This window comes from Maniola jurtina, chromosome Z (assembly GCF_905333055.1).
Source record: "Maniola jurtina chromosome Z, ilManJurt1.1, whole genome shotgun sequence".
Taxonomy (NCBI): domain Eukaryota; kingdom Metazoa; phylum Arthropoda; class Insecta; order Lepidoptera; family Nymphalidae; genus Maniola; species Maniola jurtina.
The window spans coordinates 14,035,705-14,179,883 of NC_060058.1; the positions used below are offsets into that span (position 1 = coordinate 14,035,705).

The 144,179-nt window shown below is 35.8% G+C and overlaps 5 protein-coding genes and 1 long non-coding RNA gene across 15 annotated transcripts in view; 3 read left to right on the top strand and 3 right to left on the bottom strand.

The window, feature by feature from the left end:
- Positions 1–21,445: 21,445 nt before the first annotated feature.
- LOC123880252 (protein male-specific lethal-1-like) lies at positions 21,446–49,083 on the bottom strand. 3 transcript variants are annotated; one of them, XM_045928273.1, is made up of 12 exons: positions 49,048–49,083; positions 41,957–42,100; positions 34,201–34,314; positions 32,552–32,672; positions 30,880–31,045; positions 30,314–30,432; positions 29,113–29,789; positions 28,243–28,372; positions 26,752–26,924; positions 25,105–25,229; positions 24,129–24,332; positions 21,446–22,860 (listed from the first exon to the last, which is right to left on the bottom strand). In XM_045928273.1, the coding sequence occupies exons 1-12, from the start codon at positions 49,072–49,074 to the stop codon at positions 22,788–22,790; spliced, it is 2,073 nt and encodes a 690-aa protein (XP_045784229.1). In that variant the 5' UTR covers positions 49,075–49,083; the 3' UTR covers positions 21,446–22,787. The 3 variants fall into 3 exon arrangements, with proteins under 3 accessions (XP_045784229.1, XP_045784230.1, XP_045784228.1); XM_045928274.1 differs by lacking the exon at positions 49,048–49,083 and adding an exon at positions 42,487–42,626; XM_045928272.1 differs by lacking the exons at positions 41,957–42,100; positions 49,048–49,083 and adding an exon at positions 38,819–39,618.
- LOC123880253 (voltage-gated potassium channel subunit beta-2) lies at positions 49,054–86,054 on the top strand. 5 transcript variants are annotated; one of them, XM_045928275.1, is made up of 18 exons: positions 49,054–49,129; positions 50,052–50,153; positions 52,959–53,090; positions 55,515–55,626; positions 57,471–57,609; positions 71,326–71,399; positions 72,849–73,082; positions 77,829–77,922; positions 78,969–79,120; positions 79,366–79,445; positions 81,896–82,028; positions 83,337–83,503; positions 83,729–83,825; positions 84,315–84,430; positions 84,510–84,646; positions 85,504–85,666; positions 85,750–85,816; positions 85,915–86,054. In XM_045928275.1, the coding sequence occupies exons 1-16, from the start codon at positions 49,121–49,123 to the stop codon at positions 85,613–85,615; spliced, it is 1,890 nt and encodes a 629-aa protein (XP_045784231.1). In that variant the 5' UTR covers positions 49,054–49,120; the 3' UTR covers positions 85,616–85,666; positions 85,750–85,816; positions 85,915–86,054. The 5 variants fall into 5 exon arrangements, with proteins under 5 accessions (XP_045784231.1, XP_045784232.1, XP_045784233.1 ...); XM_045928276.1 differs by having other exon boundaries at positions 83,358–83,503; XM_045928277.1 differs by having other exon boundaries at positions 78,993–79,120.
- On the bottom strand, positions 66,482–90,603 carry LOC123880290. Its single transcript, XR_006799202.1, has 3 exons — positions 87,984–90,603; positions 82,037–82,038; positions 66,482–66,495 (listed from the first exon to the last, which is right to left on the bottom strand). It is a non-coding gene; the product is annotated as an uncharacterized LOC123880290 (long non-coding RNA).
- Positions 90,604–91,995: 1,392 nt separating this feature from the next.
- On the top strand, positions 91,996–105,714 carry LOC123880256 (sodium-coupled monocarboxylate transporter 1-like). The gene is made up of 13 exons (XM_045928286.1): positions 91,996–92,245; positions 93,508–93,667; positions 94,901–95,018; positions 96,670–96,737; positions 97,251–97,405; positions 97,764–97,904; positions 98,812–99,030; positions 99,520–99,647; positions 100,100–100,242; positions 100,824–101,005; positions 102,385–102,505; positions 104,383–104,526; positions 105,550–105,714. Exons 1-13 carry the CDS (start codon positions 92,058–92,060, stop codon positions 105,571–105,573), a joined length of 1,791 nt encoding a protein of 596 aa, XP_045784242.1. The 5' UTR covers positions 91,996–92,057; the 3' UTR covers positions 105,574–105,714.
- Positions 105,715–111,019: 5,305 nt separating this feature from the next.
- On the bottom strand, positions 111,020–129,117 carry LOC123880261 (sodium/potassium/calcium exchanger 3). Of its 4 annotated transcripts, none has more exons than XM_045928297.1 (10): positions 128,926–129,117; positions 115,546–115,728; positions 114,032–114,219; positions 113,596–113,782; positions 113,446–113,520; positions 113,033–113,367; positions 112,786–112,948; positions 112,610–112,711; positions 112,387–112,508; positions 111,020–112,048 (listed from the first exon to the last, which is right to left on the bottom strand). In XM_045928297.1, the coding sequence occupies exons 1-10, from the start codon at positions 128,942–128,944 to the stop codon at positions 111,821–111,823; spliced, it is 1,602 nt and encodes a 533-aa protein (XP_045784253.1). In that variant the 5' UTR covers positions 128,945–129,117; the 3' UTR covers positions 111,020–111,820. The 4 variants fall into 4 exon arrangements, with proteins under 4 accessions (XP_045784253.1, XP_045784254.1, XP_045784251.1 ...); XM_045928298.1 differs by having other exon boundaries at positions 113,033–113,268; positions 115,546–115,734; XM_045928295.1 differs by having other exon boundaries at positions 115,546–115,734.
- Positions 129,118–135,174: 6,057 nt separating this feature from the next.
- LOC123880262 (sodium/potassium/calcium exchanger 4-like) overlaps positions 135,175–144,179 on the top strand; it is a 14,549-nt gene continuing 5,544 nt past the window's right edge. The window contains exons 1-6 of the mRNA XM_045928299.1: positions 135,175–135,655; positions 135,777–135,901; positions 137,611–137,713; positions 141,248–141,435; positions 142,920–143,067; positions 143,850–143,951. Coding sequence (XP_045784255.1) covers positions 135,508–135,655; positions 135,777–135,901; positions 137,611–137,713; positions 141,248–141,435; positions 142,920–143,067; positions 143,850–143,951 — 814 coding nt within the window. The 5' untranslated portion in view covers positions 135,175–135,507. The remainder of the gene's footprint in view (positions 135,656–135,776; positions 135,902–137,610; positions 137,714–141,247; positions 141,436–142,919; positions 143,068–143,849; positions 143,952–144,179) is intronic.

The following is a 144,179-nucleotide window of genomic DNA, read 5'->3' on the forward strand; positions in this document are numbered from 1 at the left end:
ATACTTCGCAAAATGTCTTTGTCAGAGGCATTGGTTGGTCGCAATTTATATTATTGAATTAAAAAGGATCACTTCAATTCAGATCGTGGAATAGGCCTAACGGGGAAACCACGTTAAAAAAAACGCGCCAAGCACACTACCTCACAGGTGGTGTGGAAACGTGTGCAAATGAAGAACATTACTTTTTCTACTTTTTGAATCGCTATATCTCAAAAACGGTGACTCTTAGTAGAAAAATAAACTATTACGTTAAGTAATGCTTTATTTTTCTACAGTTCACTGCACTCTCAATCAACAATCACTTACTCCATCAATTGAGAGTGACACGATTTATCACGGCCGCGGAAACAAGGTCTTTTCGAAATGGCGGACTTGTAGGTGCGCCATTCATTTATGGTTACGGGATTATGTAGCAAATTATTTATTATTGTTAAAATGATTATCTACTGTTAGTCAAAGTAGTTCGTGTGCCTTGTGGTTACAGTACCAATATTATGTTCTCATCTGGGAAATCGCTATTTTCTGATATTGATTAGTACAGGAAGCGGGGATCAGATGTCTGGCTAGAACTTATTTTTTCTTTTACGTTGGGCCTAGTATTGTAATAGTATGTTTGGAAGTCAAGTGGTATTGGCTCTCTATGTTATTGTTACAGAAAACTTAAAACTAACTAACTTAAAATACGCGTCGTGGTGCCAAAGCTCGGTAAACGGCGCAAATTCATCATTATTGTATATTGCCATGGCAGCCAAGGTACTAGTTGACCCTTTAACCATTGTAAGAGCGCAATGAAAACGCAATGCGATAGAAAAACTGAAAAAGGGTAAATTAAAGAAGTAATTAAATGAAGATTTAAGATTTATTATTGTTTTATTTGTAGAAATATATGCATGTAAAATACTTGTTAACAATATTCTGACTAACGGGACAGTTACTAACCAATTCGGGTACCAGAAAGATGAAGTGTTCTATTACTCATATGAGTACATGCTACAGGTGTCATTCCTAATAAGTAGTTTTGCAAGTTGTAACGACGACCCTAGATTCATACCAAAGTTTTATAAAATTATGTGGAAGTACCTACTCAAATTTTTGCTTTTTTATCAAAATCAGGTCTTCTTACACTTACGAAAATAAAATTAATTACAAGTTTGTAGTGGGAGGGCACCACTTTAAAAATGCTGTTTCAGCTTAGGCTGCACCGTGGTCTGATAAGTGGGATGCACCACTTCTTAAAGTATGCTTGCATGCGTTGTGCCGTTTATTTGAATGATGAGGGGGGGGGGGAGCTACTGTTCGTTGGTATTTCATGTCGTATTGATCCCTTGATTAATCGAGGGTCTCAGTATGCGATGGGATACCAGAGGAAGGTAGAAGCTCACCGTACGTGGCGTGGAGGAGCTACGTACCATCATTCACTCTAACCCAATTTATGCCAACTAGAGTGAATGGTGCCACTACACAACTTCTTCCTTTACGAAGGAAGAAGCTCATACACACACACACACGCGCCAACACGTCTAATAAGTAGGGGCTCTATATAATTATAATGTGTTGTCTTGTAAGGTTAAATGCTTTTTTATCAGTTGGGCATCTTCTGTGGTGCCAAGGTTTTCTTATGTTTGCGTCTTTGTCTTGTTTAAATAAAAATAAAAAAATTAAAAGCAATTTTTAAAAAATAATAAATATAATTAACATTTAAGAACAAAAATTTGCAGAAAATATACACCCTTCAAATGTTCATTAATGGGCATTGAGCCCAAGACAACTGGCACAAGCTTCATATTGATTAAATGGGTTTTTACTTTTTTATCATTTGGGCATCTTCTGTGGTGCCAAGGTTTTCTGATGTTTGCGTCGTTGTCATGTCTTGTTCTTTACTACTTTTGATTAGGGTTAATTAGTTTTTTTTGAAAGCCAAAGTAGACGAATGTGGAGTGTGTATAAAAAATCAGAATAATTATCAGTAGGTGTGGGTATCAGTATAAGTTTGTAAATCTTTATCATGTTTTTCTTTAGGGTGCATCAGATTTTCAAAGGAATCGTTGTGTGATTTTGTATCGCTTGGATATCTTTGTTCTTGTTGTTTCGTTCTCTTATTGTTTTGGTTGGTTTTAGTACAATATTAAAATCATTAAAATACACCAAGTGACAAAAAATCGGGTTAATTTCTTGGATTATAGCTAAGAACACTCTCGATCAAGACACCTTTCAAACAAAAAAAACTAAATTAAAATCGGTTCATTAGTTTAGGAGCTACGATGCCACAGACAGATACACAGATACACGTCAAACTTATAACACCCCTCTTTTTGGGTCGGGGGTTAAAAAAATAAGAAATAATAATTTTAAATGGTTTTTTATTGTTTGGGCATCTTCTGTGGTGCCAAGGTTTTCTAATATTTGCGTCGTTGTCTTGTCTTGTTCTTTTCTAATTTGATTAGGGTTAATTGCAGTTTCTTTGAAAGTGGACGAATGCGCTGATGCGTGTATAAGGATATAGAGTTTTTCGCAGCTTTATTTTCTCCAATGTCCAACTCTGTACAATTCATATTACAATATACCAAAAAAAAAAACAAAAGAAAATCACGAAGTGACAAAAAAACATTTTTTTTAATATCTCAGCGTTTATTAAGAAATGTTACAATCAGGTTTAATTTTTGAACTTTATCTTATTCTGCTCCGTAATCTTGGGAGAGGTTATGCTAAACGTAATTTGTTACTAAAATCCAGACCTGCTTTTTTCTTATTTTTATAACAAAAAAAGCAGGTCTGGATTATTTTGGTTGGTTGGCCAGTATGTTGGCCGTCGTTGGTCATATGTAAGTCACAACAGTGAAAAGTTCTGCATAGTTTGAAATACTAACGTCCTAGTGATAATGTTAAAATTATGCTTGGAATTTTACTTTCCGCTCCATATGAAGCTTGGGCCCAGTGTTGTAAAGTGTGTTACGAAGTCACTCGCAATGGTATTGAGTCTTTTTGTCTTTGGTCTTGAGGTTAACAGTAATTTATTTCAAATTATACATTGATCACGCTATCCGAGCACTATAATACACTATAATTATTCTGATAGTCATAAGAAAACAAACCTTAAATACATCGTATAAAAATTTCAAACTGGTGGGCAAGGATATTACAATCAATTATAATCATGATATAACAATATCCTTGCTGACTGAATTCAAATGTTGATTTGTTACAAGTATCTATGTAGAAAGCAAAGCGAACTTTACTTAGTAGAGAAATATATAAATAATAGGTATATCAAAATAATTAAGTTCGCTGATAAATTATTTATTAGTTAATTATTCTCGCATAGGTTCGATTAGTTTTTCGTTAAATTTCTCTTGATATCGTTGCTTTTCGCCCGACAACATACAGGTACACTTACACGGACAAACCACCATGATCTGGTGACTTGCCGCGCTTCACATGTTAATAGTTCGGAATATCGTGGTTGGTATAAACTGTAATATCACAGCGATGGTGTCTGGAATTGGTGTACATATACTTATTATAAATATAAGAATGAAATGTTTACTTAAAGCCACCTTTTCTTTATTCTATGTCCTCCGGGAAGATTCTTTTGTAATCACCTGAAAGTGGCCAACTACTACAACACCTATTTAGCAGGCTAGAGTCTCGTTCGTTACCGGAATTAATCAGACAAATTGCTCCAGCAACGCTGACGGCCGTGAAGCCACCACGTGTCGCTCCGAAGACCTCTCTAAATCATTCAGTCGGTAGTAGAAGTCCTAAGAAGATCTGTTTTGTTTGTTTATTTCCGTCGGTTGCTCTCCTGGCTAGAGTCTTGTTCGTTACCGGGCTCTTCTTCTTCATCATCTTCTCTCTGGGCTGGTTTCCGCACTTAAACGTTTCCGTCTGTTGTGCGTGCGTAGCCCCTCCCCGCCGAACAACAACAACGCTTAACAAGACGACACTGGGTGACTGGATATACCGAAGTCTTTGTAAAACCGCGACAAATTCGTAATACCTTCGATCTTGACTGAAAAAATTGAAAACAAACGAAAATCCAATAGTTAATTAACGATAGCCTATCATTTTAAATAAAAAACAAAAAAGCAAGCCCTTTCGAAAACATATATAAACTATAATGATAGAAAACAATTAAAACATGAACTTTTAGTTACCAAAAATCCAAATTTTTAGCATATCTACCCGATTTTTAAACATATTCAGGTACAAAATCGAGGTAAAAAAGAGATCTTTATTCTTATTCAATAACTTACTAACTATAATATAAATCAAAAGTAATGTTCGTTACCGGCATTAACCAGACAAATTGCTCCAGCAACGCTGACGGTCGTAGGTCGCTCCGAAGACCTCTCTAAATCATTCAGTCGGTAGTAAAAGTCCTAAGAAGTGCTGGTTTTGTTTGTTTATTTCCGTCGGTTGCTCTCCTGGCTAGAGTCTTGTTCGTTACCGGAATTAACCAGACAAATTGCTCCAGCAACGCTGACGGCCGTGGAGCCACCGCGTGTCGCTCCGAAGACCTCTCTAAATCATTCAATCGGTTGTAGAAGTCCTAAGAAGATTATTTTCATTTTTTTTGTTTTCTCCCGCTGCCCGTGGTTGGTATAAACTGTAATATCACAGCGATGGTGCCTGGAATTGGTGTACATATACTTATTATAAATATAAGGATGAAATGTTTACTTAAAGCCACCTTTTCTTTATTCTATGTCCTCCGTGAAGATTCTTTTGTAATCGTCTGAAAGTGGCCAAAGCACGTGTTCGTTGTCCATTATGTATATTTTGCATAGTTTCTTTCACATCCATTTCCTTGCTCTTCCTTTCAACATTTCATTTCATTCTCAGTACAGTTTTCGAAAGAGACTAATTGGCCTAGGTCACGTGAATTTTTACGTATTCTATATTTTCACACCCGGTTTTGATATCCTTCATTTCAGCGCTGGTAAGGATTTTTGTTTTTGGGATGTTCGATAGGCCACATTTTTTGCTCTCTCTGTCTCATATTGGATACTTGTCTAACATTGCCCGCGCGAGTTCCATCATTTTCTAACCAACACTTATTTGCTGTTATCACTATTCAGTGATATATTTTTTAAAGACTTGTTTTTATTCTCACTAATTGTTATTAGAGTAGTTAGTAACAAAAATAGAGTTTAGCCCCTCCCCGCCGAAGTGTTCGTTACCGGCATTAACCAGACAAATTGCTCCAGCAACGCTGACGGTCGTAGGTCGCTCCGAAGACCTCTCTAAATTATTCAGTCGGTAGTAAAAGTCCTAAGAAGATCTGTTTTGTTGCTCTCCTGGCTAGAGTCTTGTTCGTTACCGGAATTAATTAGACAAATTGCTCCAGCAACGCTGACGGTCCAGGGTCGCTGCGAAGGCCTCTCTAAATTATTCAGTCGGTAGTAAAAGTCCTAAGAAGATCTGTTTTGTTGCTCTCCTGGCTAGAGTCTTGTTCGTTACCGGAATTAATTAGACAAATTGCTCCAGCAACGCTGACGGTCTAGGGTCGCTGCGAAGGCCTCTCTAAATTATTCAGTCGGTAGTAAAAGTCCTAAGAAGATCTGTTTTGTTGCTCTCCTGGCTAGAGTCTTGTTCGTTACCGGAATTAACCAGACAAATTGCTCCAGCAACTTTTCGACGATCGCCCGTGGAAAATTATAAATATAAGAATGAAATGTTTACTTAAAGCCACCTTTTCTTTATTCTATGTCCTCCGGGAAGATTCTTTTGTAATCACCTGAAAGTGGCCAACTACTACAACACCTATTTAGCAGGCTAGAGTCTCGTTCGTTACCGGAATTAATCAGACAAATTGCTCCAGCAACGCTGACGGCCGTGGAGCCACCGCGTGTCGCTCCGAAGACCTCTCTAAATCATTCAATCGGTTGTAGAAGTCCTAAGAAGATTATTTTCATTTTTTTTGTTTTCTCCCGCTGCCCGTGGTTGGTATAAACTGTAATATCACAGCGATGGTGCCTGGAATTGGTGAACATATACTTATTATAAATATAAGGATGAAATGTTTACTTAAAGCCACCTTTTCTTTATTCTATGTCCTCCGTGAAGATTCTTTTGTAATCGTCTGAAAGTGGCCAAAGCACGTGTTCGTTGTCCATTATGTAGATTTTGCATAGTTTCTTTCACATCCATTTCCTTGCTCTTCCTTTCAACATTTCATTTCATTCTCAGTACAGTTTTCGAAAGAGACTAATTGGCCTAGGTCACGTGAATTTTTACGTATTCTATATTTTCACACCCGGTTTTGATATCCTTCATTTCAGCGCTGGTAAGGATTTTTGTTTTTGGGATGTTCGATAGGCCACATTTTTTGCTCTCTCTGTCTCATATTGGATACTTGTCTAACATTGCCCGCGCGAGTTCCATCATTTTCTAACCAACACTTATTTGCTGTTATCACTATTCAGTGATATATTTTTTAAAGACTTGTTTTTATTCTCACTAATTGTTATTAGAGTAGTTAGTAACAAAAATAGAGTTTAGCCCCTCCCCGCCGAAGTGTTCGTTACCGGCATTAACCAGACAAATTGCTCCAGCAACGCTGACGGTCGTAGGTCGCTCCGAAGACCTCTCTAAATTATTCAGTCGGTAGTAAAAGTCCTAAGAAGATCTGTTTTGTTGCTCTCCTGGCTAGAGTCTTGTTCGTTACCGGAATTAATTAGACAAATTGCTCCAGCAACGCTGACGGTCCAGGGTCGCTGCGAAGGCCTCTCTAAATTATTCAGTCGGTAGTAAAAGTCCTAAGAAGATCGGTTTTGTTGCTCTCCTGGCTAGAGTCTTGTTCGTTACCGGAATTAATTAGACAAATTGCTCCAGCAACGCTGACGGTCCAGGGTCGCTGCGAAGGCCTCTCTAAATTATTCAGTCGGTAGTAAAAGTCCTAAGAAGATCTGTTTTGTTGCTCTCCTGGCTAGAGTCTTGTTCGTTACCGGAATTAATTAGACAAATTGCTCCAGCAACGCTGACGGTCTAGGGTCGCTGCGAAGGCCTCTCTAAATTATTCAGTCGGTAGTAAAAGTCCTAAGAAGATCTGTTTTGTTGCTCTCCTGGCTAGAGTCTTGTTCGTTACCGGAATTAACCAGACAAATTGCTCCAGCAACTTTTCGACGATCGCCCGTGGAAAATTATAAATATAAGAATGAAATGTTTACTTAAAGCCACCTTTTCTTTATTCTATGTCCTCCGGGAAGATTCTTTTGTAATCACCTGAAAGTGGCCAACTACTACAACACCTATTTAGCAGGCTAGAGTCTCGTTCGTTAACGGAATTAATCAGACAAATTGCTCCAGCAACGCTGACGGCCGTGGAGCCACCGCGTGTCGCTCCGAAGACCTCTCTAAATCATTCAATCGGTTGTAGAAGTCCTAAGAAGATTATTTTCATTTTTTTTGTTTTCTCCCGCTGCCCGTGGTTGGTATAAACTGTAATATCACAGCGATGGTGCCTGGAATTGGTGTACATATACTTATTATAAATATAAGGATGAAATGTTTACTTAAAGCCACCTTTTCTTTATTATATGTCCTCCGTGAAGATTCTTTTGTAATCGTCTGAAAGTGGCCAAAGCACGTGTTCGTTGTCCATTATGTAGATTTTGCATAGTTTCTTTCACATCCATTTCCTTGCTCTTCCTTTCAACATTTCATTTCATTCTCAGTACAGTTTTCGAAAGAGACTAATTGGCCTAGGTCACGTGAATTTTTACGTATTCTATATTTTCACACCCGGTTTTGATATCCTTCATTTCAGCGCTGGTAAGGATTTTTGTTTTTGGGATGTTCGATAGGCCACATTTTTTGCTCTCTCTGTCTCATATTGGATACTTGTCTAACATTGCCCGCGCGAGTTCCATCATTTTCTAACCAACACTTATTTGCTGTTATCACTATTCAGTGATATATTTTTTAAAGACTTGTTTTTATTCTCACTAATTGTTATTAGAGTAGTTAGTAACAAAAATAGAGTTTAGCCCCTCCCCGCCGAAGTGTTCGTTACCGGCATTAACCAGACAAATTGCTCCAGCAACGCTGACGGTCGTAGGTCGCTCCGAAGACCTCTCTAAATTATTCAGTCGGTAGTAAAAGTCCTAAGAAGATCTGTTTTGTTGCTCTCCTGGCTAGAGTCTTGTTCGTTACCGGAATTAATTAGACAAACTGCTCCAGCAACGCTGACGGTCCAGGGTCGCTGCGAAGGCCTCTCTAAATTATTCAGTCGGTAGTAAAAGTCCTAAGAAGATCTGTTTTGTTGCTCTCCTGGCTAGAGTCTTGTTCGTTACCGGAATTAATTAGACAAATTGCTCCAGCAACGCTGACGGTCCAGGGTCGCTGCGAAGGCCTCTCTAAATTATTCAGTCGGTAGTAAAAGTCCTAAGAAGATCTGTTTTGTTGCTCTCCTGGCTAGAGTCTTGTTCGTTACCGGAATTAATTAGACAAATTGCTCCAGCAACGCTGACGGTCTAGGGTCGCTGCGAAGGCCTCTCTAAATTATTCAGTCGGTAGTAAAAGTCCTAAGAAGATCTGTTTTGTTGCTCTCCTGGCTAGAGTCTTGTTCGTTACCGGAATTAATCAGACAAATTGCTCCAGCAACGCTGACGGCCGTGAAGCCACCACGTGTCGCTCCGAAGACCTCTCTAAATCATTCAGTCGGTAGTAGAAGTCCTAAGAAGATCTGTTTTGTTTGTTTATTTCCGTCGGTTGCTCTCCTGGCTAGAGTCTTGTTCGTTACCGGGCTCTTCTTCTTCATCATCTTCTCTCTGGGCTGGTTTCCGCACTTAAACGTTTCCGTCTGTTGTGCGTGCGTAGCCCCTCCCCGCCGAACAACAACAACGCTTAACAAGACGACACTGGGTGACTGGATATACCGAAGTCTTTGTAAAACCGCGACAAATTCGTAATACCTTCGATCTTGACTGAAAAAATTGAAAACAAACGAAAATCCAATAGTTAATTAACGATAGCCTATCATTTTAAATAAAAAACAAAAAAGCAAGCCCTTTCGAAAACATATATAAACTATAATGATAGAAAACAATTAAAACATGAACTTTTAGTTACCAAAAATCCAAATTTTTAGCATATCTACCCGATTTTTAAACATATTCAGGTACAAAATCGAGGTAAAAAAGAGATCTTTATTCTTATTCAATAACTTACTAACTATAATATAAATCAAAAGTAATGTTCGTTACCGGCATTAACCAGACAAATTGCTCCAGCAACGCTGACGGTCGTAGGTCGCTCCGAAGACCTCTCTAAATCATTCAGTCGGTAGTAAAAGTCCTAAGAAGTGCTGGTTTTGTTTGTTTATTTCCGTCGGTTGCTCTCCTGGCTAGAGTCTTGTTCGTTACCGGAATTAACCAGACAAATTGCTCCAGCAACGCTGACGGCCGTGGAGCCACCGCGTGTCGCTCCGAAGACCTCTCTAAATCATTCAATCGGTTGTAGAAGTCCTAAGAAGATTATTTTCATTTTTTTGTTTTCTCCCGCTGCCCGTGGTTGGTATAAACTGTAATATCACAGCGATGGTGCCTGGAATTGGTGTACATATACTTATTATAAATATAAGGATGAAATGTTTACTTAAAGCCACCTTTTCTTTATTATATGTCCTCCGTGAAGATTCTTTTGTAATCGTCTGAAAGTGGCCAAAGCACGTGTTCGTTGTGCATTATGTAGATTTTGTATAGTTTCTTTCACATCCATTTCCTTGCTCTTCCTTTCAACATTTCATTTCATTCTCAGTACAGTTTTCGAAAGAGATTAATTGGCCTAGGTCACGTGAATTTTTACGTATTCTATATTTTCACACCCGGTTTTGATATCCTTCATTTCAGCGCTGGTAAGGATTTTTGTTTTTGGGATGTTCGATAGGCCACCTTTTTTGCTCTCTCTGTCTCATATTGGATACTTGTCTAATATTGCCCGCGCGAGTTCCATCATTTTCTAACCAACACTTATTTGCTGTTATCACTATTCAGTGATATATTTTTTAAAGACTTGTTTTTATTCTCACTAATTGTTATTAGAGTAGTTAGTAACAAAAATAGAGTTTGAAACAAAGATTCTATCTTAAAAATAAAATTAGAGCAAAGTCTTAGCAGATTTTTATTTATTTTCATTAATATATATAATTATTATAAGTATAATAATGTATCTGGAATACAAAATACTTTAAAATTAAGTAGGTATTATTATTATTATTAAATAACTGTCTGTAATGGTATCTGAAATACTAGATATAAAATACGTACCTATCTTTTAAATATTTTTTAAAGATAAAATACTTTTGTAAAAAAAATTTAAATGAAAGTTTATTTTTTTACACGTAAATCGCGTTGATTGCGCAAACGTGACACAATATAATATGAAATCTTTAATTGAAACTTAAGTAAAACTAGTTCTTCAAACAGTTTATCACTCATTTCTTCTTCATACAAGATACCTACGGATTATGTATCTGTATTTCAGATACTTGTATCTTACATAAGTTACATCTCTGTATTTTAAACCATTATCTTCTTCTGTTTAACATTAAAAAGCAGAGACACTGTTGTAGAAACAGTGTCTCAGCTTTTTAATGTTTGATATTTTCATTTAATTCTTTAGTTTTAAGCTTCTTGAGTTGTTGGCTTACTATTATGGATTTCTATTGTTTTCCCATAACATACTTCGCAAAATGTCTTTGTCAGAGGCATTGGTTGGTCGCAATTTATATTATTGAATTAAAAAGGATCACTTCAATTCAGATCGTGGAATAGGCCTAACGGGGAAACCACGTTAAAAAAAACGCGCCAAGCACACTACCTCACAGGTGGTGTGGAAACGTGTGCAAATGAAGAACATTACTTTTTCTACTTTTTGAATCGCTATATCTCAAAAACGGTGACTCTTAGTAGAAAAATAAACTATTACGTTAAGTAATGCTTTATTTTTCTACAGTTCACTGCACTCTCAATCAACAATCACTTACTCCATCAATTGAGAGTGACACGATTTATCACGGCCGCGGAAACAAGGTCTTTTCGAAATGGCGGACTTGTAGGTGCGCCAGGATCCATACAAAATCATTTTTCATTGGTTCGAAAGTTAAACTTCCCGGACAGTATTACTACTGCGCAGAAAAGTAAGTATACTTAGAATTTCATTTCCGGACAGTAGGTATTACAATAGCGGTCCAGAAAGAAAGTTTGAATTTGAAATAATCTTTCTTCCTGAATTCTTGTCTATTTTGAATATTCATATTTTTTTTCTTTAGCTTAAATAGTTTTAATTCGGAACTGTACCGAAGAGCGCTTGCAGCACACAGCACGGTTATCCGGGTATCGGATTTGTTACAGCGCTGCGAGGAGGCTGCGAGCGCTGTAAGCGTCATTCGGATAAAAAACTTCCAAATTTAGATTTTTTGTCTTCAAATTATTAAAAGGCGTGAATTGACTGTTCCTTTTAAATTATTTATTAAACAAGTTACGTAGGTATTAGACAAAATGAGAATTAGCAAAATATATATTTTTTAAATAATTTACTTCGTTTCATTTTCTAGAAAAGCACTATACATGCCTCGACCGGGAGTGCCTTTCAGAAAACGCTTATCCCGGTCTCGTGCAGTAATGTACCTACTATAAGTTTTTTGAAGATCTATGAAATCAAAGCATCAGTACCACAAGGCACTGTGCTTGGACCAGTTCTCTACTCGACCTATACAGCAGATCTGCCGTCCATACCAAATGTTGAAACACATTTTATGCTGATGACACAGCATTTCTTGCAAAAGATAAAGATCCTGCCAAAGCAACCCAAAATTACAAACACAAATAGATAAAATCAACCAATGGCTCATTAAGTGGTGGTGTAAACCCAGTTTCACAAAATCAAGATATATCACAATTAACTTCTTTGCAAAAAGGCACTTATCTACCAGTTACAATGGATGGCCAAGAATAACCAACTAAAACTAATGTTAAATACCTATATACCTGGGTCATCATTCGGACAAAAGACTCATAATGGACAAATTATTCAAAATCAAAGCGAAAGGAGTTAAATTCTCAATATAAAAGTGGTCGACAATCAACACTATGACTGACAAAAAACTTCTAGTCAAAGTACAAGTGCATAATTAAACCAATCTGGTCGTATGGAATAGAACTCTGGGCATCAACAAGCAATTCTGGGCGAACCTGTCGTTAGGTAGGCCCCACCCACCGATGTGGGTAGGTATATTGAGTTCCTTACCTGATAATATGTAGATAGCAAGACACGCGGATGCACGAGAACGCTATGAGACACGGATGAAAAGATATGAGACACGGGAGTAAAGTAAGTACCAATACCAATAGATATTAATTTGCTAACCGACTACTGTGTGATTATTACATACAGTCCGACAAGGCTCTCTTGGCGCGTGGCCAAGAGTAAATGTAGGTATATGTCGAAGGTATATTGTCGAAGCCGAGATATTACAATCTCACTAGTGATATTATAACTAAGCGATAGATCATTTCGTACAATTTATCGGCCTAGTTTTAGTGCATTGTAATGTCACGGGATCATTATTGTGACATTATAAAAAATCTAGGTAGTTATATTATATGTGAAGTTGGCAGGAAGGTGGGAGACGTCAAGCGTTCAGATTGGTAATTTTTTTTTTCAACCATATGGTTGGCAGGAAGGTGGGAGACGTCAAGCGTTCAGATTGGTAAATTTTTTTTTCAACCATATGGTTGAAAAAAAAATTTACCAATCTGAACGCTTGACGTCTCCCACCTTCCTGCCAACTTCACATATAATATAACTACCTAGATTTTTTATAATGTCACAATAATGATCCCGTGACATTACAATGCACTAAAACTAGCCCGATAAATTGTACGAAATGATCTATCGCTTAGTTATAATATCACTAGTGAGATTGTAATATCTCGGCTTCGACAATATACCTGCGACATATACCTACATTTATCGTTTTCAACATTGGCAACGGACCAATCAGAGGCGGTCTCATAATCTAACGACCAGTGAAATTGTCAAAATATCATTGCCTTACAATATCACTGTAGTGTCCCCGTGACATTACTCGTATAATGACACTAAAACCAGACCGTTAAATTGTAAGAAATGAAGCCGATTGACAATCTACCGTCTAAATGTCCCTGTGGCAGTGATGTCGACAAGCTAGGTCATCATGGACTTTCATGCCAAAAAAGTGCAGGCCGCTTCTCGAGACATGCCGCACTTAACGATATCATACGCCAGTCCCTTGCCAACGTCAACGTGCCAAGCCTGCTTGAGCCGACTGGTATTGCAAGAGACGATAGCAAGAGACCGGAAAATTAAAATTAAAATTGGATTTCGCAGGCAGACCCGTGCCCTGCACCTTGAAAAGCAAGTGATATTTAATTGCTTATTGCACATAACTAACACAACAGGCACAAAAGTTAGAGGTGCGTGCTCGGGAACGAACTCTTGACGTCCGACGTGACGTTAGGTGGACCTTTTAACCACTAACCTATCATGACTCATATTATGTAATAGCATTTTTTTTTTAGTTTTTGATTACTTTTGTTATTTTGGATTAAACTTAAGTAGATACATAATGTGCAACGAGCCTATTTTGTTATATCGTGTAGCTTACGCTATGCACGCCTGCCCACCCGCTACTAAACAAATAGGGAAAGCAAAGGAATGCGGGACCGAACATAAAATGAAAAGCGTTAAGATAAATTGAAGAGCCTTTAATTCCAAATACTTTACAACTTAGTCTGAAGTATCACATGAATCCGTAATCGTAGAAGTTTATTTGGAAAGGTAAATACTAAGCTACTTAACTTCAACAGAATTACAATACAGATGATTGAGAACCGTTGTTCGCAAAAAGATTATCAGAAAGACTGATTCTCAAAAGGACAGATTCTGAAAAGGACACAAATGGTACGGTTTCTACCATAATCGTCATCGTTATGAAAAATAAAACACAGATAAACTAAGAACATGATGATCATAGCTATGGTGATCATTATCATCATCATTCTGTTTATCTGTGTTTTATTTATTATTTATTCACTATTTCTATAGTAGGTACATAATGTTAATTCTTATGCAATTCCTAGGAGCATTTAGGATTTGTGACGAATGCCTTCTTCTTCTAGTGCCATCTACTATCGGAGGTTGGCAATCATTCACCGCTGCCCTAAACGCTTATACCTACTCATGTTGAACCACTGGCGAAGGTTCATAAGCCATAAGGATGCAAATGTTGTTTAAAAAATTATAAGGAACAACTTTTCCATTTAAAATGTAAATGAAAAATGAAGACTTAAGGGCAAAAAAGTGAAAAAACACTTTTTTTAAACTTTAGCGCCACCTACTGCGCGCATTTTTTGTCGTACAGCATTGGTGCAATGAGATAAATTGTAGATCTCAATGGCCTCTACATTTCTTTTCAAATAAATTTTGCTGTAAAATGCGTAGTTTTCGAGATAAATGCAATTCAAATTTTTTTTGAGTTTTCTCGAAACCTTGAGTAGGTGGGGGTTGGCCGACCGCACTCAAGACTTTCTCTTACCATCCTCTATCAGTCCCCCAAGTTTCGTCACAGGGTTATTTTTTTCCCCATTATTTGCCAGATTGACTGAACTATTCCCAAATATGTATATCGTTGGAGTCTTTCCAAGTTTCCATGATTGTGATACAAGTTGTTTTGCACAGGTGATCGACTGATTTTATCTAATGACTAAACATTCTAGACTATCCACTATCAAGATTGTATCATCCACGTATCGAATATTGTCTATAGCAACGCCATGGAATGTCGAATGCCTAGGAATTGTATAAAACGCCTAGAAAATGCATGAAATGGTAAAAGGAAGATAACATATTTTATACATATTTGCAAAAGCAAAGTCGGTATTTCATAGAGTGACTAGATATTCTATACAATGACTGAATTATATACATTGCCGGTAACATATATACAGATGCAATAATTTATATGTTACACAAATTAGTTTGATTTTTCATTTAAGAATCTGTCCTTATGAGAATCAGAATTTTTGAAAATCTGTCCTTATGCGAACATGGGCCGTGTAACTTTTCAACATGTGACAACTGTGTGACATGTGTTGGCCTGAACATGCCATTTAGTATATCTAGACGGAGTGAACTACAGAGAGGGAACTCTCGGTTTAATCCTGAATCGAGGATATGTCAAATATTGGGCTATGGTCGTGAAATCATAGAAAATAGTCGATTCATAGCCTACTTAGCGTTAAATGTAGGTAACATTTGACGCCTGACAATGCCGTCGATGTCTCGTCGTTTTGTTACAAGTTCACTATTGTGAAGTCTGGTATAGACCGGAAAACGCATTTGACACTAAAATAATAAATAATAAAAATACCATACAAATGCAGGTTGACGTAACTACCGTAGGTGCTAAGTAACCGTCCATACTAAATGACAGATCGCAACACCCACGTCACGTTTAAAAGGAAATTGAAATTTTTTAAGAAAATTACTTGAAAAGTTACAATAGGGCATCACATGGCTCCGAGACATCCCCTTTTGAGAGATTTTATTTAAATGCCACATTTTAACACCTACTCTAAAATACAACAATTATTCGAAAATATATTTTACATCTAACGACAATATTTGCATCTCGATTTGAAATCGACTGATATGCTATCGGTACGATGCAAGACAAATCTAAACACTTAAATTGAAACCTTGGCGATTGTAGTAGTTACAGGTGAATCCCAAATTCTTGGTCGCATCTGATGTGGCATCCCCCGCCCCAGAACTACAGCAGGGTACGAGGATATTTTGTTCTCCTCTCGCTTCCGATGATACTCATCCACTTCAGAGAGACCAAGATACTTGGCGTGACTCGACTATTTAACCTATCCAATGCTGTATTTACCACATTTAGATATATTTAATGAGATCTTCTTATTTAACGAGTGGACAGCGAATAATTATGTTATTATTATTAGTCGTACGAATAACGAATAATTATGATATTATTATTCGTCGTACGAATAACGAATAATTATGTTATTATTATTAGTCGTACGAGTATCGATCGCTATTTACAATTTTTCGAAAATTCATACCGTTAACATCTTTTTATCACATTCTCATTCAGACCGTCGTTAATTTCAAAAGTGGCATAACCCAGATTGTTTCATTCATGTTGAGAGTTCATTGGAAAAAATCAATATTATATTTATTTTATTCTGTTTTATTATGACGACTAGCTTATCTCCTCCACTTCGTTCACGTGGATTACACAAATATTACACCCTCAATTTACTCACTTAGGGGCTGAATTATCAAAAATCTTTTCCTAGCGGATGTCTGCGTCACACTAGCCATCTGCATGCTAAATTTCAATCCGATCCGCCCAGTAGTTTGAGCTATGTGTTGATAGATCAGCCAGTTAGTCAGCTTTTCTTTTTATATATTATGTAGATTTACTTCCAATTTGCAAAAATAAATGTGTTTCTTGAATAATAAACGTCAAGGGTAAAATATTCTTAATTTCAATTTACTAAAAATTAACAATATAAGCTCACTCATCATCACAAAAAATTTCATAAATCTGTAGGTTAGGCCGCTGTTGCACTCTGACGGTCCCTTAGATACCAACAAACCGTTGTAGAACATATTGTTATATTATCAAGCAATGCTTTATATTTTCAAAGCTAAGACCAACCTTATTATTACTTTACAATAACAATACGAAATTAGGGTTACTCGTACAACGTTGCGTACAATCAACTATAACACGGATAAAACTAATTTCTTATAAATATATTTTATATTTTCACTAGACACGAATTAGGGAGACCACAGACTGCTTACAATTTATTGCTCGACTCGACAAGTTTCTAATAAGTAAACTAACACTTGCACCCAACTAGAAAAACACAGACTCACTCAGATATACAAATAAATAAAATCAAGCGAGAAAGTTGCTGCAATATGTGATTTCCTACTTTGTACGACTAATTTATTAAATTATCTCCTAATACTCGTATATTAAACAAGTTCCACAGAAAAGGATGTGTAGTACGCGACAAGTCGAGATGGCAATCGGGGTTTGAGACGGGGGGACCCCCCGCACACCCGCACTAGCCCGCACCCGGTTAGCGCAGGGGCTGTGCTCTGCACGACGTAAAACTTTAAGGTGCATGAGACGGGTCTGCCCGCGACATTCAAATTTAATTTGGTTTTTCGCAATTCGTAAATTAATACGACAAAGTAGGCTTATGGAATTCTAATTCCGACAATGGCAGTATCATCTTCACAAGATTACATAAAAATCTTTACTTGAAAGTGTTCAGTTTAAGAAATTAGTCAAAATAATGACTTTGACATGAATTACTAACAAATTAGTCGATACTAGAACTAATTTCTTAAACTGGACTTTTTAAAGTAAAGATTTTAAATAAACCTGTGAGGATGATACTACCATTGTCGCAATTAAAATAACATAAGCCTACGTTGTCGTATTAGTTCACAAATTGCGAAAAACCAAATTAAATTTGAATTTCGCGGGGCGGCCCGTCGCTTCCACCTTAAGCTCAATTTACTGGACATCATTTATTTTACTCTAAACCCATTTTCGCTTGACTAATCACATATTAAGTTTCATCCTAGTCATGGTATCCAATATGGACCGTATGCTAAAAAATACGTAAATCTAAATCTTGCCTCCAGTCTGCAGGTGCGCACAACGTTATGACGAGGGTAGCCATAGCCATGTTTAATAGCCACTTTTGACATTTCACTGCCTATATAACCTGTATGGGCGGCCACATTATATTATTGAACAGTGATACGTCTACAACAGCAAATCTTGTATTTTTATTTAGCTTATTACCAGTCTAAATATCATTTCCATCTTATATTTTTAAGAAACTAAACTCTAAGGCTGAAATCTGGAGACCGTACTTTGACTGTGCTTAGACATAAGTTTCAGATTCAGAACAAGGCAGATTTATGATAGTGTCTGCTTTTAAGAGCGTCTCGTTTTAAGAGCGTCTTAAGTCTTATAAGCTAAAACTCAAAGTGTACTCTGATTTATAGAGCGTACTTTGACTTTGTTCAGACTTAACAGGGCTCTCTCCGTCACTCGTTTCATACAATCGTAGTTCCAATTTCATTTGAATATTAAGCAACCAAAGTCCATGAAATTTTGCAGACATATTCTAGAAACTAATATCTGTGTCTGTGGTGTTTTAGATTTTTCTAAAAATATGTAGTTTTAAAATTACAGGGGCTCAAAGATTTGTATGAAAATTTTTAAGACCGCGTAACTTTGAAACCGAATATTTTAACAGAAATCTGGAAAACCACAGACATAGATATTAGTTTCTAGAATATGCCTGCAAAATTTCATGGACTTTGGTTGCTTAATATTCAAATGAAATTGGAACTACGATTGTATGAAACGAGTGACGGAGAGAGCCCTCTTAAGTTTCAGTTAAAACAAGACAGATTTATGCCAGTGATATAACGCTGTCTCGTTTTAACAGTGCCTTAAGTCTGAGCTAAATCAGTGCGCTCTATAAATCTGTCTGAGCACAGTCAAAGTGCGCTCATATCTCATATATCCCATATCTCAGCCTAAGGTTTATTACTAAGATATATTTCTTACATGGATGTTAAAAGTGGTCTATTAAAAATAGGCACCAAATTGAGAACCTCCTTTTTAGTAATCGGTTAAAAAGTAACGAAAACAATAGTAATATTGCAACCGTGTAAAAAAAAAGGCAATTCTGCAGTGCATGCAAGGCTTAATTAAATAGTTTGAACTTATTCTTAGAATTCTCTTTTTAATTACAATCTAAGTTAAATATTTACATTAAAAATTGTTTTAATAGAAGTTATTTGGCTTACGTGTTGTGGCGGGAGAGCCACTTAACAGCCTATATACAAAAATATAGTTCTCATGCAATTATAAAATATATGTAGGCGTTGTAAGGATCAGAATATAATACTATTGTAAATAAACAGTTTTAGTATTGCCTTTGCTATTAGCCATGATAATCAGAGCACTATGATTTCATCAAATATTATACCATGATTGAATATCTCTTTGGTCAGAAGTCAGCAGAATAAAATAGTTTTGTGTATAAGAACTGTGATTTAAACAATGTGCCGATAGTAATAAATAATATCACAATCAACTAGTCTGTGTAATATACAAAAAAAAAAAAAAAAAAATTATATGTTACCGGAAATGTATGAAATTTAGGAAATGTATATATCTCCTAGGCATTGTATACAATTCTTAAAATTCTCCTAGGAAAGTATAAAATTAAAAATAAATCACAGAACTGAGAATCTATCGAATTAGGCTAGTCTGTAATTTTCTTATTTATCGAGTCAATTAAGCGAGCCTGTAATGATAGATCTAAACTGTTCTCAATCGATTTAAATTGTTCTAATAAAATAAAATAAAAATAATATAGATGATGGTCACCATAACCATGATCATCATGATTCTCAATGCAAACATGTTTTATTTTTTATCATGACCATGACAAAAAATCATGGTCATGATAAAAATCATCATGATTATGATTATTATCAGGATGATAATCGTGATAATGATAGTTATGATGATGACATCGTATCACATGCATGACAATTGAAGTTTAATTTTTTTAAATGAGCTACGAAGGCCAGCTTCGCGTTTTACAAAATACACTAGCAGTAGGACAGACAAGACTGTGTGAAGTCCGGGTGCACAGATTTCATTTTTCATTCCGAATTTAACATATTTCCGATTTCTGTTTAGGGAATGTATAGAATTCCTACAAAATGTGTTTCACACACATTTCCTGAAGACATTACGAATTATATACATTTCCTAAGAATTGCATACAATGATGAATTACACGCATTTCCGGTGATGTATATATTTATTGCCAATATATTTTTACTCGGCGTCTGCATTAATGCAAAGTTAAGTCCATTTAATATAAGTAAAAAAAATTATAGACCAAAAAAACGTAAAACATCTCTGAGTCTAAAAAATTCGCACGAATGATCCTGAAAATTCATGACGTATCTATCAGTCATGTCTTAAAATAAAGTTACGTACCAGTCTGCCTAGTGAAAGCTGATAGTGAGAAAGAGCGGCAAAAAATTTTAGGTTATGTGGCCTCGTGTGCAGCTATGCTCTATCCACGAAAAGAAGTTAGCATAGCGCTCTCTCTGTTACGTAATTCCATAAAAATGACAGAGACAAAATATCTCAGGGGGCGGTAAGCATTTTGAGTCACCGACCAATCCCAAACGCAACTCCACAAAGTCTGTTATGTAACAGACTCGCAGGGTGATTCGTCATTGATTAACAGTGAATGATAGCTATGAGCTCATGTGACATTTATTTTTAGTCCATTAAAGGTTTTCCACTAAAAATTTGTTTGTGATAGCTCTGAGAAACACACGATGACAATAGTTATTATGATGGCAATGCATCACATGCATGATAATATTAAAGATTAAGTTTTTACATGGGCTACGAAGGCCAGCTTCGCGTTTTACAAAATACAATCTAGCAGTATGACAGACAAGACTGTGTGAAGTCGGGGTGCACAGATTTCATTTTTCATCCCGAATTCAACATATTTCCGATTGCTGTTTAGGGAATGTATAGAATTCCTAGAAAATGTGCTTCACACACATTTTCTGCAGAGATGAGCAATTATATAGATTTCCTAGGAATTGTGTACAATGATGAATTACATGCATTTACGGTGACATGATGATAACCAGCGAGCTCATTTGACATTTATTTTTAATCAATTAAAGGTTTTCTACATGAAATTTGTTTACTATGACTGAGTGAAGCATAAATTTGGAACCAATCAATGTCAAATGAGTTTAATTGCTATCATTCAAGATATAGCGAATCACCTTGCAGGTTCAATAAATATAAATCTGGCAATTTTATTCAGTAAAGGATATATTAATAAACATATCAACTATAAAAACAACAATTTTCCGTAGTGTTGCAGGTTTCTAAAATCACAAGCAGCTTTCGTCAAGATAGACTCAATATGAAACATAGAACTCTATTTTTTGTTAATATTAAAACCTTGAAATGTTGTTTGATCTAAAAGCCTAGAATAGTTCTAGTGTAGTTTGTTCTAAATTAGTTGCTTAATCGCATGCAATAATTGCTAATGTTACCCAATTATCCAAAAAAAATATAATAAAATAACTAGGATAAATTACTTTGACATACCTAATTTGGAGAGGAGCGCAGACTTTTTTCGCAGATAACAAACTATGAAATAATATAATTTATATAATAACTAGCTCCTGCCTGCTAGTCCGCGTGGACTACACAAATTTCAAGCCCCTATTTTATCCCCTTAGGGGTTGAATTTCAAAATCCTTTTTTAGCGGATGTCTAATAGCTATCTGCATGTTTACTCCGATCCGTCTAGTAGTTTGTGCTTTGTGTTTGTAGATCAATCAGTCAGTTTCCACTAGGTATATATAAAAGTACAATTATATACTACAAGTACAATTATATACTACAAACAGTATACTATTATTAATACTTTAAGTATAGACAAAATAAGCAGATTATATTTTGAAATATTTTATCGATAGTAATAAAAACATTTTCGGCTTTTGTACTAACAAAAAATAAAGCTCTATAATTAATTGCACCATTTTTTTAAAAATAGGAGTAAATAAATAAAATCTTGTGTAAATAAAGTAACAATTTCTTACGCCTTGAGACAATGTTTTACAATTGAAACATGTCTTTAATTTGTTTTCTGATTAATAAAGATGAATTTCATTAATTAGCTAAAGGACCACTTCCACTCTGCAGGTATATAACGATGGTTAAAAGTGTAAAAATGTAAATTTTCCTAATTTCTCTGATTTCAGATTTTGTGTAGTCTAAAATTGAACTGATTTTGCTGTAATTTTATTCCAAGTGCATCTAAATATAGATAAAGTGTAAATGTAAAATGATTTGTACAAAAAATCCATGCAGTGCAGCGAAAAACTGCATTATTTACCTTAAAACTTCCTTAAAACTAAAATATGTTTATTTACATTAAATCATTGTGACACTTTGTAAACTCTTAAATAATAAAATCTAATGAATTTAAAAAAGAAGTAACCGCTCTCCCGAGCGCGATCTATATACAGAAGATTCGTTCTTGATAATTGTTACTACATGCATAATGCAGAACTGAGAAGTTTCCTGTAGTAGTGGAGGTACAGGTTTCAACTTGTGACAACTGTCACCCTCCCGCACCGCTCCACTGACACAGGAACTTTCTCAGTTATGCACTATATGTACCACCAGACTCTTGCGTTGCTTGCTTTAGAGACTAATGTCTGACTGTGACTGGCCTGATTTCTGTAAAAATATGTAGTTTCTAAGTTACACAAGCTCAAAGATTTCAGACACTTGTACGTAACGGGAGCGCTCGAGTGAGGGTTGTCTTAAAAAAATTAAACAACACCATCCACAATAATGTTACGACTAAAACAGGTTTTTTTTAGTATTTGTTGGAACATAGCGACATATGCATTTTAGATGTCTGGATTGACGACAATATTACGCAAGTACAGCCACCATCAGTGCGATGACGTATTTCCATCCTTTTTTTAAATTAATAAAAACCTTTTTTTGTCACTAATAAGTTTTTTTTGTAAACAGCACACCCAGGCACATTTAGACATGATCAGCAGGGGGGCAGTATTATTGTCCAATAAACTTGTAGAATCTAATGTAGGGTTTTTGATCTTTTAGATCTCTTCAGGGCTTTTGACGTCCGCACCCAAGGCAGCATGAAGTCACTGGAATTGAGCAAAACAGACATAAAATTCCCAAGTCATTTTTTCATATTAGTTTTTTGTTTATACGGAAATCAACAGAAAACAATGTAAACCTCTAAGAAGTTCCAAATTCTACTGAGGAGGTTACGGAAGCCTAAAAATATACATTTCTAAATTGTATTGTCTACTTCTTCATTATATTATCGTGTCTGTCGCAGGACCGATGGCCGCCAGGGCGCACATGTACTGGAGTGGAGACCGACTACCAGCAAGTGCAGTAGGACGACCTCCAACCCTATGGACTGCCGACTTCAAAAGGTAGCGGGAAATGGGTGGATGAGAAAGGCAAAGAACAGTGTCTGTGTCTCTCAGCGGCGCGCTCTTCAGAAGGCATTACCCAGCAGTGGACGCAAATAGGATGATTGACTAATTTTGTCTTCACATTAACCGATTAAAATTATTTTTGATAAAGTGAATGTTTATTAAATGATCCAAATTGAAAAATAATGATTGATTCCATGCATTGCCTTCTAAGGTATACATTGTTAATTTGCAACTATCACGAATAGATAGACAATTGAATAAAGATTGTTCACTTTTTTTTTCTTTTTTAATTTTCAAAAAGACCAAAAATTCATTTTATAAAAAAGTATTCATAGATTTCACTATTGGGATTTTTCGGAACAACAGGAGTCAGTGGGACGCAAGCTGCTATTGCCATGCACTAATGCATAAACGTAGTCTTCACCTAGAAAAACTTATCCTGCACCCGGAGGAGGTCAAAACTATCCCCCGGCCAAGAAGCTACTGCTGTTTCTGGCGGCAATAAGTATGGGACAGGAATTGGGATGATGCCTATGTCTAAAATAAATTATTTATTAGGAGTCATTAAATAGAGAGACTTCCAAAATTCGTAAAATCCACGTCCGATGTTGACGTCAAGAGGAAGATGGCGCAAAGCTCTGGAGCAAGGTGGAAGCGACGGGCCTGCCCGCGAAATTCAAATTTAATTTGGTTTTGTCCAGTTTAAGAAATTAGTCAGAGTAATCGACTAATTTGTGAGTAACTGACGTTAAACTAATTATTTTGACTAATTTCTTAAACTGAACACTTGCAAGTAACGATTTTTATATAAACCTGTGAGGATGGTACTGCCATTGGCGCAATTAAAGTGCCATAAGCCTACTTTGTCGTATTAGTTTACAAATAGCGAAAAACTAAATAAAATTTGAATTTCGCGGGCAGACCCGTCTCATGGACAGCAAAAAATCTAGTATGACAATACTCACGACTCCGGCATCTGAGGCAGCGGCTCCCCGAAGCTGTTGACCGGCAGCTCGTCGGTTATCTCGATGAACTTCACTTCCCGCAGCGGCCGCGGCCACACGGTGTACACCGCCGGCGGGTTGACGGGCGAGCTGCACCAAGAGTCCCTCTGCCTTTGGCGCAGCTTCTCCACGTGCCGCTGCTCCCTTACTCGCCTCATGTGCCATCTGAAATTATATAAGGTGGATTATATTCTCAGAACTGAGGACTTGTAGGAAACATGTCATTAACTCCAGGTATTCAAGGAAATGCGTGCAGTACAATGATGCTTTTCGCATATTGATGGGTTTGCCTCGATACTGTAGTGCATCGGGTATGTTTGCCGAATCGAGAGTGCCTGATTTTTATGCTGTAATGGGGATAAGAGTGGCTTCCTTCCTGGAGAGACTCCGGGCATCTCAGAACAGTATTCTCAAGATGGTCTGTGACGGAATGCCTAGCAATATTTTTGGATATTGGCTATCTGTGCATCGAAATAGTCATAAGAAATAGAAAACATTTGTTGAAAGTGACGCCTGTGAAGTTTGTTTTTTTTTTTAACATTCCTAGTTAGGTTCTAAGTTTTATGTACCTATAGCTTATTTTATTCTACTTTATATTTTGCAATGTATGTTTTTACAATTGTATATTTTGCAATGTATGTATACTGGGTTCCTTGCCTTTAATAAAAAACTTTATTATTATAATAGCTCTGAGGAAATGGGTTGGGCATATTTTGTGAAGAGAGGAGGGAAACGCTGCTTTAAGTGGCGTTCCAATGGCAGCATGTCCACCAGCGTTGAGACCATAAAGTATAGGTTTCTTCGTGGAACCAGTCGAAGCAATAACTAAAGACAGGAGGACGAAAATCTTCTGAGTGACTCTGAGCTTTCTAACGAGGCAAATATTATAATAGTAAACATTTTCAGGACACAATTTCTATATGGACTGATATCCTACCTCAATTGTCGTCTCTCCTCGGCTTCAAGCTTTTGATGCCTCTTTTCAAACACCTTGTCGTCGAGGTTCTCAGTGCCCTCTAGGGTATAACTGCTCGTGTAAATCTTTTCACGCCAACGTGGAACCTGTAAAGATTACAAAAATATGAGCGCAAATCGGTAACTTCGCGATATTTGGTAACTATACAGACTTTAACATTCAAATATTATATCCTTCTGTTTGTGACTCGCCTATCGTTGTTGCTGTTGGTCATCAAAGTTATGAGGTAATTTGAGCTCACCAATGTTTGCGCATTCATTTTTAACCCCCGACCCAAAAAGAGGGGTGTAATAAGTTTGACATGTGTATCTGTGTATCTGTGTGTCTGTGTATCTGTGTATCTGTGATCTGTCTGTGGCATCGTAGCGCCTAAACGAATGAACCGATTTTAATTTACTTTTTTTTGTTTGAAAGGTGGCTTGATCGAGAGTGTTCTTAGCTATAATCCAAAAAAATTGGTTCAGCTGTTTAAAAGTTATCAGCTCTTTTCTAGTTGTCTTGTAGAAAAGAAGGTTAGAATAACCCTTAGGTTCATAATATTCAAGTGTCAATTGACAAATGTCAAGCTGTCAAAATGGACGTTGCCTAGATATACATAATTATTTATTTGAAAATGATGTTTTGGAAAACTCAGCTCAGATACTTTGGATCGTAGGCGCGGAATAGTCCAAGAAAATCGGTTCAGCCGTTTGAAAGTTATCAGCTTTTTTCTAGTTACTGTAACGTTCACTTGTCGGGGGTGTTGAAAATTTTTAATTTACACTTGTTGATAGTTTACTAGAGAGAAAACTAGTGCGAACACGTCTTACGACACTGCAGTGAGTTTTAAATTTGTAGAAATACAAACACAAGTATATAAGAATGCTTTCCATGGTCGGTCGAAAGTGAGAGCACGTTATTTTAATTAACATTTACAGGCAGGACATATTCAACCCAAGAGCGAAATGCATGATGTTTAAACAATGTGAATCAACTTTATCTTAGTTTTGAAATTATGGCTTGAAATTTATAAAACAAAAATAATATTCAAGAATTTTAAAATTACAGCTCCAAAATTGTACAAGTTCTCGATTTTTATATAATCTCTTTGAATAACTTGCAAATTTTCTATAAAAACAACTATGGCACTTATATGGCGGATCATTTCAAAAACATCTACGTATCGTTAGCTACTTATCGGTAGTAAACGTTACAGGAAAAATCATAAAGGTCAAGAAAAAATGATACAACAAAGAGACCAGGTAGAAAATTCTAACAAATGCTATTGTCGAGGAATTAAATCAGGATCAAAGTAAAAACGACTTTAATACAAAATCATTAAAGATTATTTATTTTCCAATAGTGAGCCTATTGAAAAATAATCTTTAATCATACAAGAAATAACACTTTTCATTTATAATAATTTTCATGGAGGCCATTTTGTAATTTTAGTATTTGCTGTCATAGCGGCAATAGAAATACATGTTCTGTGAAAATTTAAAGTCCGTCCGTCCGTCCGTGCGTCTGTCAGGGGGCTGTATCTCGTGAACCGTAATAGGTAGAAACTTGAAATTTTCACAGAAGGTATATTTCTATTGCTGCTATAACAGCAAACACAAACTTTCATACCTCAACAGTAGAAGCTTGAGCTTGAAAGTAGAAAGGGTCCAAGTCTTCGAGTTTCAAATCAGCGTCTAGGCCGAAGTACCAAGACATGTCTGGGTCGCCGACCAAAGTTGGATATGGCGTCATGGTCATTTGACCTGGCACAGGCGATTTTTTTCCTCGGGCAGCAGCACCTCCTAGAAAAAAGATGACTCAATCTTTTCAAAGCAAAGACATATTTTTAATTTTTAATGTAAGAACTAAGGAGTCTAAAAGATGTCTAAAATGTAGGTTTCTTCTCTGATGATGACGATTTCAAGAAACTCCACCACAGCGAAGCTATTCTATACTAATAAGTAATACAACAGTGTCTGTCTGCTTCACACTTTCACAGTCCCACGTTTAACCGGTTTGGCATTGGCTAGTAGTTTTCAGGTTGTGCGGTGCGATGTCATTAGACGTAAATTGCGAGCGTTTAGTAACATTAATTACCTACCTACATCCTGCATTATAATATTGTGATATTAGTTTCAATTAGTATACCTTTGTTATTTAGTTCAGTATCTTAGATATTCAAGAGGAATGTGTATCAAAAATTTTCAAAAGAAAAATAAAACCAACTTCAAAAACCACAAACACTATAAAGTAAAAAATAATTTTTGTTTCTACATGTGTAATGTATGTATTAAGTCGAGCGAGCATAATAAAAGAAACTAGAAATCCAAGTGTAAAGCTCGCCCGACTTCATATTATATACATTACACGTGTACAAACAAAAATTATTTTTTACTTTTTAGTGTTTGTGGTTTTTGAAGTTGGTTTTATTTTTCTTATGAATTTTTTTTATTTCAGAATTTTTAGTGGCCCCACTGTACTAATATGCTATGACCAGTTTAAACCCTACTGTTTACTAAGCTATTACACTGATGCCGGGCAATTTACTCTTATCCATTGAGGAGAGTTCTCCATCTCCGAAGATATTCATCAAATCTTCACCAAATTTATATGGCACCAACTGCAAAGTATACCCTTTCAAACAAAAAAAACTTTCCAAATCGGTCCAGGCGTCTTTGAGTAATCGGGGAACATACATTTAAAAAAAAAAGATTCCGACGAATTGAGAACCTCCTCCTTTTTTTGAAGTCGGTTAAAAATCCACATAAACTCAAGAGAGTTTCAGGATGTCAAGTGGAATTACGAGTATGTACATTGTACACCTATTATTTGGTTCAAATAATGAATTAAAAAAAGACCATACATAGCTTGCATCCTAGAAAAAGCTACTTTTATCCTGGAGAATTAAAGAGTTCACATGGAATTTAAAAAAACCTATATCCATGTGGACGAAATTGAGGCCATCATCTACTTGGTACAGGGATAGTTTGTATCTTAGAGACATAGACAACTTTTTATCCCGGAAATCAAAGAGATACAGTGGGGTTTTTGAAAACCTAAATCCACACGGGCCAAGTCGCGGGCATTATCTAATTATTAAATAAAAAAAGATATAATTACCTCGTCCTCTAACTATTTTTGGTTTTGCTTGGCCCTTTTGGGATTGCTGCTTCCCCAAGCCAGTGGTGGAAAAAGCCCGTTTCCTACCACGCCTACTGTCCATACCACGTTTTGAATCTACGACATCTTCCTGAAAAGACATCAAAATTTTAAACACTTATAATATATGAGCGATAAAGCGCCTTTGCATACTACCACCTTCATCGTCATCCAAAATCATTGCTGACCCACTACGCATAGGTCTCCTTTCAGAATGGCAAGAGTTTAGTATATAGTCCACCGCAGTCGCCAAGAGCAAATCGGCAGACTTCACACACCTTCGAGAACATTATAGACATCTCTCAATGCATGCAGTTTTCCTTCAGCATTAAACCAAGGTAATATTTAACAAGTTAAAACAAATAACTCCGAAAAGTACCACTTGTATTTAATTTATTAATATTTCTTAATTTACTCTTTAAGTGAGCAATGCTCTTTCTATTCTATTTTACTTTTCAAGCATGAATTCCTCATAGGTATTACTAATATACTTTTGGTATAACTGTCGCGCGTTAACCTCAACAAGGAAGCGGTCAAATGCGAGTTGGACTCACACAAGTAGGGTTTGAACCATTACACAAGTACAAGAAATAACACTTTTAAATTTTTATTTTTCATGGCAGTCATTTTGAAATTTTTATTATTTTTTGTTATAGTGGCAATAGAATACACATTCTATGAAAATTTCAACTCTCTACCTGTAACGGTTCGGGAGATACAGCTCACTTACAGACAGACGGACGAAAGGGCGGACGGACAGTAAGGGCTTAGTAATTATGTCCCGTTAGCACCCTTCGGGTATGGAATCCAAATAAAAGAAAAGTGTCTTACATCAGGCACCATGAGGCTAGTCGTGCGCGCCATTCGCCGTTTTGTCGTCTTGTCTGGAACCATTTTCTCTGGAGGTTCATCTAACTGGTTTAAAGTATCTAAATTGAGAGCCGAGTCAGACGTAAAAAGCTCCTGGAACTCGTTTGCATCCAATGAGGGCAACATTGACGCTTCGCCGTAGGAAAAATCGCATAGACTAGTTTCACTCGGCTTATCATTGTATATATTCGGCCACCCGATTTCCGTCTCTGTTTTAACCAAATCCAAATCCGGCTCTTGGACAATTATGGTTTTCTTTTCTTTCTTGGGCTGTTCATAGACGGACATAAACCTGTTTATTTTTGACTTCGTATCGGGCATGTCATAGATGCGACGCGTGGTCGTCTCGCCCATTGGATCCGTGCAGATCTTCATGCGTCCGTGGTTCGTCTTTTGCAACATCAGCTTTGGAATGGGCGATTGTTCCCTCATATCGGCTTCGCCCAACTGGTAAGGGTCTTCCCCGGTCGGCGTTGTGTCAATGAGCTGCAATCTATCTGATAGAGACCCAGTGAACTGTGTAGTCCGTTTTGGTACAGTAGACGAATTTCGCGACTTTCCATACGTGTTTATCATTTTGGACTTCTTATTGACGCTGAAAGTGCGATCGTAGCTTTGTTCCTGTTCCATCATTTTGCCTGAAACAAAAGTTAACCTTTTTTATAAGTATTTCCTCATTATAAAAAGTGCGAGTCGGACTCGTGCACAGAGGGTTCCGTACTGGGGTATTTTTTCGACATTTTGCATGATATATCAAACCTATTATGCATAAAAATAAATAAAAATTTGTTTTTGAATGTACAAGTAAAGCCTTGTTGTCATTGTGGGCTGAAAGAAAAACACATACAAACTTTCACATTTCTAATATTAATAGATTTTGCCGTTCATGATTTTAATTTTACACTTGTTTGTTTTAATTGTCGAAACACTCATAAGCACGGCGGCAAACAAACATAATAATCTTTTATGAAAATTTTATGTTTGTTTGTCTGTCTTGTTTTTATCTATCCGTTCGCCCATCGTTCTTTTGATTGATTTGAAACTTTATGCAGTTGTTGTTGATATTCTGGGAAGGTTTTAGACACAGTACCATGAAAGTACAATAGGAGGCACGCGGGACGATTATCTAGTGTGGTATGGATTCAAGGCAGCGGGTACATACTTTTAGACGTAATAGTTTCGGGTATTTCTGTCTTAGGCGCCTTAGTCATGCGACTTAAACTTCCAATGCTCGACGTTCTTCTTCTATTCTTGTGAATTCTTTGGATTATCGGGTTGCCGCTATAACAAAAAATATAATATGTAGTAAAAGAAAGTTGTCTTTTCAACTAGATAATGTATTGTATTGTTGGTAAATGTCGATCATTGTTCATAAAGTTTTGTTGATGTGCACCTAAATCTATCTAGCTACAGTATTTAACTCAGTTAAACAGAGGTTTTTTGGTCTGTGAAACGTGGAACTTTACAGAGACTAATAGCAAATTACAATAAAAAAAAAATCCGCAAACTAGCCAAAATAACTGGCCAAGTGCGTGTCGAAACACGTACAAGGAAGAATTCGTAGTCATGCTAAAAATCTCATAATGATTTTAAAATAACTATTCAATGACAGAACCACTCCAGGGTTAGCCAATTTTTTTAGGTCATTTTTTTCGGGGACACAGACTGATAGATTGGAAGAGACACATAAGAGTTTCTTATTTTACTATGGCAAAAAATCGTACTTACCTGTTTGAAGTAACTGTGTACAGCGCCTCGGAACGGTTTTCAGTCTTTATCTCTTTTTTAACAAGTGAACGTTTATTATCAATCATTTTAAAATTATCACAATTTAATTTTTTGTCCAACACTGGTGGTGGTGCTGTTATATCGGCTGACTTCTGATTTGGGAGTTCTGAAATTACCAAACATAGATTATAAGTCATTTAGCACTCAAATATATAATTTAGAAATGCAGCAAAACGACTTTTCCTTTGAGGTTTTATTAATGAATGAATAAAATAATGATTTTAATAATGAATGCATAAAAGTTTATGTGAAAAGAAAAACTTTTTTGTAAAAATGAACTGACTTCAAAAGCACTGAAAAATCCTACTAATATTATCATTGTGAAAGTGTGGATGTTTGGATGTTTTTTACTCAATCACGCAAAAACTACTGGACGGATTTAGCTGAAATTTGGAATGGAGATAGATTATACCCTGGATTAACACATAGGCTACTTTTTATCTCGGAAAATAAAAATTTTGAAAAATGTAAATCCACGCGGACGAAGTCGCGGGCATCAGCTAGTGTTTAATATATTTTTTTTTAATTTTGTACTAATGAAGATGGTTCACTTTTTTAAAATAAAATTTATTTTAGACTTTCAGTGTCTCACTTTGTCACAGCTTAGGAGTGCAGTTGTCCGCAGCATCACATTTGAGGAGTTCAATGGTTCAATGATTCTATACATATTATGTACAATATCAAGTCACTATCTACTACAGTTCTATATCTACCATAATATACCATCTACTACTACTACAGTTCATAATTCCTCCCCCGTTTAGAATGAAGTATCCCTGGAGCACCAGTAATATTCAGTCATGAAGTTTGGTGCTTGATATTTTCAATATCAATTTACCATCAACAAATCCTCAATCCCTACAATAAGCGGGCAGAAATCCTGCAGCATCAGGATCGAGGAGTTGGGCCTTGGAGTTTAATAGTGAAGTCTATGCTCGGCACCTAAAATATTACTTAACTATCAAAATTCCTGAAGACCTATTGTTTAGGAGTGCTGTACCCTGCAGCATCAGAAATGAAGAGTTGGGATTTGGAGTTCAATCATGAAATCATTGTTTGGTACCTACCTTCTACAAGCGACTTCTGGCACAAGGTGTCTTCATTGATATTGAAGGAAGATTGGCAAAACAACTTACGATACAAAGCACAAAAAAACCGGCCAAGTGCGAGTCAGACTCGCGCACTGAGGGTTCCGTACTCAGGTATTTTTTCCAACATTTTGCACAATAAATTAAAAACTATTAAGCATAACAATAAATAAAAATCTGTTTTAGCATGTACAGGTAAAGCCCTTTCATATGATACCACACTTGGTATAGTTCTCTTACTTTGAAAATTGAAACACATTTTAATTTTTTTTAATAATGTAACCACAAATTCGCGGTTTTCAGATTTATTCCTGTATACTTGTGCTATAAGACCTACCTACGTACCAAATTTCATGATTCTAGGTCAACGGGAAGTACCCTGTAGGTTTCTTGACAGATACGACGGACAGACAGACAACAAAGTAATCCTATAAGGGTACCGTTCTTCCTTTTGAGGTACGGAACCTTAAAAACGATTCAAAATTGATTTTGTTTCTGTATTGCTAAGAATTTAATATAGATACCTGGTTCCACATTGGCTCTTGCAATCCCAAATGTTACCTGACCAAAAGGTGTATTCTGATCAGAAGTAACGGAATTGCCATTATCTGGTAAAAGCAGCTCAGAAAAGCTATTTAAAATTACCTGAAAACAAACCAAGAAATAAAATATATACCATATTAACAATAATATCCATAATTCATGTATTCAATAATAATAACTATGTACTTGGATAAAGAATATTTGCAAGTTATATTTGAATTATCTAATTGTTTGAATATCTAAGATTTTCATAATTTTGGCACAGTGGCAAACGTTTGGTGTTGATGCTGCGGCTAGGAAGTCCCGGATTCGATTCCCGGCAGTGTAGTAATTGTATATTTATCATTTCTAAATTGACGCAGCTCCTATTATCAGTTGGCCTCCATACCACCAATCAGTTCAGCGATATAGTATGATGTGTAGAATAATAATACAGTAGACTTGATTATCCGGACCTCAGTCATCCTGATTCGCGGATTATCCCGATCACCAACCGACCAATTGTTTACGCCAAATGACAATTACCAAATGTTTTAAACTAAATTAAAGATGATTAAGATTACAATATTTTAATTAATTAATTTTCATTTTATTTTAATTAGTTAAAGAAAATATGTAAGTAAATAGACACATAATATATACGTACGTACGAAAATGTATCTTTATTGTTTTAATATTTTCGTGTCAAATTTAAAAAATTTAACATAGAAGTAGCCTACATGTTAAACCAGGGTATAATCTATCTCCATTCTTTTCAGCCAAATTCGCCCAGTGGTTTTTGCGTGATTGAGTAACAAACATCCAAACATCCACACTTTCACATTTATAATAATATTAGGATATATTTGTTTGAAGAAACAAATATTTTTGTATTTTACCTTTATAATACTTAAGTGTACTTTTTTTTGTGCTAAATATACTTTAATTGGGCAAATGCGACAAAGGAGGTATGTACTGTTTGCATGTTAACTAAAAAACCTCATGAAGACAGGCTAGGGCAGAGACATTTTCAGCCTTTAATGTGGAATTTCAGGAAAGTGTTCTTTAATTCAGCATTTAATCATAATGCTATTCATAAAATACATTAAGAAGCTGTGATTTTTGGCATAAAATGACAAGATGTAAGATAAAAAAACTATTTTATAACGATTGCTGTACACATCACCTCTTATCTAGAACTACCCAATTACTAAGAAATAATTAATTTTTGACATAGACATCATCCCAATCACTACAAGCAGGTTAACAGGGCTCTCTCCGTCACACGTTTCATACAATCGTAGTTCCAATTTCATTTGAACATTAAGCAACCAAAGTCCATGAAATTTTGCAGACATATTCTAGAAACTAATATCTGTGTTTGTGGTGTTTTAGATTTTTCTAAAAATATGTAGTTTTAAAATTACAGGGGCCCAAAGATTTGTATGAAAATTTTCAAGACCTCGTAACTTTGAAACCGAATATTTTAACCACGAATCTGGAAAACCACAGACATAGATATTAGTTTCTAGAATATGTCTGCAAAATTTCATGGACTTTGGTTGCTTAATATTCAAATGAAATTGGAACTACGATTGTATGAAACGAATGACGGAGAGAGTCCTCTTAAGCGTAAATTAAAAAGATTCACCTCAGGTGCGACAGGTTCCGTCTTGATAACACTTGATGTAATTGTTGATGTTGGCAGAGTGTGTCGTGGACTCATTCCTATCCTTCTGTCCATTCGCATTAATTTAGCTTTAAGCTGGAATCAAGTAATAATGTTATTAGTAAACATAAAACTTAACAAGTAAAACTTGTAACATTACATTATTTACAAGACTATTATTTATTATTTGGTTGACTTGTGTTAGCAGTAAAAAATATCGTAAAAGTTTTTTTTTGTTTGATATTTCTAGGCTATCTGCAATCTGTCATTTATATGGTTAGTTAGAGTGCGTTAAGGGTTGGGAGAAGGCCGCTCCATCAAGAAACTCTTCTCTTAGGACTATCCCTGGCTTTATTGTCCACAAGACAGTTTTTCTATTGTGGCTTGTTTTGGCCTATTTACTCTGCTGCATGTGGTAAGCGACACTGCCAGACTATTCGCATGAACTTCTAGCTTGGCTTTTTGTTTGATCGTAAAAGTAAAGTAATAGGTATTATGTAATACCTAGTAATACCTATTATGTGTCCCTCATTTTATAAATGATACTTGAAGGCTTCGAGATTTTATTCAATTTATTAATTTATTTAACAAAGATATTTACAATGCCCTTGCCTTGCCGACTTGTCTGTGTGATGCACATTCAAATTTTATGTGGATGAGACAAATCACATAAGTACCTAATTAAAAAAACAAGATAAGACAGAGCTGGCTTGACGTGCAACTGCCTAGATAATACAAAAAACCATCAAAAGACTTTTAAATTTTCTACTGTAGTACCTGTATATCAAGGTAGAGTAGACAATCTCACAGGGTTTTTATTTAACAATAGCATTAACATAAATGTTGATGTTAAATAAATAATTAACATTAAATAACAATATTTTATATCAAGAGATCATCTTAAGACTATCATCTAGTGACGAAACACTTTATTAAAACACTTTTATTTAAACACAAAGTATTTTGAAAAATGCTATCTGTTTCACGCCACTTCGCTGCCTTTTTCGTATCGTGTGATAAAGAGAATTGCAAGTCCAGTAGGCTTTGCCTACATTTTATCCTTGAAATATTGTTTCGGGTGATAACATTTTTACTCTCCCAAACGTTTACGAAATTAGACAATTTTAGTCTCCTTACATTCAGTACACTTTAATCTAGGCTAGTAAGTTTTTTTTTAGTATTTTAGTTCAGTTAATTAAAAAACAAATTAAAATACTCAAGAAAGAATATTTAGACACTATTAAATTTTAACATAAGCAAAATTTCTTTAAAATTAAAACATACAAGCATAGTTCCTCATTATATCTACAACATTTCTGAAAATTATGAAATTTGGACTACATTTACGGGGAGAAAAACGCTATCGTTTTTTGTATGAAAAACAACTAAACAATCCTCTTAAGATACTGTTGAGACTTGAGTCACTGTTTATTACAATACACAATTAACAGTTTCACGTTTTGGACACAACTCTTCCAAATATGTTTTGAATTCATAAAATCAATTGAGGGCCTTTACATGCAACTGTGTATGTAAAAGATTTAGATGTAGGAAGTATATAAGAAAATAGAAATGGTGTCACTCATATCAGATGTCTTTTCACCAATCTTTGGGAGGGCAAAAACATCTGCACTAAAACTTATGACACTATAGATGGAGGAGGACCTGTGATATTGGATAGAGGTTTGAATATATTCATTTTTTAATGTTCATGTTAGTTTTAGATTGAACATGAATATATATATTTAACTTTTTATAGCTCGAAGTATTTTCAGTTGTTATTTAATATTAGTGTAACCACAATAACAGTAACTCTACAATTTAAATTCTAAATCATATGCATCACCAAAAGATATAGGAACCTTAATTAAATTTTGTATTAATTTGTCTGGGAGCATACAATATTGAAACTAACACACAGATATACTTTACACTTACACAATATACATTCATCAAAGTTCAGTTGACCTTTTTATTCTCTCATCCTAAGTAAATAAATATAATAATGGCAGAACTTTTTAGCAGGTTTTGTCCATATTTTACAGTAATTTAGTACAAGTAATGCAAAAACATTTGCATTTAGTATAAATGCTTTTTACACACACATACATTAAGCAGCATTACTTAATCTGATTTGACTGATCTATCAACCCACAGCTTAAACTATAGGATGGATCGGGCTGAAATTTGACATGCAGATAGCTAATATGACGTGGACCAGATAAGAAAGGATTTTTGAAAATTCAACCCCAATAGAGATTTAAATAGGTGTAGTCCACGCGGACAATATCTCCGGCATACACTAGTATTTCAGTACTTAATTTGTTAATTTAGTAATATGTTGTGAGCAATATTTGCATGCAAATATAAGTTAAAAATTCACAACATGCAATGCAAAATGTATTAATTATTTTATCATAATCACTAATCACTAATTTTACAAGAATTTAGTTGCAAAATAATCCTTGTGTGAAAAAGCCTGGACAAGTGCGAGTCGGACTCGCTTACGAAGGGTTCCATATCATTGTACAAGATATTTTAACATTTTTATGTGCAACACTGCAAGTTAATTACAACAGCTCTATATGTGATTTCACAAATTAATTTTTGTAGTGAATACATTTTAATTTTTTTTTGTGATGTAACCACAAATTAACTGTTTTCAGATTAATTCCTTTACTTGTGCTATAAGACCTACCTACCTGTCAAATTTCATAATTCTAGGTCGACAGGAAGTATCCTATAGGTTTTCTTGACATGCACGACAGACAGAAGACAGACAGACAGACAAAAAAGTGATCCTATAAGGTTTCTTTTTATCCTTTTGAGGTAGATAACCGAAAAAAATTGTTATATTTTTTACTTTTAAGTACTTACCTACATAAGATTAAGAAATAAAATACATCTTTTGGGATTAATTAGTAATATAATAACTCATATATATACAGAGAAGAATTTGCATTTGAAGACGTTTTCGTAAATATTGCAAATGCAAAGTGCTTTTAAAAAGAACAAAATGTAACTTATAATACACATTTACTTACCTATATGTACTTTAGTATAGTTTGGTAACAAATCTTTGAGTAAATCATAACTGTTAGTGCCTATAATGCCTAGTACCTATGTCGCTGTATTCAAATCTTAAGGCACAAAATGAAAAAACAATGCTAACCTTTTCAAAAAGTTCTGCACAGAAAAGAATAACAAATTTTAATCACATTTATTCTAACCTACTCAGCCAGTGTTTGAAAGTGCTAAAGTATATGGCAAAATAGTCAAGTTAGACCGTGTTGTTTGTTATTGATGGCAACCCACTTAATTAGTAGTTTTATAGGATATATTTTAGAGAGTGTGCACAGGAACTTTTTGATCTTGTCCTCCCTTCACCATTTTACCACCGAACTGCAAGACGTCGGGTAAGTTTCCATCCTTATGTCGTCAACATCCCATCTACACGCATGAAACGTTTTGCGTCTTCATTCCTCATACGCATGGCTAAGGTTTGGAATACTCTTCCGCGATCTGTGTTTTTTACCAATTACAATCTGGGTATCTTTAAAACAAGACTCAATAGGAACCTTCTAGGTAAACGCGTCCCATCTTAGACCACATCATCACTTTCCATCAGGTGTGATTGTGGTCAAGCGCTTACCTATAATGAATTAAAAAAAAAAGTATATCCACACTAATTTAATTTTTTATATATCTACCTTAATTTGAATCATAAATTGTAAAGTGTGTCTATTTCTCTGCTTTTTGTTACCTTCTTTGTTTAAATTGGATACAGACATCACTTGCATTCCAAGATAAACACCAGATATTTTTCTAACTAAAAATCAATGAAGTTCACTGACTTCTTTCTGATTAATTTGTGTATTAATATTATATTAGTCCTCAATATATTTGGGTAGTAAATAATTAATTATTTATTGAAGACTAATTTTTAATTTCAAAGCTAACTGCTTGAACACTTTTGATTCTATATTACAGTTTTTTCTGTCAGAAACAAAACCATAAACCAACATCAGTTAAACATTATAAAGCCTTGGAAAGGTAACAGACAGAAAGACAGATACACATTCACACTGCTTAGTATGGATTACCAACTAAATACATTAATTAATCTGCCTTTTGCTGATACAAATTGGTAGAGCCACTTAGTAATGTAGATTTATTTGACAAAACTCTACCTACTAAATGTAAAAGGAAACCAAATAAAGGCTGATCTGAACCTGCGAATATGCATGAACCGTGCACAACACACTTCATAAGAGCATTTATATGGACATATTCAAAGTAATTTGTGAGCGGTTTACGTGCATGTCATACAAGTTACTGCCTGTACATGTATGCAAGTTTTTGGATTAAATACAAACATGAAACATGTGTTTGTGCCATGTGTGTGTGCATAGCAATGCATCCATAGTTCTTTAACCTGTTAAACAAATAGGTAAATACTTCTGTTTCAATACTCAAAATGTTTATGTAAAGTATGAAGCTTGATACAGATTACAATTCCACTGTTTTGGTTCTATCAGCATGTAAATAAAGCATAACATGCACAATAGGTTGAAAAACTTTTGATAGTCTATAAACTTACTGTATCATTTTCCTGTTTCAAAGCATGGTACAGTTTGTCCCGTTTGGTGATTAGCTCGTTTTGTTGTTGTATCAGGTCCAGGTGAAAGATTAACAAGTCCTTCAACTTCTTGTTCTGATTCTCAGCAACTGTGAGCCTCTCTGTCAACCGAGCGAATTCAGGATTATTCGAATCTTCTTCCGCAATACAGTGCGACGCTATTTCGATCTCCTTCTCCAGCTGCAGAGGCTGTCTCCGATCCGAACTTTGAGAGTGGCACGCGTAGATATGGTCGAAGGGAAAACTCAGCAAGCCGTCTTTAGCATCCAGCTGATTCAGTGTGGACAGATCCGCCGAGAAATTCACCAAATTCGTTTCATTTCCACTGCTGCGACTGTTCATTTTTATATGAAGCCAAACGTTAAGTCAGCTACGACAAGCCAGCCGGCTGTCAAAACCTAGCTAACCAAATCTTGTTCGTAACATTACAGCGAATTGTATCACTGCACATCACGCAAACACCAGTTCATCACATTTCCTTCGGTATTACATTGTCAAAACAATTCTAGGTACAATATACCCTTCTGTTCTGACATTTCTTTCACGCACATGAAATCACTAAAATGATTTAGACGCAACTATACAAAGGTTCGGTGCGCAATAATTAGCGCAAAAAATGTCACAAGTTCATTAATTAGAAAAAATTCATTAAATTTAAAAATAACAAAGTGTCACTGATTTATTAAATAAAAATTAAAATATAAATGTCATAATTTCATAAAAATTGTATAGAAGTTCATTCAACAAGCGTCAAGGCGTCAACCGTATTAGTTGCCCTAGACTAAAAACGTAGTGATTAGATTCTCTTTGCCCTAGACCATAGACATCACAGACCAAAGACTATGGTACACAACGGCCACACACCATTAGAACCACAGACCAGTAAAATTAGAACCATTTTTTTAAAACTTGTTTTACGGCTCTGGGCTGTAGCCTTTTTGAGCTTTGTTAGAACCAAATTAGTCGAAGACACGGATTAATAGTAACAGTAATATTTAACTAGTGATAAAGCAATGTATTATTTGGTCACAGTAGATAAAAAGATGAATTAAAAAAACTGAATGCTACCCTAACTGGTAAAAAGACGACTCTCATCGCTAGATTAATACTGACAGTATTAATTTTTAATACTGACAGTATTAACAGGGCAGCTCATGGCTCTCTCCGTCACTTACTCAATATTATAATCGTAGTTCCAATTTCATTTGAATACTAAGCAACCAAAGTCTATGAAATGTTGCAGACATATTCTAAAAACTAATATCTGTGCCTGTGGTGTTTTAGATTTTTCTAAAAATATGTATGTAAAAATTTAAAATAACAGGGGCTCAAAAATTTGTATGAAAATTTTTAAGACCGCGTAACTTTGAAACCAAATATTTTAACAGAAATCTCGAAAACCACAGACATAGATATTAGTTTCTAGAATATGTCTGCAAAATTTCGAGACTTTGGTTGCATAATATTCAAATGAAATTGGAACTACGATTGTATGAAACGAGTGACGGAGAGAGCCCTCTTAATCTTTAAAATTTCTGCTATTAACTGCCTAAGCATTTGTCATTTTTTTTTTGTTTATAAATTACCCATACATTTCTGGATAGGAAAATTACGATTAAAACATTGGAGTTACTGATGAAGGACTGATGCAGAACCAGAAGAAATGAAGATTTAATAGTAACTGCAGCTTCTTTCAACTTCCACCTTTCACATGACGACATAATATTATTCAGGGATTTATAGAACGGTGAGCATTGTATGATTATGTTCAATGTTCATAGTTAGGTACTTATTTCTCATACAAATAGTAGAAAATATTAAGTTAAATTGTAGTCAGTTGTAAATCAGGTACGGGAAGACCATTGGAATAGTAAAACAACATAGATATATTAAAACAAATGTATGAAAACAAACATTTAGAGACAACCCAGGTGCAGTATTAGTGTACTCTGTGATTCATATACTTTAGGCATACATTTAGGAAGATTTAGGATTATTCAACTAATGGAAAAAATGTATGGTTTTTGACAGCTATTCAACATCAACGACAACGCGACATCTGGCGGGATAAATTGGCAGTTTGTCTTCCCCGTCTCCGAAAGTATCATAATATTCCATGGTCCTTAGTCATAATAACCAGTACCAATTTTACCAAAAATTACCAAAAAGTCAAAAAGTGTGATTTAAAATTTTTCCAAAAAGTATTTTTTCCGTGATATTTCTTCCAATCTTATTTTTGTCAAACTTTGAAGAATGGTTTAAAGAAGTGGTATGGAAAAAGGACATAATATATAAACATAACATATATAATATAACATTTAAAATTAATTTCACCCAAAAAAGCCAAAAAGTGGTAAATATTCAAAATGGTTTGTAAACATTTAATTATTAAATGATTATTAAGGAATAAAACAAACCCAACCCCCTTTTTATGACTAAACATTATACAATACATACTTTCTAAGTTAAAAAAAAATCTGGTCAAGTGCGAGTCAGACTTGCACAGGAAGGGTCTGTCATCATACAAGAAATAACACTTTAATTTTTTTTTAATTTTCATGGTGCTCATTTTGAATTTTTTAATATTTGTTATAAAAGCGGCAATAAAAATACATATTCTATTAAAATTTAAGCTCTCTACCTATTAAGGTACCTACACGACATACAGCCCGCTGACAGACAGACGAACGGACGAACGTACAACAGTCTTAGTAATAGGATCCCGCTGGCGTACGGAACCCTAAAAAGTGAAACACACCATCCAGACGATGAAATAACCTCACATGCTTTAAAAAGCTACTGTAGGTATCGCTCGTTTCGCTTCGTCAATTATTTTTTGCTGAGATTTTAATTATTTAATAAAGCGGCAAATACAAATAAATACCTACACATTCTGTGAAAATGTCAACTCTCTATCTATTACGTTTCTGAGATTCAGCCTGCTGACAGACAGACGGACAGATGGACAGCGGAGGGTTAGTAATAAGGTCTCGTTGGCCCCCTTGGGGAACCAAACTCTAATAATAAAAAAGCGGCCAAGTGCGAGTCGGGTCTCGCTCTTTTAGGGTTCCCTACATAATTATGAAAATCAATACTTACCGAACCTCGTCTCGCCGGTCGTTGATTGGGCACACGATACAGTTGAGATCCTTTTTTTTTCGACTCAGAAGAGAACTTGAAATCAGGTTTTTTAAACACCTGATCACTCCGTATCGGTGGACTGGGGCTCCGCTGCCGTGATTTCTGGTAAAAAAATCGAATTATAATAATTAATAATAATAACTATAATAACTATAATAATATAATAATAATAACTATAATAATATATAAAAAAAAATATAACTATAATAATAATCAACTGTGACAGATAGGCAGACAGACGGACGGACAGACGGAGAAAATCACACCATGAGGGTGCCATTTATTGGCACGTATTTTTGGAGACAGAAGAGCCGGCTTATTTTTGTTTCAGGATCAGCCTTATGGTTCAGCGCGGAAATGCAGATTCTTGGCACCATAACGCGGCAATGATTTTTGTACAATAAGTTAATTAGTAAAATTTGCATTAAAAAATTTGCATTCGATTAGATTGTTAACCTTAAATTAATTTATCTAATATACAATGATACCTTCTCCATGATCACCACTTCCTTTCCCAATACTAAACGATATTAAGCGAACCTGAGCCGGTACTTAGCACTTATTATACGCACTTATATTAAGCAACTAAAATCCGTAATTAACTATTTTTATGCACACAAGATCCTGACAAAAGGAAATCTTCTCGAAACGTCTCTTGAAATAATTATGTACCTACCCGCTAAAATATACATCATCTATGAAGATGATAGATGTGATGTACCCGCTAAAATATTTTAATAATAACGTGATGATTGTTAAGTCTATGGGTAGGACGGGACCACAGAATATGAATCTACTTTGATACGTTTACAAATTTTACAATGTTACCCGTGACGACTGTGAGTTTTACGATCTATCAGTTGAGAAACAAATGTACAAGTGTGATGTTGTTAGTTGTTTGTTGTTTAGGTTTTCGATCACTATATAATGACGACACGTACCCATGCTACTTTGATCTGATTAATACAATGCTGAAGTAAAACGACGAAATAAAATGACGAAACTAAAATGTAATAATATTAGAAGAAATTTACTGTTTTAATTTCCTCATTCTCTATCCTTCAGAGTGACAAACAGTACCTATCTAATTGCAAAAGTTTTATTCTTATCGATATTCAATTTATTTGTAAACAAAGCAATCCCAACACTATTTATATACTAAAACAAAAACTCGTAAAATAATCAAAATTTTTGAGGATAGCACTTGAATTTACGTGTTTTGAATTCAGTTAAGAAAGAGCTGAGCTTTATTCAGTCGAAAAGACTTAAAATACTCGCTACAAAAAGAAAAACCAAGTAGAAGAAGTTATTACTTACTTATGTACTTAGTAAATTTCCTGGGCGTTTTACTTTGGTATTATTATTACAACTTATAAATGAACATTTGCCCGTTTTTTGGGCAATGACAATTATATGTATGATATGTATGTATGTTTTACAGTAGATTGTAAATAATTAATATTCAATACTGCCAGAAACTTTCCGTCGCAAAAAATAACATTATAAGTAGATATATAAAATATGTCTACGTTAATAGTAATAATACGTAATAAATTTATGTGTTAGTAGAAAAAGTGTTTTATTTAGGTAACTCTTGTTTTTACTGAACATACAGGGTGGAATTTTGTAATGCCACCTGAAGGGAAAGTACTCTTAATACTGTAGATAGAAAATTTTACTCAATGAAAACATTCCTTTATTTTTAAATAGAAAGAAAACTGCATTCAAAGATTTTCGGAAATTCGCTTACCACACCCGGGAATCGAACCGACTAAAATTTGTAAAAATTACATTGCCTTCAGGTGGCATTACAAAATTCCACCCTGTACAATAATCGTCCGCGTGGATTTAGGTTTTTGAAATTCCCGTGGGTAATCTTTAATTTTCTGGGGTAATGTCAATTTCCAGGACAGAAGCTACCTCTGTACATAAAAATCGGTACAACGGATGAGCCTTAAGAATCCCATGGGAACTATTTGATTTTTCCGGGATAAATGCCTATGCCGCTCCCAAGATGTAAGATAACTCTGTACCAAATTTCATTAAAATCGGTTCAACTGCTGGGCCGTGAAAAGCTAACAAACAGACTGAGACACACTTTCGTATTTATAATATTAATATGGATAAGTATACAGGGTGTTTGGTAATTAGTATATAATGACGACACGTACCCATGCTATTTTGATCTGATAAATACAATGCTGAATATACTTCAGCATTGTATAAAAATATAAATCGAAATAATAAAGCGAAATAAAATTATAAAAACTTCCATACAATTTTTTTTTTTTTTAATGTCCAAGTTTTCATGGCCCTTACTCACTGAGATCGTTGGCCTCGGCCTATCTAAAGATGGCCAACGATCTCAGTGAGTTAGGGCCTTGGTTAGGGCACGTTAGGGTCATGAAAACTTTGACATGTTTTTTTTTTTTAATTTTGTATGGAATTTTTTATAATTTTATTTCGTCATTATAGTGACATTGTATGTCAGTATATGTTGTACTAGGCAATGCGAATTCAATACACTTATTATTTTTTGCATTTAAAAGTAGATTATTTGCAGTAAACCAGTGAGTACCTGTGATATGGCACTACTTACATCGTGAAAATTGTCCTTTTTTCTATCGACTTTAAAAATCAAAGACTCGACACTTGCTGGATGACTGAAGCCCGCCTGCCAACATGTTCAGTTATGCTTGCGGGACCGACCTGCGCAAGCATAACCGAGCGGTAAAAATATAAATTTCTGTATTGCCCATTTTGCTTGCGCAAGCAAGGTAGATAAGCTGTCAAGTAAGACGGAGCATGTAGCCGGAGCCGTATATACACAAAATTATGTTCTTTTTCATGTAAACCCGCATAGCGTCGGATCGAAAGGAAGATTCTGTATACTCACTATAAAGCACTTTTGGCCATTTGCCAACACCTCACAAAACTTCACTATAGGGTGCCCGGACCAATAGTTGACCGGCAACCAGCAGATGAACAAATCTTAGTTTTTATTAATGAATTAATTATAAGAATTAGGGTACTACCTATGGCTTTAGGTGTATTTTTTCTCGAAACAGCAACACTATATATATTTCTTTTAAAATTAACTGGGGTTTTAAGTGGGTTGCTACTTGCTAAACTAATCAGCCACCTTGTTGGACTTCCATGAGTGCACATATTGATTTTAGAGCCACCCCTATGTTTATTCTGAGAGTCCACACATAATGAGGATTTGAGTTTTTGTATGCATCAATAAGAAGAGTCAACCACTTTCGTAAGCTTGTAAGTGAATTGACGATCCATTTATATTAATAAGCCCCAAAAAAATATATTCCAGTAAACCATAGGTACATACTATATTATGTTAATTAGAAATTCAATTAAATTTATTCTTGTCAATCAAGTTTTATAGAATAGGGTGGTCATTTTATGGTCTGTAGAAGACACTCAAATCTAAAATGACTGACCGTTCAGAATTAGCACAACAAACGAAAAATGATTTTAATAGTGTAGTTTGTGTATATGGTTGATTATATTGATGTAGTGGGTTTTTTGTAACCACATTATATGCAGAATATTATATACCAATATTAAACAGAGGTTCATTACACAAAAACCACTTTTTAGGGTTCCATACCTCAAAAAGAAAAACGGAACCCTTATAGCATCACTTTGTTATCCGTCTGTCTGTCTGTAAGTCTGTCCATCTGTCCGTCTGTCTGTCTGTCCGTCTGTCGTGTCTGTCAACAAAACCTATAGGGTACTTCCCGTTGACCTAGAATCATGTTTGACCAGTTATACCATTACCAGTTATACCTATGGGTTAGGTTATCCCAGCGCTTCCCCTACGTGATATGTACCTACCATGAAAATAAACATCTATGAATACATTTCCACGGTTTTCACATTCAGTCAGTTTTGTGCTCATACGCCGCATAGCCTTGATCGTTTGTAGTTAATTTTTGAATTATTTTTCAAAGCTGGCTCACCAATTTTGGATTTCTTACCACCCACCCACTGGTATGTGAATACATTTATATCGCACTCTTTTCGTTTACTCTAATATTTCTTTCCGCGCGATTTTGTACGTGAGAATATTTATATTTAGTTCAAAACATAATTTTATTATTAAGTAGCTATTCCTTAAAACCTCAAATTATAGATTTTATACCTACCTATATTAGTTGACCCACCCTGACTTCGCATGGGAAGTCACATATTCCATGGACAAGTATGTATGTAAGTATGTGTTATACCTACCTACCTATTAGAATGTAGGTATAGGTACTTATAAGCCTTCCTCGTGAAGTGTTCTGAATGACAATGAAACCACTATTGAATTTCCCTGAGAAATTTAGGTAGGTAGGCGGATACCGTTTTTTTTTCTGAAATCGAAATTGGTACTGATACCGATCTCAGTTGTTTTGATTACCTGTTGAGTAGTTCCACCAAGTTCCACCGTCTATGTCCGAAAGTATTCATAAAATCTTCATCAAACTTACATGGGCCTGACCTGACAGTAAGCCTTTGTAAAGAAAAAATAATTGTGAAAACCGGTTAAAATTTGACGCTGTTATGGAGTAAATTCGATAAAAATTTTGATCCCGTAGGTACCTACCTACTTAATTATTGATAATAATATTTTCTCCGATCAAAATTTTCAAATTAAATTTTAGTGTTTTTTAATTATCTTTAATGTAATAAAATCGTGTAGTTACATTTTTATTATAAGTGAGTATTTTATAGGTCCATGAAGCGTAGGTAGATTACAGTTTTAGGTTGAATCCTAAAGAGATACTTGCTTATTGAATAATAAATAGGTATGTATTATTTAATTAGGCACCTAACGAGTATTAGGTGAGTACGCTCCATACATAAAATATTTATGATCGTGAAAATTCCTGTAGACATGGTGTGGCCTAGTTGAAAGAGCGCATACCAGTCGATACTGGCTATGAAGCACTGGATGGGTGAGCGACTTTAGGCCAAAGAGACCAAAGGCCTTAAATTGGTTTCCTCCATGCCAAGGAGAGAACATTGTCGTCGCGTCGCTCTTGTTTGTTATGAAAATATCATAAACTATAAATGTTGAAAATGGATCATGTTCACAATTCACGACGTTCAGAAATCAGAAATACTCTTAAAAATAGCCTAGGTATGTGTTAATCCAGGGTATAATCTTTCTCTAATTCAAAAAGCCAAATCCGTCCAGTAGTTATTGCGTGAAAGAGTAATAAACATACACCATACTGACACACACAAACACACACTTGCAAACTTTCGCCAAATTATAATAATATTATAGTGTGATATTATAGATAATATTAATATAGAATTATCACCAGAGATAAGTGATCTATACTAATAAATAAAATTGGAGTTTCTGTCTGTAATTTCGAAATAACTACCTCATATTAAGCTCATATGGTTATTTGAACGATACCAACACTGAATCACACGTTTTTAAAATTTTTGTCTGTCTGTCTGTCTGTCTGTCTGTCTGTTTGAAAAGGCTAATCTTTGGAACGGCTGAACCGATTTTGACGGGATTTTCACAGACAAGTAGAGGATTGACCAGGGCGTAAAATAGGCTACTTTTTTAACCGACTTTCGAAAAGGGAGTTGTGTTTTTCTACCTATGTACACCGAAATCTCCGAGATTTCTGAACCGATTTGCGTAATTTTTTTTTTAATCGATAGAGGAACTGTGTGACATTGTTTCATAAAAAAATTGGATTCCAACTCCTCAATCCTGATGCTGCAGGGGATCTGGCCAATCCACGCGGGCGAAGCTGCGGGCATCAGCTAGTTTGGCATAAATTCAGTGTTTAATCTATCTGTAAGGGTGTAAGGGGCGTGTTAACAAAAAGTAAAACCAATTATTATTATCCACACACACCACTCATTATACCAGTAGGTATATGATTTTGAGTCTCTAGAGTTGAAATAACGTCATTTTCACTATTTTGAGATGTTTTTTTGCATTTTTTAAAACTGACTTGGAAGTAAGCGGACTTGTTTTTAAAAATAAAAAAAAGTAACAAAATGACGATAAAAACAGCAATCCCATAACAATATGTGCGCGACCAGCTGTTTATTATCAGGGCTCTCTCCGTCACTCGTTTCATACAATCGTAGTTCCAATTTCATTTGAATATTAAGCAACCAAAGTCCATGAAATTTTGCAGACATATTTTAGAAACTAATATCTGTGTCTGTGGTGTTTTAGATTTTTCTAAAAATTTGTAGTTTTAAAATTACAGGGGCTCAAAGATTTGTATGAAAATTTTTAAGACCGCGAACTTTGAAACCGAATATTTTAACAGAAATCTGGAAAACCACAGACATAGATATTAGTTTCTAGAATATGTCTGCAAAATTTCATGGACTTTGGTTGCTTAATATTCAAATGAAATTGGAACTACGATTGTATGAAACGAGTGACGGAAAGAGCCCTCTTAACTGTAATGAACAGCTGCTCGCGGATCATGGTATACCTATATAAGTAGATATTTGTAATTTTCGGAATAACGTGCTTTTTTAACCGACTTCCAAAAAAGGAGGAGGTTCTCAATTCGTCGGAATCTTTTTTTTTTTTGACAGTTACATATCGCTTTATCGCTGTAAGGAACACATTGCGAGGAAACCTGAATACCTAAAAGTTTTCCATTATGATTTCAAAGGTGTGTGAAGTCTGCTGTTTCACATTTGGTGACCTTTTCATTCTAAAAAGTTACTCGAGTTCAGTAGTGGGCCGGCGATGGGTAGGTTAAGATGACGTACCATTGTCCTCCGTGGATGGACCATTGGCGTCCTACGTTTTCACTTGTCCTAGTTTAGCCAATAACCACAATCGCAATGTGTTTGATAGTCACAAGTCATTCAAGGAACTGACACTCGAGAGCTGCTATAAATTATACGTAATCGCAATCCTATGATTGGACAAATAATAATATTGCAAAAGTTTGCTTATTCTCAAACAATTATTGTGTTTTTGCTCTATGTTGATACTATTGAAGACTTGGAGTTGGTTACTGCTTTTTAGGGGCGAAACATACCTCCAGTGGGGATGAAACGCCGCCCATCTCGGAGGAAGAACTGGAACAACAAAAAATTGAACATGAAAGACAAATGCAAAAGGTAAAAAATAGCTAGGGGTTCCTGGAAAAGCGGTGCCGCTACGTAGCGGCCGCAATGTAGGGTCTAGAGCTGTCCCTCAAATCTAGAATATAGGCGTCCGCGGCGTGGGTGGTAGCAAGATTTGATACCGTAACGTCTACAACTCGATCAATTAAAGGATTAATTATATCTTTAGCTTTGATCTCCTCACGGCATAATTCATAGCACTTCTCTGGAGGAAAAGCAGTCTTACATCGTAGTACACCTTTCGTAAGACATAGTCTATAACCTTGATGGTGGCTACAAAATCACGTCGATATCCGTTGCGGCATGATTGAGGGACAAACAAACACACTTTCGTATTTCATATTAATATTATGCGTAGTGATCTAATTTGCCAGAAAGTACTGATATAAAGCAATTTTTCTCGTTACTTATATTTGATTGTCGTACTTATAGAAGCAGGCTTTACTTTGCGGAAGTCCATTATTATATGTATGGAACCAAAAGCTTAATTTGCTATATTCCGCTGAAACAGACAAATCTGTAAGGTGCAACATGCAGCATGCGATATGCACCGCCCGCCCTCCCACTGGTAAACCTGCAGGAAAAGCCAGCCACCAAGCAAGCAATACGCACCACCATCATGCAGCGCCACACAAATCCCAAAACCACTCGACACACGTTTCGCCCCGACACCGGAGCATCTTAAGAGATGTAGACCTTACAATGCACAGTCGTAAAATACTTTGTGTGGAGGTAGTGCGTGTTGCTTGCTTGGTGGCTGGCTTTTCCTGCATGTTTAGCAATGGGACGGCGGGCGGTGCATATCGCATGCTGCATGTTGCACTATGCAGATTTTTTATATTTCAACGGATAATCGTAAATTAAGCTTTTGGTCCCAATTAGGTAGGTATACCTATGGTTAATTCTTTTTTGCTAGGAAAAAGAATGCCAAGCAAGAGAAGCAGAAGAAGTTAGGAAGTTGGACATAAAACTTCTTCACCAGCGTGCCATAGAAGCGGAGGAGGAACACAAACGAGAGGTAAACACTCACGATCCGTCTACTTTTTATGTTGTTTGTGATTCAACATTGGCACCTCATTGGCATCGACTCCAAAAATGTTATTATAGAAGTACATTAATTCTTGTATGTATAAATATATTCGTTAATAAATTTAAAACTTAATTTTTTCTTTAGCTTTTTTTGCATCTAATGTTAAAAGTAAACTACTAATATATAGTTTTTAGCTTACTTAGTTCGGAGCGAACTACTAGTCATATGGAGGGATGAGAGCTACGAGTTTTTTTTTTTTTTTTTTTAAAGAATATTAGCCATTTTAATTATGACTAACATTCCTCTTTCCCCTCCAACTAAGCGTAAAACTTGTGCTAGGAGTGGGTACGACAATAGTGCAACGGCTGGGGTTTGAACCGCCGACCTTTCGGAATTCAGTCCAATCCTATAACCGTTGAGCTATTGAGGCTTTTGAGTTGAAGCTATTGATGGGCTACGGCTACGGGTGGGAGCTACGGTACGGTACAGTTACTTTGTACAAGTGGTTATTGAAGTCGGCTGTCATTTATTTTATGAAAAAAAATTATTTCACTTAAATAATTTTTAGCTACCCCACTCTATTAAAATATCCTATGCCAGGTTAAAACCTACTATTCCTTACTAAGCTGTTACACTGATCGCGAAAAATTTACTTTTATCCATTGAGGAGTTTTGTTCTCCGTCCCCGATGATATTCATCAGATCTTCACAAACTAAAATGGGACCACATCTGAAGTACGACCTACAAAACAAAAAAGAATTATCAGAATCGGTTCATATTTGACGGAGTAATCGCGTGACAAAAAAACATAAATAGTCGAATTGAGAACCTCCTCCTTTTTTGAAGTCAGTTAAAAACTTGAAGTTATTTCTATACTCTATGCAAGGAGAGTAGTTAATACGCTCTCTCTGTTACGTAATCCCATACAAATGATGAAGGCAAAAAAGTCAAGTGAGTGTTAACCATTTTGAGTGATCTACTAATGACAAGCATAGGCTATGTTTTCCTGTGCCGTCGATTCTGCACCTTTCCGTCCCCGGTTAAATATTTAATATAAATTAAATTACTTGTGTACTAAAATATCTCCCGCACAATTGACTCTCTCTATGAAGATTAGCTCCCGTGGCCGAAATCAGGTTGGGACTTGGGGGGACATTATTATTAATAATATGTAATAAAATGAATAATACCTAGGTGAGTATGGTACAGCAGTCAGCGACCAGAGTTGATTCGTTATTAGAAACATTTGTTGTCCGGATGGATAGCAACCAGGATCTGCTACCCTGAAGTCTCTTCTACTGTACTCTTCGTTTGGCTCTTGTAATTCTTGTGTCCTGAAATATTATAAAAACAAGTGTAAATTAAAAATTTATAACACCCCCGACGATCCAAAGTATCTGAGTTTTCCAAAACATCATTTTCAAATAAATAATTATGTATTTAGGCAACGTCCATCTTGACAGCTTGACATTTGTCTATTGACATAATATTATGAACCTAACGGTTATCTAACCTTCTTTTCTACAAGAAAACTAGAAAAGAGCTGATAACTCTTAAACGGCTGAACCAATTTTTTTAGATTATAGCTAAGAACACTCTCGATCAAGCCACCTTTCAAACAAAAAAAACTAAATTAAAATCGGTTCATTCGTTTAGGCGCTATGATGCCACAGACAGATACACAGACACACAGATACACAGATACACACGTCAAACTTATAACACCCCTCTTTTTGGGTCGGGGGTTAAAAAAGTTGAAAAAACTATAACCCGACTACGGAAAAATGAAACAACTTGAACCCAATTTGGTACAAGTAAAATAAACTAAAAAGAAAGAAACAAGATAGGTGCTTTGCTTAGTAATATCATCGTCTTGAGTAAGATAAGTCATATGATGTGATAGATATACCTGTTTATTTAAGTCTATTGAAGTCTTCTGGCAGTTTCACATTAATACCGTCATATAATTCAATACAAATGCCGAACTACTTGCAAGACAGGCGTTCTGGGTAGGGAATTGGCATTAAATCAGCAAGTTTTTCTGATACAGGGTCATTTTTCCGTAGTACATTTTTTTCACAGTGCGCTTTTAAAGTGACATTTAATTTTTGGTAACGCTTTAAAAGTTTTGGAAAAAAATTAATTGCTATTGTAATTTGGTACCCAAAGCCTCAATAGAAGGTTTGTAGTGCTGATACATTATCTAGTAATGACGTAACATCGTTTGTTTTATTGTTTTTATGACACTTTTTTTTTAATTAGGCTAATTGTAAGAGAATTTGGTATTTTGTTATAAAACCTAAAAATATTCATAACTTTTAGGGCAATTTAAATATGGCCATGCTGAAGAAAAATTTTTTGTTGGAAATGACCTCTTCTATCTCCCTATTGCGTTTGATCCACGACTTTTTGGACACCCTGTATATGGTTTTCTGAACTAGTCAAAACTGTGTCTCAGAAAACGGGCCTGGAAAGCGCTCGGTGATAACAAAATTAAAGAAAACATGTGCGTGTAAATTTATGTTATGTGTGTGTCTGATGTTTCTGTATAAGTACCTAGTAGTTAGTAATAAGTGCGGTTACACTAAAATATCCAATAGTCCTTTAGTAGCCGAGTAAAATTGTTGCAAAAGCCAATCCTTAAAGGATCCTGAAAGAATCCGAAAGATGTGTTCGAACTATTCGAAGAGTGAAGAGAAAGAATTTTGTGTAAAAGTGCACTTTTAATTCTATTCTATTCTAAACTGAGAAGGTAGACTAAACAATAATATATAGTATGTATTCATTATTAGATCGCAGCAGTGGAAGAACTTCGTGGCCTCAATACTTCGTGGTCACATCACAGATTGTGCGACTTGCAACGGCAAGCTGGCAATAGGTGGCGATACAGCCGCCCTTCCATTCCAGATACGAAACACTACAGAGTGAGTAGGAGCCACATTCCGCATCAATGAAAAAAACGGCTAAGTGTGAGTCAGACTCGCGCACCGAGGGTTCCGTATTCGGGTATATAACTGACATTTTGAACGATAAATCAAAAACTATTAAGCATAAAAATAAATAAAAAATCTGTATTAGAATGTACAGGCAAAGCCCTTTCATAATATGATACAACACTAATTGGTATAGTTATTTTACATTGAAAATTGAAAATACTAACTATTATTTGTTCATTATATGTACATGTAACCACAAATTCACGGTTTTCGAATTTTTTCATTTACTTGTACTATAAGACCTACCTACCTGCCAAATTTCATGATTCTTATATGTTCCCATGAACCTATAGGTTTCTTGACACACACGACAGATAGACAGACAACGAAGTGATCCGATAAGGATTCCTTTTTCCTTCTGATGCTCGGAACCCTAAAAATTATTGTAGGAAACAATGGCCCTGCAGCGTGATCATTTTGTAGTTATAGCTAATGATATATTAATCAAAGTAATCAATGCCACGGTCATACTTTGCAGCATTATAAAACTGAGTAAACTCAATCCCATTGGAAACTAGTTCATTTTTAGGGTTCCTTACCCAAAGGGTGCCAGCGGGACCCTTACTAAGTTACTAAGCCTCCGCTGTCCGTCCGTCAGCGGGCTGTATCTTGTGAACCGTAACAGGTAGACATTTAAATTTTTTGTATAATGTGTATTTTTTTGCCACTATAACAACAAATAATAAAAAAAATCAAAATGGCTGCCATGAAACCTAAAAATAATTAAAAAATCTTATTTCTTGTACGATGGTACGGACCCTTCGCGTGGGAGTCCGACTTGCACTTGACCGATTTTTCCGTGATAGGTAATGATAATCATCTTGATCAACCCATTGGCGGCCCACTACCGAGTACGGGTCTCTCAGAATGAGAAGGGTTTAGGCCATAGTCCGTCACGCTGGCCCAATGCGGATTGGCAGACTTCACACACCTTTGAGAACGTGGAGAACTCTAAGGCATGCAGGTTTCCTCACGATGTTTTCCTTCATCGTTAAAGCAAGTGGTATTTAATTGCTAGGTAATCAATGGGCATACCATATTGCTTCCATTATAGAAGTAAGTAAGTATACTGTAAAATCCAAATTTCGAACTATTATGGTACTTAGGTACCTGTTGATTTTCTAGTTATGGTGTGATTAGAAATTTTCAATCAAGGTAATCAACGGTAAAATGGCACTTCAAATCGATCTACTATGACTCTACCGCCCTATTATCCTTAGTAGGTATACTATAACTGTAGAATCGATATTTCTGACTCTACCACCTGTTCATTTGCTTCTGGTAGTTAATATTTAATACGTATATATATTAATGTAGGATCGAATTAGAAATGAGAAGATCCGTAAGAGAACTAGAGTACAAGGAACTAAAAGCTTAATTTGCTATAATCCGCCAAACCAAAGAAATCTGTATGGTGCAACATGCAGCATGCGACATGCACCGCCCGCCCTCCCACTGATAAATATGCAGGAAAAGTCAGTCACCAAGCAAACCACACGCACTACCACCACGCAGCATCAGACAAATCCCAACACCACTCGACGCAAGTTTCGCTCCGACACCAGAGCATCCTTAGGAGTCAGGAGATGTAGTTCTTACAATTCCTAACTGCAAAAAATATTTTTTGTAATAACTACATTCATGCATTTCATACTAAGTACATCATATTCATTAATTTCTATACTATACATTTAGAAATAGAGTAACCAACATAGCTCAACGGGTTGCAGAACTAATGTGGCAATGAAATGAAATAGTTTAGGTATTTGTTTGAATATGGGATAGGGCAGGGCACATATTTCGAAAAATCGATAGATGTAATTAGGGTCCTAAGTTGCTTGAGTCGCGACTTCGCACTAGAAAGCGCAGTGTTGGAAGACTCCCACTAAGTGGAAAGACGAGTTCAAGCCAGTCACAGGGCCACAGGATGCAGATATTGCAGGACCGTGGTGTATGGAAGTCAAGACAAGACACTAATGTCCAGCAGTGGACGTCTATCGGTTGATAACGATAGTGATGATAGGTAAGTATATCAGTCGCTTCTATCAAACCTCAGCTTCTGCCAGTTCTGTATAACGCATAATCACTACTTACCTACCCACATAATAAAGCGTGTGTTTATTTGTTGGTTTGTCCTTCAATCACGTCGCAACGCAAAACTATTATGCATATTATGGAGAAACAGATCGACGTGATATTTTGCATGGTTATTTATAGTTAAAGATCTGGCGACTGACATAGGCTACTTTTATCCCGGAAAATCAGAAAGTTCCCTGTGGATTTTGAAAAACCTGAATCCACGTGGACGAAGTCGGAAGCATCAGCTAGTAACTTATATTCTCGGCAGTACAGAACGTTCTGAAGAAAGCCTGCAGCGCACAGTTAACGAAACCACAGTCGAGTCAGAGCATCAATGATAATGAAGGCATTTTCATCAACCTCTCCCGTTTGGGCCCTTGTAGAGGTGAGTTAAGATTATAGTATAGTATATATAATAGCAGGGAGACTACAACTAATCTCCCTGCGCCATTACGTAAAGTCTTGACCCTTTCCAATAATCGCATAATGGTAGGGGTTTTCTTTGGATAATAATTCATTAAGTTCCCAGATCCTTCCACATATACAATTGGGATGATGGCTATGCCTAAATAAATTAATTCTTGGTAATTATTTAATAGAGGTTCTCCCGAAATCGGTTAAACCCACGTCTGCTGTTAGTTTTAATTTAGCTGACCATTTTAAATTATCGATTTAACTAAAAAGTGCGTCATATTACGTCGACATATGTTTATGACGTCGCATCTATGTATTTACGAAATACATACATAAAAAAAAGCAAAGGTCGTGCACGCGTTGACTCTTAGTGCATAATAGAAAGACGACTGTTCAAAGCACATTTTCATATTAAAAGTACGCACTAGAATGTCATCGAAATCTTAGGATATCTACTTCGTGCTGATTTTAATAATCGTGGCAATTCTGATAGCAAAAATGAAGGGACAAATATATTGTTTTCGATGGCGGGTAGTAGGCCAAACTTATTCTGAATTAGAGTTTCATCGCTGCGTATGCAAAATCCGCTGTGTAATTTTTTAGAATTTTCGTTTCTAATGTCATTTTGCTTAGTTTTTAACCCCCGACCCAAAAAGAGGGGTGTTATAAGTTTGACGTGTGTATCTGTGTATCTGTGTGTCTGTGTATCTGTGTATCTGTGTATCTGTCTGTGGCATCGTAGCGCCTAAACGAATGAACCGATTTTAATTTAGTTTTTTTTGTTTGAAAGGTGGCTTGATCGAGAGTGTTCTTAGCTATAATCTAAAAAAATTGGTTCAGCCGTTTAAGAGTTATCAGCTCTTTTCTAGTTTTCTTGTAGAAAAGAAGGTTACATAACCGTTAGGTTCATAATATTATGTCAATAGACAAATGTCAAGCTGTCAAGATGGACGTTGCCTAAATACATAATTATTTATTTTAAAATGATGTTTTGGAAAACTCAAATACTTTGGATCGTCGGGGGTGTTATAAATTTTTAATTTACACTTGTTTAAACGATGCGTCTGCGTGCCTTTCTTTCTTCGTGTCCTTTAGCATGTGTGCTAATCTAAGAGAACCTTTTTAAGTTACAAATTTTGATCTAAAAGTAAAGTATTTTTTCAAAAAAATTAAGTTAAACAGCCTTCTGATATCTAGTTTTTTTATTTTATTTATATTTATTAACTTAAAAGATGTACAGAGAGTTTTTGTTACATTCACATTTGTGATTTGTGATTCCACATAGCGAAGTTTTCATGCGCTTGGTTAAAAAAAGGGTTTTACAGATTAAGACCGTCAATCTAGTTTTTTTTAACCCCCGACCCAAAAAGAGGGGTGTTATAAGTTTGACGTGTGTATCTGTGTATCTGTGTATCTGTGTATCTGTCTGTGGCATCGTAGCGCCTAAACGAATGAACCGATTTTAATTTAGTTTTTTTTGTTTGAAAGGTGGCTTGATCGAGAGTGTTCTTAGCTATAATCTAAAAAAATTGGTTCAGCCGTTTAAGAGTTATCAGCTCTTTTCTAGTTTTCTTGTATAAAAGAAGGTTACATAACCGTTAGGTTCATAATATTATGTCAATTGACAAATGTCAAGCTGTCAAGATGGACGTTGCCTAAATACATAATTATTTATTTGAAAATGATGTTTTGGAAAACTCAAATACTTTGGATCGTCGGGGGTGTTATAAATTTTTAATTTACACTTGTAGTTAGGTAAACTTAATAATCGGTGGTACCTAATGATCGATATTTGATAAATTCTTTATTTTCTAGATGAATCAATAGACAGCGATGGATGCTGCGAAACTCCGTGTTGCGTCACTGAAGAAGAAACAAGAGCTTGGAGAGCTTCAGCCAACGATGTCTGTCCTTCCGTCCAAGGAGACCTCGTCAAAGTGCCATCATGTCCAGGGTGAGCTTTAGTCTCTGAGAGGTCTTGGTAGAGAGAATGCCTACTATATACTCCAAAATTCTAACCCTAAGTATAGGTACTTTTCTTATTGTTGAGGATATTGTGGCCTAATCAGGGCTTAGAGCCGATATTGAAAAAGTTAATATCCTTCCATTCAAACCGTTATAAATAATTCTGTTGGATTTCCTTATTTTTTTCTGTCTGTCCGTCTGTCATGTCAGTTCGTCCGTCATGTTTGTCATGAAAAACTACAGGGTACTACCTAAACCTAACCGTTGACCTAGAATCATGAAAGGTAGGTGTAGTTACATCAAAAAAAAAATATGTGTTTCAATTTTCAAAGTAAAATAACTACACTAAGTGGGATATCATATGAAAGGGCTTTACCTGTACATTCTGAAATAGATTTTAATTTAATTTTATGCAAAATAGTTTTTGATTTATCGTGCAAAATGTCGGAAAAAATACCCGAGTATGGAACCCTCGGTGCGCGAGTCTGACTCGCACTTGGCCAGTTTTTTTTTACTTTATAGAATACGATGAATAACCGTATCTGTCGAACAAGCGGCAGGGCGGGCGTAGGTAACGAGTAATAAGAGCTATCGTTCGCAGCGATAAAGTGCAATTTAATTATTACCACTAGTACTACTATGCACAAAAGTACGAACTATTAAGTGCTAGATAATACCCGTGACTTCGTCCGCATAGCGTGGAGGTATTTTAAAAATCCCGCGGGAACTCTATGATTTTCCGGGATACAAATTTGCATATATCAGTTTCCGGGATGCAAGCTACCTCTGCGTGAATTTCATATAAATCGGTTAAACGGATGGGCCTTTAAGAATCCTATGGGAATTCTTTGATTTTCCAGGATAAAAAGTAGCCTATGTCCGTCTCCGGGATGTACAAGATACAAGATTTTTATTTGTAAGTTAACTCTGTACCAAGGCTAGGCTGTTGGGCCGTGAAAAGCTAGCAGACAGGCAGACAGACACACTTTTGCATTTATATAAAATTAGTTTGAATTCTGTGGTACTATTTGGTAAAAAGCGGTGATAGCTTAATTGTTAAGACATCGGCCTTCTATTCGAGAGGTCGGAGGTTCGATCCCAGGCACGCATTTAGAGTTATGTGCGTTTTAAGCAATTGAATATCACTTGTGTTACAGGTAAAGAAAAATATCGTGAGGAAACCATGCCTAAGAGTTTTTCATAATGTTCTCAACGGTGTGTGAAGTCTGCCAGTTCGTATTGGATCAGCGTCACGGACTATGGCCTAATCCCTTTTGTTTACATTTAATTTAATCCCTTTGATCCATCCCTTAAAAGGGGTCTCCACCCGTGCTCAGTAGTGGCAGTGTGAACTAGTAGTGGGCCGGTAATGGGGAGATCACAATGATGGGTATTGGGTATTATAAAAAGAATACCCTGCTGAGTTTGTTGTGGGCTCTTCTCAGACCTGGGTGAGCTAGTTTCAAACGTACTTAATTATCACCATTACATCACTGTCTAACAAATTCAACAACTGACAATTAAAAGGTACCCAAATTGAATAAATGACTTTATTTTCCTTTGACTTTGTTATTGCGGTCTGTGTTACAATACAATTGACATGTTTTATCAACCATGCAATTTATCCTTTTGGCTGTGAATATTCATGAACATTGGGTAGCTACGTCAGCACGCATTACAGTGACAAAGGGCTCGAGGCCAGCCTTTGATCGAACAGAATTTCGGAGCATGTTTACATTCGAATATCACGCTTTGATTTTCAAATGGAAACGTGTCCAGAATCACATATGTACTTGTACTATGTATAGTACAAGTACATATGTTACGCTCAAAGACCGGAAACGCTCATTGAGTGGAAAAAAAATAGTTAACAACGTGTTGTGGCAATTTCACGACACAAAATTCGTGTTATGGCTCTTATGAAAACGCTCACAAGTCGCAATGCATTGTGGCCATGAAGAAAAGCCACGACGCGTTCTGAGAACTAAACTAGAACAAAATCTGAGCACCCTGACTCCACGTAGACTTGTCTGTAATACTCCTAGCTAGTGATTTTGTAAAGCGCGAAGCCAGATGCTCGCATATTAATCGGCGACGGCGCGTGTCTTCTGGCGTAGCTCATTAACAAATTTGATGTGCCAAGAAGTCGGTGAACAAGTGTAAATTAAAAATTGATAACACCCCCGAGAAGTGAAGGTTACAGTAACTAGAAAAGAGCTGATAACTTTCAAACGGCTGAACCGATTTTCTTGGATTATAGCTAAGAATACTCTTAATCAAGCCACCTTTCAAACATAAAAAAACTAAATTAAATTCGGTTCATTAGTTTAGGAGCTACGATGCCACAGACAGATACACAGATACACAGGTCAAACTTATAATACCCCTCTTTTTGGGTCGGGGGTTAAAAAAGGGGCAGAGGGAGAGGATGAGGAGGATGATGATGGTGCTTGCGCTATTCAGGATCTCCTTTACAAGCTTCTGGCTTCGCGCTCGACAAAAAACTCTAAGAGTAGGACGCACAAGACTGCGTGGAGTTGGGGTACTCATATTTCGTACTGGTTTAGTACTCAGTTACGCGTTGAGGCTTTTCATCATTGCCACAACGCATTGTGGGCTTTTCTATAAAAGCCATAACACGAATTTCTCGACGTGGCCTTTCTGCGATTACCACAACGCTTTGAAGGCAATTTTATCGTTCAATGAGCGTTTTCGGTCTTTGAGAGTAACATAATACATAGATGTCCATAGGTATATATCGACACAAGTACACATACTAAGTACTAACAACTTACACGTGTATTTGCACATGCAGGTACAATTTATATTATACGAATCAGATAATAGGTAACATTAAGTGTCTGTCTATGATTTCAAAATAACAGCCTATTATATTTTAGGTTCACCCTTCGTGTGCAAGTCTGACTCGCACTTGACCGGTGTTTTAACTTTTCCTGTCAGGACGCTTCCACAATAACTCTTAGTTAACAAGTGTAAATTAAAAATTTTCAACACCCCCGACAAGTGAAGGTTACAGTAACTAGAAAAGAGCTGATAACTTTCAAAAACTTGGAGTTTCCCAAACATTTTCCGAAACATCATTTTCAAATAAATAATAATGTATATCTAGGCAACGTCCATCTTGACAGCTTGACATTTGTCAATTGACATAATATTATGAACCTAACGGTTATGTAACCTTCTTTTATACAAGAAAACTAGAAAAGAGCTGATAACTCTTAAACGGCTGAACCAATTTTTTTAGATTATAGCTAAGAACACTCTCGATCAAGCCACCTTTCAAACAAAAAAAACTAAATTAAAATCGGTTCATTCGTTTAGGCGCTACGATGCCACAGACAGATACACAGATACACAGACACACAGATACACGGATACACAGATACACAGATACACACGTCAAACTTATAACACCCCTCTTTTTGGGTCGGGGGTTAAAAAGAGACCTACTAAGTATATATATAGGTAAAACAGATTGCATTTTTCAATAGGGTCGCCTTGTATGATTCGTTTTCACAACCACAACACGCCTACAATATAAAAAAACTGGACAGCATGTTGCATTTTAAATTAAAATAATACTGCAGTGCCTGGGGCGAAGCGAACGGAAGGAATGATAGGGAGGCTATAGGGAGTGTTATCGCACATGTTTGCCGCGCTTTTGAACGGAAGTCACGTGGCATCTGTTGGTAATGTTTTTAGGAACGCAACGGTGGCGCCACCTCGGAAAACTATCTTGAAAGTGGCCTGCGAGAGTTCGACTCACTTTGGTTCGGTCGATCTTAGTGTGCAGACGTGTTTTATCCATCTGTTATTATTGCGCTAACTTAGTTTTGTTGAGTATCAAGCCTTAATCATGTAAATAAGGGTTATATTTATTATTTCTTATATTTTTATTGAGGTTCACTTCTGGTATTCTTATAGGAGGTAGTGTATAATCTCTATTCATAAATAATTATTTCAAAGAAAACTATGTTCGTATAAAAAACAAGTGAAATGCGAGTTACACTCGCACACGAAGGGTGAAAGGAAGGGGGGCGAAGGGTGGGTGGGTGTGTGATAAAAATTATTTTCATTTGTTTGAATAACTTTTAATTGAATGTTGAGAAATAAACTGGCCAAGTGCGAGTCAGACTCGCGCACCGAGGGCTCCGTACTCGGGTACTTTTTCCGACATTTTGCTCGATAAATCTAAAACTATTATGCTTAAAAATAAATAAAAATCAAGTAAAGCCTTTTCATATGATACCACACTTGATATAGTTATCTTACTTTGAAAATTATAACACATTTTAATTTATTTTCTGAATTTAACCACAAATTCATTGTTTTCGGATTATTCCTTTACTTATGCTATAAAAGCTACCTACGTGCCAAATTTCATAATTCTAGGTCAACGGGAAGTGCCCTATAGGTTTTGCTCCCTGATGGACGGACGGATAGACAGACAGACTGACAGACAATATAGTGATCCTATGAGGGTTCCGTTTTTCCTTTTGAGGTACGGAACCCGAAAAATGTGAAGGCGGAAACAAATTATGGGGCGCATCCATAAGCCGCGACTCATAGTTTGTGCACAGACGTTTAGGACGCGGATTGCGAGTTGCGAGATATCTCTCGGAAGCGTTTGGAACCCTGAAGACATGGCGCGTTTGGAACCCCGAAGCTTTCTACATCATCTTACAAATTCAACAATTGATAGTCAAAATTATACAATAGCACCTTTTTTGAATAAATTATTATTTGACTTTGACGTCCAGCATTCAAGGAGGAACATCAGTTGCGACTAACATCCAATAGTGTGCACAATCATGTGCGCTATTGGTGTTGTAATAAATAAACACGTCTTCTTTAGCACATGGTTTATTGAAGACTACTTATTTAAACATGCAAAATAATTGTACATAGATGCACTTTTAAACACAACAGCTAAGTAAACCAAATAGGTACCTATTAGTCGTGGCTGTCAGCCAAGTCCGTTAGCCGTGTCCGATAAAATTGGTTTTAGGCTTTAATTTGCAAAATTGTAAAATAAACAAGGAAAATTTAAAAGGTCAATGTCAAATGTCATGGTGTCATACATACTTACCTACTCAGTGAATATACAGGGCTAGCTCGAACGATCGCCGGAAATAGAAGTAAAATGGAAGTAAATATATACCCAGACAACAATATAGTCGAAGTAATAATATACGACATATAATATTTTTTTTTCTTCTCTCGTCTGGCTTTTACAATGATTAGCCAATGTCAAGTTTGTAATTATTTGTAACAAGTTAGCTAAACTATGCAGGTATGGACCCCGTCTGTGCCGGCGCTCGCCGACATACGCACGGCACCCCCTTAGAGCGCTTTTCAGTCAGTTTTAACAAGAAAAAACACTCCAAAAAGTCACAACACGCGCGCCAGCAAACGCCACCACAGACGAAGTCGACATATAATATATACATTAATTATACTTATAACAATACATATTGCATACTATATATAATATATTTGAATATAATATACATTTTCAGCTAGCCAATCTGTTTTTGAAACCACGTAACCAAAAAGCTTTTAAAGTCCATCTGTGCTTTAGTCATACCCGCCATTGTATTAATGGATTATCCATTTGCTGGACTTCGGATTTAGGTAGTGTATGAGGGCTCTCGCCGTCACTCGTTTCATACAAACGTAGTTCCAATTTCATTTGAATATTAAGCAACCAAAGTCCATGAAATTTTGCAGACATATTCTAGAAACTAATATCTATGTCTGTGGTTTTCCAGATTTCGGAATTGAATTGAATTGAAATATTCGGTTTCAAAGTTAAAAATTTACATACAAATCTTTGAGCCCCTGTAATTTTAAAACTACATATTTTTAGAAAAATCTAAAACACCACAGACACAGATATTAGTTTCTAGAATATGTCTGTAAAATTTCATGGACTTTGGTTGCTTAATATTCAAATGAAATTGGAACTACGATTGTATGGAGTAAGTGACGGTGAGAGCCCTGTTAAGAGCGTTACGTTATAAATAAAATAGAAATATTTTTGATTATATTCAAATAAGCTTTTACAAGAACTTTTGAATCGTCGAATGCATCTACCACTGGCGTGGAAGACGTTTCCTACCGTGGAGAGCTAGTAAGAAACTCGGCGGTAGCTCTTTTCGATGATTTCATGTGCATTAAAAGTCTGCTTTTTACTAAGACATTACACTGATCGCCATTGATTTGCTGTTACCTGTTGAGGACTTTCATTCTACAGTTCCGAAATTTTCACCAAATTGAAGCTTTTTTTAAATTAAAAATAGCGAACAAACGAGCAGGCGGGTCACCCGATGTTAAGTGATTACCGCCGCTCATGAACATTTGCAACACCAGAGGAACTGTCAATGCGTTGCCGGCTTTGTTAGTCCGCATGTTGTAATCTAGTGGGAAAACCGCCGAAGGGAGTTGATTCCACAGTTTGCGTGTGCTTAAAAAAAGGATCTGGCACATCGGGCAGTCGAAGTGCACCAGGCACACCGGTCTCGAAGCTTATCTCATAGCATAGCATGGTAAAGCTTTTGTAAAAAAAAAAAAGAATTGTCAAGATCAGTAAGTACGACAGAACAAGGAAAACATCTTAGATTAAGGAATTTAATAAAATATTGAAAGAAAATAGTCTACCCAGGGCGAATCCTAATGTTTCTTGGTATTAAAACTTATAAAACTCTTATAAATTGACTCGGTGTAGGTATAAGCCATCAGTATGTCAAGTTGCGTTTAATCCGTTTGCAGTTTCAGCGTGAAGCGTGCACAGACAGACAAATGCACTAAAATAAAAAAATAAACCTCTATATCAATTACTAGAGGATACCCGCGACTTCGTCGCGTGGTTTTAGGTTTTTAAAGATCCCGTGGGAACTGTTTCATTTTCCGGGATAAAAAGTTGTCAATTACAGGGCAAGCAACCTCGGTACCAAACATACAAATCGGTTAAGCGGATAGGTTTTCGGGAATCCCGTGGGAACTCTTTGATTTTCCGGGATAAAAAGTAGCCTTTGGCCGTCCCCGGGATGTAGGCTAACTCTGTACCAAATTTCGTCGGAATCTGTTAAGCTGTTGGGCCGTGAAAAGATAGCAGACAGACAGATAGACAGACAGACACACTTTCGCATTTATAATATTGTAAGTATGGAGTAGGTATGGATAATACTTCCTCTAATTAATTTTCAAAATATTAATACAAATTAAAATATCATAAATGAATAAGTATATTAGAAATGTGTCTGTCTGTTACGAGTTTTGCCTTTTCACGGCTAAACCGTTGAAACTCATCTTGACAGAATTGGCACAGAGTAGCCTAGCATCTTGGAGACACAGAATAGGTACATTATCCCGGAAAATCCAAAGAGTTCTTACAGAATTTTGCACGACTACGCAAAATCGGAGTGTAAAGTTTTCAGGGTTCATATATGTATGCACTGTGAGTTTCTTTTTGGTTCCATATCGTTAGAATCCTTACATCATACCAAGCGACATACTATAATTAAAAAGAAAAAAATCTGTATGGCAGGACAGTTGTGTTTTTATTTTCTTCTTGTTAAAAATCCACAGCTGTAGCTTTTTAAAATAATTATTTATTGTTACAATATAAAATCTTTCGTATTTATAAAAAAAACAGGGACATTATTTAATGTAATTACCTAATTAAAATTATTGCGTAGAAAAAAAAAACAAACATTTGTTTTTAAAGTAATTATGGAAACGTCTAAGTCGCTTTTGATAAAATAGAAATCGCAAGCACATAAATTTTATTGTTTAGAAACCATAATCGAAACATTGTTGGTCTAATCAAGCACACAAGCCCAAGAGTCTGATAAATTAATTTAAATAAACTTTTTAGTTCTAACCACCTGTTAAACATAATATTATGTAAATAGGGAATTATATATTAACTATTTTATAATCAAAATAATAGTAGTTTAAGTGCAACACAATTGATTTTATCATTGCTCATTATTATTAATGTTACAGTACAAATAATACAAGAAAATTTCAAAATGTAATCATTTTTATTGTATTGTATATATTTGTATTGTATTTTTATGTAAATAAACAATGAAATCGCACATATATTAATTAGCTGCAAAAATTTGCAAAATAAAGACAATGATCAGCAAAAAACAATAACATAACAAAATCTTATAAAACCATTTCTGATAAATTGGTTTGAAGAAACTTTTTAGTTCTAACCACCTAATAGAAGTTAGAACATAATATGGTATCGTGATCGTATCTAATATGCAATAATATATAAATTGTTGTATAGTGAAACAATAGAAGTATAAGTTTAACACAATTAAATCTTACATTGCTCTTAATTAACGGCACAGTATAAGACAATTCAAAGGAAAATTCAATTTTCATTACGCCAAATGATCACATATATTATATTTTTGATAAATAAACAACAAAGTCGCACATATAGCTGTAAAACATTTGCAAAATAACAACATTAATCAGCATAATATAAACAATAACACAACCAATTCTTATACGCACCGACTTACTTATTATATTAGATATACAAGCACGAAAATGATATTTGTAAACTCGCAATTTTCTAGGTATAACTTAGTTTCAAGGTCCGGGTTATAGTCGGATGTACCAAACGGGATTCAACAAGTAGTTTTCTTTCAAGGCGCGCGGGATCTTAATCGTGACCACACTCCCGAAAAAAAATACTCGCGAACTCGCGTATATTTTAAATCTTTTGGAGGAACATCAAAATCGATGGAGTTCTAATGTAAACAACTTTGCTCGGCTGACTAACATCCAAGTAAAAATATTCTCTGTTTTCAAACAATAAATTAAGCCTCTGAGATAAGCGCGTTTTTGGTGCTCTACCGAGCGCAGCTGCATATAGACTGCATTTACCTAGGTTTCCAATTCCTATTATTTAGCGCCGAACTACATGTATGTATTACGAAAATAAAATTTGAAGAAATCTGTCCGTCCGACTTTGGTTAATTTACGTGTTTTGCCCCCATTAAAAATTACATGTCATCAAACAAACCATGATTTGCAATTTCATTTCTTAAAGTCAACACTTTAAGAAAAATTGTTTAAATCAACCACTATTTTAGGATCTTTTTCTGGAGGTTTGTATTAGATATTTTGAATTTAGCGGCAACGTGCACGCACGTTAAATAAACAAAACCATAAAATCAATGTTATAGGCATTTCATGTAATCGCTATAGTATCTGGAGCTAGGTCTAGAAATAGGTCAGATCGGTAGAGCGCGGGACGCATGCGCGGGGTTGCGTCGCGCGCAGCCCTTTGTCCCAACCCCTAGACTGCGTTTTCGCGTTACGACACAGTAACCAGATATCGCAGTCGAACCACCACGTCAGCGCCACGTCAATTTTACAATTAGACAGTACCACCGGCCTGGTGAGTGCACAACTCGCCGTGTAGCCGCCGTTATCTTACCTCCAGTCTACCGCGATAGTCAGTGCTTAGATGTTTCTTCCGGTGTCGACCACCCGAGATAGCGGACTAGATGTTAGCGTTTAGGGCATGCATGCTTTTCTATGTTTATGTTCTTGAGTGTTAAAACTTAACCCGCAATATCCTTTCCTTCGGCCGTGGGAGTGTACGTTTCATTACAGATGAGATGTTTGTAGGGAGTTAAGATGCTGTTGCTAAGCGTAGGAGCGGAATGAGGCGGCTCGAGATGCAGGGACGGGAGGGCGGCGGGAAAGACGGCATCATGTCGCGCAGCGAATCCACGGTCAGCCGCTGCACGCCGCACACGCCGCTCGGCCCGCCCGACTCCGTCAGCGTCGACTCCAATCCCATGCCCACCATATACCGGTAACTGGACCTTGCGCCGCGCCGTCTGGGGAGAAGACGTAACCTCCGCCGAGGGTCGTTGCGCAATCGATGCCATGCCGTTTCCCACGTCAATCACACAGATTAATATTTGATTAAATCGATTGTGTAACGCGTCTCGAAGTTGTTGCGCAATTGCACGATATCCAATACGATACACCCATAATACATTACCTGACCTTCACTAGACTGCAGTCCCGATGCGCCACCCCCATATGTCTTCCCCCAGCGGCAAAGCTGAGCACTACGCTGCATCGCGCACAGCGACCGTCGCATGCGAGTAGGCACCACGAAGGCGACGTATCTTTAGCGACGTTGTTAAGTATTATCAAACATCTAAAACCTTGGTCTGATCGGCAACAATCTGTGCATCGACCATAAGTTGCTGGAGCAAAAACATTTCTGTAGACATATCGGTTATCATAACAAATGCTAAGCGACACAACCGGAAATATTGCAACAATTAATATTGTTTTGAATAATAAAATTTCAAATTATTATCAAATCTTATGCGATCCGACCATGGCGTTACACACAATAAAGCTTAAGATACCGCCGTATATCTGTACGACGCTTGGCTTGGCTCATGCTGACTGCGGGTACATCAATATGCCAGGTATGGTATTCCAAAATTTCACTGTCGCTTATCACAATACCTCATACTTCTTATAACTACCCTTTTCCTTGCTAATTTATCATCACCAATATCGCTTCGTAGCAGGTAACTAATTAGGAATATATTGTGTAGGAACAATAGATTGTTCTTAATGCATTAGAGTTCAGGTTAATTGTATTGAGTCATGAATTAGTTCACAAGAATCACAAACAATCTTTTACTTTTTCTTATACTCAATGGTTAAGACGCCCACTTCCTGATCGAGAGGTCAGAATTTCGATCCCGGGCACGTACGTCTAACTTTTCGGAGTTATGTGCGTTTTAAGTCATTGATGTTGAACGAAAATATCATGAGGAAACCTGCATGCCTGAGATTTCTCCATAATGCTCTCAAAGGTGTGTAAGTCTGCCAATGTGCAATTGGCAAGCGTGGTAAACTATGGCCAAAACCTTTCTCATTCTGAGAGGAGATCCGTTCTGTAGTGAGCCCGGCGACGAGTTGATCATGATGATGTTGATGACTTACTAATACTCATTCAACTGTTATAATTAACATAGTCCTCAAAAAGCGATTATTTTATCCAATAAATTTCCAGTCAGCGTATTCGTTACTTGATTGATGTTATTCCTAAATTCCCACGAAAATTCAAGAATGTAGAAATTTGGAAAGGAAAACATTATCTTAATCCAGAATTTCAATCAAATCTTTATAGTCGTTTCCTAGAAACTATTTACATTACCTTATTAATATTATAAACTAGCTGACGCCCGCGATTTCTTCCGCGTGGATTTAGATTTTTCAAAATCGCACGGGAACCCTTTGATTTTCCGGGATGAAAAGTAGCCTATGTGTTAATCCAGGGTATAATCTATCTCCATTCCGAATTTCAGCCAAATCCGTTCTGTAGTTTTTGCGTGAAAGAGTAACAAACATACACACATAAATACACATAGACAAACTTTCGACTTTATAATATTAAGTGTGACCAGCTGATGCCCGCAACTTCGTCTGCGTGGACAAGGTTTTTACAAATCCCGTAGGTACACTTTGATTTTCCGAGACAAAAAGTAGCCTTTATCACTCTTCAGGTCTTTAACTACTTCCATGCAAAAAATCACGTTGATCCGTTATACTCCATATGTTTGGTTGTTCGTTACTCCTGTACGCCACAATGACTAAACTGATTTGGCTGAAATTTGAAATTTATGTAGATTTTATACCATGAAATAAGGCTTTTTATCTTGAGAAAATATAGAGTTCCCGCGGGATTTTTAAAAAACCAGTATGAAGAACCTGCGGATGAAAAAGCGGGTGTCAACCCGCTTTTTCATCCGCAGGTTCTTCATAGGAATAGGAATATAATAGGCCGCTCAAACTATTATTATAAGATCTAAACTCTAATTAGGTACAGCTAAATTAGTCATCACTCATCTTCAATCAACGTTAATAAATGTTTATAACTAGTAAATGTTTATAAAGCTTGATGTTTATTTAGTAATAGTTAGTTAGATAGGTACAGATTGTAATGTGAATGTCACTTATTAGTTCATAACTAGTTTAGTTAAGGTTAGAGTTTTAAAATTAATTGCTGTGATAATATTAAGTAGATTGTAGGAATAGAATTTTCCCCTTTATGAATGGAGCTACTTATATTAAGTAGATATCAGAATGGGCCCAGTCTGTGAATTTTTAATTGCTTAATTAATATATTTAATTGTAGGTATGTACTATGTAGACTTTGACTGTGATTTAGTAGTTTAGTAAATAGGCTTTCAGAAAAAAAAATTGGGAACATAAATTTTGCTACGGAAGTTAAACATATAGAAATAATAATTACGTACTTCTAAAATTTTCAAGTCCAAAATGATACCTAAATACTATACAAGTTAAAAAAATGTAGTGATTAGTGATTAACACTTTACGATAAAAAAGCATTTTTTTTTGTAAAACGATCTTCATTTAATAAATTCTAATGAAAATATGAGAACCTCATAAAACAGAATCCGAAGGTAGGTATGAGTATATATCGTGTTGCTCTACCTGTCGTAACTTATTGATAATATTAACTTCAGGCTATTAATTTTTAGGGTTCCGTAATCTGTATAGCTCCAGAGTATCTTCAGAGAGAAAAAAAAACTCAAGATCACATCGTTATCTGTTTGTCTATATATGCCTGTCGTGTCTGTCTGGGGAAGCAAAACCTATAAGGTTTTTCTCATTGACCTAGACTCATGAAATTTAGCGGTAGCAATGTTTTACAGGCTGTTCGTTATAGCAAAGGTAAAGGGGAAAAACCGAAAACCGTGAATTTGTGGTTACATCACAAAAAGGTTAATAATTGATATTTGTAGGACGATGGTGCGGACAGGATGGTGCGGAACCCATCGTGTGCTAGTCCGATTTGCACCTAACCGGTTTTTTTAATGCGTTACTTTGAATTGAAAACGTTACTGTCAAACTTAAAGCTTATAGTCTTATCACAACTATGCCCGTGTGTAATGGTGCCAAGAATACTGGCCCTGCATCCCGCCAGCCAGGCTGTTTCTTTGCGAGAAAATGAGTTCACTTACTGTCAAAATGAGGCAATTAATCGCGGCGATATGTTTCTTAATTTTTTTTGGACAAAGATGTTTAACACAATTATACTTTCCGATTGCGATGTCACGGTAGTAGCTGATATTGCAGTCCGATGGTAAGGGATTTGGGGATGGTATGACTTTAGTTATTAGTGTCTACGTGATAAACTTAGTACCGGAACAACAAACAACAACCGGAACAAAATTGCTTGACACAGCTTTGCGTACACAGAAGTTTTCTACTGGTCAAAATTAAAAAATAAATAAATTGAAGAAGTAACAAGCATCTTGTTGTTTTTACCGTCGAAAATAAGGCTGACTAACCAATTCTTTTGTAAAAAGAACACAAACAAAATTGAAATAGAATAGAAGAATTAACACTAGCTTTAAAAAGCACGTACAAAGTATTTGAAAATAAAACTATACCAAAAATATAAAGTTATAATACATGGAAAATATACAGAAAAAACCAAAACATCTTACAGAAGAAATCTAAACATCTCCTGTCTAAAAATCTTATAGAAGAAATTAGAAGTTAGCAAAATGCACGCGTATTGAAACGTGTAGTTAGCAGTACTGTTTTTGTTTTGCTTTTTATATTTCAACTGTTTGGTTCACAGATGCCGTGCTCCGATCGCATCGCTTGATTGTATGGATGAATTCAGCGCCAACTCTCAACAGATGCTGGATCAAGGCAAGTGATTAAGAGTTCATTATTATTTGGCATTATTAGTAATATACAATTAAAACAATCACTGATATCTATACATGTAATTAAACATTGACCGAAATCTGTATATTCAACATATTTTGAAAATTATAATCGGTGGAAGCATTATTATTGTTATATTCGTGGAATCCAGAACAGTATTTTTTTTAATTTTGTCTGTCTGTCTGTGCACGTGATTCAAAAGCACTTGTAAAAGTTTAATTGAATACAAGTGTAAATTAAAAATTTATAACACCCCCGACAAGTGAAGGTCTGTAACTAGAAAAGACCGAAAAGACCTGATAACTTTCAAACGGCTGAAACGATTTTCTTGCACTATTCCGCGCCTACGATCCAAAGTATCAGAGTTTTCCAAAACATCATTTACAAATAAATAATTATGTATCAAGGCAACGTCCATCTTGACAGCTTGATATTTGTCAATTGACATAAAATTATGAACCTAACGGTTATGTAACCTTCTTTTCTACAAGAAAACTAGAAAAGAGCTGATAACTCCTAAACGGCTGCACCAATTTTTTTGTATTATAGCTAAGAACACTCTCGATCAAGCCACCTTTCAAACAAAAAAAACTAAATTAAAATCGGTTCATTCGTTTAGGCGCTACGATGCCACAGACAGATACACAGATACACAGATACACAGATACACAGACACACAGATACACAGATACACACGTCAAACTTATAACACCCCTCTTTTTGGGTCGGGGGTTAAAAATAAAAATTGACTTTTAACCATAACAGTTTTATTCCTATTAGTAACAAATTCAACAACCTTTTCTCAATTGAATCCAATTCAGGTTTCATTATCATCCAGAACATTTCAGGCGGAAGAAGGTGTAAATTTTTATCTCCCGACCCGAAAAGAGGGGTGTTATAAATTCGACGTGTGTATCTGTGTATCTGTCTGTGGCATCGTAGCTCCTAAACTGATGAACCGATTTTAATTTAGTTTTTTTTGTAAGGTAGCTTGATCGAGAGTGTTCTTAGCTATAATCCAAGAAAATTGGTTCAGCCTTTTGACAGCTATCGGCTCTTTTCTAGTTACTTCACTTGGTGTATGTGATGTAATTTAATTATAACACATTCATTTTTATCTATTGAATGGAAAAGCTCCATTTGAAGCTGAGGCACATGAGTAGATATTCTTGCTGAGGCATGTCAACTAGTTAAATAAATCTCTTCATTTCATTACATAGTAATATTTTCCTATTGGCACTAGGTACCGAAAATGTAGCCAATAACGATTGCGTGCTCTTTATCATAACAGGGTAATTAAAGTACTGAAACTTCAGATAATAGTGATTGCGACAAGAGATATAGCGGTCCATAGCAAACCTGTTACCGATAAATATTATAATCATAAATATATAAAACTAACAAATTCAATACTATGATTTTTATTTGCAGCCGGCGAGATAAATATGTCCAAACATATGTCGACGTATATGGGCAATCACGCAAGTATGCCTTCGTCAGTCACACCTGGTCTACGATACAAGAATTTGGGCAAGTCAGGCCTCAGAGTTCCTAATATTGGATTGGGATTGTGGACTATGCTAAGTGAGGATTGTGCGGAGGATATTATTATGACTGCTTTGGAAAACGGCATCAATTTGTTTGATTTATCTGAGGCTCATTGTGGTAAGTTGAATATTATAATACTTTACAGAAACAGTTAAGAAGTTCGGTACACTTAATTATAATTAGTCTAATTTCTAATATTTAAGTTATGATTATGAAAAAGAGTAATATAGTAGTACACAAATCAGTTAAACTACCACAGTTCGGTGATTCTCAGATTTGGCGCAAATCGCATTTCAGGTCAAATAAAAAAATAATGAATGAAGTTACAGATGAGAATTGCATTACAAAAGAACTCTTGTATATTCAGCTACGGGTGCCCCAAAATTCAAAATTGTAACTACAAAGGTTACTTCAGAAAAAATATTTTTGATATTAAAAACTCACCTCCTTCTGCGGGTAAAACAGGAGTCTCAGGAAAAATCGCTATGATTTTCAAAGAAGACGGTTTTAAACGAGCTCGAGTTTTTCACATATTATTATATACATCCTGAGAAGCAATTAAAATGCATTTTTACACGTACGAATCATTTAATTACGTCATAATAAAATAACAAATGTTTGGCACAGAAAAAAAGTCATTACCTGCAACTGAGATGGCACCTCCAAAATATCCTTCTAGTATACATATTGCCTTCCGTTCTCCCCTGCCCCGTACTAAGCCATAATCAGTCTATCTAGGCATGTTGCGGAAAGTGGCCGTGCACTTGTAGAAAAAAAAATATTTACGCTTTTGGTGCCAAAACTGGAGTTTGGCACGACTTTTCATTCTTTACCTTCAACATCATTTTAGGACGAATAATTAGTTTTTCTTAATAATTTTATTTTCTTTCATGTACTAATAACAACATAAGTATGTAGTTTGATGTTCATATATATTGCATTTTAAAATACGACGTTAGAAAATTAAAACTGCCAAAACCTCCCTACCGTTACTATCATTACCGTAATTTACCTTCCGTTTTAAAATTGAAGGTAATGATGTTGAATTGAAGGAGGTGATGATTTTTTCAGGAAATATTGTTATACCAAAATTGTGTAATTTTCTTCATATCCTTTGACATTAAATCACGTGACAAAATATTAATCTTCAGTAATTCTTTAACTAATCAGTTGAATTAGTAGCCCATATTGTTCCAAGCAATTTAGAAATAACTAATCAAAATTATTGCACCTCGTGGTATTTCAATATTAAAAATAACCATCATATATCGATTTTAGAAACTACCATAGTGAAAAGAAATAGTCAAAAACGCGCGAAAAAAATTTAGCGCAGGCTAAAAACACAAAAAACGAAGAACTAAAGAAAGATCCAGAAAAATATGCGAAACGTAAAGAAGAATGATGGAGTCCTTTAATTCCTTCTTGGATATTAGGGCTGCAGCAGTTATTTTCTATGTCTCCCTACCTTTGGTTGCTGCTTTGACATGGTTCCACGAGAATTCCACTCTTTTAAGGTCTGCTTCAATGGGCCTCCTCTAGAGAAGGCCCATTGAAGCAGACCTCTAGCCCAACCAACTCCTAGGAGTTGGTTGGTCGACCAGGTCTTATTTGACCGCCAGGCTGTCAGGCAGACAGGTTTCAATAAACGCCGCTTGAGAAGCGTTTTCTTCCTCTCTTCGCAAAATATGCCCGGCCAATCGCAATCGCATTCAAAGCTATTTCTTTGAGTTGCTGGCATTTGTACCACAAGTCCTCATTTCTGATCGTGTTAGGCCAGAAAATGCGGGGAATAACACTGAAACACTTATTGTGGAAAACCTGAATTCTGTGGATTAGCGATATAGTTATTTCCACGTTTCACACCTGTATAAGAAGATTGAATTTACAAACGATTCAAACAGAGAGAGCTTTAGCTTTTATAATCCAGTTATCGACATCAGCCTCGGCACCGCCGCTAGGAGAAATGATGCTACTGAGGTTACAGAACTCCTCCACTCGGTTAATTGGTTTGTATTCTAAATAAAACGGTTCTGAAGCAGTAGAACTTATCCTCATCTCCACTGTTTTCTTTGTGGTAATCGGCAGACTAGAAATTAATTCTATTATCGACTATTCTCACTAATTTGTGAGAATAGTCGATACTAGAATTAATTTTTTAAACTGGACCCTTTCAAGTAAAGATTTTTAAATAAATCTGTGAGGATGTTACTGCTATTGTCACAATTAAAATATCATAAGCCTACGTTGTCGTATTAGTTTACAAATTGCGGAAAAACCAAATTAAATTTGAATTTCGCGGGCAGACCCGTTTCATACCCCTTAATGTATTCAAGTCGATATGATATGAGAACCAGGTCATCCACATAGTCAAGGTCTTCAAGTTGCCTACTGCTCCATGATATCCCTCTCGGACTATTGGTGACACGACGCATAACTTCGTCGATAAGCAAGATAAATAACAGTGGTGAGGAAGACATCCTTGCTTAACTCTACGGATTATTTTTGACTCCAAGACAACAAAGAGTACAGCGAAAAAAGTTACTTGAAATACTGTTTAAGATAACAAGGGATTTAGAAGAAAATCATCCACAGGAAAAAGAATGTGCTCCTTGTGAACTTACTACTCCTATAGTAATAAAAGATGTTATGTATTCGTCAAAACCTCAACAATTGACGTCAAGGGCTAGCTTTGTATAATATAAATTGTCGATGGTGTATGTCAATAATTATATTAGGCTTTTGTTTCGACGGTTTGACGTGTCTTCGAATAAAATGGCGTATCGAAATGACCATGGTTATTTACTTCTTGTATATTTCAGTGGCGACGAGGATGGGATTATATAAAGAACCCTTTTGTGCAAACGAGTTTAACATCCTGCAAACGACGAATAAGTACCACTTGATGCACACGGTCAAAGACTTTCTCATAATCAATGAAGGAAATTCATACATCAGTTTGCATGTCTCTATATTTTTGGACTAGTACGTTTATAGCAAATAATGCTTCTCATGTTCCAACACCAAATCTAAATCCAAACTGACTCTCATTGAAGTAGTTGTCACATTTATTTCTAATCCCTTAAGAGCTGATAAGTAGAAACATCTTTGGAACATGACTCATGAGGCTGATAGTGCAGTATTCATTGCATTTCTTAACATTCCCAAGATGTTGCAATGATTCCTTGACATGTGTCTGCGAACATATTGTTTTGTATATATAGTTTTACAAATTCTTTTTGACTTCAGTGTCCAAAATTGGTTTAACTTTATCATCAACTAAACTGTTTATATACGACACTCTTCGCAGGTCTGCCATTTCTATGCAAATTAAAATAATCATGTTTTCGCTCATACTGTTCTATCACCAAACATTTGTTTTCGTGATAATATGCTCTCGCAGCACGATTATTTTATATATTTCAAGTAAAATTTATAGGTGATGATATGTCTGGAATAATATTTTTGTTAAAGTTTGCAATATTTCCGTTATTAATTCTGTTTACTTGATTAATGAGATGAAGAAATACGTTCTTTTTTGAAAATGAAATATTGCTTCATTACCATCGCATAAACATCAACGCCTTCTCTACCAAAATCATTACCAGCACACTAGAACTCATTACCTTCAGTAACTGAAAACTTCAAATGCATATATCTCTGAAATTCATGGGTGCAATTTGATATAACTCGGTCATTCTTTTTGATTTCACCTATATTTTAGTTTAGTTCAGCAATTTTCACAATTTAAAAAATTCTCTTATTTTCTCCGATTTGCGCCAAATCAGAGAAGTACCCAGTTAGAAACTTACCTTACTAGAAATAAGTTACATAAAAAAACACTTTTAAAAATAAAAGTTTTTAATAAACCTATTGAAAAAATAGATTTAAACCTTTTGAGAGCGCTCATGAAAATAAAGCCAAATTCACCCTGCCATGTGCCATCAAATTGATGAAATGCCCATCACCAAATACCGACAGTGATACTTGCCATAAATAATCCTTTATTGCTATCCATAGCTTGTGTTTGCAAAATTTCAACTCAATCGGCAAAATTGTAAGTAAGACCAATTCCGACGCCATGACAACATATATATTGTATACAAATAAGTCAAACCAATTGGTCCAAGATGCTAGTGTTGCCAGACATTACTTATTTTCTGAGACACGAAATGTTTGTGATAGAGTACCGAGTGTTAATGTGTAGGTACTTTTGACCTAGGCATTTTGATAGCTCGTGCCGAGAACCAATTTAAAGGTATCGATTGTTAAAGGTACATAACAATATTACTCACTTCTCTTAAAGTCCAGGTGATGATTTTTAAGTATATTTCCTAAATATTATAATTATATAAAAATTACGACTCGGGATTTTTTATATTAAAGTAGGTTATATTTTCGCGAGCTTTAAAGCACCAGATGGAAATTACCACCGACGGATAGTGTCTGGCAGTATTGAATATTAATTACTAGCCGATGCCCGCGACTTCGCCCGCGTGGATTTAGGTTTTTCGAAATCCCGTGGGAACTCTTTGATTTTCCGGGATAAAAAGTAGCCTATGTGCTAATCCAGGAAATTATTTATCTCCATTCCAAATTTCAGCCAAATTCGTTCAGTAGTTTTTGCGTGAAGGAGTAACAAACATACACACACACACACACACACACATACAAACTTTCGCTTTAATAATATTAGTGTGATTAACACTCTTCCGTTAAATCTAAATAAAAATCTACACTCTATATCACACTCAGACTTTAAGGAAAGTGAATATTTTTACATATGTACTTACCTTAAGCACCTGATACCTATAAATTTTATTGGCTCTAAAAAATACTTAAGTCACATAACCAAACCTGTTACAGCTAGAGGGGAAGTGGAACTTGGCAGAATTCTAAAGAAAAGGAATGTTAGACGAACCAGTGTAATTATTACAACTAAAATATACTGGAGTACCAAGTATGTACGACCACGTATTTTTATTCCAATTGTTAATAACACTAGCATTTTTAAATCCATTAATTCGTGTTTTACTAAAAGTTTATGACTTATGAGCATGCACTTTAATAGTCGTGTCTTCATCGTCTTTTTTGTGATGTGATTTAAAATTGTTATTATGTTACCTGATGATTGCTAAGTCCATCTAATTCGTATTATCAATACCTAGTTAGAATAATAAATTATCTAGTTTGTATTTATTTATGTTTGTACAATTGGTAGTACTTTTATTGAAAGCTAGTACATTTTTAAACTATGCTATCTTAATTTTAAATTTTCTATCGTCCCTTAAATAGCAGGCCAGTTTATGAATGATACATGAGTAAACGGGAGTTTACGAAAATAAGATGAAAGAGCCTGTCTCAATTAAGCAGGAAAGACTCAGAGGAAAATTCGTCCTCAATTTAGTCTGAGCTGACAAAGCCCAACTGACAAATAAAACATGTGGGCAGTGAAAAGATGTAGAGGATTATTCTAACGGAAAAGCAAGCCAGTTAAAAACTAACAAGTGATGGTCTTTGCTAAGTATTTTGAAACCCGCTTTGACAATAAATCGTATAAATTTTTCTTAATAACGAGAAACGAAAATACGTCTATGAATTCTTGCAAATATAAGACTATATTATTATGATGTGCATAATATTGTTTTTCATGTAATTTTAAAACTTTATGTAACTTTCCATACGTAACATTCCTAATATTAGTGTCAACCTCTATCACAATATTAATAAAAATCAGTAATGATTTATAATTTTCACTTTATAAGCTACTATTTATTGTAAACCCTACATTAAATTTTCACTGTAGCCTTTACAACGGGAAACCACGGGGAAGTTTCATTTTACGTTGTATAATGTTCACATTTTAAGCTACAGCGATGCATTTTATGTAATATCGTGACGTTTTGCTCGGCGAACTTGTATTGTTGCTTTTTGCTTTAACAAGACTAATGCTAAAACAATGCTTGTGGCTATTCTAGATCCTAATAATTTATCTCCATTTACTAGGCTAACAGGTGCTCATGCTAACAGGTCAGATGAAAGGGGCTTATCTAGGAAACATATCATAGAGAGTGTGAAGGCATCATTGCAAAGACTTCAAATTGATTACATAGATGTTGTACTTTTGCACAAAATAGATCCTGTTTGCCCTATGGAAGGTATGTATCAATATAAAAGATCCCAGAACCGCCAGATCTTTTCTTATTTTCTGAGAAATAAAATGTGTGGGATAGAGTAATTTTAGTGTGTACTATTAACACACGCTTACTGTGCCTGTCGAAAAATTGTTGCTTTTGCTCCTCAGATAATACGTAACGTCTGGCGGCAATGGGTCTTAGGCCAATATGATTTAATTGATCATTAAAATTCATCAATGAAAACTGTCAATTCATTTGTTCGTTAGAATTGGTGCGTGCCATGAACTTTGTTATCAATCAAGGATGGGTTATGTATTGGGGAACAGCGCGTTGGTCTCCTTCTGAGGTAAGCGTACCCAAAATGTTACACACATACACACGTCACACACACATATTTACACTTATAGTTTCTTATTCTTACCGGAAACTAAAACAGTCTTTCGAAAATTTTAACAGTATTGATCAGTTTTTCTTTTGTCCTATCCCCTTTTTGAGGTAGAATTAAATTGCAATTAAAATTCTCATATTAAACAACTTGATCTACCTGTACGGAGCAGGGCCTACCTATTCCGTCCATGAATGTTGTTGTTACATTAGAATATTTTGTAAACCTTCCTCGTGAAATGTTCTGAATGACAATGGATCATGTATTGAATCGGACTGAGAATTTCAAGTACAATTTTTTGTTACCGATGTCGAACAGTCACTTAATAGGGAAGAAGTGAAAGTACCTATATATTATTATGTTATGCATTAAGCAATCGCGATTGATTTCCTGTTACCCGTTGAGGTTTTTTCCATCCTCTATCTTCGACAGTATTTATTAGACTTAGACCATCACTAAAAAATGAAACTAATTTGACAATAAATTGAGCCTCAATAGCTCAACCGGTAATAAATTGAGCCTCAATAGCTCAATCGGTAAAGGAGTGGACTAAAAACCGAAAGGTCGACGGTTCAAACCCCGCCCGTTGCACAATTGTCGTACCTACTCCTAGCACAAGCCTGACGCTTAGTTGGAGAGGAAAGGGGAATATTAGTCATTTAACATGGCTAATATTCTTTATTTAAAAAAAAAACCTCTGTAAAAAAAAGGATTGTGAAAATCGGTTTTTAACGGAGTTATTGACGATCTACAAAATATTGATCACGGAACCCGAACGAACCCAATTGTTCGTGTTAAAAACATTTTGACTAACTTGATGGTACTTTATAACTTTTATTACTATGGATAGTATCTATGACTAAATAAATTCACATGACTTAATTGTTCTCATTTCCTTTGCTTATTGTAAACACTGATATAACACGGTGACGTCATTTGACCGCTATAATCTGAGTACAGCAACAAAGTATGTACTTTGTTATGGTCGTAGCACACAAAAGAAATTATCGAATCAGAACAGCGGTCGTTTAGTACGGATGGGTTCCGATTCACACCAGTGATTGGACGCTAAGGACATTCTATCCGATCGTATCCGCTAGCCCATATCCTTAACCCTGCACTGTTTTAGTACCAATTTTCTGAGGTGCTAATTTAAAGCTTTTTATCTTCATTTTTTAAAATAAATAATCATTTATTTACTAAAGTTTTAGTAATAAAACCAGCTTATAACCACGGCTTCATCCGAATATGGACTTAACTTTCAAACCCGAATTGTAGATTAGGGGTTAAATTTTCAAAAATCCTTTCCTAGCGGATGTCCACGACATAATATTAGCTATTTGCGTGCTAAATTTCAGCCCGTGCTGGTAAATCAGTTAGTTACTCACCTTTTGCCTTTATTAATTCATCCAAGACTTTTCCTTTCATATATTTTGAATATTATTAGCATTTTGAGAACCCAAATTCATTAAAAATCAACTATTTTATTAGTTTGAGCACCTTTTTTACTCAGTGTTCGTACAAACGTGTTCTAGTGTTCTTATTTGTCCGTAATGTCTCTGAGTCTGTTATTGAAAAACTAAGTTTAGATTTGACACTAGTTTTTTGTGGACACTACAAATAAGTAGACATGGTGTAACCGGAACGTTAGCGAAAACTTAGCGTTATTATTACACTATTTTTACAAAATCCAATGCCAATAACTATTTACCTTACCTTGTAGATTAAGTGATTTAGTATTTTTCAAACCCGCACTGTCTAGAGTGCAAAACTTGGTACAATATCCCACCTACGACGCAGCATTGACTTCAAATGACCTATTTATGGAACGTTCGTTGACCTCTAGCGTCAGTCAGATATTTTATTTGCAACTAGCTGTACCCGGCATGCGTTAACAACATACATACTTTACATAAAGTAAAGTGTTCCGTTGTGCATTTTATTTGTTGAAGTCCTTTTTTCTACACAATATTTTTGGCTACTCTGTCTGATGCGTATATGAATAAGGAGACGCTGTCCGACGCGTGAGCGAGCCAAATACAGATGTTGTCAATGTGAGAAGCATGGATTTTCTAAACTCAGAGTACCTCGCAGCGGACTTGAAGTTCAATAATGTTGTCTATGCTCGATATTATAAATATTATTTCACCAGGGAAAAGTCCCTGAAACATGGTTTAGGAGTTACAGGCTGTACCCTGCATCATCAGGGTTGAAGAGTTGGGATTTGCGAGTTTAAACATAAAGTCGTTGCTTGGTGGCTACAGATTCAATTTAAGGTCTATTCTAATCTAATTCAAACCAAACTAAATCCGAATAAATATTCACAATGATTCACATAAAAGATTAAACGCGTTAGCATATTATAGTCAGAAATAAAGCTAACGTATTTTCCAATTATGATTATCGTCTAGATAATGGACGCGTACACAAATTGTAGGCAGTTCAACTGCATTACACCAATAGTGGAACAAACAGAATACCATATGTTCTGCAGAGAAAAACCTGAGCTATACATGCCAGAGCTGTACCACAAAATTGGCGTTGGTAAGTACTGCTTTTGTAGTATTCATGATAACCCGCTTGTTTAATTATAGATGTCACACGCTTTACCTACTGCCGAATTATTCGTGCTTTATACAGGGTGAAATTCTAATGGTTGTAGAGCTGAAGTGAAGTGAATCTTTTTAAGAGTAGGTTGAATGAATGAATATATACTTTTATTGTACACCACAAAATTAATATAGAAAAAATATTTACAGCATACATATTCAGCATTCCGAACCAGTGGTAGATTATTTTGACGATTCGAAAGCACTTGTAAAAGTTTACTTGAATAAAAATGATTTGGTACAAAGCAAAACAAAAATATAGGCAGGTACAATTTGGCGGCCTTATCGGTACCCAGCGACCTCTTCGAGGCAACCAAAATGGTGCAAAGGACATAGCTATAGATATTAGAGGTAGGTGGTGCAAGTATATGCCTATAATCTATATTAATGTATAATATTAAAACTAAGAAATACATAAATATAATATTTAAATAATGCAATACTGGATAAGTTCTATCAATCTCGACTATTTATATTGATCCTAGTCTTAAAATAAAAAATAAAGGGATCGAGTAACTTCTAATGTTTCTCAAAAATTCAAAGTTTGTGTTAAATTCCTTTTTTTTTTTGAAAAAAAAATTGGCTAATTTTCTAAAAGTCTAATTGATGAGGCGATTCACTTAGCCACGGCTCTAGAACCACAAAAATTTCACCGTATATATTTTCAAATACTGCACTCAACTCAACTCTTTAGATATAATTACCAGTGCACATGTTTAAATGTAAATTAATAGTCATGTTGTTGTTGTTTATCTATATTGTCAGCTCTATTTACACTGAATAAAGAACTTTTTTTTCTAATAGTAAAAAATCTATCTTTTATAATTTTAGTAATACAATTTACTTCAGCTGTTAATTTAATAGGCTTTTTATGTTGTATATTGTTACTACTTAATTATTATTTATCTTATATCTTACTTGAAAATACATACACACTCCATTCCTCTTCATCTGTAGATATTATTCAATAATAATTTACTCACGAAACAGTAGTTTTGCTAGTTATAAAGAGTGGTTGACAAGGTTCAAACATAAATCTACTTTGAATAAAAAAATCGTAACTTAGTTCCTTTAAGGGGCATGAGACGGGCCTGCCCGCGAAATTCAAATTTAATGATAGAGTATGTATTAAATGAATCATAGAACAGTAGTCACATAGTGTAGATAGACAACAGCTCGAACATGACCTCTGGCAGGAGGTACGGGCGTGTGACCTATTATTTGTGGTTCTACTTGTTCATAGGCGTCATGTGTCTGATCCCAGGGATGATGGCTTGGTCCGCAATCACAACGGGAAAGGGCCTGGGTCGCGAGGAAATCACTGGTCTCTTTGCCAAGTCCAGGTTCAATAGGAAGTACAGTACATTTAGCTGGTGTGAAGAGGACATTGCTGTTCCGGACGTGAGCGAGGTTAGTACTATACTCTTTTGTAGAGTAAGATAAGCTCTTTTCTCGCTGATTTTGCTACGGAGAACGTTAAAATCAATATTCAGAACCATTGTAAATGGATCAAAATTCCGCTAACGTTAATTTGAGCTTTAATAGGGTATTGAATAGAGGTAACATGAAATATATTTACCCTTGTAGAAAATAGAGCAATAGATATAGTAATTGAACAACACCTGTTTTCACCAGATGCGAATATCGGGAAGTAAGGACCAGGTAACAGGAGAAGAGCCTCGTACTTATGGAGAAAAATTACGGGATCTGTCTAATCTAGCAAATACAATGAGTAAGCTTTCTTGAGATTAATACCTACTTATTTTTAGGGTTCCGTACCTCAAAAGGAAAAACGGAACCCTTATAGGATCACTTTGTTGTCTGTCTGTCCGTCTGTCATGTCTGTCAAGAAAGCCTTTAAGGTACTTCCCGTTGACCTAGAATTATCTGGTAGGTAGGTATCTCTTAAAGTACAAATAAAGGAATAAATCCGAAACCCGTGAATTTGTGGTTAGATATCAGAAAAAAAATTAATGTGTTTCAATTTTCAAAGTAAGATATCGGTAAAATCGGCTCTACCTGCACATTCTAAAGCAGATTTTTATTTATTATCATGCGTGATAGTTTTTGATTTATCGTGAAAAATGTCGGAAAAAATACCCGACTACGGAACCCTCGGTGCGCGAGTCTGACTCGCACTTGGCCGGTTTTTTTTATTTGTCGTGGTTATAACTTAGAAATTCTTTAGATACACGAATGTGAAGAGATGTCTTGTTCTTAGATTGCTCTATGAGTCAATTAGCTGTGGCGTGGTGCCTCAAGAATGAGTCTGTCAATTGTTTACTACTAGGAGCTACAAGTGTTGAACAATTTAAAGAAAATATTCATGCCTTACAGGTAAACAATTTTTTATGATTATTTCAAAACACATCTGATATCTGACGAAGACACTTACTTATTTCCATATCTCCAACAGATCGTACCGCAGCTTACACCTACTGTAATGGCGGATATTGAGAGGTTATTGTCGAACAAACCTCAACGACCACCCATGGTGTCGACGCTTGCGATGCGCAATCAGCAAAATAATAATACTGTACGAGTAGATATGACGTAAGTATGATGCGAAAGTGTGTTTGTTTGTTTGCTTGTCTTTCCTTCACGCCCTAGTTAAGCAACCAATCGACTTGTTTTTTAGCATAGAGATAGTTGAAAGGACGAAGAGTAACATGAGCTACTTTTTATTCCACGGGAATTTTTAAAACCTAAATCCACCCGGATGAAGTCGCGGGCATCAGTTAAAATAATTCATATATTTTCCATTAACGGTAACAAAGTGAATGGAATGGGATATATTGTACATCAAGCCGTTGCAAACGCATATAACAATAATAGTATCCTGACATTTCTTAAAGTAGTGTTTTAACTTAGCCTAAAGGCCAATTCACATCAAGCACGTACACGTGACACGTGCGTAGTGACGCGCGTGAATCCGTAGACATAACTGCACGCATTACGTCTACGCGAACGTTCACGTCACGCAAGCGGTATGCCATGTCTCATACAGTTCCATAAGTTACAACGCAATGCTACGCGCTACGTTTACGCTAACGCAGCGCTTACGCAGCCTGTGTGAACGAGCTGTAAAGGTTAAGACGTTGGTCCGGAGTTTGATCTCGGGCTCCTCTAGCTTTCCAAAGATATGTACGTTTTACGCAATTAAATATTACTTGCATTAAAGGTGAAGGAAAAATCGTGAGGAAACCTGCGTGCCTGAGAGTTCTCCATAATTTTATCAAAGGTGTGTGAAGTCTGCCAACCGTACCTACTTGGCTATCGTGGTGGACTATAGCCAAAACCTTTCTCTATGATAGGAGACCCTGCTTGGGGCAGAGATGAATTGGTGATGATCATGACGATATTGATATCTAAGCATTTTTCTGATAATAATATTATTGTTCTATACACAGCGGTGCCTCAACTTCTGGTGCTGGAACGCCGAAGCCTGAAGGCGATGCTGCTGAGGGCGAAGCCTCCACCCCCGCCAAAGAGACCGGGCGGGGCTTTTGTGAGATTCAGTGACTGTGGTGGCGCGGAAGCACTGACTCTGCTTCCAAATCTAGTAAATCAAAGGTACATACTACTCGGATACCTAACAGAAATATTTTTGATATACCCGATAGGATTACAACATTTTAAACCGATTCTTTTTACAGGAATCAGTTAAGGATGGAAAGCCTAAGTTTTTCTTAAATAATGCTGGCGAAGTTATACGACGAGTAGGTCAGTATTTTTAAAATTTTATTTATTAATTTAAGATTTAGTTAGCAAATATATTTTTTTAAAACAGAAAGGTAATGACCTATGTCTGCTTTTTTCAGAACATGACGGCGTTGCAACTGATGTAGTTATATCCGTATCATCATTAAAAGGAAAACAACCAGCATCGGGCGGTAGTAAAGTGAAGAAATCCAAATCTGATAACTCCAGACCGAGATCATCCTCTTTACAGAGATCATCCTCAGGACAGCTTTCCGTTTCTCGGGACCGGCGGCGATCTCGATTCGATCTCGCCTCTCCTTCAGATTTGTAAATCCAAGACACACAAAATGTCCTACAGTAACGATAATGATTCTTTTGATTTGAATATGTGAAATTCTTTTAAATAGAATTTTGATAGTCATCTTGTTGATGATAATGTCATGTGGGGAAAGGATATCGATCATGATATTTCTTTTGATGTGAACATCGATAAATATCGTTGTGCTGACGATATCTTTCTAAGTACTAGTGAAATGGACGCTATTGAATCGCATACCACTTCCTTCGATTGAAAAGTCTGTGTCTGTGATGTGTAAAGCGATTCTTATGCAAAAGTGTTTTACATTATTACAAGCATAGCGCATAACTGAATAGGCTCCTGCAGTAGTAAAGCGGTGTGGAAAGAGTGACATGTGGTGCTGATTCGGTATACACCAAGAAAACTTACGATATTTACAATCTTGTACCTAAATTGAATTGGTATATTTGAGTTTGACAGTATATGTATTTACTATACTAGCAACCCGTATACTATATATATAATATATACAACAGAACCAAGTTCTTATCATATTCAATTTCAATATCGTTTATAACTGAATTTTAAATTCAGGTATGATTTGAATAGCTTTCATTATCTGATGCCCCATTTTAGATTTGTAAAGTTTGAACAAGTTTGTAAATATCGTAAGAGTATCTTCAATATTCACCACCTACGTGTATACCGAGACAGCTCCTGAACGTTGCAATATGTCACCTCTACCACACCGCTCCATTACTGTAGGAGCGTATCCAGTTATGCACTACGTCTGTACTTTATAATATAGTATTATTAAAACGGAGGAAAATTAATCTCATGAAACAGCAGTAATACTAATTAAGAAGTAGTGTAAAATGTCCGAAAACTTTAGTGCCAGGCACAATGGGAACTAGCTTTAAGTTAGTTAAATATTTTTCGTAGATACGTTCTTATGTGTAGTTATTTCTATGTTATCACTTATTATTAATATTTAACAGATTTGATATAACTAATAAATGAGTTGTTATTGTTTAATATTTAATATATTCTCACATTAAATAATTTAGTTTATATGTTAGCAGCACATTACTAGTAATGGACACATATTACTAGGTGCTACACCGTAGTATTGGTACAAAGAAAGATAGGAAAGTAATTTGTATATAGGAGTCTAAATGGACTAAGCGAAAAAGATATATCGTTTGTGTAATATCTGTAGTTACTATCGTTACAGTGCATTTTAGCGTGTCTTACTTAGGTGATACAGAAACTAAGCCAGATGCCGCGTTCACGTTGATGGTATTGCCTATATAAATACAGAGCATAGATTTGTTATATCGATTTCGCAGAATAAATGTTATGAAAAGTTACATATTTTGTAGTCTATATATTTTTATATGTTTAGAAATAATTGGTGTAATAATAGGTGCTTTGTAAAATTTTGTGTGGTAAGATAATATAGTTCATAAAATATTATGTATATATATTATATAACCTTGGTTTGTAGTTATGGATCTTTCAGCTGTAGCCAACCTCTTTTGGATGGCTACAGCTAAAATAATTTATTCATTTTTAGCGTGTAATATTTAGAGATGGCCTTTAATAAAAATTCCCCTAATTATTGATCTACAATTTTAGTTGCTCGTAGAATCACACTCTTCATGCTTCCTAAGTACCTAACTGTCTCTAACAAATAGATCCATACAATCGAAAATACCACTCAGTTTATCTTGATTTTGTAATTCGATTTGAATGTGTGCTGGTTCGCATTTTGCATTATGTGCTAAGACCGATGATAACATCTGTAACACATTTGACACACAGACAAAACTTGTACACTAAATTCAATTAATACAAAAAAAATATTACAATAAATTAGATAGCCCGTACAAGTGATTCGTAAGAACTTCGAATATAACAAGTTTTTTTAAAGCCAGAATACATTACGAATAGGTAGAAAATATATTGAGCGTGGATGCGGCATACAGCAAATCAGCAAAAAGCACAGAAGAGGTATACATTTTTAATAAAGGTCTGTTTTAATTGATTCCTTTGGATACTAAGTAAGGAAGCTAGTTTTATAAGAGAAATTGTAAAATTCAAAGATACCGCTTCCCACTGCTTGCATTAGTTGTTAGTATCTGGCTTAAATTACTCGTTCAACACGAGTTAGGTTTCTTATTACATCCCTATTTCTTATTGAGATTATGTAAGTATTATAAATATATTATAGTTTATAGTATGTATGTTTATTCATTTATTTTTATTGAAATCTATTTTGTGTTAAGAATACACTACCTTCATAATTATGCATTTTTAATGCAACGCTGCAGTCGCAGTTTTTGTTTCTTCCGCTCAAATTTTATATAACGTTATTGTATTGAAAATCATTATTTTAACTTAGAAATAATTGTTTTATTTTTAATTGACGCCAGCAAAAATGAGGAAAAGATAAGAATATTTTAAAAGCACACTCAAAAAACTAGTATTTAGCTTATAATATCTATGCTTTTTTTTATTAGTCTAGGTATACATATATAAATAATTTAGGAGTGCTGGCGTTTGCTGTAAAATGTGTGTACCTATTTTATACTATGAAATATCTTTAAAACACTAACAATTAAAAATATCACGTGAGGGTATAGTTGTAGATAGGTTCATGTACAAATTGTCAAATTATGCCACATTTAAGAAAGGTTCAATTATGCATAAAATAACGCCTAAGTAATATATGTATTTAAAGGTGACAAACGAAGAAGTCTTGCAGTAAAAAAGAAGATAAGAAAGATGGTTTCACGGTTTGGAGACCGTGAAAAAGGGGAAAGTTGCTATCTTGGGTATGCGTTTAAGCACAATGGATACGGGCTCTTGTATCTCGAGATAATGGGCAAAGTAGCTGGGAAGAGGCGCATTAACCGCAACCACTGATCTATATCAATACACACTGAAAATGCGATTGCTGACCTGTTTTTGAAGCATTTGTATGCAGCAGTGATCATCATGTGAGCGAACTTGGAACTAAATATTAGTAATAAAAGATACCTGCCGACATAGTGTCAACACGAAGCCCATTTAACACAGCATCAATTTAGATTCCCGGTACCTCGGTGGGGCCCTTCAAATCAACACCGAAAATAACTAACTTTTATATGGCACACGTCTTCCATCGTACTTATTATATGCCCATTTCAGAGACCGCAAGGGACAGTTTTGATGGCAGCGCAACATCGGGAGTGGACAGGAATAGGAAGTGCCGCTCAACTGTTTAGTTTCGCGAGGCTTAAGACATAATATAAACACCTCACTGCCTTTGTTAGGGAGAGACCTGGATAAGAAGAATGAGTAACATATGTATATTTTTGCCATTCATTCTACTAGACATATTTCGGATTCTGCTAGTTCAATCTAAATAGTTTAGGCTTAAAATATACAAGTACATACATATTATATGCATTGACGTTGAGGTTAAAATATTTTTAAACGGTTTTATTTAACATCTCTATCAAATATCTACAAACGAACCCCAATCGACATTTCAACTTGGGATACTACTAGGTAGGTAATTTTCCAGAACAGTGTCCTAGAACAGATATTTATATAAAATACGATACCCTAAATGTTATTAATTGACTTCTCAACTGATGGCACAACACTTTTTTGTGATTTTGAAAAATAATATAGAAAGATACTTTGCAGTTTCTTAAAACAGAGAAAAAAAAAGGTGAATGATAATATTATTTCCATTTTACATTGAGAAAATTTCGACCAAAATTTTGCATCTGTATGGGAGATGCAAAAAGTTAAATGGGCGATAGTTCTATAAGCTTTTGTACACTTTTCCGTCAAATCAGAATATCCCTCGTATAGTGTAGGCACGTAGTCTTTAAGTGCCCTATTTACAATAAAAAATGGCCACAAACCACAAAAAGTCGCACATTTCATCTAGTTATTTCTAAAAACCTTCTATACAAAACATTTTATTGAAATTATGTTTTTTTTAAACCCAGAGTACTTATTTACTCTCCACTCTAAAATTCAGGCATTTAAAATATAAGAAGACCTGTAGACTCGTTCCTTATGAATGAATTTAAAAAAAACGGAAATGTTCAAGATAACGTGCACTTTTGTAGCGTTTTTATGAATTCTGATTAGATTACTGTATTGACAAGCAAAAATCATGTACAAATATATTTTAGATTATTGCGGATGCGAGTAAATAAGTTTATGTTTAAATTCGTTATTATTATTTGTGATCAAAATGCTATATATTTTACGTTATTTAATGTGTATGTGTCGTTATAATTATAACAGGATAAATATTGTATTGTATATATAATTCTGCACGCTTTAAGATGTAAAAATTGTCTAGTAATCACTAGCTATCATTAAAAATATCATATCATTAGATAGATTTTAATCTTCTGCAAGAAATAGCATAACTATGCGTATCTAAGATTTATGTATCAATATTTGAACCAGGATATGTTAAGACTAAATTAAAGCACGATATACACCCTTACTTGTTTCATTGTTTAATTGTTAAAAATCGTTTGTATATCTGTTTATTTGTTTCAGCTAATTTTCAAAACGGTTGAAACCATTTGACTGAAATTTTACCAAGCAGACTCTTACAAAGTGCAGTCATCTAAGTTAATATCAAAAACAGACTTAATCCCACGCAGGCGAAATGACGGTTAACTTTTAATCAGAAATAACCGTCAAACACCTAGGTATTTCAACTTGAAATCTATGAGAAATAAGATTTTTATCTGACTACGGCAAAGCCAAAGGGAAGGGTTATGATTTTAGCAGTCTATGTACGTGTGTGTGTTTGTATCAGATTCTGTTTGTTCTACCGTTGCGCCTAAATTAGTGAGCCGATTTTGATGAATGAGGTGTCAATCACTTCGGTATTATGGTCCGGGTGACATAGACTACATTTTCAATTGACAAAAATTTGATAAAAAATCAACCTGACATGGACGGATGCTACATCGAAAAAAAGGGGTATCCAAAACATTTTTTTGCTATCGTATCGAGTGGGATATAAAAATGAAAGAGGAAAAAATTCTAAGTTCATAAATATAATTATATCGTAGGTAGGTACATGTTAAAATACACCCAGCGACAGAAAATTATTTTTACTATATCTATCTAGATACATATATTTTAGTGCAGATTAGTTAAAAAAAATTAAATAACTTTTTTTAAATGTTTTACAAAATTAAACAACATAAAGTTGAAAACTAAAACCCGACTGCGATCGTCTTAATAAACGCTGAAATACTGTAGTAAAATTGTTTTTCTGTCGCTTGGTATATTTTAATGTTTACATTTATATTTATGAACTCAAAATTTTCTCCTCTTTCATTTGACACCCCAGTCGATACAATAGCAAAAAAAAATTTTTGAGACCCCCCCACTTTTTTCATGTAACATCCGTTAGGTTAATTTTTTTTCGTATAAAATGTAGCTTAATTATGTCACCCGGACCTTTACGACGAATCGATTGATACCTCATTCATCAAAGTCGGCCCAATAGTTTAGGCGCTACAGTGGAACACACAGAATCTGGATACAAACATACGCACACACATACATACACACTTACTTACTTTATACATTACTATTATTATTATACATACTTACTTCCTTTTGGCTTTGCTGCAGTCGGGTAAAAAGTGTTTATTTCTGATTAAAAAATTGTCCTAGAAATTTTCTACTTTCGTCAGGTAAAACTCGCCTGGAAGCTTTTAATATGTAGGTACGGTGACGAGTGCAAGACGCAACTGACCGGTAAATAGTCAATTAGAGATCCTCATCCCTCTAATGGGCCCGTCCGAGATCCTTCGGAGGATAAATATAGCACTACTACTGATACCAATTCCTCTCGCTACAAGGTACTATATACCTAGTCCGAGATGAAATTGTCGCGTGGTGGTGGACGAACGCGCACGCCTCAACATGTCCCAAGCCCAAGTATACTTCGACTGGCTAGATTATTTAGTATTCGGGGCAATGTTGCTCATGTCAGCCTTGATTGGTGTCTACTTCGCATTCTTTGCCACGAAGAAGCAGAACACGACCGCCGAATATTTGATGGGAGGGAAAACAATGGGGATGTTCCCCATCTCAATGTCTTTGATAGCCAGGTATTTTGGTTAAAAGATCCTGTATCCATATACTCTGACGCCCAAAATTAATAATCAATCCATCCGTAATCCGTATATAGCGACGTTGTTTTTTTAAATACCACACATTTTGTGACACATAACCACGTTGCAGTCAAACTTATCGACAGATCACAGATAGGATTATTATTGATTAATAATTTTGACCGTTAATCCACAATGCGAATGTTTAGCTCCATTGTTTAATTTATGTTGTTTTTTCAATTTATTATTTCTTTAGGTGCTCTCTATTTTAAAATTTTGTGTTTTACTTCCGTTTGCTTTGTTTTTGCTAATATGTTATTAAATATTTATGGAACAGAATACCTAAGTTACTTACGTAAAGATGCTTTTTATTTCACACGTATTATATTGTTTTTATCGTTTACAATAAGTACAGGAAGTATTTTATTCTTTACATGATAGGGAAACAATGTCGCTATGATCTTGTAAACTGTTAGTTTCTAAGATTCTCCTGAGTGTGGATATTTTAGAAATCGTATCATTACTCGTTAGATACTTTATAGTTTCAATTTTGCAAAATACGTTTTTATTTTCTATCGTTTCGTAACGCTTAGATAGGACTGCTTCCTCAAAATCAATAAAACGTTTCTACTTATACTCTTATAACTATTCGTCTGCATCGCAAAGCAATGAATGAGCGTGAGCAATTCATGCGAGTTGAATCTTTAGCTCATCGTGCAAGAGGTCGCGAAGTCCAGTACCAAATTGCTTTAAGGGGGACCTAAACGGATTCTGAGAACATTTTCATTTAAATGCTTATGATAAAGTCGGAGAGTTGAAAGAAATATCTTTAATTGTAAATACATATGATTTTTTTAACGTATGTTATATTAGATGACTGATTTTAGATTAGCCGTCCTGGCCAAAATTTAGTCATCTTCATGGATATCTTAGTCATGGATATCCACTGTTGGATACTGTTCCCTAATGAGTGCCACCACACCCAGCCCTCAGCCTTCCTCACGCAGCAACTTTCCTTTAGCATCTTTAGATAGTCAGTCCATCGTACTGGAGAGCGTCCCACACTACACCAGCTTATACGCGGTTTGCACTCTAGGACTACAGCTCCATCGGCCATCGGCTCTACAACAAGCATGACATGACCACTTCAACTTGCTATAATGATTTAGACTATATCAATAAATGGTCGACAGGACATCATAATTATCGAACCATAGCTGCTTTTCGCTAGACCAAAGCTAATTTTTCACAATTTTCAGCTACGTCTCAGGCATATCGTTACTCGGCCTGCCTGCTGAAATGTATACGTATGGAACGCAACTTTGGACTATTGTACTGTCAGAGTGGATCGTGTCTTTGACAATATCGATAGTTTATCTGCCTGTTTTCTACAATTTACAGATCACTTCTACTTATGAGGTAAGCTTTGATAAAATAAATAATTTGTCTAAGCCATCCGCTGTCCGTCCGTCCGTCTGTCTGTCAGCGGGCTGTATCTCGTGAAACGTAATAGGTAGAGAGTTGAAATTTTAACAGAATATGTATTCTTATTGCTGATATACCTAAGTAATAATAAAAAATGCTAAATGATCGTAATGAAAATTTTACTCGCATTTGACCAGTTTTTTAATTATTAAATAATAAATTATAGGTTTGGTTTATTACTGATATTAACAATAGAGTCCAAACTGAAGGTTGATTTCTGGCGGAAGTCGAAATCGATTGACCACCTGTTACAACAACCTTCGGCCAAAGTCGTAGTCGAAGAAGAAATTCAATCCAAAAATGGCTAAAAGTACCTAAATAATGGTTTTTTAAAAGTTTTTGTGGACTATTGAACTTGTTTTAAAATAAACAAATAATATTAACTTCGAAATTATGTCAATATAATATTTATTCAGATAAAAACAATAAGTTTTCTCCCTCTCAGTACTATCATGAAATCACCAACCGACTGTTGGACGTTGGTAGAGTCATAAGTATAGTGGGAAGATGCAGGTGGGAAAATCTAATCTAAGATAGAAACATTACACCATTCGTACATCATCACAAGATCTAATTGCAGTCATGCGCCAGACCATTTGAATGATATAAGTCCTTTGAAATTAAAGTAGCATCCTTGATTTAAGTAAGTTAGCGTAGAAATGACCTTAGGTATGAATCATTTTGTATCATTTTTCAGACTCAAAATTACCACAGTCTATAAATAAACTCACTTAGCTGTGAGTAGGCGAGATTGTTGTTAAAGGTAAAGTCAAATAAATATAAAATGAATGTAACGTGTTAATAATTTAGCAACTAAATAAGTATATGACTTTACTATTGAATTTCCGATAGTTATTATTGTGTAATCTTTGTTGTTAAGTTACTTAGAGACGGTATTGTTTGTCAAAAATAATATGGTATGGTTTTTTGTGATAAATGATAACGTTGATATGGGCATATAATTATAAACCCCTTTATTCTGGCATCTAAATGAGTCGCAGGGAGCCGCTGAATCCAGGCGGCGCAATACCGTGGCGTGTAGAAGTCCCTACAAAAAAGTTACCGATAAACCAGCAGATAATGTCTATCGGTTGATAACTCTGGCAACTGCTATTTTGTTATAACAGTCTACTTTTAGTAATACTTACCATCCAATTTTCTTTGCAGTATTTGCGGCTGAGGTTTAACCAGAACGTTCGTCTATTAGGTTCTGTAATATTTATCATCAAAATGTTACTATACATACCAATCGTAATCTACGTTCCAGCTTTAGCTTTCAGCCAAGGTAAACATCTGTCACCTTTTTCACTAGGTATTCAAATCTATACTTATATACTATACTATATCACTATATTTATTATATAATATAATGCATACTAGTATACTAATTATAATAATAATATTATAAATGCGAAAGTGTGTCTGTCTGTCTTGTCGGGCTGTCTGTCTGTCGGCCTGTCTGTCTGTCTGCTACCTTTTCACGACCGATTCTGACGAAATTTGGTACAGAGTTAGCTTATATCCCGGAGACGATCATAGGCTACTTTTTATCCAGGAAAATGAAAGAGTTTCCACGGGATTCCTAAAGATTCCCATCCGCTTAACCGATTTGTATGTTTGGTACCGAGGTAGCTTGCGTCCCTATAATTGACATAGGCAAGTTTTTATCCTGGATAATCAAACAGTTCCTGAGGGCTCTTTGAAAACCTAAATCCACGCGGACGAAGTCGCCGGCCCCTCTAGTAATATTCTAAATGCAAAACTCTCAGACTGTCTGTTGCGTTTTCCAGGCCCAACCTATTTACACAAAAGGTACAGAGATAACTTGCATATCGGAAACGCACATTGTTTATTTCTCCCGGAAAATTAAAGAGTTCACACGGAATTTTTGACAAACCGAAATCCACGATCACACGTCGCAGGCATCATCTTACTAGTATATAAAATAAATCAGGTCAAACCAAGTCTCAGATTCTACTGTATCGAATTTTATCAACCTAAAGTGTAATGTGAGTTTCGCTTCTAATTACTCCAGTAGTTTTACGTAAACCACACCAAGAATTACAAAAAACATTAGATAGAATGATCATAGAACTAATAAAAAGATTCAGTACATACATAAAAAAAAACAAGTTATACTTTTATATGTCATTATATAAGTTTAACAGGCGAAACAATTAATAATAATCAATCCATCTGTAAACAAGTCGTTGTTATTTGTCAGAGATACAGAGTCTTTATTTGACGAAAAACGACTTTTCTTACTAACTTATCGAACAGATTCCAGTGTCAGTGGCTGTACCTAAGTCATTTATCACTTATTTGACAATACAATAAGCCCTAATTCACACGAGCGTTAAAAAAGCGTTGCGTTAAAACCCGGCGTTGCGCTGAAAATACAACAGTGCGCGATAAAAAAGCGTTGACGTGTGACCAGATACTTGGGAATGCATTTGTTCTATTTGAACGACTTTTTTAACGGACGTTAAAAAAACTCTCGTATGAATGAGCTCTTAAGCCTCGATGACACGGGGCGAGTTTACAAGCTGCTAGCGAACTCGCTGCCTTGTAAATTGTAAACTCGCCACGTGTCATCGAGCTTTTTCACAATCTGCTTTTGATTATCAGATTGTAAAAAAGCTGCTTGAAAAATAGAAAGCCGGGCTAATTTACTCGCCATTCGCTGGCGTGTTGGCCTGTAAGCTAGTTAACTAGCCACGTGTCATCATCACTGCTAGTAAACTAGTTGCGAGCATCTGCGTTTTGGCAGTTAAAGCTAAAATGTCAACACGCTAGCTAGTTGGCTACTGAGCGAGTGGAATGTTTTGTGTGTCATCGACACTCGCTTACTCACTCACTCGCTAGCTTTTAAACTCGCCGACTAGCAGCTCGTAAATTAGCCCAGTGTCATCGAGCCTTTATTATATATTTTTCAGTTACTGGGGTCAACCTCCACATGATAACACCAATCGTATGCATCGTCTGTATTTTTTACACTACACTTGTGAGTATTCTGGTAACTGTCTCTATCTAGTTTATACTTACACAAGATACCTACATGCAGTTTAATATTTAAGTCAAGTTTCCTAAAATACCTACTTATAAAAATAGCAATAATAATTAATTTGGTCTAAAAATTTTCCTACATGTAACTCCCGACTTCTTTTAGAAATTTTAACTTTCGCGCGAGTGAAGCCGAGGGCATAAGTTAGTGACTCATACATCTGTATTTTTGCTGCTAATAATTATTAACCAGGATTATTTGTAGGCACCTTTAGAAGCAAAACGAGGTTGCCTAAATCAATCCCATAAAAGAAATAAACCAAAAATAGTATATAAAATAATTGTTTAATTTGTTAATAATGAACACGTGTATTTTATTCTTGTGTAACTTGCCACATTTACGAGTTACCTACGACTTTCTACCGTAAGCTTCCTGAATATGCTCGTTCGAGCTTTTGTGGCCGTGTGACAACAGCGTAATATTTTTGTCATTAAATTATGTGGGTATTTTCAGGGTGGCTTGAAAGCTGTCGTGTGGACAGATGCTTTACAAACTATACTTATGTATTTTGGAGTAATATTTGTACTAGCCTATGGTACTTGCCGCCTTGGAGGTATCAGCGAGGTGTTAAGAATCAACAAAGAAGGCGACAGGCTAGATTTTTTTATGTAAGTTTATTATATTTTATTGCGCTATGAAGATCGTGATAAGTTCTGACTGGTCAAAACTCTCTTACTAAAGGCTAAAAGTTTCAGTTGCCGCAAGAATACCACAATTTAGCCAATCATCACAAAGGCGTCTGGCGATCATCTTAATATAAGTTTAATGACTTTTGACTTTTTGGATATTATATACTCGTAGTCCTCGATCCTATCAATCGATAGGTTACGGAAGGAAGAATAATAAACACCGACACTCAAGAACTGACACCAAAATTGCTCTTTTACTGAAAAGCTTATGCTACAGCAGCAATAAAACATTTTTAATATTAAAACAAGGAAAACTTAGTAATATTATTGTCCCCAGCATGGATTTGGATCCGACAATCCGTCATACATTTTGGACGACCGTGTTTGGAAACTACTTTAGCTGGCTTGCGTCCTGTTCCGTAAACCAAGCCATGATCCAACGATGCCTTGCTCTGTCTTCTCTTAAACGGGCTAGAATGTAAGTGTCTTTGTTCTATTCATCATCATCATCGTCACGAATGCATCGCTGGTCTACTACTGAGCACGGCTCTCCTCTCAGAATGAAAAGGATTTGCCCTTAGTCTACTAATGTAGATTGGCAGAATTCACACAACTTTGAAAACACTATGGAATATTCTCGGACATGCCAGTTTTTTACCCGACTGCGGCAAAGCCAAAAGGAAGGGTTATGAATTTAGCAGTCTATGTATGTATGTGTGTATGTTTGTATCCAGATTCTGTGTGTTCCACCGTAGCACCTAAACTACTGGGCCGATTTTGATGAATGAGATGTCAATCGATTCGTCGTATAGGTGACATAGACTACATTTTATATGAAAAAATTGACCTAACGGATGTCACATGAAAAAAAGTGGGGGTCTCCAATTTTTTTTTGCTATTGTATCGAATGGGGCGTCAAATGAAAGAGGAGCAAATATTGAGTTCATAAATATAAATGTACTACAACATTAAAATATACCAAGAGACAGAAAAGCAATTTTGTTATAATATTTCAGCGTTTATTAAGACGATCGCAGAACACTAAGATTTTCCAGGATAAAAGTGGCCTATGTCCGTCCCCGGGATCAAGCTTCTCCATCTTTGTCTTATTTCATCAATATTGGCTATAAAGATGGGCCGTGAAAGCTAGCATTATACAGAAGAGATACCCACTATCGCTTATATAATATTAGTAATTATACTTAGAGATATAATATAAAAAGATAAACGGACTAATTTATTATCGACTCATTGAGACTCTTGAGATGTTCAATGTAAGTTTTCCCTCTAACGTAACAAGAATCCTTATTATGAAAGGATTTTCAAAAATACTATCCAAGCGAGGCCAAAGGGTACTCTAGTATAGCATTGAGTTAATTTTGCAGAACAATTTTCATAATGGCTGCCGGAATTTTCACCATCGTATCTCTATGCTGTTACACTGGTTTGGTGATATATGCGACTTTTGCAACCTGTGACCCGCTCACCACAAAAGCGATCAAGAAAAGTGACCAGCTCCTGCCCTACTTCGTGATGACCATCACTGGATCCATCCCTGCATTGCCTGGCATCTTCATGAGTGGAGTCTTTAGCGCAGCTTTGAGGTACAGTATTGGTGAGAAAAACTACCAACTTTTTGACTACTATACGCACGAGTTAAGAAAAACCAAGCTGAAGTGATTAAGTATAGTTAAATATTAATAAATTTCCATATCTTCACTTACTCCGCTTACCATAGCATTATGTGATTCAAGGGCTGAATTTGATGGATTTTTTATTCCAATACAAGTTAGCCCATGACTGCGGTCTCACCTGGTGGTAGCTAAGATGGTAGTGGGCTAAGTACCTAACTTGGAAGGCGGGTTTTTCAGTTTTTATTTAAAGTTTTTACTAAGCCTAATACTAATCCGTCATGGCTGTATCTCAAGAACCTATATTTCACTGAATATATATTTTTATTTCCACTCTAACTAACATAAACATTTCAAAATGTCATCATGAAAAAGAAAAAAATCAAAAAGTGTTATTTCTTGTACGATGCTATGGAATCCTTCCTTAGGTTTTTGATTTTAATGAATTTAATTTTGTTTTAGTTCAATGTCTACCGGTTTAAATTCAATGTGTGGAGTCATATTCGAAGACCTGATTAGACCAGCGTACAACAAGCCTATTTCAGAGAAGACCGCAAGCTTTATCATGAAAATCATTGTTGTTATCATTGGTACGTATATATAGTAAATAAATGAATAATCTTTATTTGCTTAACGAAAACGTAGTATTGACTACTAAATAATGAATGACAATAATGACTTATGATAACTATAAATCATCATTCTTCATCAATATTCTCCCAATCTTAAGGTCATCCTGGCTCACGACTGACTATGGGTTTCCTCTCAGAGTGAGAAGGGTGTAAACGATAGATCCACCACGCTGGTCAAGTGTAGATTAGCAGACTTTACATCCTTTTGAGAATATTATGAAGGCACGCAGGTTTCCTCTCAATGTATTCTTTCACCGTTAAAACGAGTAATATTGAATTGCTTAACACAGAATTCTTGAAAGTTTCGGTATGGACCCGGAATCGAACCTTCTGAATAAAGGTAGCTAATATTTTAACCACTAGGATACCAGCATTGTAGATATAAAGCTATATTCCTCATATCCCTCAAGGTGCCATATGTGTCGGCCTTGTTTTCCTCGTGGAGCACATGGGAGCCCTGATCCAGGCGGGCAAGAGCTTAGCCGGCATCACCGCAGGCAGTCTCCTGGGACTCTTTACAATGGGACTTTTTATGCCATGGATCAACGCTACGGTGAGCTTATGAACTAAAAATATTTTACTGACCTTCGAAATTCCGGCTAGAAGAGTAACACGATTACCCCGCACGATACCCGGATAAGGACGCTACACCTCGAGACCAGTACTCCTCTTGACCCTGGGAAGACCCTGTCGTCAAACAATAAAATTATTCCGGAACACATTTTACAAAAAATCTATATTATTATTAATTATGTATATAGTTTCAAATCCTGTTTTCTGTAATGTGAACCAGTATACGAAATTATTACAGTCAAAATAAATAAAAAAACAAAGTATCAAATAGTTACGTTTATGAATATACGATCTAATTTTTTTTTAATTAGGTTACTAGGTGTGAGCCGTCGTTACAGTGTGACAAACAGTTTTAAATATTGTTTTTAAATCTTTGATTTTACGCCACCTCTAGCACTTAAATGCCTAATATTTGACACAATGTCGATTCAGTATCAGACCGAAAGCTCCTTCAGCCTAGTTCACTTTGACTATACTCACATACGCTGACTGCATGCAGACAGAACACAATTGCAGGTAGTTATAATTTTAACAAGGCTCTTTTCTTTTGTTCTTCTGTAGGGAGCGCTAGTTGGTGGAGTGACCTCCACGCTCCTTGTGGGTTGGATCTCTTTGGGCACTCAGGCTGCCATGTTGCGAGGAGAAATTGTAGTGGTACCGAAACCAGTCAGCGTGGCGGGATGTTCCGACAACTACACTCTTCCTACTACACCGATATCCGACGTTACTGTAGAGTTTGACAGGTATTTTATTTTATTAGAATGATATACCACAGAATGACTTAATATCTGATGATCAACGTTAGCTATGCCATATAAAATGACACCTGACTCCCATCGAGCGTAGGTGATAAGTAAGTACCGGGTATTAAAGTTGACACTATGTTCCAAAGTGCTGACGCTATAGAAACCTGAGGTACTGTCAGGGGAAAGCAGGTAGGATTCGTACACTTTTTACTCTTAGTCATGTAAAAATAAAACTAATAGATATTTCAAAATAGTTTCAATGCTGCTGAATTGCTTATTTATCTGGCTTTCATTAAAGTGTAGTTTAGTGTTGATACAAAGTAACATGGCAAAGCTATGATGAATTTGAAAAAAAATTAAAAAATGGAAATCGTACGAAAGCACCCCACACGCGGGATAGCTTCGTACATCGATTAGGATACATTCGAACATAGTGGTAGAGTAGGTACAATATTAATTGACAACTATGTCGATTTCAGGATTATACCGAGAGTTTCCTCACTCTGGTTCACTCTGTTAGTAGGCATCATCACTATTTGTTGCATGTTATCATCTGGGAGTGTTTAAGAGTTGGAATCCCATATCCCAGTCAGTTCAGAAACTATCTGAACGCACGTGGGGTGCATTGTATAGCACGAATCCACCCCACTCCTAACTGTACGAAGGTACCCCTACCCAAAAAATCAAACGATAAATCCAAAATAAAAATAACGGTTAAGGTTATCCCAAAATTAATGCTTTCATATTGATCTAAGGCACTTATTACCTACTTTAACAATATGAGCTAAACTTATTATGAACTAGCTGATGCCCGCGACTTCGTTCGCGTGGATGTAGTTTTTTAAAAATTCCGTGGGAACTATTTGATTTTTCGGGATAAAAAGTAGCCTATATGCTAAACCAGAGTATAATCTATCTCTATTCTAAATTTCAGCCCAATCCGCCCAGTAGTTTTTGCGTGAAGGAGTAACAAACACACACACACACACACACACACACACACACACACACACACACACACACACACACACACACACACACACACTCACATACAAACTTTCGCCTTTATAATATTAGTGTGATGATTGTGTTCAAGGGTGAGTCGAAAAATAATTTTCGCAGACTGAAAACACGTTTTGACTTATCCAAAAAAAGCTAAAGGTTGTACAATGTATAGCTACTGTACTTAGCTGTTAGTCCATGAACAAGAGCGGGCCTGACATAATATACATAAAGACAGACACGTCACCATGTAGTGGAGATATGACTGCTGTACGAATGGTCCCTCTGTACGAATCCTACCTGCTTTCCCCTAGGTAGGTAGGTACTCCGTAGGTACTTCGTTGAATTGTAATCCTATGATTTGAATCTTACAGATCTGGCACATTCTTCTTGTACCGGGTGAGCTACTTATATTACACGCTCATCGGTATGATGGTGTGCATTATAACTGGATCAATTATAACGTTTTTCACACAACCAAACAAACCCGCTATGGTAAGTGGCCACGTTGTAAATCTTAAGCCGGCTCTACACTCGCACGTGAAGTCGCGCCGTTATTTCACGCCGTGAATGTATGCCGCGATCCACGCGTGAACTGTGTCCCTCCACACTCGCAAATCTTCACAGTCTTGTTCGTCGTTGAGGATGCGTTCACGTTCGCGCGCCGCAAACCCTTTGTCGCGGACCAAAAACCGACACTGATCGGGGAAAGGCGCGAAGCGCGAACGCGAAGGCGTGAACAAAATCTACACTCGTGATTCGCAGTTGTCGCGGGCTTTGCGGCCGTTCGCGCCGCGAGTGTAGAGCCCACTTTATATTTATTTTGAGAATTAAATAAAACAACGCGTGACTGAAATTATACGACAGAATGCATGCATACGCGTGTAAAATTTGCCATGCAACGAACTTTTTCTTTAAAGGGAAATTTTACACGCATATATTTTACGGAAACTACATGCATTCTGACTTCTGTCGTGTCTTTATTTTTCAAATTCTCTTCTTTACGCGCTTTATAATAATTGTTATTAGCTTAGTAGTTAACGTTCAGTTAGCGTAAGTAAGCGTAACATGCGGTTAAAAACTTTGACCACTAATAAAAAGCAAAACGAGTTGCATAAGTCATTAATTATCACACGTACATGACTACGGTTAAAGATCTTTTAGTCCAAAGTTAACATGGCGTGACCTGTGTGACCCATTTTGGTTTTATTGACGATCAAAGTTTAACTGAACCTTCTTAGTTTCTTCTTAGAAACGATAAAGTATAAAACTGCTCCACCATCTTCCTTTTTATGTGCTTCTGAAATAGTAGTAAGTACCTAGTACGTATATTTGAAACATATTTTCAACTAGAGGATGCCCGCGACTTCGTCCGCCTGGATTTAGAAAAATAGATCCCGTGGGAACTGTTTGATTTTCCGAGATAAAAAATTGCCTATTTCGATTACAGGGACGCAAGATACTTCGGTACCAAATTTCATACAAATCGGTTAAGTGGATGAGTCTTTAGGAATCCCGCGGGAACTCTTTGATTTTCCGGGATAAAAAGTAGCTTATGTCCGTCCCCGAGATGTAAGCTAACTCTGTACCAAATTTCATTAAAATCGGTTCAGCGGTTGAGCCGTGAAAACGTAGCAGACAGACAGACAGACACACTTTCGTATTTATAATATTACTATCTTGTGCGACTCCCATGAAAATAATGAATCGTCGATCTAGTTTGATGATAAAGATAAGAGAAAACCGATAGAGTCTACTACTGGACTTCTCTTGTCTCTCTCACAGGCCACGGTCTTGCGCCGTCTGAATCCAACGGCTCCCTGAGACTTGCTTCATCTCATCTGTCCACAGTAGTGGGGGTTTTCCACCTATCAAGGGGCACGGCAGTGCCCCGAGCCAAACGGCGGCCGGGGCGCTACGTAGTACCTTTTTCTCGAAGTGTTTCGCCGTATTTTCGACCCGTCATAACTTCGGTCTGGATGACGCTAGAAAGCTGAAATTTTCAGTATAAGGTGTCCTCAGCAAATTTACCAAATATACTAAGTATCGAATATCTAGCTTTTATGGTTACAGATTTATTAATACCTAAAATACGCCGTTTTCGTCCCTCACTGATGATCATCACAATTCATAGTCTGTAATTCTAGGGTATACACTATTCTGTGCGAGGTCACCGTTTCTGCACCTTGGGACCTCAACGATTTTACGAACTATGTCTTGCCCATTGCCACTTCAGCTTTGCATTCCGATAAGCTCAAGGATGTTAGAGAGACTCCTTAATAGATAACAGCGAGTCCATAGAGTTTGGGCTCACTGGTTGGATTGGGAAAACGTATTTGTACTTCAGGTTTTTACACATTTTTTACTCATAGGTACATCGAGACCTCCTGACACCAGTGATTCATCGCTTTCTTCCAACGCAAGACATGCACTGCCGTCGACCAAGACTTACGCAGCACGACATAGAGCTCCATGCGAGGGAAGTGGAGCGCTTACGGGCTCATACTGCTTATTTAGTAAGAAATAATCCTATCATACAAAACACAAAAAATACTTCTACCTATTTCCGCTACAGACTTTGAAACCATCCAACCAATGCGTCCCATACCAGTTTCATTCATCGTCAATTGCTTATAACAATCCACTGCTGGACCAAAGGCCTCTCCCAGCGGGAAGATTTTCCCATAATCACCACGCTGGGCAGAAAGGTTGGTGATCGCAGTAGATGGTAGTAGTCGTACGAAAGAACGCTTACGTTCTGCGTTATACCCTTAGTCGCCTCGTGCGACACCCGCGGGAAGAGGTGTGGTGCTTTGATCTGTCACCACACGGCATTCACCAACCGGTTTGATTAGAAAGGCAATAATGCGAAGATAGTTTTAGACCACTAAACAATGCATTAGGCACATTCTATTTGTAGCGTAGTAGCACAGGCTGGGTATCCGCCAGAGGACCATATTACTACTTCTTGTTTTTTAGGGTTCCGTACCTCGAAAGAAAAAAGGAACCCTTATAGGATCACTTTTTGTCAGTCTGTTTGTCTGACTGTCTGTCTATGCGGCTGTTCGTCTGTCGTATCAAATTTGTGGTTTTGTGTGTGTGCGTTAATTTGTGGTTACATCACAAAGAAAAATTAAAATGTGTTCACGACAAATTAATTTACTAAACCACATATAGTGGCACAGTCCGTCATTGTTGTTAAATACACAAAAGTGCAACGTAGGTATACCTATCTAGTACGATGGTACGGGACCCTTCGAGTGAGAGTCGCGTGTGACTCCCACTAATCTCGCGCTTCATAAACGTGTTAAATTGCAAATTCTGATAAAACAGCATTTTTATTGAGTAATTAAAAATTTGTAATGTGCCTACTGCCTATATCATCGAGTTAAAAATATAATGACATGTTTATAAGGAATAGTTGAGTTTTTTCGCGATTTAGAGCTTGTTAGATTATAACTGACAGGTTAGAGAACCACACCTTCTGAATTCTGACTGATCTTGTAAGAATAGTAATAACTATTTTTTTTTTTCAACAGAAGGATGAGGACCAGCAGCGATAATAATTATGTAACAAAGGAAGAACAATTTTAGTAAATAATAATTGTTTTCATATTGTTTTTTATTTATCAATGTTCATATTAATGTAAATGTAATGTAATGTTAAATAAAAATTTGAGTTTGATATTTTGTTACATTGCCTATTATCTGCATTCTTACTTATTTGTCACATATCTACAGTAGGTACTACATATTCAATATTTTTAAGAGCCTATTCACACCAAGCACGTACACATGACCACGCGCGTAGTGACGTGCGTGAATCCATAGACACGATAGCACGCATTACGTCTACGCGAACGTTTACGTCACGCAAACGGTATGCCATATATTATCTCATACAGTTCCATACATTACAACGTCAGGGTACGCGCTACGTCTACGCTTACGTGCTGTATACGCGTTTGGTGTGTCCCGGCTTTAAGGTTCCCTTACACGTCATATCGAATGCATGAAAAGCACTTTGAAATCACGGAAATACGAATCGGCTTATTAATTTGTTCGTGATCGTATCTGTCAGCCTGTCTGCTAGCTTTTCACGGCCCAACCATTTAACCAATTTTGTCGAATTTTGGTGCACATATAGTTCGCACCTCGGGAAAGGACATAGGTTAGCCAATAGGTGACCCAGAAAATCAAAGAGTTCAACGGGAATTTCAAGAATCTAATCCACGCTAACAAAGTCGCGGGCATCATCTTAACGGTACAGAAATAGCTTGATATACAGACATAAACTCTATATAACAACACTGAAGGGACTGCGCATTTTATGACGTGATTGAGATAAGATAAGATAAGATAAGATCATTTATTTGCGAGAAAGTTGGTACAATAAGATGGAAATTTATGATTAGAGTCCTTAACTTTCTACTAAATTATTAGTGTGCAAATATTTAAGATAACAAAATTAATTTAAATTAATGTCAAACAGAATCAAGAGTCAAGTGCATTATTTCAAATTTCATTAATTATATATATAGACAAGTGCATTATTTCAAATTTCATTAATTATAGATATTACAATAGAAAAAGACAAAACAAAGTGTCAAAATATTAAACTATGTTATTGATATCATCCTCAAAAAACTCATTTACCGAGTAATAGCACCTATTCAACAAGGTTTTGAAGAGTTTAGATTTAAAATGGCTTATATTGAGTTTTTTAAAACGTTCCGGTAGCTTATTGTACACTCGTATGGCCATGCAGTATACGTTTTTTTGATATAAATTAATTCTTTGTCTAGGCACTGCAAGTTTATTTTGAAATCTATTCGACCTTGATATTGTGTCAGCCATACTCGGAAAATAATTTCTGTGTTTATGTACGAAAACAGAGACTTCGAATATATAGAGGCACGGGAGAGGTAATACTTTGCAGCTTTTAAAAAGTGGCTTACAAGTTTGTAGGGGTTCTGCTCCATATATAGCTCTAATACATTTTTTCTGAACCCGAAAAGCTCTTATAACATCTACGGAATTGCCCCATAAGATGAGACCGTAACGTAGAAGAGAGGAAACATAGCCATGATATGCGCATAGAGCTGCTTCTTTGGATGTCACTGTCTTAAGTTTGTATAAAGCGTACACAAATCGATCTAATTTTTTACAAAGAGTGTCTACATGAAGTTTCCAATTTAGAAATTTATCCATTACCACACCAAGGAATACAGTTTGATCTACATGCTCAATATTTAAATTATTACACGTGACTTTAATATTTATGGGAGTACTGTTGTATGTTTGAAACTGTATATATTTCGTCTTATTAACATTTATTGATAAATTATTTTGGCTCATCCATTGAACGATATTATCCAGACTTTCATTAATTTCCTGTTCAAAACTTTCTTTATTTTTACATTGTATTATGAGAGTCGTATCATCAGCATATTGTACACATTTGCACTCCACAGAGTCAGGGAGGTCATTTGCGTACAAAAGGAATAATAGTGGTCCCAAGATACTACCTTGCGGTACTCCACATTTATTTATTTTATAATTAGATGAATATAATAGTTTTGTATTACCACAGATTTTGTTTATTTGAACACACTGATGTCTATCATTTAAGTAGCTTTGTAGCCATTGGTGTGCATTTCCCCGTATTCCATAATTTAGCAGTTTATTTAAAAGTATTTTGTGACTAACGAGATCAAACGCTTTAGACATATCGAGGAAAATGCATGCCACTGGGATCTTCCTGTTTAAACTCTCAGTTATTAGTTTTGTCAGAGTAAAACAAGCTAATGATGTAGAGCTGTTCTTTAAGAATCCAAATTGTTCGGGTTTTAGTATTTCATGTTTTGAGACAAATTGGTATATTCTTTTGTACATTACTTTTTCAAATACTTTAGCTATGATAGGTATAATAGTTATTGGCCTGTAATTATTAGGGTCTTTTGTCGACCCTTTTTTATGTATTGGCTTTATCACTGAGTATTTAAGTCGTGTTGGAAATTCTCCTTGTAAAAAAGACAAGTTTATTATGTGACTCAGAGGTCGCGACAAATGTTTAGAACAGAGTTTGATTACTTTTGTATTTATTTCGTCATAACCAGTAGAATTAGTGTTATTTAGCTGCATAATAATTTTACGTATTTCAGAGTCATCTGAGGGATAAAGGTAAATGCTGTTTTTTATATTATTATCTATATTTTTATAAGAGAGAGATGTGTTAGGTGTTTGGTTAGTTAAATTTATGAAATACTCATTAAATTTTTCTGCTATTTCTTTTGCGTCAATGTATTCAGTATTGTCAATTTCTATACTATTTATTTCACTAGTTTTATTTTGTTTTGTTGGTGCTGTATATTTTTTTATTATATTCCAAGCAGCTTTACATTTATTTTTTGAAGTTATAACATATCTAGAGTTAGTCAAATATTGTGCCTGGGCAATACATTTCTTAAATAATTTATTATAATTTTTGTATTTGACCTTGTTTGTTTTCTTATCACCAGAGTTCAGTCGATATGATAAATATAGAACTCTCTTACGAATGCAGCACTTCCTTATACCTCTAGTGACCCAGTCGTTAACCTGTTTATTTCCTGTAACTTTAACTTTAATTAATGGAAAACATAGTTTATAAAATAGAGTAAGCGTGTCATGAAAGGAATCAAACGAACTATTTGTCTCAGTACTGTCAAGTATGTCATTAAAAGATATTGATGATATGCACTCACAGAATTTTTTAGTGTTCTCTTCACTAAAGTCACGCTTAAATTCAAACCAATAAGAGAGCTTATTTTTATTGTTAGCGCCAATCGGAGTGTCAAAAGTTATTGTTTGACAGGTTTCATGGTCAGATAGTCCCAAATAGTGTAGTTCGGCTTTTACATCCGATATATTACTAGCAATTACATCTATACAGGATTTTTTCCTTGTAGGTTTTAATATATGATGGTTCAAATTACCATTATCTAGGATCGATTGGAGTTCCTGCGTTGATGGATTTTTCGTGAGTAGATCTATATTCCAATCGCCGCAGAGTATTATGCGCTTTTTTTTCTTTTTAATTAATATATTGGTCAGACTACTGAGATTTTGGAGAAATTGGTTAACATTGGAGTTAGGTATTCGATATATGCAGACAATAATGGCATTAATGGATGGTATTTCGGTAGCGCAGTATTCAAAAAGGTATGGTATTGGTTTGACAGATAAGGCTATCGATTTATTTTCCAGATAATTTTTTAAGAGAATACAGCTTCCACCTCTTCGCTCAGAACTTCGAGAGTAAGATGCCACTAATTTGTAGTTTTTTATGTTCAAATTTGATTCAGAGCCATTTTTCATAAAAGTTTCAGTTAAGCAAATCACGTCAATGTCACCAATTTTTTGTGCAAGGTCCTCTAATGAGAGTTGAAATAATTCCTGTTTATTTAGAATACCTGCTATATTTTGGTGCAGTATAGTGATTGGAGCATTAGGCGAGTCAGTTTGAGTATTATTTAAGAAAAAACTGTTTTCTACTATTTTCAGAGTCAGAAATCTTAGTATTGTTATTTATGTCATTCAATTTGTTAAAGTAATATGTTATTGTTCTTTGAATAAGCGTCCTTTTAGAGTTTTTATTATTAGTAAGCTTTTTGCCAAAAAAGTTATGAAATATCAAGGGTGTTTTTGTGTTATTTTTGACAATGTAACGTTTATTATATTCCATATAATCAATCTCTACGTTTAATTGAAAGCATATCTTTCGTAAATTCTGAATTCTAGTTATAGGAGTATTAATATTAAATTTATTTCTCATAGTATTTACAAACTTACAGTTATCGTAATTTTGACTTATCAAATTGATGCTATTATTCAGTAATTTCACGTTTAAATGAGGATTATCAAAAACATTGAGTACAAAGACTTGATATCGCTTAAGCTGGCCTAAAGCAAAACTTAATTCAGATAGCATAGAATACGGATTTTTCTCATTCGATCCAACTCCTAAAATAACAATATCATCCTTATTTAGACATTTGAGTAGGCCATCGCAGCTACTAAGTACTTGTGCCGTAGTCGCTTGTGGTTTTACAAACGAAGAGACTGCGTATACATCATTCCATTGATTTTGGCGCTTCATCCTAATTTCGCTTGCTAGACCTTTAACCATTTGATCTCCCAGTATCATTATTTTTGGAGGTATGAGATTATTTTCCATCACTGGGGTTACTACTTGTTGGGTAAGTTCATTCATGTCCTTCTTGTCATTATTATTGCCACTACTTGTCATCAATTTTTGTGATGTACTAGAAATCAATTCATTATTTAGTAATATGTTATGTTCTTTCGATATGGGAAAAATTTCTTTATTGATCTGCTGGTTAAATTCATTTTTCTCCAACTTGTCACTTCTATTTTCACTAGACTTTCGAGAGTTGTTGTTAAATGGAGAGAAGAAAAATCTGTTAATTAGGTACATAAAAAAACAATTCTTATTTGAACGTTATTGCGTTTAGGCAGTTATTTCGTCTGACGCCTTTTCTGAAAGTACTTTCCCAATAATTTAGCTGTATTTTCCAAAAATTTATTACGGGTTAAGATAATAAAGCAACAAAGGAACGTATACTGCTGTTTAATTGTTGTTGTTATTGAGAGTGTGTGTGATGCTATATTGAGTGTATCATTGTATGGAAGACAAGCTAAACCCAAAGCTGTGTGATTTCGACGCTTTAGAGAAGTTGTCGTTAAATCGAGTGACATTACATGGAGTTTACACTGTATCATTATAATGTAAATCACGGGTATAAATATAGGTACCACGATTAATATGGTGATTTTGAATTATCGATATTTTGACTTAGTTGCATAAGTCGTGGTCACCATCGGACTACATTAAAAAGTACGTAAAGACATTTGCGCCATTATACGTCCAAAAACTTACACGCCCTTATTATCTATTTTTATTTTCTTCACAGGATATGATATAATGGGACAAAAAAAAACAAAAAAAAAAATTAATATATTATATTTAATCCTTAATAGCTGATACATTACGAAGTAAATGTAGCTATTTACAAAAAAATCAAGGACTTAAGATAGTAGCAAAATACAAATCTAGGCATCCGTAGCAAACGTAAGAAAAAGGCAATCTAGATTGATATATTTTAGGTACTTACTACAAAACAAAACTCATTAATAACTTATTAAAACCATTTGGCATTAAATTCGAAAAGTGGGTAACAAAATCTAAGTTCTTTGATTTGTTGTGCCACGATAAAAATAAAAGTCTACAGCACAAGCACTTTTTAATCATCAATCATTTTAAATCAAAAGAGGAAGGTTCTATTCATAATACTAATTTATGTCTCATAATAAACTTAAAATTTTAAAAATTGCTCAAAAATACAGACTAACTTTTTATATAAAACAAAACATTAAAAGCGGCATCTTTTAAGAAAGATAATAATAATTTAACAACAATAATTGTTTGAAAAATTATTGTAAATCAACACTGTAGATGGAAAAGATCAGGATCATTTCAAATTTTAAGCCTGAAACACAATGCGCGGCTACAACGTGATGCGAGGGCGATTTGTCCAAATTTACTTCTGGAACTTGTATTACATAGAACTGTATGAAGGCATCCAAACTACGAATCACGCATGTCATGAGCCTCGCTTTCTGGCGTCGTCACACGATTCTGTGTTGCGTTCATACAATTCTAGCATTACAAAACGTCCGCGCGCACGCATTCGGTCCGTGTGACGTTCGTACGTGCTTGCCCGTCACGCACTGTGTTTGTTTCAGCCTTTAAGATTTAAGCTCGTTTCTCCTACAAGTACGCACATTCACCGGGAAGAAAACATTTAACTCTATAAGTGTAGCTAATACCAAGAACATCGCGTACATCGCCAAGCACGCCCTGCCCACGGCTGCGTCTAGCTTGAACTTGTTAAACCAGAAAGTCAAGTACAGCAGCAGCAGAGTCGACAACAGCGATATGGCGGAGTATTCGAGGCCCATCGAGTTTATCTTCACCTATTAAAAGAAGAGAAGGTTACACAAAGAAAATATGTAAACAAACAGTAAACGCAAAGCAAAACAATGCACATTTTATCAATTTAAGAATCAGTAAGAACATTTAATTATGAGAATCTCTACAATATAGTAAAAAACATAAAGATTTGTACATTGATTGAAAATAGTAAGTATACATACAGTAAGCATATACGATTTGAAACTGGTGAGAGATTATTCATAATTAAACTATGGGCCCAAATCGCACAGCAACATAATATCACACAGATTATTCGCAGCGTATTTGCAAATTAAAAATCGCTTTAATAAATATCATAAAATGTTAATAGAGGTCTAACCCAATAGTGGCCAGGTTCGGCTGGAGTCAGCGAGGCTTTGATAAGCCAGGGTAATCCTAAACAAAGAAGTATGTCAAAGGTGTTTGATCCAATTGAGTTGCTTATACCCATTGATCCGTGTCCTGTAAAACACCAAGATTTATGCACAACTTATAATGTAAGATTTCTGACCTTTTGATTCTAAAGTAGAATGTCAATCAAATTATTACAAATATTGATATACCTTGTTTAGCAACAATTACGCTGGAGACAGCCTCTGGCACTGAAGTTCCAGCAGCTAAGAAAGTTATCCCCATAACTGAATCTGGTATCATCAGGGTATCACCTAAACACGAATTCGGTTACAGTATTTATCATCGCAACTAAGAAGAACTCTGGAGTAAATTTTCGAGATCTTACCAATAATTGTAATCATCCATGCAACAATATACGACAATGATCCAATCCAAACGATGCACATCATAAAAGTTAGTGGGAACCAATTTTTGAATCGAGGTTTCTCACAGTCAGGAATCGTAAAGAGAAATACGAGATGAATAGGCCAAGTTATTATCCATGTTATCTGCAAAGTGTATATATTATCCATAAGTTAAACGAGAAAAAATTGATGTATAACAGAGAAAATATTAACTTTTTGATTAGTTACCTTTGTGAGTTTACTCCTTCCTGTAGGCCATTTCCACAATGAGTGTTCATATGCGTCCACTGTTGCTTTGTTTCCTTCTTCTACATTTCCTTGGTTTACCTCTTGATTATCTTCTTGACATGCGATTTCCATTGTACCAACCTTAGGGTCAGCTTGCACATTTATAGTATCATCATCATTTTTACTTTTCTCAATCGGAAGAGAGGTATCTACTACTGCTTTCTTTTCATTCGCATCTGTATAGAGAGATATACTTTTGACATTACCATTGTGTTGGTGATGATCTACCGACAACTCATTCTTAATTGTTGACGATGACTTAGAATCTTTATTTTCTGCAATTAAATATTTTAGGCAAAATAAAGAAATTAACGTTTATTAAAATTACTACAAAATACTGAAATCCTACAAACCATTGTCAACTGGCAATGTGGTATCTTGTTTTTCGTCATCTTTCTTTATCATATCGGAAACGCATTTCCAACTTCCTGTTGTAACAAAGACAATTTTTTTAAATAAATAAAAATTCAACTATAAATCTTGATAAATGTAACAAATCTCACCTTTAGCAAAGTTTTGTATGGATTTGTCATAATACATGATACAAATATAAACTCCGTACAATAAGACCAATAGGCAGGCTTCATACCACTGTACATACTCATCGTGCATGATACAGATAAGGATAGAGACGGTAATGCCGTAAGCTAGACAGTCTCTGGTCAAAGGCCACCAGTCTAATGGTACTACCTGGAATACAAAAAATTGTGATTAAATTGAGGAAGTTACTTGTAGAATCGATATGTAAGAAGGTTCGATGCCGTGTAGAAATCAAAGGTATAAGGGTTTAATAAAAACTGCCATAACCCTTTCAGGTTAGCCCGCTTCCATCTTAGACTGTATCATCACTTACCAGGTGAGATTTCAGTCAAGGGCTAACTTTTATCTGAATTAAAAAAAACAGAATTTCTAAAGGAAAGTTAAAATAGTGCGCTATACCATCCCAGCTCCTATACCGCAACAGGCGGCAACTGCTAGAATGTTGAAGACAGCTGATCCCACGATGGTGCCCACACCGATATCACCTTCAGTGATGAATGTCCCGATTACGTTCACGAAGAGTTCAGGTGCCGACGTAGCTGCTGCCATGAACGTAGCACCAGCTACGTCGTTTGTCATATTTAATGCTGAAACGAGAAACATACTTTGTTTTAAAACTTCTATTATCTACTTACTACATTGATGTATCGATTATAAGCTATTTTAAGCCCTGACCACTGGCGGCTTGGATCCAACCCACTCCGCTAATAGTGGGATCCATTTTACCATATTTTTAATCATGTTTTTTCTTCCGTTACTTTAGTTGTCTGCTGTTTCTGTTCTTTTATTTCTCTTTTGTTTCTGTTATTTAATTTTTTTGTTGTTTCTGTTATTTTTTCTGTTGTTACTGTTATTTTATTGTTTGTGGTTTCTGTTATTTTGTTTTTTTTTTTTGTTATTTCTGTTATTTTATTTTTGTATACATTTTTTTAAATGAGAATAATAAATGAATGAGAGTTACTACTTTAAGTAATGGTAGTTTAGATATTCTTAATACCTACATGTAATACCAAGCTATCTTTATGCCTAATTTCATCCAGATCAATCGGTTCAATGGTTGAACCATAAAAAGGTGCCAGATAGACAGACACTTTCGCGTTTATAATATGCCCGCGATTTCGTCGGTGTGGATTTAGGTTTTTAAAATTCCGTGGGAGTGTTTTGATTTCCCTGAATAAAAAGTAGCCTTCTCCAGGATGCAAGTTATCTCTGTACCAAATAGATGATGCCCGGGACTTCATCTACGTGGACTTTAGATGTTTTAAGAATCCCCTAGGAGCTGTTTGATTAACTGGGACAAAAAGTAGCTAATATGTCCTTTTCTGGGATGTAGGCTTTCTCTATACCTAATTTCGTCAAAAACGGTTAATCAAATGGATTGTGAAAAACTAACAGACAGACACACTTACTCATTTATAATATTATTAAGTATATATGTATAGACATGGTAGATAGGGTGTTCGCATAAAGAAGCATGGTTCCGGTACCGACAGGTCAGTGGGGTCGGTATCGCTCGGTGCGTGTAAAATGCCTTATGTTATTTTATTAGCCCCCGACCCAAAAAAAGGGGTGTTATAAGTTTGACGTGTGTATCTGTGTATCTGTCCGTAGCTCCTAAACTAATGAACCGATTTTAATTTAGTTTTTTTTTTGTTTGAAAGATGGCTGGATCGAGAGTGTTCTTAGCTATAATCAAAGAAAATTGGTTCAGCCGCTTGAAAGTTATTAGCTCTCTTCTAGTTATTGTAACCCTCACTTGTCGGGGGTGTTATAAATTTTTAATTTACACTTGTACCTATTACTCTTTTCTCTCTTTATGTGATAACTCATAAGATAGTATGGGGCTATATTACCCGCACCGATCGGTCAGTACCAGAAACCTGGCTCTCTATGCCAGCACCCTAACAACTTACCCGTGCATATCCTATCGACGGCAGGTACAAAAAATTTATCGCAGACGACGGCGAGAGCCAGAAAGAGGTAGATAGATATAAGTGCGTGCAAGACAATAGCTCCATGTTGTCTCTGTAGCTCCGTGAACAGCCCCGGAGGGAAGTCATCGATGGCCGGCGGAGTGCAGTTGCGGATGTAGCCGTCTGAAACTAACACGATATATATTTTAATAGCTCAAATTCAAAGCATTTGGGTATTCAAAATTAGCTGATGCCCGTGACTTCCTCCACGCGGATTTAGATTTTCGAAAATCCCGTGAGAACTTTTTTAACTTTATGGATGAAAAGTAGCCTATATTACTCTCCGGGTCTTTAACTATACCAGTGCAAAAAATCACATCGAGATCCGTTGCTCCGATGCAACGTGATTGAAGGACAAACCAGCAAACCAACAAATTAACACACTTTAGCATTTATAATATGGGTAGTGACCGATACTATTCTACTTTTAGATTGTTGATTCACTTATTGATTCTCAATTGTTGAATTTGTTAATCAATGATGTAATCATGATAATTAATTACGTAAGCTTATAACTAAAGCTACGATAGTCCCAATTGCACCCTGGTCTGAAAATAAATCCACAACAACATTAGCCGGTTATTCACCATTTCACAATATCGCTTAAACTTATCAAAACTAACAAAGCTGTTAATGGAACTCATTTTTTCACCGTTATATTTTATAAAAGTTTATGTTTTAGAAAACTTTAAACTTGTGAGACATCTCCAATAATGTATTCTGGGAGCTTATAATAACAAGTGTAAATTAAAAATTTATAACACCCCCGACGATCCAAAGTATCTGAGATTTCCAAAACATCATTTTCAAATAAATAATTATGTATTTAGGCAACGTCCATCTTGACAGCTTGACATTTGTCTATTGACATAATATTATGAACCTAACGGTTATCTAACCTTCTTTTCTACAAGAAAACTAGAAAAGAGCTGATAACTCTTAAACGGCTGAACCAATTTTTTTAGATTATAGCTAAGAACACTCTCGATCAAGCAACCTTTCAAACAAAAAAAACTAAATTAAAATCGGTTCATTCGTTTAGGCGCTACGATGCCACAGACAGATACACAGATACACAGACACACAGATACACAGATACACACGTCAAACTTATAACACCCCTCTTTTTGGGTCGGGGGTTAAAAACGTACACAATTGCCATTAAAAGAATTGCTATGTTTACTTAGCCTAAATGCGGACATTATCAGTTTTTTTCTGAAGTAGGTATCTACGACGTACGTGGCTACAACTGCATCCGCATGGATTTAAATTTTTCCTTTTCCTTTGTAATGATAATCTATTTTATATTGTACAATTGTTTATAATAAATATTGAAATCATTTTCCTGTTCATATACAGTGTGTTTAACTGGTACAGTATGGGGAAATCCAAAACCATAGAAGATACAGGGGAATTGTCTTAGGAACCTTTAGGTCTTTTTTTGTGAAAACAATTCACGCATTACCAAAAAATTTACTATGCCAAATTGTATTCACTTAAGACCTAAGTCCTTAAACAGTTTCCCTGTAATATCTATGGTTTTGGATTTCCCCTTACTGTTCCGGTTAAAAAAAACACATTGTATACCTATCGTTTATTCCGACTGAATCTGTCGCCTTTATTTACAGTCACATGCAGAATAGAAAGAAATTATGTGCAAAAAAGGGTTACGTATTTAGGGTTGTTACTATCTACATATTTTTAAAATACTTATCTAACTAGTTAGTCGATCTACCCCGGCTTCCTAAGGTGCAATTTACTAATGAAAAGTGTATTAAGATTTTCAAACAAACACCACTCTCTTTTTGACTCTTTCAGTGGATTTTAAAAAAAATCTTTCATACAAATCTTGTCCTCATATTAAAAAATACAACAAAAAATTGCCACTTCCGCTTTGCAACCAGCTGGATCCCTGGACTATGTCAGTTTTTCTAGTTTTTCTAAAAAACTCCTCATTTCTAATTTGACCACGAAGAGAAACTTCGAGCATATAGCTCTTTCCATCGTCCGCCAAGTAACTTGCTGAGTGTTTCTTATCTATATAGAAACAAATAAATATCTTACTTTGATACGTGTATTCATTATTTTGTAGTGCGATGTTACCTGTGAGTTTTAGCATCCTACTATATTTTGTAACTATCAATTAATTCGCATAAGTAACTTTCAGAATTTAACAAAGTGTTGACCAGCTCGTTTATTTAGGTAGGTATCTATTAGCTCATTTAGGAAAAATCACTACCCATTTCATAAATATTTGAAAGTGTTTGTTTGTTGGTTTGTCCCGCAATCATGCTGTGACGGATCAACGGATCGGCGTAATGTTTTGCATGATTATAGGTAAAGACCTGAGAAGAGTGACATAGACTACTTTTTATCCAGGAAAACCAAAGAGATTCCACGGAATTTTAAAAAAAACTAAAGCATAATGTGTATCAGCTAGAAACCTTAGCTGATGTACATTACATCATCCAATACTGTTTTTATCTGTCCAATTTTAATATTCTGATGATTTAGCGTTATTGCTATTTTAATTATAAATTAATAGTAAAATCTTGACAACCCTAGTTGTTATTAAGTAATACATCACACGCACAGTATCGTGCGTGAGCGTATACCGTTACACAACGCTAATTACCATATATCTTGTAGTAGAAAAAGTTAGATTGTCACTAGGAACAGAAAACTGTAGGTGCACTCATCATGCAATCGTTTACTTTTACTAGCATCTCACGATAGTTATTGTTAGCTATTAATTGGTGGGCAGCGTTACAGCCCAGTTGATTAAGATGGCAGTCTCCTATTTGGGGGACAAATACCTCTAGCATTAAACATTTGAAAAGAGCAATCGCCGAGTTTCTTGCTGGTTCTTCTGGGTGGGAACAGCATTCCGAATTAGTGCTAAATTATTCTCACAATTCAAAGTACTTGCAAAAGATTACTTCAATAAAAGTTTATACTGTTCTATTTTGAAATATCTCTTGCTTGGAATCCCGCGGGAACTCTCTATTTTTCTGGGATAAAAAGTAGCCTATGTCCATCCCCAGAATGTATCCTAAGTCTGTACAAAATTTCGTTAAAATCGGTTTAGCGGTTGAGCCGTGAAAGCGTAGCAGACAGACAGACACACTTTCGCATTTATAATACTAATATAGAAGATAATGTAGCCCATGTCACTCAGGAATAATGTAGCTTTCTACTGGTGAAATAATTTTCAAAATCGGTTCAGAAGTTCCAAAGATTATTTCCTAAAAACTATACCTCTTTATAATATCAGTAGGTATAGATTAGAGATGATGATTACTATAATCCCGAGAAAAATCTCGGGATCTAAGATTTTTCTTAGATCTGCCCTAGCATATCATTATTATTAAAGGAAGTGTTAAAACAATATGCCGATTAAAACATATAGGCACCCATTCTTAATCATCAATTCAATAAAAATCAACCTCTACTGAACTATGGGGTCAATTAATTTAGCCTCCAGACCTCGTACCCATAAAACATTAATTTATTTTAGGTAAATGTATTTTATGAAAACGCAAACTCAAAATCTAGTAAATACCGAAACCTACCCTCATAAAAATACATCTTCTATTTAGATATTAGGTACTAAATGATGCCCGCAACTTCGTTTGCGTGGATTTAGGTTTCCAAAAATCCCGTGAAAACCCTTAAATTATCCGGGATAAAAACTACTGTCTCCACGATAGAAGCATTCTTTGTACTTGTATCTGAATATTTTTTCTTAAAAAACAAAATGGCGGATTGTATGCGGTTCAATGTGTGGGCTGAAAACTTTTTTATTCAAGACTCTCGAATGGAGTCTCAAAATAAAGAATTTTAAAAGGCGAGTACGAAAATATATAGCTACATTTACAGTCTGTAAACAAAATGGCAAATTATATGTGTTTTACGGACTGAAAAACATACAATGTAGACCGCAGAATTGGAGATTATAGAAAACTTTTAAATTACATACTTGTTTCAAGTTGTGATTTATTTTAATCATGAGGTATCTACTTAGCTACATTGTTACATAATGGATGTAGATACTAACTTCCGGTAGAGAGGGTTCTTGAAGAGAAGTACCGTCTGGGTTATCAATAAACTCTATTGTGTTGGCGATTGTATTATCTAAAGTACCCAGATTATAACCTGGACCGAACGACCTTGATTGTTTGACTCTAGTACAAATATGACCTTTATTCATATACCTACATGTTTTTTTGCGAAGGAAGCGTTTAAAAATATTTTGATGAGATAACTAATTTTTTTAGGGTTTAAGAAGGTAGGTATTTTAGCAATAAAACTTTGACTGACAACTAAAAATACGTTAAAGCAAAGCGAAGCCGGGGCGAGTTGTTAGTAATTCAAAGTTACGAATGATGTAGGTACGTACGGTTAAATGAAGGCATCGTTGATGACAAACAAACAATGTAACTTCCTCTCTAAAAACGCTCCGACAAATAGCAAAGTCAACATAAATTGTCTCAAATGGCCTCTGCGTCAACTCGCCTAACCGGATTAACCGATTTTAGAGAATAACCTGAACATCTCATGAATATAGATATGTTGCGGGCACATCGGTCAAAGCCAACTCTTCCCGGGCAGTGTCCTCTTTACGTAACATCTGAATAAGCGGGATTTGTGAATGAAAATAATAATCGTAAGAAGGTAGGTTTTATGAGCGGTGATAGCCTAAAGGTTAAGACGTTGGGTTCCAATTTGGAAAGTCGGTTTCGGTCAAGGGCACGCACTTCAAACTTTTTGGAGTTGAGAGGTGGTTCCGACATCAATGGTTTTATGCAATGAAATGTTTTAATGCGAAGGATCTTGAGGAAGCCTATGCGGTAAAGAGTCTATAATGTTCTCAAAGATGCTCATGTTAAGAGGAGACCCACACTCAAAAGTGGGCCGGCGAGTGGTTATGATGATATGAATAAGAATGAAGATTCCAATTATGGTTATTAGTTCAGCAATCTATCGATGCACTGAAGGATACTTCACTCTGACTGAAGGAAGATGGTAGTTTTACCTATTAATTATTATTATTCATCATTCATCATTCGTTTCAAAATTCATTAAATTCAATTCAATTCAATTCTCATAAGGCTTTGTTTCTTGAGGTACTTTACAATACACAATAATACACAATCTACTCTCTTTAGGAATATGTAGGTGATTAAAAAAACAGGTTTCTGAAATTTTTAAAAATAGCGAGCAAACGAGCAGGCGGGTCACCTGGTGTTAAGTGATTACCGCCGCCCATGAACATTTGCAGCACCAAAGGTGCCGTCATGTGTTGCCGGCCTTTCAGGAATTTGTTTGTTCGTTAATCTGACTAGTTCCCTCTAGCACTATTCGTGTAGAAGTAGTTTTGTTCTCAATTTTGTGTAATATCTTATTAAACTCGATGAAATTTTGCAGGCGCATTCTATAAACTGATATCTGTCTCTATGTTTTGCCAAATATGCGTAGAAATATTAGCTACATGGGTTCAAAAATTTGTATGTAAATTCGAAAATGAGAACTACGTTTGTATGGCGTGCGCTACGAATAAACTCTTCTCAAATTAAAACCACAGGCTTACTTAGAATATGCTAGAATAAAAAAGCTAGTCTAGCTATCTAATTACTGTATAATATGATGCGTGCGTAGAATGGTGCCAAGAATACAGGCTTCGAATGCATTTCCATGCTAGACCGCCCGCGCCAGGCTGATCGTGAAAAAAATTGAGTCAGCCGTTCAATTGCCAGAATATGAGGTAATTAATTTGAACTAAATTTACAGCTCTAAAAAGAGTGCTAAAAACCTGTCAATTTAGTTTAGTTCAGAGATAGCGAATTGACACCATTATCGAGTTAAAATATGCCGTAGTAGGTACCTACAAATCGCGTGCTACCTCACGCCGTAAGCTGGTAATATGCCCCTTATAATTTTTGATGTGATGATAATATCTCATCGTGTCGAACAGAGCGTGCCTCATCTCATTGAGATACCGCCAAGTGCAATAAGGAGGAAATTGACAGATGAAAGAAGACAGGAAGTCCGCATTAAGTGCTTCGATAGTACAATCTCTATTGGCCGCTAGTTTTCTAGAAAATGGGATCAAGGGTCTTTAAGCACTTACTCCCGATGAGTGCTGCGTACTGTAAAGAATAGGTACTACTACCCACGTAGTTGAGACTAATGAACTAATAGTTAGAATCTTTGTAATTTGCGGGTATTTTTAATAAGGGTGCTTGCATAAAGAACCGGGTGGTGCTAGGCGGTACCGATCGGTGCGGGTAAAATAAATAATGTATCTTTTTGATAATATTACTGCCAAAATTAAGGTGAGCCTCTGATGCCTAAGATAGTAATAATATAATTATAAATTGCCAATTGATCCCTTGGAAATCAAACCCATCGAAGTCTCGATGCTTTGTTAGAAGTTCCTTAACTGTCATGGACTGTGATCAGGGTGCCAAATTGACCAGACGTGACGTTAACTATTAACCCTGAAAAGTTACAGTAACTAAGCCTTAACTAATACAAAAACAATAAGAAAAAATGGCAACCGTGGAAAAACAATAAAATTATCAATTGTCTTGCAGATAAGACAATGCCCCCATCCTGCTTCCCCGTTTTCTTAAAAAGGAGCATGTAATGAAAGCTTAACAGGGCTCTCCCCGTCACTCGCTTCATACAATCGTAGTTCCAATTTCATTTGAATATTAAGCAACCAAAGTCCATGAAATTTTGCAGACATATTCTAGAAACTAATATCTGTGTCTGTGGTGTTTTAGATTTTTCTAAAGATATGTAGTTTTAAAATTACAGGGGCTCAAAGATTTGTACGAAAATTTTTAAGACTGCGTAACTTTGAAACCGAATATTTTAACAGAAATCTGGAAAACCACAGACATAGATATTAGTTTCTAGAATATGTCTGCAAAATTTCATGGACTTTGGTTGCTTAATATTCAAATGAAATTGGAACTACGTTTGTATGAAGCGAGTGACGGAGAGACCCTTCTTAAATCTAATATTGTGAGTAATGTTTCAGAATCGAGTGGGGAGCGCTGTGGTCTTATAAAGAGGTCCAGAGTTTGATATCCTTAAAAGGCTATTTAGGAATTTCGGTATAATTTCGAAAATATCTCTGATTTGGTTTGGTGAGAGGCTACAGCTGGGGCTAGTTACCACCCTACTGTTAATATTATGGTTTGCCATAATATTAACCGTAGAATATTAACCATATTACATAACTTTGGCATAATATTTTAATAATACACTTATAGGTCCTTTGTAGCACAATCACACCGAGGTCGATTGTTTTTAACCCCCGACCCAAAAAGAGGGGTGTTATAAGTTTGACGTGTGTAACTGTGTATCTGTCTATGGTAACGTTGCTCCTAAGCTAATGAACCGATTGTAATTTAGTTTTTTTGTTTGAAAGGTGTCTTCATCGAGAGTCTTCTTAGCTATAATCCAAGAAAATCGGCTCAGCAGTTTGAAAGTTATCAGCTCTTTTCTAGTTACTGTAACCTTCACTTGTCAGGGGTTTATAAATTTTTAATTTGCACTTGTTTCAAGTCTATTAGATATTGACAATAAGCAGAGCGAACTAAAGTGAAGGAACTCTCGGTTTGATCCTGAATCGACGATATGTTTATACTCGATGAAGTATTAGTGACGTGAAATCAAAGAAAAATAGGGCTACCTTAGGACCCACCTAGGGTCAAATGTACTATCATGTGACGCCTGCCAGTGACGTCGACGTTTTGTTACAAGTTCCCCTGTCATGAACTGTGCACTAAGCCTAAGATAGAGCTGATCGCACTTTGGCTTTGCTCATAAAACGAGATAGATTTATGACAGCGATATAAGCGCTGTCTCGTTTTTAACCCCCGACCCAAAAAGAGGGGTGTTATAAGTTTGACGTGTGTATCTGTGTATCTGTGTGTCTGTGTATCTGTGTATCTGTCTGTGGCATCGTAGCGCCTAAACGAATGAACCGATTTTAATTTAGTTTTTTTTTGTTTGAAAGGTGGCTTGATCGAGAGTGTTCTTAGCTATAATCTAAAAAAATTGGTTCAGCCGTTTAAGAGTTATCAGCTCTTTTCTAGTTTTCTTGTAGAAAAGAAGGTTAGATAACCGTTAGGTTCTTAATATTATGTCAATAGACATAAATGTCAAGCTGTCAAGATGGACGTTGCCTAAATACATAATTATTTATTTGAAAATGATGTTTTGGAAAACTCAAATACTTTGGATCGTCGGGGGTGTTATAAATTTTTAATTTACACTTGTAACAGTGTCGGTCTGAGCAGAAACAAAGTTCGCTCTATAGATCTTAGTCTTGGATGCTATAAAAACTATACGTGTCAGCCCTAGCAAATTGTCAATTGTTAACCGGATGAGGCGCGCTCCTGTACCTCCCCTACTTCTAACTTTAGGAACTGTCCGACGTAAGCGGCCCGTTAAACTCGGCCAAAGACGTAATATAAAATCATTTTAATTAACCACTTATTCCTTTTCCAGGACCTAGATGAAGGAGACGGGAAATTGTACTTGCTCCGATACTAACAGAAGAGTAGAAGAAACGATGCTCTGTGATAGTAGGTATATATACAAAAGTGTACCTTTGTGTTTGTCAATCATCACCTTTACACAGTCCATCGGCTTGGTTAATTTAGAAGACATATGGAAATGAGATAGCTTGTATTTCGAAGACGGATATAGGCTACTTTTTATCCTTGAAACGTGGGAGTTTCCACGGAATTTAAAAAAAAACTTAAATGCACGCGGATGAAATCGCGGGCATTCTCAAGTTATTTATATGACTGCGATAAGAAAAAGATGAAAATAGGGGAAGCGCAATGGCTGAGAAGACTTTTCCGGCACATCCAATGGTCAACCTTGCTATCCGACGACATACGCTGAACCATCGATGAACCTATATGAAGGTAGAAGATGGACTGGGATATTTAAAAACTGCTGGCTGAATGTAATTAGAACATAATTGGAAAAACCAAATTATTTGGGATTATAGTATTTAAATAAAAGTAGAGAGCTCACTTGGAGAAATTGTAAATTGTAAACTAGGTAATGCCCGTGACTTCGTTCTATTTTTTATTAGCATGAATTTTGACCTGGACAAGTCTACGGGCGACATTTCGAAAAACACCAATTTAAATATGGAATCCTAACTGGTATCTACGTGGTAAAAATAGATGTATCTTTACATTGGAAAATTCAAGAGTACGAGTCAGTTACTGAGGAGGTGACTATTTCCTCCAAGTAACTAAAATGGTGTTGACATTAAGTATCTATTAAATTAAAGTTAAAAAATCTGATTCCATATATAAAACTAAGTATAAACTTTTTTGCACTCGCTGACCCTTAAATTTTTTTGGTAATTAATAAGTAGTGCCAGTGTCTGCAAGATATCTTTAAAAATATAAAAACTAATATTATAAAGGAGAAAGTTTGTATGTGTGTGTGTGTGTGTGTATGTTTGTTACTCTTTCACGCAAAAACTACTGAATTTGAATTGGGCTGAAATTTAGAATAGAGATAGATTATACCCTGGATTAGCACATAGGCTACTTTTTATCCCGGAAAATCAAAGAGTTCCCACGGGAATTTTAAAAACCTACATCCACGCGAATGAAGTCGCGGGTATCAGCTAGTGATAATATAATATTATGATAATATTATTTTAAATTTGCACGCCACGTTATGGCAGATTGTGCTCGAAACAAAAGAAATAATTTGTGTACTTCCCTACAGTCGGCAAATAAATGATTTGATTTGAAAAGTTTGCACGAACTGCAGAGTGCAGAGCCTGTTCTGAGGTGATATGCTCAGATTGCAGCATTAATTAAGTAGTTGAAACCTGGAGTATTGTTACAAAATTTATATCTGATACTACAACTGTACCGTGTACCGTGTACAATAGTCTACGTTTGAAAATCCTGCTAACGCGTCTACATGTGATCCTGTTTGTAGTTTGTACTTTGTATACAAAAATGTATTGAAACGCGGATAAATCGTTGAGGTGTTGTAAAATTTTCTATGTATTCCGTAATAGCAACAACTTCTTTTTCTGCCAATAGGAGAATTATGACTGTGGGGCAGCGAGGGGGCCTCAAAATTTGGCAGAAAACATCTTAATCGAAATAGCAACCCACAGTACTCGGGGGCCTCAGCGCCACATCGTGTCGTCTAGGCTTGGAGGAAACTTCTCGCTGTCGAGCATAATAGACGGCATGATTGGCAGTAAGACGAGCTGGAGTGTGATGGCCTCCTTCTGTGAAACTGTCATAACACTGAAGGAGGCCGCGGAGCGGGTGCGAGAGCTGTCCGCTGACGCTCACCCACGCTGCAGAAGAAGACAGGGGAGAAGAAGGAGACATTACGCTCATCTTCTCCCTCACTAAAACTGTGCCGGTTTAACGCTGAGACGTCTCAGTCGCATACGACACCCGGGATCCTGAGACGCCTCTAACCTGACGTGGACGGCACCGCTGGGTTTTTTAGTGGGTATGCTATATGAATGCAGCATCAAATGCATTGCCAGTGAGCCCCACATACCCGCTTTTGAGCGGCATGCGTAATTGCATTTTTACCAGCGGAAAAGAAAAAAAAAACCCACAGTACTCAATCATTGCTACGAATGAAATTATGGATAGGTTTCAATGTGATATAATATAGGGCACGAAACAAACTCTGATATACACCAACTCAAAACTTATCTAAATTGACATGTTTATTGTCTATATTTACTGCGAAAATTTTCTGCAGGGAGAATTATGGAAGGGATGGCAATATATTAAGGCAATATATCACGTCACTTACTCCATACAATCGTAGTTCCAATTTCATTTGAATATTAAGCAACCAAAGTCCATGAAATTTCACAGACATATTCTAGAAACTAATATCTGTGCCTGTGGTGTTTTATATTTTTCTAAAAATATGTAGTTTTAAAATGACAGGGGCTCAAAGATTTGTATGTGAATTTTTAAGATCGCGTAACTTTGAAACCGAATATTTTAACAGACATCTGGAAAACAACAGGCACAGATATTAGTTTCTAGAATATGTCTGTGAAATTTCATGGACTTTGGTTGCTTTATTCAAATGAAATTGGAACTACGTTTGTATGGAGCGAGTGACCGAGAGACCCCTCTTAAAAGTTATTAGTATGACTGAAACAAATGCAAAGTGCGACGGAATCCACATGACAGCATGTCACACGAAACGCGGGCGAAAGCGTGCATAGAACACTCTACAGTTGCTTCGTGGGCTTACAATGTGAATGCCTTCTAGGAACTGGGGGTAAACATAATATTGATGTCATGGTTTGTGTGTTTCAATATACCTATTCCAAGCGAAACAAACGACAAAGAACATCCTTTGATAATTGTAATAGAAATAACTATAGCAAGATTTTTTATTTAAATAAACTTTTACAAGTGCTTTTGCGTTGTATTTAGAGTAACTTTTTTATTTATTTACTATCTGATCTCATAATTTTGAATTAGGATTGAGGAATTGGAACCAATTTTTTTTATGAAACAATGTCGCAAAGTTTGTCTATCGATTAAAAAAAATACCCAATCGGTTCAGAAATTTCGGAGATTTCAGTGTACATAGGTAGAAAAAGGCAACTCCCCGATTTTTGAAAGTCGGTTAAAAAGTAGTCTGTATTACTCCTTGGTTAATTAATCCTCTACGTGTCTGTGAAAGTCACGTCAAAATAGATTCAGCCATTCCGATGATTAGCCCGTTAAATCGAACAGACAGACAAAAGTTTCAAAAACTTGTGATTCAGTTATGGCACAGTTCAATTAACCATAATAAGCGCTTTTAATATGAGATAGTTATTTCGAAATTACAGACAGATACTTCAATTTTATTTATTAGTATAGATTAATACCAAAAATAAGTAACAGTAAAAAGAAAAAGATAACAAGTGGACCCGTAAGAAAATCTTTTCAAGAAATCGCTACTAGTGACCCTTGGCAGATAAGAGCAGAGAGGTTACAAAGACAGAAGAATCAACATAAGTATAATATTAAAAAACAAATATTATAACGGCTAAAGGAAAGATGCTGTTTCAGTGGAAGTTTGAAGATGTAAATAGAGAAAAAGAAGAAGTTGGAAAGATTCATTTCCAACCTAGAAGAAACCAGCAAGAAAATTGGCTAACGCACCAAGGACGAGAAATAATAACGAACTGTTATACTGATGGCATAATTAATTTGATTGAGTAAAATAAGTATGTTCATCCGTAGCCTCATTCAAAGTTACTCACTTCGCGATTGTTAAATTGACCCAAACGTACATAAATGGTAAATTGACGGTCGTGTTTCTAAGCATAATTTTGAATCCAGCCTACAGACTACGTTTATATTTTCATCGATCATGATTTGAGTCTCGATTTTAAGAAACTTTGAAATTGCTAGGACCTTCCAATCTACAATTATTTTCTGTACGCAATAAACTCAAATATATAAAAAATAGCTCATAAGCGAATTTAGAAAGATTGACGTAAATTGAACAGCCAATTAAAATAATTCAGACATGACCATTAAAACGTAACAAATTAGCCATAAAATGAGCGGTTAGCATAAAACATTCATTTTACAAATTTTCAAGTCAATGCAGGGATTCGTACAGTCAATGATGCGTATCTAACGAGTATAAATATATAGTGCCTATATGAAGTGACATATGGTACCTTATCCTCGGTCAATTCGTCGGTTAGGTACACATCTAAAAATACCTATCGAGAAACCAGTCAATTATTATCAACGACATCAGACTCTTTTCTCGAGAGTAGTTCTAATTGTGAGCGCGGATCAAACCACCGAGTATGTAGGTTGTCAACATTTACCATGCCCATTGTCCAGGCTGCCACACCCGTAATTTGTGAATTTACTCGGGATTACGACAATTTTCGGGCATTCAATAATGGAGCTCAAGAGATCTTTATTCGTGCGTGTAAAATGGCTGTAGGGAGGGATTATCGCTGAAGCACATACCTGCCGCATTGTAGGCCATGACGCATCTTCACTCTTCCATACTTACGGGTCGCGAGCTGGTCTCACGGATGCCACAAGCCACTACATTCACTTAGAATAACAGGCACTCGGACCGCTATACAATCTTCTCCCCTGCCCATTAGCTTCGCAATAGTGTGACCTAGCCATTCACAGAGAATTGGACGCACTTCCGACCTGTTTCGATGTATAACCTTGCGGGTACGCGGCGTGCACTTCACGGCCCCGGCTAGGGACGGGTACCCACGGCAAAATGTGAACGTACCTCGCTCGGAGGCATTCATCGTGGTGGCGGAGAGATCGCGCGGAGACGACCGGGAGCGTCGTCAGTGGCGTCCAAATGCCGCGGGCAGCGATCGCCGGCACATAATGGGCCTGGCCGAGAGCTCGTCAAAAGAAGAATACGGGAGCCAATTATTTATTCTCATACAATACACGTACGTCGGGCGGCGCTCGGGCGCAGTGATGGAGTGACTCCGAGCGCGGCTCCTGCCCCAGCACATCATTGTGTATGAATTGCCATTGATCGAATTGATTTTTTTATTAGATGGTTTAATTGGTGTGGCTCTATTATATTACCAGTGGCTACTATCAAACGTTTCCATGGTAAGGAAGGGGTTAAGATGAAAACAGATTATAGATGACTCTAACGTAATAACATTAGACTAGACGATGCCCGCGGCTTCGCCCGCGTGGATTCAGGTTTTTAAAAATCCCGTGAGACTTTTGATTTTCCAGGACAAAAGTATAGCCTATCCGTAATAGCCCTTCCCCGGAATGCAAGCTATCTCTGTACCAAATTTCGTAAAATAAACTGATGATCCTTTAAAAATCCCATGGGTTCACCAGGATTTAGGAATGCAATTCCTTACAGCATCAGCGATGAAGAGTTGGGTCCTCAAGGTCAACGACAAAATCTTTGCTTGGTATAGATACCTACCTACAATATCAATTTAAAATCGTCAGTTTCTAAATCCCACCAGCTTTGGTGGTCAGGTCCCCTGCAGCATCAGGATTGAAGAGTTGGTATCCAAGTTTTTTATGAAACAATGCCGCAAACCTTTATATCAATTAAAAAAACCGGCCAAGTGCGAGTCAGACTCGCGACGAAACCGAGACCGAGCGAGGATTCTACCTCGAGTATTTTTTTCGACATTTTGCACGATAAATCACAACTTATTATGTATAAAAATAAGTTTTAAAATGTACAGGTTAAGCCCTTTCATAATAATATGACACCCCATCTTACTTATCTTAGGAAAAAAGGAACCCTTATTTATAGGATCACTTTGTTGTCTGTCAAGAAAACCTATAGAGAACTTCCCGTAGGCCAAGAATCATGAAAGGCAGGCAGGTAAGTCTTATAGCACAAGTAAAGGAAAAACTCCGAAAACTGAATTTGTGGTTACATCACAAAAAAAAATATTGTTTCAATTTTCAAAGTAAGATAATTATACCAAGCGAGGTATCATATGAAAGGAATTTACGAACCCATAAACGAACAAGCAAGCACGCACAAATAACTGCTAAGCTTAACTTTCTGTAATTGGATAAATCCAAATCCAGACTTACATTATAAACACGAAAGTATGTCTGTTTGTCTGTCTGCTAGCTTTTCACAGCCCATAAATATAACAGATATTGACGAAGTTTAAAAAAGAGATTAAATCCAGGAAAAAGACATGGGCTAATTTTGGTTCTGGAAAATCAAAGAGATTTTCAAAAATCTAAATCCATAATATACAGGTGCATCCTGGAGACAGATTTGGGCTACTTTTATCCCAGAAAATCAGAGCCATTTACATCTTACTAATTTTCAGGGATACGGGTTTTTAAAAACCCTAAATCCACGCGGATGAAGTTTATAGATATAAAAAAAGATTCCAACGAATTGAGAACTTCCTCCTTTCTTTAAGTCGGTTAATAAAGAAATGTCATGACGGAGTGACTTCTTGATCTATACGAAAGTTTTTGAGGAATTCCACCTGAGTAATGCAGGCACGGGTCAGGTAGTTTCAAATATGTAGTAACTAATTATAGTAGTAATTTTCAAAAAATTACTACTATAACTAACTGTAACTAATTATGGTAGTAATTTTCAAAAAACAAACCGTGAATGAAAATGCTCTGTAACTAGATCTTTGCAGTTGCCTCGGCTCTGATTTCTCTAATCTGCTGGGTTAAGAGTTCATCCATCTTCTCCCTAAAGGTTCCTGACCACTGAAACAAAGTGGAATGGAGATGTGTTTTGCAAACCAGATCATATTATTTATAGATAGGTACATCTAAAAATTTAGACATTATCATACGGCACATTTCACTCATTCGTAAAATACCATGGCAAATTGTCGTCGTTTTGCTCTAGATTAGACCTAATCTAGATTAGTAGTTCAATATAACGCCAAAAGACGTCTGACCATCCTAACTCTCCGTCCAGTCTTTTCTATCTCATATCTCGTATATTTTTAAAAAGCCAGAAGCTTACAATATCAGTAGTGAAACGAAAATTGAGTAGTCAAGTTGATTAAACGACGAAGAAACGAGTTTTCTAGCATAGCCCATTCAAAAAACTTGATAGGTACTATTTTTGGATTACCCACTATCCATAATTCGGTATTAGAATTAGTAATCAGTAGTCAGTACTTATCAAAAGTTTAATTTTCCCCGCATCACACAAAAATGTGTAGGTAGGTTTGGGCTACCCACTATCGGTTTCCGATGATTAGTCTGATTTGAATCGTCATTGAATTTTACAGCATAACTACTATAGTTATTTGCCTAGCTCTTTTACAATCCAGGAAGCATTTGTTGAGACGGAATTTTAATTTTTGCGTGAGATAGACTTAAAATTTTTATCAGTCATTAAATGTCATTTTGTAGGTCTGCTGAACATCTCCGATCTGCTCCATTTCAGTGGATATGCAACCTAAGCGCCTGGCGCACTTCGCCAATTACGTTTAATTATCTGGATGCATGATTAGTACAATAATGTATCTTTTACTATTCTAGGATATACAACTGATGTCAGTTGTATATATCAGAAAATATATCAATCCTGAGAGGCAAACAATCCATAATCCTACTAATAATATCAATGTGAAAGTGTGGATGTTTGCATGTTTGTTACTTAATCACGCAAAAACGGCTGAACAGATTTGGAAGAAATTCGAGCTTTTGACATGGAAAAGAACATAGGCTACTTTTTATCCTGGAAAATTAAAGAGTTCCCATGGCATTTAAAAAACCTACATCCACGCGAACGAAGTCGCGGGCATCAGCTAGTAAGATATAAACTTGAAACTGCCAGACTTTCTTAAAAGTCTGCAATGCTTCAACTCGATCAGGACAAGAACTACGATCAAATAAATCTGTTCAGTAGTTTCAGGTGAAGCGTGCTCACTGCAAAGACAGACGAAAATTCAAAAAAAAAAATAGTTTGGTATCTATATCGATAATAATGTTTCCTCCGGTTAAAATTTTCGAAATGTATATTTTAACGTCACACAAAAATCTATATCTATTTCTATACTATAATATCTTTACTAGTAAATAAAATTGAAGTGTCTGTCTGTTTGAACGGGTTAATCTTCGAAATTGCTGAACCTATTTTAACGAGACTTTCACAGACAAGCGGTAATTAACCAAGGAGTAACATAGGCTACTTTTTTAACCGACTTTAAAAAATGGAGGAGTTGTGTTTTTCTACCTAATCACTGATATCGATCGTTTTTTAATCAATAGAGGAACTTTGCGACATTGTTCCATAAAAAAGGATTCCAACCCCTCAATCCTGATGCTGCAGGGGATCTGACCAATCCACGCGGGCGAAGCTGCCGACATTATCTAGTAATTAGTAATAATGTAATTTGATGAAATTTTGTACAGAAATAGCTTGCATCCCGGAGACGGACATTGGCTACAAGTAGTTCAAAAAATCAATACGTTCCCGAGAAATTTAAAAAACTTAAGTCCACGCAGACGAGGTCGTGGGCATCAGTCATTCCAAAAAACTTAGAAATGGTGTCCTCATCAAGCTACGGGACTCTTAGTGAGTCTGCATCGCACTTGGTCGATTTTTTTATATTATTGTTATGGTCAATAAAAAAAACCGGCTAAGTGCGAGTCAGACTCGCGCACCAAGGGTTCCGTACTTCAGTCGAATTTTTTCGACATTTTATAGCATAAATCAAAAACTATTGTGCATAAAAATAAAAATAAAATCTGTTTTAGAATGTACAGTTAAAGCCCTTTCATGTGATACTCCACTTGGTGTACTAATTTTACTTTGAAAGTTGAAAATACTAGTAATTTTTTCATGAACACATTTTAATTTTTTATTGAGATGTAACCACAACCTCACCGTTTTCAGATTTTTTCCTTTACTTGTGCTATAAAATCTACCTACCTGCCAAATTTCATGATTCAGGTCAACCGGAAGTACCCCCTAGGTTTCTTGACAAACACGACAGACAGACAGACAACGAAGTGACCCTATAAGGATTCCTTTTTTCTTTTTGAGGTATGGAACCCTAAATAATATGTATTTACCTACCTACTATATAAAAAATATATAGGTGCGCAATAAAAAGGCACTTACCTACTTAAATACTGCAAAAAAGAATTAAAAATCTTTTTAAAAATACACTTTTATTTCAGATATGTACTAAAATGAATGACCACTTCCCGGCTTCATGAAAACGCTGAACATTATTTAGGTATGTACCTAGTACTTGTCAAGACAAATCCAAAGAGCCCAAACATGACGGAGTTATGTTGAGAAGTTGAGGAGTTCCTATGGCCACCTTCCGACTCCATCATAAGACCACCTCTATCGTATCATATTATTACACTGTCGTCGAAGTTACATAGGTATTCAAAATTTCAGCATAATCGGTTGAGGGAACTGTTCAAAAATTCAGTTGCAATATTTGACCCCATGCTAACACAGTTTGTGATAAAAATAATGAGTTTTCGTTTTGTTAAGAGATTAGCAACCAAAACTAAATTTCAAGTAGGTAGTGGAATGTCCCCCACTTGAAGATCCTTTAATCTTTCATAATCTAATGTTTTCAATGGAATATTTTTGTCAAGCTGATAACGACATTACTACTACAATGTAATCCTCGGAATATACTAATACGGACATTTTGTTATATTTTGCTACAGTTACTAAAAAAGAGCTGATAACTTTCAAACGGCTGAACCGATTTTCTTGGATTATAGCTAAGAACACTCTCGATTAAGCCACTTTTCAAACAAAAAAAAAACTAAATTAAAATCGGTTCATTAGTTTAGAAGCTACAATGCCACTGACAGATACACAGATACACACGTCAAACTTATAACACCCCTCTTTTTGGGTTGGGGGTAAAAACAGGCGTCCAACAAACAGCGAAGCTTCCTTTCTGTTTGCTGTAAGTATGCTCGCTTGGTGGGGTTAATTATTTAGGAAATTTATTAAGATTGCTTGCGATGGTTATTTTTTTTAAATTTATATTTATATCAGGTCAAAAATTCTTATTAGTAGATACATATAACATGTCCACCCAAAAGGCAATTGTTTAGGCCATTTAGTATCAATTGTGACTTATTTACCTAAGCCAGCACACAACTTCTATTTAGTATTATTTATTATTAAACTATACTTACTGTCTATCTAACTAGATGGTTCCCGCAACTTAGTCTTTTAAACTTAGATTTTTAAAATCCCATGGGAACTCTTTGATTTTCCGAAATGAAAAGTAGCTTGTGTGTTATAAAGGTACTTTCAGCCAAATCGGTTCAGTCATTGTGACATGAGTAACAAACTCTGAAACATCCAAGCATTTTTAATAATATTATTACGTTTTGATATTTTAATTTTATAACCTTTTCTAACATTGTGTATTCATGTTAACCTATTCCTACTAAAGTACTTATTTTATTCCTTAACTAGCTGACGCCCGCGACTTCGTCCGCGTGAATTTAGTTTTTTCGAAATCCCGTGGGAACTCTTTGATTTTCCGGGATAAAAAGTAGCCTATGTGCTAATCCAGGATATTATCTATCTTCATTCCGAATTTCAGCCAAATCCGTCCAGTGGTTTTTGCGTGAAGGAGTAACAAACACACACACACACACACACATACAAACTTTCGCCTTTATAATATTAGTGTGATTTTGATTAATGCTTATTTGTTTATTTACCTCATAGATTGCAGCCATTTTACAGTCATTGTACCGCTGCATTGAACAATAGTTAGGTACTTGATATTATCAACCTGATTAATTTAGTAACAAAATCACCTCCCGCATTTTTAATTTATCATAGTTTGTTGATTGCCCATTCAATATAGATATTTCGTATTTAGATATCTAAAGATCTATGTAATTGATGTCACACATAGCCAAGCTATCGGCATCGATGTATACGGTAATCCCCTTTAATCCATTTTTGGATATGACGAAAACACGCTGAAATTCTATATTTGAAAGGTCGCCACAACGGAATATACCCAGTAGGTAAGCTCAGCCAGTGCATATCGACTACCTGAGATTTTATTTGTTTACCCTACAACTGATAAAAGTGATAAAATGAACCTAATCGATTTAGTCCAATGATAAACAACTTCTTGTACAAAATGAGGGTTCAAGAAAATATTAAGCTTACTCGTAATTGGTCGGCGTCGAAGTAACTTGTATGTCACTCCACACTTTTAATGCAACGGCCATAATTTATTTGCCAATGAAATTGAGTTGGATCAACGGTGAAATATTCGAGTTTTTCATTTGACAAAGGATAAATTCGTTGTGTTAGCTGTTAAATTTTAATTTCTAGTCGTTTTTTGTTGTTTGATATTTAATTGTGATGGCTAAAATGCTGGAAAGGACTAATATTTTATGCACGAGTAAATACAGGGTAGCTTTTTGCATCCGTGTTCTGTTATTCTTCGGCATACCGATGTTCTATTTTCTTGTGAACTCACAAAATGCAACTATCGAAGAGGATAACTCAGGTAAGTAACGTAGAACTAAATTTAACGATAATTATTAGTTCACCTAATTAAAACAATATGTGCCTTAAAACATGGTTCTTAATGAGCTGTTAGTGTCAAAAACTTTCGTTTTTGTACCCAGGTTTGGAACCTAGTTTTGCATCTCGCCACCTGTTGGGGCTAATTGAACAAGGAAATAAAAATTGCACGCCGCCAGCGATATTAGAATTTCCTTCTGATGGCCTGAATAGATCCCAAAGACAGCACGTGAGTGACATTAATTTATCAATTTCTTCTTTTCGGGGAGTCATAACACTTCTTACTTTAGTAATCTCAAAGAGACGTCTATTTTCCTTTAAAAACTAATACGCAATTTCGAAATCCTGTTGTCTATTGACAAAATACGTGTAGGTACCTACATTAGATCTTCGATGTCGGAAAAGTTGGGAGTTAATGAGCAAATCGAAACAGATGTAATGTTGTTGGCTTAGTATCACCGTTGTTGGTGTTTTTTGAAGATCATATACTTCATTAAGCTTAGCTATAGTATTCATTGCCCTGTTTTTATAGGATACAATGCACGGTAATGCCCTTGTACACTTGTATACAGGCAAGGAAACTTACCAGAGAAGTGTCCATGGTCCATGACCATCTCCATCTATCTATATTTAGTCATAATCATAGTTTAGTATTGTAGCTAATTCTGTTGTAGGCACATAATCTCTAAATTATTCAAGTGTAAGTCTAGTGAATAGCACTGTGGATAGAGTTTTATAAGAAATGGATATAAAGTATGTTGATAGATATTGTTACATTGCTATAAAATTCAGACGAAGATAATTTCACTTGTATTTTCTAATCCTGCATGACAAATTATTAGAAATAATATTTAAAAAATCCCGGACTTAGTGACTGATTCACCAACGCCCAGCCAAACTACTTACTAAGTAGGTAGTTTTTCATTTTAAAATAATTACTTTGCTTATTATTATTAATTATTAGGTATATTGCAATACTAGCTGATACCCGCGACTTCGTTCGCGTGGATGTAGGTTTTTTAAAATTCCCGTGGGAACTATTTGATTTTCCGGTATAAAAAGTAGCCTATGTGCTAATCCAGGGTATAATCCATCTCCATTATAAATTTCAGCCCAATTCGTCCAGTAATTTTTGCGTGAAGGAGTAACAAACACACACACACACACACACACACACACACACACACACACACACACACACACACACACACACATACAAACTTTCTCCTTTATAATATTAGTGTGATATTTGATGCTAATTTATAAAAGTTTGACACAAAATCTTACAGCTAGTTTTTAATAACTAGTTAAAGCTAGTTGTAACAAAAATTTTCAGTAAGAATTAGTTTAAACAGATTTTTTCTGCAATACATATCTAACACTTACCTATTGCACAAGTTAGTAGTATTGTACCGTAGTATTATTGATATCTTGATACCTAACTACCTAACTAGTCACGGGTGAAACCACCCACCAGCTAGATGAAAATGATAGTCACCGAGATTGGTTGATTCTACATATTTTACTGTTTCTGTACTGGGTGATATTAAAATATTTTATCGTAGAAAACCTTCAATGGATTAAAAAATGAACTCCGTGGCTATCATTCAGTGTTAGACACTGAGTAAGCGAATCACCCCCAGTATTTTGATTCACTAACTCAGTGTTCAACGATAAAATGATAGCCACTGAGCTCACATGACATTGATTGGTTCTACATTAAAATCATTTTGCGTAGAAAACCTTCAATGGGTTAAAATTAAATGTCAAAATGAGCTAAAGTGGCTATCATTGAACACTGAGTAAGCGAATCACCCCGCATACCGACGGTGATATAGAACTGAACCCGTAATCTCCCGTTATAAGAATCCTGCGCCCATGAATATCGTTCTACCCTCATTTCATGATGTAACTGATATACTTAAAATTTCTTCACAGGGATTTATACTGATTCATTGCGTGTTGGCCGTGTACTGTTTTTTACTGCTGGGGATCATCTGCGAGGATTACTTTGTGCCTTCGTTGGAAATATTATGTGAACGTAAGTGTCTTAACTATCGTGATTCCGTGAATTATAGATGATACCGACTCACGTAGTTAATCGTACGTAAGTCCGACTAACCAGTAACCACGTGACCAAGTTTTGAACCCATCCGGGGTTCTTTTTTTTATTTATTTACCCTATCAACTTCCGTACAATTATGACTATAAAAGTATAAATTCACTGCAGTATGGTCGTCCATTACAGGTGCACTTATGAATGTAAATAACCTAACATAATCCAAAGTAAGAAACTAGTCGGGTGTATGTCGACTTACCACGTTAGCATAGCCGGGATCATCTATTTATATTTATGTATTTATAACGTAAGTGTCATTGCATAATTCACCTTATATAAACATTGGTAGGTTGGCTTAGCTTATCTGCAATTTCAAAACTTTATTTATCTTATAAATAACTCCCTAGTATTGTAATATTGTTACTGGTGTTGATTTAGATGTGTGCATTGCGATTGGTCAAATTTTTTTTTAACTTAAAGGTCGTACCGTAATCAAAGGGGTTTGCATTGCCATGTTCCCAGGAACTCCTTGAGATCTTAACGGATTTCGATATTATTTAAAAAAGCTACCATGGTTTATGTAATAACTAGCTGACGCACCCGACTTTCTCCGCATGAATTTAGGTTTTCCCGCGGTAACTCTTTGAATTTCCGGGATGAAAAGTAGCCTATTTACTCTCCAGGTCTTTAACTCTTATGTACAATAATAATAATATCATTCGTACGCGACCTCTAAACTAAATTTCATTGACAGTTTTAAATTTATCACTATCTATTACATAATGCTCCCTGCGTAAAAAGACAGCAGTAGATTTAGACCTGTCAATTTAATTTCGTTTAGAGATTATGTACAACAGAATTAGCCTCAATGTTAGAATATTGCATTGAGTCAGTTCCATACAAAAGCCTTAAACATGGAATATTTTGGAATATTGTATAGAAGCAGGCGTTACTTTGTGGAAGTCCATGATATACGAAGAATCAAAAGCCTATTCCTAATATCCTAATCCTAATCCTACTAATATTATAAATGTGAAAGTGTGGATGTTTGGATGTTTGGATGTTTTTTACTCAATCACGCTAAAACTACTGGACGGATTTGGCTGAAATTTGGAATGCAGATAGATTATACCCTGGATTAACACATTTACGCTACTTTTTATCCTGGAAAATCAAAGAGTTCCCGTGGGATTTAGAAAAACGTAAATCCACGCGGATGAAGTCGCGGGCATCAGCTAGTTTGCTATAATCCGTTTATTTTTGTACTTTGGGTTTTTACTTTAAATAAAAAACGTTATAAATAGATAAGCAGGGTTTGAAGCAACGCTCTCTGGTATTGTAACTACTCTTTTGGCGCTAAGCTATTGCGATTCGAACGCAGATTGGTGACTAAGTAGGTATGATTGGAAAAGTGGTATTGAGAAGTAGGGATGGTACGGAGCTTCGGTTCCGGTTCCGTTAAGTCGGAACTTCCGATTACTATTATACTTTCGGTTCCGACTCCGGCTCCGACATTTTTTAATCGGAGGTGTGAATCGGAGGTCGAAGCATAGATAGCGGGCGAGTGCGGCGGCGTGTGCCGACCGACTGTTATGATTCGACAGGTTCATACGCGTCGCGCGGGGAATCGCCCCTCCCCCGACCCGCGCACTCAATTGTCAATTATTTTTTCACTTGTTAACGCACACGACAGCACGACACGTTCATTGGTTAAATAGATATTTGTTTTGATTTTTGCGGCTTATTATCAATGAAAGTCATCTGTTTTTGTGTTGGACAATGAAACCTAAATCAAGTTGTATTTGGAACTACTTCATTCAAGTTAATTCGGATTCGGCAAAGTGTAAACTGTGTATGAAGACGTATTCAAGAAAGGGAGGAACGACAACGTCTTTAAAAAGCCATTTGAAGTCTGTCCATGCCACTGAATATGAAGAATTAATAAAGTTAGAAACTGAAAAAAAAAATACTTTTAATCGTCAAATATAATACGCTACTTTTAGAGTCAATTAATACGATTTAATTTTTTTACAGCTTTTGTTCGTTAGTATAATTTAATTACTAATTGATTAGTACATGCTACTTCGGGTTTAAATTCATTCTATTTAAACTTGTTGTTTATATGCCAATTTTGTTCATTTTTTATGTTTTATCATAAAACATAAAACTTTTATGTTACAACTGAAACTTAAAATAAAAAAAAATACTACATAATGTTTTATTTGTCCTTAAATAATAATTCTCTCTCATGTCACCCTGCTTCCGATTCCGATTCCGACTGCGGTTCCGATTCCGAGAAAGCAAATTTAAAAACTCCGATTCCGGCTTCGGTTCCGATAAAACTGCTTCCGTTACATCCCTATTGAGAAGGATTCAACATTCAATGGCCATCGGTCAGTGTCCTGCGTAATGCCTACTTTGTGACCAATTTGCGACTTATTCTACTGATAACGGGGCTGATTGTTCCTTTTATGGATCTATGTAATATATATAGCCGTTTTCTAATAATATGTTAGATATCATTACAATTGATTCCCATTGTGTGATAGTAAGAGAATTATCTGATATAATTTATTATTTGTTTTAAATTAGATAACTGTTCTACAATGTTGCTCTATTCTATATGTACCTACTTACTATAAAATCGTTGTGGCTTGTACCCTTGTTTTATAGGTATTATACTATTGAAAATAAATGAAATGAAAAATATTTATTACCTACCAGCTAAACCCGCGACTTAGTTAATTCCGGGATTAAAACTAGCCTATGTTACTCACCAGGTCTATAACTATAGCCATGTAAAAATCAGGTCCATTGCGGCGTGGTTGAAGGACAAACCAACATACCAATAAACCAAAAAACAAACACAATTTCGTATTTATAATATGGGTGATTAAAGTTATGTATAAAATTATACATATTATGAGCCCATATCGTACTTATTTTTATTGAATAAAAATAAATATTCTATTCTATTCATCACCTTCGTCATCATCATCATTATAATCAACCCATCGCTAGCCCATTACTGAGCACAGATCAGAATGAGAATATATTATAGGTTGAGAGTTCTGACTCAACTGACTAATAAATTACCATCAGGTGACTTTTAGTTGAATTAACAAGTGTAAATTAAAAATTTATAACACCCCCGACGATCCAAAGTATTTGAGTTTTCCAAATAAATAATTATGTATTTAGGCAACGTCCATCTTGACAGCTTGACATTTGTCAATTGAAATAATATTAAGAACCTAACGGTTATCTAACCTTCTTTTCTACAAGAAAACTAGAAAAGAGGTGATAACTCTTAAACGGCTGAACCAATTTTTTTGGATTATAGCTAAGAACACTCTCGATCAAGCCACCTTTCAAACAAAAAAAACTAAATTAAAATCGGTTCATTCGTTTAGGCGCTACGATGCCACAGACAGATACACAGATACACAGATACACACGTCAAACTTATAACACCCCTCTTTTTGGGTCGGGGGTTAAAAAGAATTTGATTCACAGGTTTGAACATGGAAGCTGATATTGCCGGAGCAACGTTCATGGCTGCAGCCAGTTCAAGCCCCGAGCTCTTCATCAACTGTATCGGCACCTTTGTGACGGAGGGAGATCTTGGTGTGGGCGCCATAGTGGGTTCGGCGGTGTTCAATGTCCTTGCTGTGCCCGCTTGCTGCGCTCTGGTTGCTGGCAGGGTAAGTTGCTACTTTACAACTACAACATCGTCTTACAATCTGGTCACTAGCTTATCGCTGCAACGCACAATGTTTCAAGTTTGTTCAAAAAATGCTATAGGCCTTTTCTGTCGAAAATGTTGTCAGTAGCAGCTCAGAGTTAGCAAGATAGCGCTGTTACACCTCCGAGTGTTGGAAAGCATATGAAAAGGCTCTGCCCCTGATCTTTCTCTAGTCCTATCGTGATTGCGTTCCTATCCATACTAAATACTAATATTATAAATGCAAAAGTGTGTCTGCCTGTCTGTCCGTCTGTCTGTCCGCTAGCTTTTCACGGCTCAACAGTTGAACCGATCGAAATTAAATTTAGAGTTAGCTTACATCCCGGGTAAGGATGTAGGCTACTTTTCACCTCAGAAAATCAAACAGTTCCCACGGGATTCTAAAAGGCCCATCCGTTTTTTGAAATTCACATACGTAACTTTTTATCCCGGAAAATCAAAGAGTTCCCACGGGATTTTTAAGTAGGTAACCTAAATCCACGCGGACGAAGTCGCGGCATCATATGCTTAGTCGGCTATTCCTAAGTGTAAACGAATAGATAGATTTGAAATTGGCTACCGTGGCATAAATTTGGTCTGTTGGATGATATTATGGTATTGAGTGTCTTTGATTACCATCACAGGCTCTCAATAGTACTATATACGTGTTTTGTAAATTTTAAATCAATTTAGATAGTTAAAATTAGCCGAATAAACCAATCTCGACGGAACACAGACATGGTGTAAACATGTATATCGCTGCGACGATTACAAATATTACCTAATAGTAATAATAGTACAAAGTACAAAGTAGTAGTAGATAGATTACAAAGTAAAAGATAGGTTACATATTATAAAGTGAACACTTACACTTACGACACTTGGGTCACATTCGTAGAGCATTTTCTTTAGTCTCGTGCGTTTTGTATCTTCTGTTGAGACACCACTAGCGACCCGCCCCGGTTTCGCACGGGTGGACATTTATTTTTTCTATTTTCCGGGATAAAATATAGCCTATACGGATTCGGAAGAATCCCTCTAAGTAATGGTAAAAGAAATTTTGAAATCGGTCCAGTAGTTTTTGAGCCTATTCAATACAAACATACAAAAATACAAAAATACAAAGGTTTCCTCTTTATAATATTAGTATAGATGTAATAAACGTTACATGTCTTGGTATAATGTAATTGCACCATATGAACCAGTTAAACAAACTAATAAAAAGTTTTGGAAAAGGTATTTTATTTATACACTAGAGGATACGCATGTGCTACTACGCTAAATAAAGAATGTGCTTAATGCACGTTTGAGTGGTATAAAAACATCTTCGCATTATTACCTTTCTAATGAGACTGGTTTGGGGCACATCGGTTGACTGGTTTCAACACTTATAACAAACATATGTAGAATATTTTTTTTGTGTTTTATATGTATTTTAGGATGTTTACTGTCTGTCTCACACAGGTGGTAGAATTGGATTGGTGGTCTGTCTCCCGAGATTGCATGATGTACGCGGTGGCGGTCGTTGTCCTGATCTTTACTCTACTGGATGACAAAGTGTATTGGTACGAGGCTTTGTTGCTGGTTGTGCTGTACACGTTCTATATTCTCAGTAAGTATTCATTTTCTGACTATACCCACTTTAATCTTTGAATGATATGAGTACCTATCTAAGAAGATTTAATCTTTATTCAATCACATGGGGAGCTTTTCTGATTTATTGAATTTATCAGAGATGATTATAATATTGTAATAATGCGTAAAACCTATTGTAATAATGAGTTATCATTCTATCGTAAATAGATCTTCTAAGAATCATGCTTGGTAAAAAACAAAAATGAGGTCTAGATTAGTGCGCGCTTGCCTAGACGATACCTATTCATACTTGCCCTAAACCAAATATGTCATTAAAAATATCTGTGAATATTTTGGTTACCTTGCGAAGCCGGATCGCTAGTTTAATACCAAATCATTACTAATATTATAAATTTTAAAATGTGTGTTTGTTTATTGGTTTTAATTCTTCCTTCAATCATACCGCAAGGGAGCAACGGATCGACGTGATTTTTAACCCCCGACCCAAATAGAGGGGTGTTATAAGTTTGACGTGTGAATCTGTGTATCTGTCTGTGGCATCGTAGCTCCTAAACTAATGAACCGATTTTAATTTGGTTTTTTTTTTGTTAGAAAGGTGGCTTGATCGAGAGTGTTCTTAGCTATAATCCAATGAAATCAGTTCAGACGTTTGAAAGTTATCAGCTCTTTTCTAGTTACTGTAACCTTCACTTGTCGGAGGTGTTATAAATTTTTGATTTACACTTGTTGCATTGTGCCAATAATAAAGTCGTCAAAGGCCAAAAGCACAGTAATAAAATAATATGCTGTTTGTTTTAGCCATGGTGTACAACGAGAGCCTCGGATCCATTGCAAGAAGCAATTGCTGTCCTTTCAATAGAAAAAATAGTTACACTGAGATTTCACCATTATTGGCTTCAGGTAATTATTTCATAAACGTATCATTACAATTAATTATTTATTTGGTGTACCTGTCTATGTGTCTTAGTTTTTTCCAGTAGACTACGGATCCGTACTTTATACGTTTTCTGTCACCATTTGGCCGGGTAATAATTATTTATTTTTGAGTAGAAAGTAAATATATCCCATCCATCAACATGCAATTCATTCACTGCTGGAATAAAGCCTATTAAAGAGTGCGCCACACAA

What these genes read in the sequence shown, in the direction of transcription:
- LOC123880253 (XM_045928275.1), top strand. An exon ending in CTGTTCCGGACGTGAGCGAG is followed by an intron (nt 83,504 to 83,728) that starts GTTAGTACTATA and finishes TGTTTTCACCAG; the next exon opens with ATGCGAATATCGGGAAGTAA. An exon ending in ACTGTACGAGTAGATATGAC is followed by an intron (nt 84,647 to 85,503) that starts GTAAGTATGATG and finishes TTCTATACACAG; the next exon opens with CGGTGCCTCAACTTCTGGTG.
- LOC123880261 (XM_045928295.1), bottom strand. An exon ending in CATACAAAACTTTGCTAAAG is followed by an intron (nt 113,521 to 113,595) that starts GTGAGATTTGTT and finishes TTGTTACAACAG; the next exon opens with GAAGTTGGAAATGCGTTTCC. An exon ending in CCGAACCTGGCCACTATTGG is followed by an intron (nt 112,049 to 112,386) that starts GTTAGACCTCTA and finishes TTCTTTTAATAG; the next exon opens with GTGAAGATAAACTCGATGGG.
- LOC123880256 (XM_045928286.1), top strand. Translation starts at nt 92,058, where the DNA reads ATGTCCCAAGCCCAAGTATACTTCGACTGGCTAGATTATTTAGTATTC. An exon ending in TCTCTTAAACGGGCTAGAAT is followed by an intron (nt 97,905 to 98,811) that starts GTAAGTGTCTTT and finishes TTAATTTTGCAG; the next exon opens with AACAATTTTCATAATGGCTG. An exon ending in GGGCTCATACTGCTTATTTA is followed by an intron (nt 104,527 to 105,549) that starts GTAAGAAATAAT and finishes TTTTTTCAACAG; the next exon opens with AAGGATGAGGACCAGCAGCG.
- LOC123880252 (XM_045928272.1), bottom strand. Translation starts at nt 39,199, where the DNA reads ATGAACAGTCGCAGCAGTGGAAATGAAACGAATTTGGTGAATTTCTCG. An exon ending in TACACAGTTACTTCAAACAG is followed by an intron (nt 30,433 to 30,879) that starts GTAAGTACGATT and finishes TTTTTGTTATAG; the next exon opens with CGGCAACCCGATAATCCAAA. An exon ending in AAAAATAGTTAGAGGACGAG is followed by an intron (nt 26,925 to 28,242) that starts GTAATTATATCT and finishes TCTTTTTTCTAG; the next exon opens with GAGGTGCTGCTGCCCGAGGA.